The sequence below is a fragment of the Loxodonta africana genome, chromosome 15 (assembly GCF_030014295.1).
Source record: "Loxodonta africana isolate mLoxAfr1 chromosome 15, mLoxAfr1.hap2, whole genome shotgun sequence".
Taxonomy (NCBI): Eukaryota; Metazoa; Chordata; class Mammalia; order Proboscidea; family Elephantidae; genus Loxodonta; species Loxodonta africana.
In genome coordinates, this window is record NC_087356.1 from 24592546 (window position 1) to 24716682 (window position 124137).

At 45.6% G+C, this 124137-nt stretch overlaps 2 protein-coding genes across 12 annotated transcripts; one reads left to right on the forward strand and one right to left on the reverse strand.

The window, feature by feature from the left end:
- The first annotated feature begins 526 nt into the window (after positions 1 to 526).
- Positions 527 to 26659, forward strand: MXD1 (MAX dimerization protein 1). 2 transcript variants are annotated; one of them, XM_064268689.1, is made up of 6 exons: positions 527 to 634; positions 1352 to 1451; positions 6283 to 6312; positions 21824 to 21938; positions 23896 to 24055; positions 25657 to 26659. In XM_064268689.1, the coding sequence occupies exons 1-6, from the start codon at positions 562 to 564 to the stop codon at positions 25842 to 25844; spliced, it is 666 nt and encodes a 221-aa protein (XP_064124759.1). In that variant the 5' UTR covers positions 527 to 561; the 3' UTR covers positions 25845 to 26659. The 2 variants fall into 2 exon arrangements, with proteins under 2 accessions (XP_064124759.1, XP_064124760.1); XM_064268690.1 differs by lacking the exon at positions 25657 to 26659 and adding an exon at positions 25368 to 25527.
- Positions 26660 to 28734: 2075 nt separating this feature from the next.
- ASPRV1 (aspartic peptidase retroviral like 1) lies at positions 28735 to 117159 on the reverse strand. 10 transcript variants are annotated; one of them, XR_002786688.2, is made up of 3 exons: positions 114131 to 115313; positions 95923 to 95961; positions 89528 to 93954 (listed from the first exon to the last, which is right to left on the reverse strand). XR_002786688.2 is itself a non-coding variant. In XM_023552729.2 (2 exons), exon 2 carries the CDS (start codon positions 49847 to 49849, stop codon positions 49070 to 49072), a length of 780 nt encoding a protein of 259 aa, XP_023408497.1. In that variant the 5' UTR covers positions 49850 to 49973; positions 114131 to 115326; the 3' UTR covers positions 47027 to 49069. The 10 variants fall into 10 exon arrangements, 1 of the variants encoding a protein (XP_023408497.1); XR_010317933.1 differs by lacking the exons at positions 89528 to 93954; positions 95923 to 95961 and adding an exon at positions 28735 to 31898 and having other exon boundaries at positions 114131 to 117159; XM_023552729.2 differs by lacking the exons at positions 89528 to 93954; positions 95923 to 95961 and adding an exon at positions 47027 to 49973 and having other exon boundaries at positions 114131 to 115326.
- Between the last annotated feature and the right edge of the window lie 6978 nt (positions 117160 to 124137).

The following is a 124137-nucleotide window of genomic DNA, read 5'->3' on the forward strand; positions in this document are numbered from 1 at the left end:
GTGAAGTAGCGTGCCTTCAGTAGCTCTCGGCCAATACTAACAAAGCAAAAGGGGGCTTGGTTGTTGGTATAGAACCAATGGAAAACAGGGAAGGAGCACTAGGCGGAGTTGCGAATCCTGTCACCAATTGGAGGGAGGGGGTGGAGCCCGGGCCTTGTCAAGCGTGCCCAATCAACGAGAGAAGCGGACTTTGGGGGGCTGGGCCGTACTGCCTTCCCCCAATAAGGCAAGGCTAGGGGCGGGGCATTCTTTGGACTGTCCAATGAGGAACGCAGCCGAAGCGGGCCTGTCAAGAGCAGGGGCTGGGGGCGGGGGGATGGTGAGTCGGGGATAAACACTCCGCGGCGGTGGCGGCTGCTGCTTATCTTCGGGTTCTGTCACGGTGTCGGCGGCGCCCAGCTCACTGGCCTCCTCTCTCTCCCAGCGAGCGTGGTCGCCAGAGAGGCTCCCTCAGCCCTGTTCCACGGGGCACACAGCGGGGCGCGGGTGTCCGGCGGCGGCGGCGGCGGCGAGCCCGTGGGCAGTGGGGGTTGGTCCCGTGGCTCCGGCCCCCGGTGCGGAATGGCGGCGGTGGTTCGGATGAATATCCAGTTGCTGCTGGAGGCTGCCGACTACCTGGAGCGGCGGGAGAGAGGTGCACGGGGACGGGAAGGGGTCCAGCCAAGTCCGGGCCGGGGACCCTGAGGGGCCGGTCCGCGGTCGGGGCTCCCGGCCGCTCCGGGGGTTGTTGGAGGAGCGGAGAGCGCGACCGCGAGCGCTCCCAACCCCTCCAGCTCTCTCCACGCGCGGTCCGAGGGAGGCTGCGGCTGCCCCAAAGCGATGAATGGAGGTGAAAAGGGGCCGCCGCCCCCGGGCGTCCCGAGCGCCGTCTCCGCCCGCTTGCGAGTGGGGTGCCCCGGCCCCCTCAGCCGGACCTCCTGCCTTCCCTCACCCGGGCTCGCCCCGGCCGGCCCCCAAGCGGGCCTGGCGCCCAGTCTCCCGGCCGGAGGGGGGGCGCCTGCCCTGCCCCCGGTACCCCGTGTTTGCCCCGCAGCTTCACCTGAGGCAGGTCCCGCTTAACACACGCCAACCTGCTGGACGCTGCGAATGGGAAACCCGGGCTCGGTGAGCGGAGCGACTTGCTGTGTCTCTCTCAACAATGAGCAGCTGGAATCCCTCCGTACACCTCCAAACTGAGGGCATTCAACACAATGAAAAAAAAAGTCATTGTTCACAGAATTCCACCTTGCTGCGTTTAATTATTTCCACAATACTCTTAAAGAAAAAATAGATTTAAAAAAGGAGAGACTGGAGGGGAGAGAGTATTGAATGCTCTGGGCTCATTCATTAACTGGATCCTCCGGTTTTCTAGAAGCTGAACATGGTTATGCCTCCATGTTACCGTACGATAAAAAGGACAGAGATGCCTTAAAACGGAGGAACAAATCCAAGAAGAATAACAGCAGTAGCAGGTAATTTGGTAAATATTTCTCTTTCAGATCATACTGTTGTGATTATAACCTTGTACATACATTCAGTGGTGATCCTAATTCAGTAATGCACACTTGGTCTTAAGCCATTGGAGGAAGCAGCCCTTCTATTTGGATTGAGGGGACTGAAAATAAAAGAGAAATGGAAATGTTTCCCATTTCTTTATGAGCAGTGGTTTTGTGTGTGTGTGTGTGTGTGTGTATGTTTCGTTTTTGTTTTACTTTTGCCTTTATTCCCTTTGGAACAAAAATCTGTGGAAGCTTTAAGTGAGATGAGCAACAGTGACAATATTTTGCCTTCAGAAGTTGTAGATTCAGGGCAAGCTTACTATGTCTGAAAAAGCTGGACATTATCAATTCCTTTTACTTCTCATAGTGAACATTTATAAGCAGATTGAAAGATCTGACTTGGCATAGGTGGTAGGATTTCATATTTGACATGTAAATTAAATTCAGTGCTTTCCTGGTTAATCTAATTGGTTACATCTATTTATAACGGCAACGAGGAATTATTGAGGTTAAAACCTACCTGTTTGGTGTTGGAGGAACATATAATATTAAAATATTAATATGCCACAACCCTTTCATGTTAGCCTTGTAAATTGCCCTAAATTTCTTAGAAGCTCTGAATCTCACCGTAAAGTACTTGGTTAATGGTCAGAGAAATCACATATTTAAGTCCTAAGCATAGTTCCTGACACATAGAAGTATTTCCTCAGTGCTACGCCCTTTCTTTCTCTCTTTGCCCTGAAATTTTTAGTTGGCTAGGAAATCTGTTTTATTACATCCTTTCAATTATTCCTTTCATGCCAGTAAATTAAAATCTACTTTTTCATCCTTGCTTTAGAACTTCATCCTCCTCTATTCCCCCTAACTGTATTTGGGTAGCCTCTGTGATACAAACTCCTAAAAGCCAGAAAGTCCCCACTTCAACCTAAAACTCATTTGTTCCTGCTGCCTGTTTGTCCTTAGTTCACCCCCATTGTCCTTGTGTGGTTAGTGGAACACAGGATACGTGCAGCACACGTGTGCTGTGCTCTTGAATAAGAAAGTACAGAAAGGATGAACGTGGTAATTACCTGATAGTTTTTCCTTGCCCTCCCATCTTTAACGTTACCTGAAGGTGGTAGCTACTGGTTCTGCGCATGGGTACTGACGCCCTTTAAGAAAACTGTGAATACTGACTTGTATTATGGAATGGTGTAAAAACAATTAAGTTTGTTGCGTTTTGTTACAGTATTAATTTTTTAAATGTTGTTTGGAAGAACTTTTTGAGGCCTTTGGCTTATTTTTCTGGAAAAGTATAGTTTATTGTCCACTTATTGGGGAGAAGTTATGCATGTTAATAGTCCAGGTTTAATACCTGAACATTTTGTTTTTCCTGAGTTTCACAGGAAGGTTGTGGCAGAGAGTGAGAATTCTTAGTTGAAGACAAGTGTCTTGATTCCAGAGGGTGATTCGAGAAGAGAAATGATAGTTGTGAATTTCAAGCCAGTGGATTCCTCCTTTTCTTTTCTTTCCTTTCCTTCTCTTCTTTTTTTCTCCACCCAGTAATCAACATTATTGTTTATTTATGAAAAATGGCCATAACTCCTGATTTTTGCAGAAGCTCTATTTTGCTAATGAACTTGCTTTGCTTTCCGTGGTTAGATTGTTTCTACAGAAACAATCACAATTGTCCATAGTCTTGGCTAATAGTTAGTGTAACATCTTCAATGGTGCAGGGATCTCGGAGAGACCATGATTAAACCTGGAGATGGCACCCAAGCAAACAAATGCAGCAAGAGCAGGTTTTGTTTGAATGCGATCACTTCCTTTGTGACGTGTTTGGAATGACCCTTACCTGGGTGGGTGGTGAGACATCTCACCAGGAAATGCAGTTTGACCTCATGATTTCAATTAGACTTATATCCAAGGCCCTGTATGGTCAGAGTTTTGAACTGGAATAAGGGCTAGGGAATGATGACTGCTGGTTTACATAACCATCGAATAACTGTTTATTCTTATAGAATCTGGGGAGTATTTTTCCTTAGGCAGTAAAATGTAAGATTTAGCCACATAGCAAACTTCTTGCAATTAAAAATGCAGATCTTAATCGAGTTTCTCTAGTTGCTTATTTAAAAAATAATAAAAAAATTGTGAATATTAATTGTCTTGGAATCATCAGAGAACTATTAGAATACAGGCATATGCAGTCTTTTTTTTTTTTCCTAATGATTTTTAAAATCAGTTACTAATCATTTAGAGTTGGTAGCCAGAGCTTTTACAAATGTGTTTTGCTAAATGAGTAAAGTAAGCTTTGGCACTCATGTGAAAGGGGAAGTTCAAGACTTACTACCAGTTCTTTTTATAAGACAGGAGCTATAGCACTGACCTGACATGGGGAGTCTTTCTGAACCCAAAGGTCTCTCCCATTTCTCAGATAACTCTGTAGTTTGGCTTAGTTATCTTTTTGTTAGAATATATTCTTAAATGGTGAAACTTGACCTCTATCAGTGATGCCAGAGTTATCAAATATTTTCAATAATCAGATGGAAAGTAGTTTTGACACACAGTCTCTGTGTTCTTTTGATGCCTTAATTAAAAATATAAATGTTTACCTATCAAACAGAGGTGGCAGGCAGCCTCTGAAGTGACCATTTTTGAAAGGCCTGCTTTTTATTAAAGATGCAGTTTCAATAAACCAAATTCACTTGATTAATGTCCATTAAGCATAAACCCGCCCCCCCCCCCTTAAAAATCACCACGTGTTCAACACTCCTGGTAACCAATTAACAGCTGTAGTTTCCAGAACTCTTTTCAAAGCTTGGAAGGAGTGGTGCTTCCTATGGAATTTGTTAAAAGTTTATCTTGGGATTTAGAATAATTTAAGAACGCAGAAATTTTTCATAAGAGTACCTTGTGTGGAATTTGTTGAAAGTTTTATCTTAGGGATTTAGAATAATTTAAATAATAGGGGGAGAGAGAGATTTTTTTTTTTCCAAAGAACTCAGCAATTTTTGGTGAAAGTACCCCGTGTGTTATTTCTGCTACCAGAGACCATGTGCCTTTCAACCTGTGTACCCTCTTCTCTTCCTCTGCTCACTTCATTCAACAGGGAAGTCTTGGCCAGCTGTTGTCATATACTTTCATCCATTTAAAAATCTGTCAAACTTTGAACTTGTTATTCTCTGTTAAAACTAAAATGCACACCAGATTTTTGTTTACTCTGGTATCCTGGCCATTGTAGGAAGTAAACCTTTAGAAAAATGTGACTGAAGAACACGAAGGAAGGGGTAACCAAGTGAACCAATTTAAAGCTTTTAAGTTAACCAGTTTTAAGGTTCACGAATCCTTTATCTAGAAAACCAGTATTCTAAAATTTAAAATGCTGTCATTATTTTCTTGTTTCTCCCCTCTCCTGAATAAAAATTGATATCCCAAGGGCCTGTGGAAGAGACAGTTTAGTGCAGACTTGAAAATTTCCCATTTCCCCACCACCACTACTGCTCCAATCCCAGGTGTGAATGAACTTGGTGGTGGTGCCCCCCTCACCCTGATGTAAGTGGCTGAGCATTCACGAGGTGATGTTCCTCCATGATTGCTGTGAGAATTTATCTTCTATACCAGTAAGGTATAGATTATAGTCCCACAGAATTCATGACCTGAGCCAAGTAGTAAACATTTCCTTATATAAAAAAAGGTCAAGATTCAGTTCCATTATAATGCTGGGAGGTTCCTCACCCTCCCCAAGTTTATAGGAAAGGTCAAGATTGAACTCCTTTATAATGCTGGGGGGCTCCTCAAGCTCCCCAATTTTACTTGTAACTGGTTAGGGAGGAGTTGTGTGAGGAAGGACACTGAAGTAGCTACATTGACTGACTTCTTGTGATTTTTGTGGAAACCTGCCCGTGAGTTCTTAGACCAGACCTTATATTCAAGGTCAACTATAAACATACTAATAACATGATTTCAGATCCACCACAGCTTTCATCCAAGGCTCTCTAATCACTTTTACAGTTGCTACCTCGTTGATCCACGCTTGTTCAGTAGATAATTGACCGATATTTTTATTCTCATCTTACAGAGGCTTTCACCAAGGCAGGATGATAAAGAGTTTGATTCCTTCCACATTATTCGTCAGTGACTAAGCTTGGACTTCAAATTTCAACCTCACTGCAGCTTCAACTAGTCTTTATGTGGAGCTGAGTTTTAGAAACCCCTTTCTAAAGTCATTTGGTACCTACTCACTAGTAGCATCTTTCAGGAGATTGTACATGAGAAGAATAGTTACTTTAGGGAGTAGAAAGATTGGGGTAGAGGTTATTTTACCCCTTTTAAACTGTATCCTGTAGTTAAACAACTTAGCATAAAATTGTGGTATACTATACTGAGTCGGAATCGACTCGACGGCAGCGGGTTTGGGTTTTTGGGTTTTTTAGAAAAAAGTGCAGAGCTAGAGTAGGGGTGCCACCTCCACTATTCTACCCTCAGCTTTGTGGTGTTACGTAACTTAAAATCACATCACATAGTGCAGCTGTTTTTCTCTTTGTATAAATAGACCCCCTTTTATTTCCTGTCTTAAAATGGATTCCTTTTCCTCTAGGGACTGCATGCCTCTTAGTTTGTTATTCTCCTTGAATACCACTTTAGATATTTATATTTATCTAACTTCCCAAATGGACTGATTTCTTTAGTAGAGCCCCGTGAATTTGTCTCCCTTTCCCTGTCTTCTCTCATACCAACTTTGGAAAGTAAGAAGTTAAAATAACCATGTTGATGTTGAAGTAGTCCTTCAAGACAAGAATAACTTTTTCTTATTGTTGCCTTTCAGATCAACTCACAATGAAATGGAGAAGAATAGGTGAGTTGGAGATTTTGGCAGTGGAATGGGGGGGAATTTTGATGCATCCTCTATTCGTTAAGTTGCTCCTCTTCCCATTAGTAGCCCCTGATTTAAGAGAACCCTCTAAGCGGCACTGTCCACAAATCACATAGTTCCAAAGACCACACCCTCAACCGTCATCCCCCAGCCCACTCCTCCTGAGGAATGCTTTTCTATATGTCTGTTCCACAGGCTAAAGTATTTTCGATCATAGGTAGTGTTTCCAAAAATAGTATTTTTTTTTAAAATTACATGCTACTGAATATAATTGGTAATGTTCTCTTAAATCATACACACACAGAGATATGTATATGTGTGTGTGTGTGTGTATATATATATACACACAAACACGTAGACATAGACCTGGATATATAAATAGATACAGATATGTGTGTGTGATTGTAGTTCACTTGTAAATGAAGGTTCTCAGAATTCAAGCAAATGCACGTATGACAGAAACGGGAAACGGTGACCAACTGGAGGAGGCCTACCACCTTCACTGGCTTGGATCTTGCTGCAAGCCTGAGTTGGCTCTTCCTCACCTGGGTTGCCTCTTGCTGCTTATTTAAATCTGTTTTCCAACTCAAGCTGCTTCTCCTTCAATGATGCAGTCTAGTGGTTCTCAGCACTGGTTGTATATTAGAGTCACTTACAGAGCCTTCATCTTGGTATATTTCTTAAGATGTTTTACGTTAAATGCTATATATATATATACACACACACACACACATACATATATTAAATATTGGAGGGGGAAGAGAACAAATATTTCTGCTGATTTTATAAAATAATTTTTTTATTATAGAAATGTTCAAACATACAAAAATGGAGAGAATAACATAGTCAACTCCTATGTCTCTGTCACCCAACTACGACAATTACCAGCATTTTGCCAATCATGTATAATTGAAACCGTTCCTTTCCACACAAATATAAATTTTTTAAAGCAAATTCCAGATATTTTATCTGTAAATACTTTTGTTTCAATCTCTAGTAGATGAAGACTTCAATAAAAGAACATAATTTGCTTTTAACCACAGTGAACAAAATTAATGGCAATTCTCTGTGGAGCTATAAAAAACAAACAAACAAACAATACCCAGACCTCACCCCCAGCTGTTCTGATTTCATTGGCTTGGATTGAGCCTGTGCAGTCGAATTTTTTTAAAGCTCCCCAGGTGATTCTCACGTGCAGCCAGGGCTTAGGACCAATGAACAAAGCTCATTCTGGTCTCTGTGCTCCCATCTGTTTGAAATACCAGTTTACCATCCGCAGTGAGTGGCTTCTCGGGGCCCTGCATGAACAAGACGATGATGTGTAACGATGGCTCTGTAAATACATGTGGTTGTTTCTTGCAAACTCATTTTGAAAAGATAGTCCGACTCTGAAAGTCAGGATCTAAATGTTTATGTTTCTTCAGTAAAAGCGCAGACCAGACTCTTATCAGGCAGGAAGATTGTGAAACAGGGTGAACATTTAGCTCTCTCCACTGTGGGGTGCGTGTGCGTGTGTGTGTGTGTGTGCGCACGCGTGTGTGCGTGTGTTTGATGGTGAGTGTACCTCTGGGTACATGTGCTTCTCCTCATCCTTCCTTCTTTCCTTTTAGTTGCTCCATGTTGTGGGTGACTGTGTTTTGAGCTGGAGCCTCCTTTGTGCTGCAGGAATTTATATCATGAACTAGAAACTCAAATGTATCTCTTCTTAAGGTAGAAAGGGTAGGCAGATGTGACTTCTCTTTCTTATGTTTAGGTTCCCCCCCATCTTCTTGCCTCTGAGGTGAACTGGGTAAACAGGGCCTTTCTCTACTGAAAAGCCTTCTGGTTCTCCTTCTCCCCTCTAATCATTTACTTAGGCATTTATTTTTACTATTACTAAAATTTCATCCCTTCAGGTAAAGGCTCTCAGTCTTACTACAGCTGTGTGCCTTTCACCTCTGCAGGAATGCCACAGAATGCCAATTCTGTAGTTTATTTTAGCAGTTTAGGGGTGTTTATTTTCTGCGTGCTGTGTTCCAAGAACTTGTGCTAGGAGGTGGGGTATTTAATGAGTTCAATACTGGGTTCTTAAGTAAGCACAGCTTCTGTCCTATAGAAATGTATAGTTTGTCTCATGAGAAAGATGTAGAGACCGTTTCAGCTAATATGCTAAGTGCGAAGATTGAGCTATATACAGGATGCTATGGGAGCAAAGACTCTAGAAAACTGAATTGGAAACCACCTCTGAATAAGCTTCTTTAATTCATCCGGCTTCCACAGATAAGTCAACATTTACTTGTTGAGGGGCTGGTTTATCTAGTTTCCTTATTGTTCTTTCTTTTTTGGAATTTGGTCTTCTCAGGGCTTGATAATTCTTTCTCTAGTCTTGAGTGTACAAAACAGAAGAGAAGGAATTAGGAACTCAATTTACTTAATTTATCCAAGTATTGGTTGCTGCAATTCAGAGGAGGAGGAGGCTAAAGTTATGGGCTCTTCTCCCTCATTAGTGTGGATGCTTAAGAATCTTAGGGCTGGAGGGTCAGGTGAACAGCTGCACTTACAGTCTCCCTGTTTTTGGTAGCTGAATCCTATAAAAGAATACTGTTTTGCTAAATGCTGATACACTCTAGCCATTTTTACCTTAAAACATCATACACACACACACTGTCATGGCTCACTTTAAAAAACAAAGAGGCAATTTAGGAAATCTAAACAATGGGAAGTTTTTTTTTCTCTTTCATATTGCAGAATTGCTTACATTTGGTTTCGCTTTTTTAAACAGTAGAGTTGGTGTTACTCTAGTTTATCGGGAGTCCACTATGAGTCTATTAAATTCAACACTACCACTTTTAATTATCTTGGCATTGGTGGAAGATGAAAGAAAAGACTTCTAGGATAGTAGTGGTAGGAGTCAGTGATGGTGGTGGTGGTGTTTTCCATTTAGAGAAGTTTATTTGTTGAGCACCTAAGATGCCAGGCACTAGGTGCTGGGAATACAGAGAGAAAGACCAAGCCCATGCCTAGGAGGAAAAAAAAAAAAAAAAACTATCACTCTGAGTGGTCTCTCAGTTGGCACTTGGCATGTGCTTCTCTGAATTTTAACTAATTTTGTTGGTCTAGCCTCCTAAAGGAGAAACATACTTGGCGAGTGTCTGATTTTTCTTTTTCTTGCTTTTAAACTGATCTTGTAGAAAATTTTGAAAAATACAGAAAGTCATGCCTAAAAAAAAAAATTCCTAATTCCTGCAACCAGAGAAAACCAATGGAACGCTGATATATATCTTTCCAGTTGTTTTTGGAAAATAACTTTAAATATAAAAAATACACTTGAGTGTAGAAAAATTGAAAGTTCAGAAAAGAACAAAAAATATAAAAATCACCTATAATAGACCTTGCAGAGGCAACGACTAATAACATTTATTCTATATCCATATAGTCTCTTGCGCATACTTTTTTTTACCACCATGAGATCATGTAGTAAATCATTTGTAGCTTGCTTCTTTAGGAGCTATGTCATGAACGTTTGCCAACGCCATTAAATCACCTTCTCCAGCATTCTTTTTAGTGAATGATCAGTATTATATCATGTGGATGTATCATAGCTCATTTAACTAATCCCCTACGTTAGGTTTTTTCCAGTGTTTTGCTAAGATAAGCAGTGCTTCCTTAAACCACTTTGTAGATAAACTCTTGTCCAACATCATGATTATTTCCTTAGGATAAGTTTGTAGCTGTGGAATTAATGGTATACACGGTTTTGTGGGGTTTTTTTATGTTGATTGCTGAATTGCCCACCAGGCAGGTCATAGGCAGTATTCTCCTTTATACCTTCATAAATTGATAGTATAATTTAAGACCTTTATGAATTTGATAAGTAAAAAAAAGCAACTTATTTTATTTGCATTTTTTATTACTAGCACAGCTGAACAATTTTCCTATCTTTATTGACAGTTCGTATACGTGTATGTGAATTGTCTGTTAAACAACCTTTGCCCAGTTGTCTACTAAGGAGTTTCTCTTTTTCTTACTTTATTTTGAAAAGACTCTGTAATATAAAGGATACACATGAAAGATGTTGTTTCTTTGTCTATCAGGTAATTTTCAAGTTTATCGTTTATCTTTATGAAGTCAATCTTCTCTCGCTGATTGAATTTGTTGCCTTTATCCTATACTTCTTGTTTATGGCTAAGTCTGTTTCTGGATTTGTTCTTCCAGTCCATTGATCTGTCTGCTCTTCCCGTGCCAGTATAAACCAGAAAACAAAACAAATCCATTGCCATCTAGTCAATTCCAACTCATAATGACCGTATAGCACAGAGTAGAACTGCCACATAGGGTTTCCAGTGCCATAATCTTTACGAAAGCAGACTGCCACATCTTTCTCCCTTGGAGCAGCTGGTGGGTTCGAACTGCTGACCTTTCAGTTAGCAGCCAAGTGCTTAACCACTGTGCCACCAGGGCTCCTATGCAAGTATACATTGTTTTAATCGTTGGAAGTTTCATCATGCACTTCAGGACCTGGTAAAGCAAATCTTTCCCCTTCCTTTCATTCTTCTTTTTTAATTTTACTATGTCCTTAGGTTTTTCACCAATTTATTTTTCCATATGAATTTTATAATCCATTCGTAAATGCCTCACCCTCAAGTTCTTTTGGGATTTCTGAAAAACTGCTTAATTCTAATATATAGATCAGAAAAGGTTTATGTTTACATATCAGACCTTTCCATCCAGGATTTGTTATGTGTCTTCATTTATTCAGATCTCTTTCCTGTTTCTGACCAGGCTTCGTAGTGTTTCCATGTCAATCTTGCACTTTTCCTGTAAAAGGTATTTCTGGGTTTTTATATTATTTTAATCGCTAGTGGTTCCCTTCCCACTGTAGTTACTAATTATGGTTGGAATATAGGAAATATTTGAATTTTGTTACTGTCGCATGTCCTTTATTGATGATAATTCTGTTGTTTTTTCTCTTAGCTGGGAATTCCTCTGGTTTAGCTGCCTTTCAGTAAGCCCCTCAGCAAGTGGAGAGTGAGCGACTAAGTGCACATAAGCTCAGCCGATTGGTCAGGAGTCAGGTGCTAGAATGGACTTTGTTTCAAAAGAAGGCTCTGGCATCTCCTTTAATAAGAGACACCCATTTTTCTGGAATGGTACATATGCAGGCTTTGCTGGAATTAGGCAGCTGGCCTAGGGAGGTTACCTCTACCAGAGTCTTCTGACCGTATGATAAAAGATTTTTTGTATGCTCTGTGGGGAGGACTCAGCAGGCTAACCTAAGCGGTTATTTTCACTTAGTCTAACAGTGTTTCAGTGGCATCTGACCTGGCATGAGAAACCATTCCAGTCAGGTCTCTTCCAGAATATTCTAATTGTTTGCAGATCCTTATAGTTGCTTCTCTTGAGTTGTGGTTTATTTGAATGGCCAAGCTCCTTGTATTGGAACAGGTGTGGGGGCCTGACTTTTGCATTATGTCTGAGTTGTGATATGCATTGCACCACTCTTACTGCTACTGAACTCCCTTGACCACATTCATATTTCACTCTAGGATTTCGTAAGAGGAATCCACGTTGCTTTGTTGCCACATAGGGCTAAGAGCATGGTCTGGTTATTACGAAGGAGGGATGTAGAGATCAGCGTGCAGATTTGGTCTATGTCAGATTTGTACCACTAGGATCTCTCCTGCACTGAATCTCTTGGATAAATGGCATCTGCCCTTGGAAGAACCTGGAGAAGAACCTGGAGAAGAGGCATGTGCTAGTTATTCAGCTGGTTTCCACTCCCGTACTTGGAGCACTGGTGGTACTCTGACTTTTTGTCATAGACATTAATAGTTAAGCGGTGAGATAATTCAGCAAGTACTAATTATGATATATGTACGTATGTATACACTTACCTACATTATATATAAAATACACATATAAATATGTGTATAGGCTCTGGAAAGAAAACATTAATAAGACATCCATATGTATTTCTTACTTTTAATAAGAAGAGATCTTATACCTTCAAAATGTAGCCACCATGAATTGCTACGTATGCATTCATTATTTGAATGACGTATCTTCTTTTTTTATCATCCCACAGATAGTATATATTACTACCTTTGTATTTTCTACAAAGATTAAGAGCACAATTATGAGAAATCTTCAAAACCTTTCAGGGATCCAATTAAGTTGGTAATAATGATCCATTTGGCAATTGAATATAAAGGGATCTTTGTAGAAAAAGGAAGAGAGTACTCGTTTTTCTCAAAGCATGACTTGCTGTATTCACCTGGACTTTTTTGTTTAACCCAGTAAAGCTTTGTTCTCAACCCCGAATCTGGAGAAGGCTAGGATCTTTTGCAACCCGTAAACGTTTTTAGGGAATAATTTTAGACCCTTAATAAGATTTGGGTTTTTTTTTTTTTTTTTTTTTACTGTGTATTAAATACCCCTTTTACAAACCTCATACATACCTATATCTGAAATTATTTTTATTATATACTTCTTTCATTGTCCCGTTATCTTATAGGAGTTTTTAGGCTACTTAATTGGCTAAGTCTGTGTACAAAGGTAGGAGATAAGATTAAAGCCTCAGAGTTGAATAGACTACTCTTTATGTGACTCCCTCCTCCCAACCTTTGGTTAATAATCTGAGGCCCGATTTTAATGAAAAACTAGTACTCAGTGAGGTCTAGTGAATCATGTCCTTCAAGTAGAGTTTTCCTCAAAGTGGAGGGACACAAATTACCAAAGATATCAGATTCTACTTTTAAACCAGTATCTACAGGTGCATTATTATTTCTAGGCCCCAGTGGGTTAACAAAAAATGGAAGAATTGGTTCCTTCCATTTTTTAGTAATGAAAGAAATAAAACAGTTACTTCGATACATAGGCAGTCGTCAGTGAGTGAATGAATGAATACATGAATGTGATCTATTTGGAAAAGAAAAAAAAATTATGGTAGGCATGAAAACTTGACAAGCTTTGTGGAAAAGTCAAGTGAAAGATGTTTGTGGATGAGGGAAAAGGAAGAACATGTCTGGTGGAGGGCAAAGGGGAGCCCGTTCTAGAACTTGAGGCAGGAGCTGATGTTTGTCATGGTTGGAAGATGGCTCAGAAAAATCATTCTGCAATACATTGTTTACACATTTGATCACTCCTACCGATTTTTAAGCACCTCAAAGACTCAATCTTACCCAACTTTATATCCCCAGCACCTAGGAAAATAGCAGTGCTTAGTAATCCTTTGAGAAGTGCTAGTGGACGAAATGAATGAAACGTTTCAAGATTTCCACCTATGAACCTAATTACATAGCTGCCCTCTTTACTAGCTGCCATCCTGTACATTCTGCCTGCAGGGTGTCCTTGCCTTGTAAGTTTTGGGTCATACACTTTACTTTGAAAGTCTGAAGGAAAAAGTAACTTCAGCTACACCTTCAATAAAGAAAAGTAACCTCCAATAACGGAGCCTTCCTCAAAACACACATATGCACGCACGCACGCACACACACGTGCATGCCTGGTGTGATAATCCCTCCTGGTCTTAACTGCATCCAAGTCAGGAAGAACTCAAGGTTGTAAATTTAGTAAATTAGTAAATTTAGAAGCTACTTGCAGCAGGTAGCACGGTCTACTTGTAATCTCATTCTTCTGTCACACCTGTTCCCCACTTTACAACTCCGTCAGCCTGGGAGTGAGCACGGATAGAATTAAGGGAGCTTGAGTCTGGAGGCAGAAATAAGAGCTTCATTCAGAGTTGTTCAAGGGCATTGTGGTTGACCCAGGTGCCTTCTGCCAGTGCCAAAGCTTGGTAGGGGATAATGCCTCAAACAGCCCAGAGCTGTCTTCCTTAATGACTTCCTTCACCTGGATGTTTAGTTTTCCATAATTCATGTTTGCCAAGAACTAAGCAAAAGTAACAACAGAACTATGTGGTATCTAAATGTATTTTATATTTAAATCTTTAATCAATTTGGACTTCATTTTGACGTTAACCTCCCCACTCCCCTGCCATTTTCAGAATAATCCATTCTTTCCCCAAGGGTTTGCAGTGTTATCTTTTGTTATATGCTAAATTTTTATCTATTCTGAGGTTTGTTTCTGGGGATTTTAATTCTGTTTACCTGATATTTCTGTTTTCCTGTACTAGTACTACACCGTTTTTAATGATTAAAGCTTTATAATACAATGTAATGTCTGTTACAATACGTGCTTCTTCATTATTCTTCTTTTTCAAAAATTTTGGTAGTGCCTCACACATTTATTCTTCTAAGTGAATTTTAGACCAATTTTCCAACATTAAAAAGAATATTATTGACAGGTTTTTTTTTTTGAAATATATTAAATTTATAGACAGTCTTGGGGACTCATTTTTTTACTTTGAGGGTTCAGGTACAGAAATGTGTTATTTCTTTCCATTTATCCAGGTTTTCTTATGTCTTTCTGTAAAGTTCTATAGTTTCTTTCCATAGATCTTTCTCTAAATATATGATACTGTTTCTTGCTATTGTACTTGAGATATTTTAAGTTCTCTGGATCCAGAGATGTATTTGGATTTCCAAGGTCAATGTATGATTCTGTTCCTGTTTTATTTTCCTTTGGCCGTCACGGGAGAGATGTAAGAGAGGCCCGGGCACACTACAGAACACTTGCCTCTGGAGCAGGTGGAAGTGAGGCACCTTGGAATTCCTACCTTGGAATTCCCTCGACCTCTCCTTCTACATGATGCGGGTGGCCACCAAGGAATTTGTTCTTTTGCACACATTAGCTTTGTAAAATGCTTGCTAATTTCTTGAAATGTGAAAAATAGGACCGTTAGCATGAACAAGGTCTGTGTTTCCATGGAAAATGGATTCAATTTTGCATCAACTCTTTTAATGTCAAAAGATGTCTGTTTTCTTTATAGAAGAGGTTAGAAAACTGGATTTTACCCGAGAGCCTCTATTTGCCTAGTGAGATACTTTTAAGTTGCCTATCGATTTTAAAAGGAGTATTACAGTGCTATAATTACCTGTGTTTGCTCACGGTAATTATCCCTTTGCAGAGGAAGCTAGATTGAAAGAATTGATTGCTCCCATACATGGAGCACTCTGTGTCTGTCAGAGCCTGGGCCAGGGGCTCCCATGCGCTGTTTCTGTTGACGCTCACACCAGCCTGCCCAGATGGGCTTTGTCCTCCGCACTCTCCTGATGAAACTGGTGCTGCACGCAGTTAAGTCGTTTGCCTGAGGTCACACGGGAGCAAGTGGCAAAGCCAGGATTCCAAACCTTTCCTCTTAATCACTACACTAGTATTTTGTGGTATGGCGAGTGAGAGATTCAGACCATAAAAGAAAATGAAAAATAAATTTTGGGATACTTAAAAAAACTTATTGAAGGGAGGCTATAGTTGTATCTGAATCGGTTATCACTGTGTATAGGCAGGAGCTCTGGTGGCGAGAGTCACCAGAGTCATCAGTCCAAATCCACCAGCCACTGTTTGTAAACCCTGTGGGGCAGTTCTACTCTGCCCTATAGGGTTGCGATGAGTTGGAATCGACTCAATGGCAACGGGTTTTTGGTTTATGTATAGGCCACAATTGATTCTGAGCTTTACTGATTATAGCTTGATCAAAGATTGGTTTCCTTATGCTACTCAAGACCAAAAGTATATCAGTCTATTCAGTATAATTAAAGTAATCTTTCTGAAAGAGTCAGCAAGTGAAGTTTGTCAAAGTTCAAGACGTAAGTCCAAAACAGTATATAATTATCTGCTTGCTGTTGATTCCGACTCATGGCAACCCCATGTGTGCAGAATAGAACTGTTCCACAGGGTTTTTAAGGCTGTGATCTTTCCAAAGCAGATCACCAGGACTGTCTTCCTAGGTGCCTCTAGGTGGGTTTGAATCACCAGCCTTTCATCTAGTGGCTGAGCACTTAACTTTTTGCTCATCCAGGGATCAGTACAAAAGGAAGAGGCAGTCAGAGGCAGGAGGGAGCCAGGACTTGGCACAACCCTTTTCTGCTGTGTGTAGGGGACTGGAAGGCAGCTCTTGGTAACAGAGGAAAGACTGTGAAGAAGATGTGGTGGGAGGAGATCCAAGCAGGCATCAGACTGAGCTATCAGGTGGCTTCCTGCTGAGGAAACTTGGCCTAATGTGGCAAAATCCCTGCTAGTTCCCCAGAGGAAGTTTGGGCTGGCTCAAAATGGGACTCTAGGCCCCTTCTAAAGGACCGGAGTCCTTAGCAGGCTAATAGTCAGGACTGAGGAGGAGAGCAAAGGAAGTGCTTGTTCTGTTTCAGATCTGGGAGCAACATGGGTGCTCAGGGCTAGGTAAAGGATCCAGATCCCATAGTGGGGGGTGAGGGGGTGAGGTTGGGGGGTGGTGTGGTGTGTGTATCCATCTCAGGATTGTGGATCCTTGGTGGAAGCTATTATAGATGTTACAGAGGAACCTGTTTGCCTCTTTATCTGGTTCAGAGATTGAATTTCACTACTGTATGGTGGAATTGAACCTGTTTAATACACTTCATCCCTCTGTTGTGGTTGGCCCAGGCACACGCATGGGGATGTATCTGCAGGAGGGAAGGGTGTCAGGTGGGCAGGGCAGCCAGCAGGCTGGAGCAGCAAAGCCCTGGGGAAGGCCAGACAGGCACACCAAAGGCAGAACCCGGAATGGACATGTTATTTCCCTCACTTTGAATTGGTCAGATGGTCTGTTTCTAGTTTCACAACTGGAAGTGCTCTTTGGAAACCCACATTTGGGTAATGAAAGTTGTGCTTTCTGGACTGGACTCCTTGTGAAACAAGAAATGACGATGCATAGAAAGATGACTTTATTATTACACCTTTATCAGTAGACAAACTTCCTAAAAAATTTACATTCTCATATCTGTATATAAACCCACTTCAGAAAAGGCCTAATTTGACACTGTTCTGAATCATGCAGTCTTTGCAAATAGCAAGCAGGCCGAACATGTTTAAATCTAATTTAAATTTTTTGAAATTTTTTCCTAATTTGAAAATTATTCTATAAACTCCATAGTGAGAAATAAGTTAGAGAGCTGTATAAGTGACTAGTTGTATTTCCTCGTGGTGTTTCTGATAACACAGTCTATTTTCATGGTTCTTTTTGAAGAAGGTTATTATCCAAGATAAGCAAGCACATTTTACACACAGGTTGTGTTTTGTTTTGTTTTTTCCATGCTGTAGTGGGAGGAGCAAACTTCTATTGTGAGTTTTTGCTTGTGGACAAGTTTTCAGAGCAAGTAGCAGTCTTTTAAAAGAGTAAGGCATTTGTACCATTAAACCTTCCTAGCTCAGAAATGAATGCTATACTCTTCCAGCTTGTCAAGGCTTAGAGGGCCCTTGGAAAGTGTAGGATAATTCATTCATGAGCCAAGCAAGGAAGGGGGCTCAGAAGGATGTCTAATGCATCAATTTATTAGACCTGCCTGGGGGAGCCTCTCCTATAGCTTTCTAAGCAGCTTTCTTCTTTTGGTCTGCCTTTCCAACTTTTGCTAAGACATTAAAATTCTTAAAAGGAAAAAAGGGCACACTAAGCTTTAAGGCATTGCAGTTGTCCACAGTTCAGCTGCAGGGTAGCCTCCTTGGCTCAGGGAAGTTCCACTCCAGGTAGTTGTGTGTGGGTAGTAAACATTCGTTGAAAACCCCAAGACCCTGCTAAAGATGCTAAGATGTAATAGAGATGGACTCTGTCCTCTACGAACTTAAAGTCTAATTGAATAGATGACATAATCCATTCAGCAAATATTTATTAAGCATTTGTATGTGCAAAGCACTGAGAACACAGTAATGATTAAGCTGCAGCCCCAGCTTTCTGAGGAGTTTGCAATGAATAGGTAACAAATACCAAACAATTCAAGCAGTATAGTATTCCATCCCAATGAATGGTATAAACAAATCGGTACTCAGAAAATGGGGGAATCATTCCTTAACTTTATATGGAAAGGGAAGAGGCCCTGGGTAAGTAAAGCACTATTGAAGAAGAAGAATAAAGTAGGACTTGTACCACCTGACCTCAGAACCTACTACACAGCTACAATAGTCAAAACAGCCTGGTACTAGTACGACAGATACGTTGATCAGTCAAACAGAATTGAGAACCCAGATGTAAACCTATCCACCTACAGTCGCCTGATCTCCAACAAGGGCCCAAAGTCCATCAAATGAGGAAAAGATAGTCCTTTTAACGTACAGTGCTGGTAAAACTGAGTATCTATCTGCAAAAAGTTGAAACAGGACCCATACCTCACACCATACAGAAAATCTAATTCAAAATGGATCAAAGACCTCAACATAAAACCAAGAACTATAAAGATCATAGAAGAAAAAATAGGATTAATACTAGAGGCCCTAATACACAGCGTTAACAGGATACAACCCATAACTAACAACACACAAACTCCAGAAGATAAGCTAGATAACTGGGGTCTTCTAAAAATTAAACACTTACTCTCATCAAAAGACTTCGCTAAAAGAATAAAAAGAGAACCTACGGACTGGGAAAAAAATTTTGGCTATTACAAATCTGACAAAGGTCTAATCTCTAAAATCTACAGGAAAATCTAACACCTCTACAACAAAAAACAAACAAGTAATCCAATTAAAAAATGGGCAAAGGAAATGAATAGCCACTTCACCAAAGAAGACATTCAAGCAGCTAAGAGACAATGAGGAAGTGCTTAAGATCACTAGCCATTCGAGAAATACAAATCAAAACCACCATGTTGAGATACCATCTCACGCTGGCATTAACCAGCACAAATGAAAATAACAAATGTTGAAGAGGCTGTGGGGAGATTGGAACTCTTATGCACTGCTGGTGGGAATACAAAATGGTACAACCATTTTAGAAAATGATATGGCGCTTCCTTAGAAAACTAGAAATAGAAATACCGTATGATCCAGGAATCCCACTCCTAGGAATATATCCTAGAGAAATAAGAACTGTCACACGAATAGACATGCACACCCATGCTCACTGCAGCATTGTTCACAATAGCAAAAAGATGGAAACAACCCAGATACCAGTCAACAGATGAATGGATAAATAAACTATGGTACATACACACAATGGAGTATTATGCAATGATAAAGAGCAAGGATGAATCTGCGAAACATCTCATAAAATGGATGAATCTGGAGAGCATTATGCTGAGTGAAATAAGTCAGTCACAAAAGGACAACTATCGTGTGAGACCATTACTGTAAAACTCCTGAAAAGATTTACACACAAAAGGAAACAATCTTTGATGGTTACGAGGGAGGGGTGGGGTGGGGATGGAAAAACACTAAATAGACAATAGATAAGTGATGACTTTGGTGAAGGGTAAGACAGTACACAATACTGGGGAAGGCAGCACAACTTGAACAGGGCAAGGTCATGGAAGCTCCATAGACACATCCAAACTCCCTGAGGGAAGGAATTGCTGGGCTGAGGGCTGTGGGGACCATGGTCTTAGGGAACATCTAGCTCAATTGGCATAAAATAGTTTTTAAAGAAAATGTTCTACATTCTACTTTGGTGAGTAGCGTCTGGGGTCTTAAAAGCCTGTGAGCAGCCAACTAAGATACTCCACTGGTCTCACCCCTTTAGGAGCAAGGGAGAATAAATAAAACTAAAAACACAAGGGAAAGATGAGTCCTTTAAAAGACTAGTGAACCACAACTACCACAGTCTCCACCAGACTGAGTCCAGTATAACTAGATGGTGCCCGGCTACCACCACTGACTGCTCTGACAGGGATCACAATAGAGGGTCCCGGACAGAGCTGGAGAAAAATGTAGAACAAAATTCTAACTCAAAAAATGACCATACTTACTGGCCTGACACAGACTAGAGAAACCCAGAGAGTATGGCCTTTTAGCTCAGTAATGAAGTCACTCCCGAGGTTCACCCTTCAGCCAAAGGTCAGACAGGCCCATAAAACAAAACAAGACTAAAGGGACACACCAGCCCAGGGGCGAGGACAAGAAGGCAGGAGGGGACAGGAAAGCTGGTAATAGGGAACCCAAGGTCAAGAAGGGAGAGTGTTGACATGTCATGGGGTTGTTAACCAGTGTCATAAAACAATATGTGTACTGTTTAATGAGAAGTTAGTTTGTTCTGTAAACCTTCATCTAAAGTGTAATTTTTAAAAATTCCATTAATAAAAGGAATAAAATCCTTACAAATACTTTTAAGAAAAAAAAAAAAAAAAGAAGATGAAGAAATCACTACGGACTGGAATGACCTAAGAGGGCTTTAAGGAGATAGTCGGCTTAAGCAAAAACTCTGAATCTTGGCCATTTCTCATATCCATGGAATCTTCTAGGATTAGGTTCTAGCTTAAAGTTACGTAGAGTAAAGCCCAAACCAAAGTTTCAATGAAGTGTTAATCCATTTCTAAAAATTTAAGGAATCTTGTGCTCTGGTCAAGTTTGTCACTAAAGGCTCCCTCTTCAGTAAGTCAAGTGGCTCCCCTCACCGAGCCTTCCCCCCCTCCCTCTGTTCCATCTCAATGTTCCGCTGGTCTCCGAGACCAAGATGCAGTTACCCCCAGCTGTTCAGTGTGCTTGTTAGTATAGCAATGCCAGTGACATACTTTTTCCTTTTTTTTTTTAAGTATTTAACTTTTTGAATAGTAGTAGGTTTACATGGTTGAAAAACCAAAAAGTATAAAAAATTATTCAGTAAAAATGCTTCCTTTTTTTTTTTTTTTTTGTCCTGGACTGATTCCTGCCTTCTCCCTACCCAACCACTGTTATTAGTTTGTTATGTACCATTCCAGAGTTTCCGTATGCACATACAGGAAAACATGCATAGAGATTCTTATTTCCCCTACATGTTTATGTACACAATAGCATGATGTGCACACAGTTTGTCTATTTTGCTTTCTTCTCTTAACAATATGTCTGGGAGACCTTTCCTAACTGTACATAGAGCAGGTCCACATTTCTTTTTTGATATTTTTGATAGCTGCATAGCACTCCATGGTATGGATGTACCATAATTTATTTAACCATTCCCTACCAATAGTCATTTGGTTGTTTCAATCTTTGCTATTTTAGCTAATGCTGTAACAAATAACCATACATATATGTCATTCCCATGTTCAGATACTATATACAACAATGATAATAGTTATAGTGATTTAGTGGTTCTGGATGGGGAAAGAGAAGTATGTGTTAAAAGCATTCTCACCCTGGCAGGTCATTATTTTCTGAATTTGGATGTTCTATGGGTCACATCATAACCCAGAAACCTGGAGGTAACCTAATAAATGTGCCTGTAATGGCAGATATTAGTTCCTGTGTTAGACACCTGTATTATGATTAGACTTAACATTATAAAACCTTGGATTTCACTTCTCATTGGCTTATACCAGAGTTGTCGGTTTCAAAAGATGTTTATTTGGCAAGAGGTCTTTGGTGGCACTTGCCATCACTGGACTTGAGCAACTTCATAGTCTCTTAGAACTTGTTCTTCCTGGGCTGCCTTCCAGCCCGCTGTGAAATTCTCAAATGCTACTGATTTTGTTTTTTGTAGACGGGCCCACCTTCGCTTGTGCCTAGAGAAGTTGAAGGGGCTGGTACCGCTTGGACCGGAATCAAATCGACACACTACATTGAGTTTATTAACAAAAGCCAAATTGCACATAAAGGTAAGTGCATCCTTGGGATGCCTTTCTATCTTTACCTGTCCAGGAAGGGTTTGTCTGTTGTTAGGAAGGACAGCAAATGCACGTCTCCAGGACAGACCTCTCCTCTGAGCTCCTCCAACCTGCCTTTTAGACAAATCACCCATTGACCCATTGCCGTCAAGTCAGTTCTGACTCATAGTGACCCTACAGGACAGAGTAGAACTGCCCCATAGGGTTTCCAAGGAGCGGCTGGTGGATTCCCACTGCCAGCCTTTTGGTTAGCAGCTAAGCCCTTAACCACTGTGCCACCAGGACTCACAGATGAATCACAGGCACCTCAAAATCAGCATGTCCAAAACCCCACTGATTCTTGCTCACCTGCAAGCACCAGGAGTTAAATGGTCCCATCCAACTGCCCATCCAGTTGTACAGCCAGAATCTCAGGAGTCACCTGTGACCGCTCCTGGTCTTTCGCCCTCTGTATCTAAGCCATCTCCAAGACCTAAGTATTTCACAAACTGCCTACTTCCATCTTTACCCCATTACCATCTACACAGCACTCCTGAGAGATCACCCTGTATCCCTCTGGCCCCCTTCCAATATTCTTTCCATGCTTCACTAGAACAATCCTTTCAAAGCTCAAATCAACATGTCCTCCTACTTAATACCCTTCTGTGGCTCAGGACAAGCTCTGTGACCAGGCCTGCCCAAGGCTCTGCCTGGCCTGGCCCTCAGCTACCTCCGCGGTGTCATCACGCACCAGATGCTCCCCTTGCTTTCTCTGCTCCTGCCCTTCGTCCAGTCACTTGCATTTGTCACATTCTCTCTTAACACCGGGCTTTGTACATATTGCTCCCTTGGCTTGGTGTGCTTTTCCCTCTCTTCTTCACCTAGTTAACATCTCCTCATCCTCCAGATCTCTGTGCAAGTAGCAGTAGCTCAGGGAAGCTTTCCCTGCCTTCCTGACTAGGTCACCTTCTTCCAGCAACAGATGGTCCTAACATTGGCTATCTCCCTCTCAGCACTTATCACAGTTGAAATCTGAACATGGTTTGGTGACTGGTTGTCTCCATCATTAGACTGTAGACACTGTCAGGGAAGGGCCTGGGTCTTTGTGCACATCTTTTATCCTCAGTACCTCACAGGGTGTCTGGCACAGACTTGGGCCTCAAATGGGTCGCTTGAGTAGCAAAGAGTAAGTATATTCAAAGTCCTGAGAGCTGCAACCAAAGCCACTGTGTAGAATGTTTACATAGTCATATCTTGGCAGGACAAATACCGGTTTAATTATGGTTAGTAGCCTACATACATGATAATTCTGGGGGAAAAGAACCTCTGTGTAAAGCAAAACAACCACAATTAAACAATCTTCTTAATTATCTGAAGAATATGAGAAGCAGGGGACAGATTTGTAAAAACATGTGCTCTGTGAAAATGTGCTTTCTAAGCTCTTATGTTGGACAATTTGGAATCACAACTTGAAAAGGAACTATTATTTCCTGCTAACAAACAGAAGTTAATTGAGATTTGGCATGACACCAAAAAGTGCTGATGTACTTGAACGAAAGTCATTTTAAATGGAAGTGTCTTTCTTAAGCTCCCATCACATGCAGGTTTCTTATTCAGTGATTAGGTTCTGAGGGTATCACTGCAGACAAGGGGGGCCAGGTCTGGACTCCTGCCTGCAGTCTCTTTGGTATCAAAACTGAGGGGGTCCCAGAACACCAGAGTGTCAGAGCACACCCCCAGGGTCCTGTCATGAAACAAGTACCCACAGTGTTTGATGCTGAAGAAGCTAGATGAAACCAAGGCTCACTGGCCAGCAAACCTCCTGTCTCTGACAGGAGCTCGGTGAGTGACACACCCCATGGCTCCTGAGGAAAGCTGGCATAGTTCCTTGCTAGAGAGGAAGATGCAGGGGTATTGCTGATTTATAAGTCCATCTGTGGGCTCCAACAACTACCTCTTTGACTTGCAGAAACTTGAAGATTGTGACAGAAAAGCCATTCACCAAATAGACCAGCTTCAGCGAGAGCAGCGGCACCTGAAAAGGCAGCTGGAGAAGCTGGGCATTGAGAGGATACGGATGGACAGCATCGGCTCCACGGTCTCCTCAGAGCGCTCAGACTCCGACAGGGGTAAGACCTCTGCCTGCATCCTGCACCAGCCTCCTTCCCTTGGCTCCTCCCTCTCCCACCTGCCACAGCTTCTCACAGGAGGCAGACCATACAAGGAAACAAGAAATTGCTTGTGATTTAGAAAATTTGAGTAGTGGGATATCCAGGAATGAGTCCCTCTTTCCTGTGCTCAGGGTTGTTGTTGTTGTTGTTAGGTGCTGTCGAGTCGGTTCTGACTCATAGTGATCCTATGACAACAGAACGAAACAGTGCCCAGTCCTGAGCCATCCTTACAATCATTGTTATGCTTGAGCTTTATTGTTGCAGCCACTGTGTCAACAATCCACCTTGTTGAGGGTCTTCCTCTTTTCCGCTGACCCTGTACTTTGCCAAGTATGATGTCCTTTTCCAGGGACTGATCCCTCCTGACAACATGTCCAAAGTATGTGAAACGTAGTCTTACCATTCTTGCTTCTGAGGAGCATTCTGTTTGTACTTCTTCTAAGACAGATTTGTTCGTTCTTTTGGCAGTCCATGGTATATTCAATGTTCTTCGCGAACGCCACAATTCAAAGGCGTCAGTTCTTCTTCAGTCTTCCTTATTCATTGTCCAGCTTTCACGTGCATATGATGTGACTGAAAATACCATGGCTTGGGTCAGGCTCACCTTAGTCTTCAAGGTGACGCCTTTGTTCTTCAACACTTTGAAGAGGTCCTTTGCAGCAGATTTACCCAGTGCAACACATCTTTTGATTTCTTGACTGCTGCTTCCATGGCTGTTGATTGTGGATCCAAGTAAAATGAAATCCTTGACAACTTCAATCTTTTCTCTGTTTATCATGATGTTGCTCATTGGTCCAGTTGTGAGGATTTTTGTTTTCTTTATGTTGAGGTGCAATCCGTACTGAAGGCTGTGGTCTTTGATCTTCATTAGTAAGTGCTTCAAGTCCTTTTCACTTTCAGCAAGCAAGGTTGTGTCATCTGCATAATGCAGGTTGTTAATGAGTCTTCCTCCAATTCTGATGCCCCATTCTTCTTCATGTAGTCCAGCTTCTCATATTATTTGTTCAAGCATACAGGTTGAATAGGTATGGTGAAAGAACACAATCCTGACACACACCTTTCCTGACTTTAAACCAATCAGTATCCCCTTGTTCTGTCCGAATAACTGCCTCTTGATCTATGTAAAGGTTCCTCACGAGCACAATTAAGTGTTCTGGAATTCCCATTCTTCGCAGTGTTATCCATAGTTTGTTATGGCCCACACAGTCGAATGCCTTTGCATAGTCAATAAAAGACAGGTAAACATCCTTCTGGTATTCTCTGCTTTCAGCCAGGATCCATCTGACATCAGCAGTGATATCCCTGGTTCCACGTCCTCTTCTGAAACCAGCCTGAATTTCTGGCAGTTCCCTGTCGATGTACTGCTGCAGCCGTTTTTGAATGATCTTCAGCAAAATTTTGCTTGCATGTGACATTACCCTATGCTCAGGGTAATAGCATCCAAAGAGGAGTTCCATTTGTGTTGGCTTGAGTTTCAGCCTTCGTCTTCTGGCCAGCTGGAGCTGGAAGCAGCCTAAGAAGGCCTTCACCAATTTCTCTCTTTCTTGTCCTCCCCACAGAAGAAATCGATGTTGACGTTGAAAGCACAGACTATCTCACCGGGGACCTGGACTGGAGCAGCAGCAGCGTGAGTGATTCTGATGAGCGGGGCAGCATGCAGAGCCTGGGCAGTGATGAGGGCTACTCCAGCTCCAGCATCAAGAGAATAAAGCTCCAGGATGATCACAAGACGTGTCTCGGTCTATAAGAGATGGTGGTTGCTGTGGCTGCCTCCTTGATGGTTCTCCCTGTCGGATCTTATTAGGTAGTGTATTGGACCTTCCCACAATCCCCTTGCACATCAGTTTCAGTGTACCACCTTTACCAAAACCTGCTTCGTAAAAGGTCTGAAGGAAGTGCTTAGGATTGTGGGTTTCTGAATGCATCCACTAGCTTCACCTTCTCTCCGTAAAAATTCGTCTCTGAGAGACTGTACATTCCAATCAATTTGAAGCACCCAAGAGTTCTTAGACCGAATAACCAACCGTCACATCTCAACCATTTCCCCTCTTCTTTCCTGCCCTCATCTAGTCCACCAGACCTTTCTTAAAGTTTTCTGGCTTACTGTGTGACTTGCCTAGCAAAAATGTCCGAGTGTGTCTTGTGTTTAGGAAACTTGAAGGAAACAAACTTTTAAAGTTGAGATCCTGATCTCAGAACTCCAAAGTCAGCTTTGAAAGCAGCATTGAAGAGCACTTAACCATGGCCCTGACCCCAGTGAGGAGCCAGGAATACCTCCAGAAAACAGACCCTTCACACACAGCCCCGGCTCATTCCCCAACCTGTGCGTGGAGGGGAGCAGTATTTCTCACTTCGGGTGGACATCTTGATAGCATGTCTTTAGGATTGCACAGCTTATACGAGTTCTAATATTGTTCATTCTCGCAAACAAAACGGTACAATCTATTTTTGTACAATGTTCTTGGCACCTTGCTGTGGACTGCTATCCCAAGACACATTTTCCCCTCAAAGTTTGTTGATGCTACTTGTCTCTGGAACTTTTTTTTTTTTTTTCCTACCTCAGAGATAAATGAGATCTCCATTTTCCACTTAACGCAAAGTGATTATGCCTCTTTCCCCCGCCCCCAAATGAGTGACATTCGGTCCAATTCTAATGTCTTTCCTGTTTAACTTGCAGCAATAACTGAGCTTAGGCACTAGCTGAGCTAGTGTCCCTCATGGGTGAAAGGAACAGTCCACATTTTTACTCTCTGTGTTGCAGTGAACAGGGGAGGATGGTACAGTGTTACTAGAATCCTCTCCTTGTTGATCATTTTTGGACATACCCAGAAACTTCTTCATGGAGGCTTTTGGGTTCATAGTTTAACAGGCTGATTTTTCTTTTGGTTATGATTTCTCCCTTCAGTGGTCTCCCACTTTGTAGCATTTTTATTTAAGCTAAAACAGAGCACATGTATATGTACATAAAAAAAAAAAAGACACGTGAAATCTATAAATACTATTTATTCATTTTATATAAACTAATGTAATGGAAAATAAATTCTTACGACTTTGTGCTTTTATAGACGTTCTAGAAACTTTGTATGTAGGTATCTACAAAATTGTTTCATCCCCCCTTAACTATTTTTGCATTCGTACTTTTGAGGTCTTGATGTTTTCAGCCTCTGGCTAATCTTTTTCATTGAATTTGGACCATTTGTAAAATCTGCGACGCTGAAACAGCGTGTGTCACAAAGCGATTGGAACATTCCTGAAATCCACAGACTTACCGCAGTCTAAGGGCTCGACAGCTGACTCGGTAGTGGGCAGCCTCCGTGTGCTCCCCTGCTGGTCCGCACACATCACAGCCTTGCACCTCACCCAGCGCCTCGACCTCCTAGGCCTCTAAAGCGAAAGTTCAAGCTCCTTCTGTAGATGAGGAGCAATCTAAACAAAACCAGGTTACTTTTTTTTTTTTTTATGATTCTTCAATACGTTTTAAAATTTTTTAATTGGAAGTCGTGGATTCCTAACTGATTCCGAAGTCATCTGTATTCTTCTGTTTTCATTTCAGCTTTGGGTGGGTGGGGGGAGGGGCAGGTGAGAAAAAAAGGATTTTTTTTTTTTTTTTTTTTATTGCTGGAATCTTTTCCAATTACCAGCTGAAGATTTGCACTGAAATACAACTTGTATGCCTTTTGCATTTTTGAAGCCTGCTTCCTGAATTTAAGCAGAGTGATAGTGTTCAAAGAGCCAGCTCAGCCTGTAACATGTTTGAAAAAAGACATACCTGCACTTTGAGGTCCCTTTCGAATGCCATTCGCCAGACCTCTCAAGCATTTTGTTTAATTGCTACATTCAAGCGCCTCACAAGTCCACGGGCATGGATGCCGTACGGTATCGAGAACTCAAGACTTTGGGAAAAGCGTGTGGGCTTGCATCAGGGGAGGGAAGGGAACAAAATTTGTGTACCTGTTTGTTTAATTTAGAAATAAGGCATCTGAGATATGCCATTATTTTCTGTGTTTTAATTGTTGTGCCTTTGAGTTAAACTGCATTTTTGTCTTTTGGTTGAAATATGAAATGTACTGTCCCAATATAAAACAGTAATTATTTGACCTCTGCACTGTTTGTCTGATCCTTTTCAATTTGATTGCATATAAATGTGGGACATAAGAGATCTCTATATTTTTAATACACTTGTGATAAACTGACACCAGGGTTAGACAGTTGCTTTCAAAGCTTGAGGTAGCCCACATCAGCATTCAAGGCAGGCTTCTCTAACCAAAACTGTAACCTTCAGGACCAGCAGACTCAGCCCAAGGCAGCTAATCCCCTTTCCTTAGTGGCAGCTCAGCAGCCCGGATTTGCCAAGCTGTCCCCTCTCATTCACTGATGCACCAGCCTTGACTGTTAAGAGCTATACAGTTTTGTTTTTTAACAAAATGAAAAACCTTTCTATGAGGGTTACTGGGGGGAGGGGATAGGGATGGGCAAAGATACAAACCCCAGCCTTTAAGACTTTGACAATTGTACGTAAATGTAGATGTGTATAAATGTAGGCACGTGCATATTTTTTTGTGAAAGTTGATTTTAAAATAACTAAAAAGAAATCTGAACGGCACTCCTGTTGAAACCATTGCAATGCAAATGGGAAAATAGAATCCATAGTCCAATTTAATTTCATGTCATGAGAAGGTATATATGTGAGCTGCTTCTCTTCACATCCCAGAAGACAGAGCCTTCCATCCCGTGTTGGCTTTGAATGCCGGGCTAGCGCCCAGGATATTCTTATTTTGGTTTTCTTTTGCTAAGCAGAGATCTTGATTCTTCAAGGTGCTAATAGCTACTGCTGGCTCCTGTCTCTAGGCACAGATCTGGTGCTAGTTCAGTAATTCAAAGAGCATGCGATTTTTGAGCAGAACTCAGATTTTCTCCGCTAATCCAAAACCAAAATCATTTCACCGTCAATTCAGAATTGAGCATTACATAGGCCCTGATCCTGCAATTGAGCACACAAGTATTGCTGTGTTGTTTTTTAAGGTGGGCATTTTCCTTTAACCTTCACTTTTTTCAAATGAAACCAAGGGTCCAGACCTGGGTTTCCAATGGGCCTCTCTTCCCATCTCTGAAGTGGCCAAGAGCAAATCCTGGGCCCCATAAACTAAGGAGAATTACCATGCTCATCATAACCATGTAGCAGTATCTCAGGGCTTTTTTCCTTCTTGCCTCTCCTATATACACACATTTAGGTTTTTATGCCATACTGTATTGGTAAAAATTCTACTTGCATTGTGCTTTATAATCTATTTATTCCCCTGAATCTGAGTCTTTTCTATGCTTATTTCCACAAGTTTCTTTGTCTTCCCTCTTTACCTTCCCTGTGTGTTGAACACCAGGTGGTAAAAGGCTAAGAGGCAATTTCCTGCACGTCAGTCTATTATTTTTCCACGTCTAACTTTTTAACTATGCAGCATGTTTAGGTAGCTGGCTACTCCTGATTTAAAAATCCTTCCTGGGAGAAGGCGACCCAGAGACGCTTTTAGATGAGGTAATTTTTTCTCATTCTGTGTGATCGGATCTCTGTAGACCATAGGATGTTTTGTTTTCAAAGATACCAGGGAAGGTACAATAATGCGGTTTTTCGTGGTTCTTTCATTATCAATATTTATGACATGGGTGATTTTCTTATACTGTATTCTTCCCAGAGAAGAAATAATTGACCAGCACTGCTAGATTACATTGTTGGATGGCTGAAGAAATCGAGGATCTTTGTCTTCTGAAAATCATAAAATGAGAATTAGGAAGGCACCCAATTCTAAGATACATCCAGACTTTTTATTTTGGTTTTTTTATTTGACTGGGGGCTGGGAGGGTTCTTTCTTTTAGCTTTTTCCCAAGAACCAAACTTGCCTTTACCCCATGTCCCTAGAATTGGTGCTTTTTGAACATGACTGTCAACCGTCCACTTAGGGGAGTGGGGGGCAGCTTCCTAATGGTGAACACAGCCTAAATGGGAGCAGCAGATGAGAGGGTATGAAGTTCGGTTTCCAGATGTTTATTTCTTTATGTAAATACTCCGCCATTGTAAATCCTGAGTCAAGACCATAGAGAATGGTGCTTTTTGCTACAGTTAGCAGATGCATTTTTAGCAATGACATGTTTTCGAGAACCTTTGCTGTGTATATGTAAACTTCTGTATTGTTCAACCGTTAACAAATAATAAATTATTTCATTATGAAAGAAATTTTGTTTTCCTGAGGCTTTGTACCCCTAGTTTAACCTGTCATGGGTTTTACTTATACAGAGCTGAATTCATTGAGTTTCTTTTTCCATTTCATGGAAAAGCCACTGGCCAAAGGTTTCCAGCCCTTGGAGTCTATGACATAGAACGTTGAGCCCATTTGTTGGTCAGCATGAGTACCATCCTCACCAGAGCCTTGTCACCACACAGGCCCATTTCACGTGCTCATTCACAGCTCTGGGGCTAGCTCCCTCCTTAAAACAGACGCTTCCCACGAGGCAAGCACAGTGCTGAGACTGCAGGGACCAGAGGATGTGCCCATCCTTCGAGCAGCCCATAGTCTGATGGGAAAGATAGAGATACGTACACACATACACACAATTTAACACAGTATAGTCAATTGTGGAATAAAGCCACATGGGGAAGTGCCATGAGAAATCATAGAGGGGGTGGCGTTTGAGCTGGGCCAAGGAGAAAGAGTAAATGTTTACTGGGGAAGGAACGTTGCAGGAAAAGAGAACACCCAGTGAAACGTGCAGATTTTCAGGAAAGGGAAGGGCTCCGTGAGGCTGGGTGTGGCCTCAGGCTGGGAGCCTACGGTGTGGTGTGTGCGTGTTGGGGGAGGGAGAAGGCCTTATGATGAAAGACCTGAGTATTGCACAATTCGCCGAGAGAAGGAAAGGAAATGGGTTTAGAATTTTGGTTCTTCTACATATTAATTCCTTTGGCTAATTGACATCTATTCATTCATTTAACAACTATGGATTGGGCGCCTGCTCTGGGCCAGGCTCTGTGTTAGAGCTGAAGACACAGCAATAAACAAAACGTACAAACATCCTTGCTCTTATGGAGCTGCCTGTCTATCGGGACTCTGACTTTGGAGCTCAGTTCCTCATCTTGTCCCATTTGCTGAGCCCAGTGTCTGCTGCTAACCTGCCTGCCTTACAGTCCTGTGTTCATGCTCCCCCAGGAGAGCACTCCTGTAGACTCATAAAGGAAGGAAAAGAATGTCTTTCTCCTTGGCCAGTGACTTCTTTTTTTTTTTTTTTTTCTTTAAATAATTCTTACTGTGCTTTAAGTGAAAGTTTACAAATCCAGTCAGTCTCTCACACAAAAACCCATATACACCTTGCTACACACTCCCAATTACTCTCCCCCCTAATGAGACAGTCTGCTGTCTCCCTCCACTCTCTCTTTTCATGTCCTTTTAGCCAGCTTCTAACCCCCTCCACCCTCTCATCTCCCGTCCAGGAAGGAGATGCCAACATAGTCTCAAGTGTCCACCTGATCCAAGAAGCTCACTCCTCACCAGCATCCCTCTCCAACCCATTGTCCAGTCCAATTCATGTCTGAAGAGTTGGCTTCGGGAATGGTTCCTGTCCTGGGGCAACAGAAGGTCTGGGGGCCATGACCACCAGGGTCCTTCCAGTCTCAGACCATTAAGTCTGGTCTTATGAGAATTTGGGGTCTGCATCCCACTGCTCTCCTGCTCCCTCAGGGGTTCTCTGCTGTGTTCCTGCAGTCATCAGTTGTAGCCAGGCACCATCTAGTTCTTCTGTGACCAGTTGACTTCTTATTCTAAAAATCACCAAACATTTTAGAAAGGTTTTAATGGTGCCTCGGGAGTTAACTGATGGCATTCAGCCTGCCTGTCTTATGAAAAAGGATCTTTTGGATGGTTCTACTTTGGCAACATGGCCTAGCTCTTCTACTTTCTTCAGAAGGTGGTGGCACCATGCTGAGCCCCTCTAAGATGTGTGAGTCAAAGATCCAACTCTCTGGACAGGCTATATATTGAACCCACGAAATAGTGAATTCTTAGCAACATCGAAGAAAGCTAGGTTCTACCAAAGCACCTGGATCCCTCATTTGCTGTGGCTGAGGACAGGAAGTTTTGAACCGTAGATAATTATGAAGACAGTTCTTTCATAAAGATAGCTTCCCCCACAAGATGACAAATCTTATTTCCAAGGTTTCCTGACTTTGTTCACAAAGCCTGATAAAAAAGTGTCTTTGCTTATGCTCTATGGGTCCATGAGATGGCTGTCATATTAATGGTCAACTAACATTTACTGAGTGCTTACTGAGCGCTAGGTGCTCTACCATAGTGCCTCAGTGAGCCCTCACATCAACCCTGGCAGGGGAGTGCTATCATTATCCCCATTTTACAGATGAGGAAACTGAGGGAGAACAAGGTAAGGCATTCTGCCCAAGTCCACAGAGCTCAGGAGTGGTAGGACTAAGAATCTCAGCTGTCTGACTCCAGAACCCCACACTCCCTTGCCTTAACCTGTGTCAAATTGTAATTAATTTTCCCTATACAGCATTTTTTTAGGCCTTTGAATGCAGCTACCCGTTTTCAGTGGAGGGGCCTATGTTCCAGTGTCAAGAGCAGAAAATTGCAAACCCACAAGACGCTTGTTAAGTCATTGCCCTCACTTCAATCTTAACTCCTCTGTGTGCATACTGTGAAGAATGACACCCTATTCCTGACCTCCTGAGAGTACTGTGGCTGTAGGACAGCCTGCTCTTAGAGAATGACATTCCCTGCAAGGGCTGGTGAAGGCTTTCGTTCTGTACTGTCTTTTTGGTTGTGGACCCTGTGACATCACTATTTACTCACCTAGTATTTACTGAACATGACTTCTGCTTACGCCTTGGAGTCCCTGTTATCAATGGCCACTTCAGTCTGCCTCTTAGTCATTATGGCTGAGACAAGGAGGGACACACCAAACTCTCCACCAAGAGACTCTGGAATAGAGACTCCTTGTTCCCACTTGGGTCTCCTCATCAATAAAGGACACTGGACTTCAGTGGCTGAGCTTCTCAGAAGCAGGGGCTCCACAGGAAGCACTGTTCAGGGATCAGCTCAGATTGGATGGCAATTCAGCTCTCTACCCATCTGTCCCATGTGGAATTCTGGAGCCATTGCATTTTGGGGCATCCTGACCAGGTGAACTGGGGCTGCTGACCTGCCAACTAGAGGACAAGGGAGCTGGTTGTTGGAGAGAGTGACTAGTTCCCCTTTCAGGTGGACAGAAGGGCAGGCTCTTCCTGGCTGGAACTCCTACATAGCTGAAGGCAGCATACTTGGGGAAGATAGGCTAAGGATTTAGTGGGACGGGTGTGCCATCCAATCCAAAGGAATGGTTAAGGCAAGAGCAGCAGAAACCTGGAAGGATATGCACCCAAGGCCGGGCTGACCGAGCTGGTAGACGGGGGTGTTGAGGCTGGAGAGGTTCACGGAGGCCAGGAGGGAGGGAGGAGCCTTTTATAGGGTGCTCTTGGCCTCACCTGGGGGCAGCATGAGCCATGAGGCAAGGCAGGGAGCTCTGGGTCAGGAATATGTCCGCCTTCAAGGAAGCCCGTGGGCCTGGAGAGCAGGTACCAGGAGGAAGGAAGAGGCATTAGCCCACCACCTCTGCTGGCTGCTAGATGGCCAGGCTGGTAACACGTGGAGGCAGTCCACAGCCCTGCACAGAGGCCAGTGGGCATGGGAGACCCAGCATCTGCTGGAAAGTTCATTTAACTAAAAACAGTGTGGGACAAACTCTTGCCTTGTCTTGCTTGTATTCCCATCCCCCATAAGGTAGGAGATGCTGTTATTATGAAGTATTGGAGCTAATTCTGACCAACAAAGATGAATGGGCTGGCCAAGTGGAAGTGAGAGAAACCGCAGGGGCAGTGCCCAGTGTTCAGATACCCCAAAGGTGGTCCCAGGTGGTGATCATGAGCAAAGACTCTGGCTAGATGGACTCAGGTGTCAATGCCAACTCCACCCTTCACTCTGTGTGAGCTGGGGCGAGAGTCTTGAGCTCTATTTTCCTAATTGATAAAGTGAGGATAACAACAGTACCTACTTCTCAGGACTGTTGGGGGAAGGGAGAGATGACAGGAGACAAAGTATGGAAAGAGCTTAGTCTTCTGCCTGGCAGGCAGGAAGCACTCGATACATATGAGCAATTGTAAGTATTTCACTAGCCAAGGAGAGAACGTTTGAGCACAGCCAGGCATGAAACTTAGATTTTTAGAAGGCAAAGTTTCAACGTTCAGGAAAGAAAGAAGCCTGGAAGGGCAAACTACCCTGGAGGGTAGAGAAGTGCTCAAACATGTCATTCTGACTGTGCTATTTAGACAACAAATAGCGGGCAGGAAGTGGTTAACTGAAAGGGGGAGCAGGGAAGATGGTGACTCAGGGACAGAATGTGGCACGGACCGTGGGGAAGAGGGGAGTTTTCCAGGTGGCACCCCACCTGGGTGCTATTCAGAATGTGTTAAAAAAAAAAAAAAAAAAGCAACCCCCAGCGGCCAAGTCAATTCCAACTCAAAACAAGCCGATAGCACAGACTAGAACTGCCCCACAGTGTTTCCAAGGAGTGGCTGATGGATTTGAATTGCCGGCCTTTTGGTAAGCAGATGAGCTCCTAGCCACTGTGCCACCAGGGCTCCAAAGCAAATCCTGAAAGCCCTCCAGTCCTGAGGGCAGCTCAGAAGCTCCCCTCAGAGAGAAACCAGGGAGCACAGAGGCAGCTCAGAGAGAGCGCCCTGCTGGGTCTCCCAAGCCTGCATTTTGCAAGGATCTCATCAGAAGACTGCAAAATGCCTTAAGTTCCAGCATCTGCGTGGGTCTTTCCAACAGCGAATTCAGAACCATGGTAGCTGGTGCTCTAACCAGACATCAGTAAAGATGCCACATTTCAAGTGTGAACCCTGAGCAACTGCTGAGGTTGTGCCAATTCTCTACAATTTTGACTGGCAGGTCAAAGAAGCCACCAGTCAAGTGCAGAAACCAGCACGGGGCATGGAACAAGAGGAGCTCAGAAGGGGCCTCAGTGACAACAGATGATCAGGACAGGGTGTGGGTGCAGGCACTGTTTTCTCTTCACCATACTAAACCTACTGCCCTCGAGTCAATTCTAACTCATAGCAAACCCATAGGGTTTCCAAGGCTATCAATCTTTACGGAAGCAGACTCCCACATCTTTCTCCCACAGAGCAGCTGAGGGTTTCAAACCGCTGACCTTTCAGTTAACAGTCAAGTGCTTTCATCACTGTGCCACCAGGGCTCCCTTTACCAAGCTAAGATTCTTTAATGCCAGACAAACAATTCTTTCAGAACTCAGTGCAGGAAGCCCATGCTTTCCCCCGAAGAACTGGAAAACCTTTATCTCAGGAAGACAGTGAATCATTAAATGGATCATCTTTCTCTTCTTGCTTTGGCTGCCAGGAAGCTCAGAGCTAAGTTCACACCTCACCTTTAGTAATTGTTACAGACCTTGTGATTGGCATATCTGTGTCCTAACTTCTTTTCTCCGAACCTGATTTTTACTTAAAATATTTCCTATTTTAATATACGTGATTTTGGAAGTCATTTCAAAACCACCTTTGCAGAGACCAACAGGATATTGTCGTATACAGCCTGTGTAAAATTTTTAAAAATGTTGTAGTCATTTCTTTTGCAAGCAGAGGGAAGTGAGGTTGACTAAGCGAGGGAGGTTACTGGGGTTGGGAGTGTGGAGAAGGAAGGTGAGTGTGGTTTTTTTTTTTTTAATAGTAGTGGGAACAAACTTGCCAAAGAATAGAAGGGAGTCACTCGCCTTGGGGCTGAAAGTAACCCCTTCTCCGAGGAACTGAGGCTCCTCTGGGGGTTTCCTCAGAGGCCAGAGGCAGCGGCAGAGTGGACCTGGGTCTGAGTCATCTGTGAGAAGCAGTAAGGAACGTCACCCTTTCTCCCCAACTCAAGAAAGTTCACTGGATTGCAAGGAAATGAGAATAAGGTTTTTACAGGATTAGCCTTGAATGTGCTCTGTTACATTATTTTTAAAAAGCAAATCACTTGCAAATTTCAGCGTTTTATTCGCACATTCCTTGTGGCCCACCTCACAGTTGACTCTGACACATCAGAGGTTAAATTAGTGGACACAGGCCAACCTGCAGAAAGGCTCCAGTGTTATGAATGACACGTGGTCCTCAGCCCTCATTCAACATCAATACAATAATTTGGAGCCGGGTATGGATGGCACAGGGGCGGTGGCGGTTCAGTGGTAGAATTTTCGCTGTCCGTGTAGGAGAACTGGTTTCAGTTCCCGGCCAGTTCACCTCATGTGCAGCCACCACCCGTTAGTCACTAGAGGCTTTTGTGTTGTGATGCTGAACAGATTAAGATAGGCTAGGAAGAAAGGCCTGGAGATCTACCTCCCAAAACCAGCTGTTGAAAACCATATGGATCACAGTGGTTCCATCCTGTTGTGCATGGGATCATTAAGTAGATCGTCTTTCTCTGGGGTCGCTGTGAGTCAGGGGCCGACTTGACAATAGCTAACAACAACATGGATGACACATTCTCTGCACTGGGGCTGATGCCAAGGTAGAAAGATGGCGCCCAGATTGCCTGGAAGAATCAGGATCGAAAAAGTTCTCCACCAGTTGAAGTGCTGGGGCATCTTGAACAAGAGGTATTTTAAGAGAGGAAAACGCAGGTTTCAAATATACCAGTAACAGAGGGCAGGTGCTATTTACCAGCTGGCTGGTAAAAGAGAAAGGGGCTCAATGGGTGTCCAGTGCGAAAGTACCACACAGAGTGAAGGCCCCTTGGTCATGTGAAGGGGCCCTAAGATCCACTGGAGCGAGGGAGGAGCTGCATGGCCCCGCACTAAAGGCAGCCTTGGACTCCACCACAGCCTCCAAATCGGGCTCTATGCTCCCACCCCATTTCTGCTCCTCTCTAGCTTCTCCCCACAGCCCCCCACGGTCCTTTTAAAACAGACGTCAGATCCCGGCCCCCTCTGCACAAAACCCTCCTCTGGAATTCCATAGCGCTCAGCAGAACATCCAAGTCTCTGCGGTGACAGGCCCCATCTGATCTGGCCCTGGCCACCCTCCCTGTCCTTGCCTCCCACCACCCTCCCGCTCACTAGCTCTGCTCTAGCTCCCCTGGTCTGCAGGCTGTTCCCTGAACACCCAGGGTGTCCCAACTCAGGGCCTTTGCACATGCCGCCCCTTCTGCCTGGAATGCCCTCCCCTGACACATTTATGGCTTGTTGCCTCACCTCATCCAGGTCTCTGCCCAAATGGCACCTTATCAGATGGCTCCCCAGACCCTCCTCTTATAAAAAAACACACCCTCCTCACTTTCTATCCACTATCCCCTTCACCCTGAGTCATGTTATTTAATCTCATCACCATATGACGTATTACATTTTTATCTGTTTGCCTTTAAAATGTGAGCTCTGTGAGAGCAGAGACTGGATTCTCCATGAAGGCGTGTCCCAGTGCCTAGGACTTAGCGCAGAGAGGAGTTCCCCATACAGAGTGAATGAGAGATGAGGAAGGGAGGAGAAGGAAAGGAGGGCAGGGAGGGGGAGAGGGAGGCAGGGGAAGGGAGACTGGGAGAGGAAGAAAGGAAGGAAGGGCCCTTTGAGAAAGACAGACACCAACTGCATGCTCAGAGCTGTGGCAGAACAACAGCCTCCAATGCCTTGTGGGCCCAAATGCAGATGGTGAAACACATGGGGCAGGTTTTCACTAAAGCTTAAGGACTCTATTACGGGGGCCACAGAAAAGGTGGGGCTTTAGAATAACACAGATGACTGGTCAAAAATAAAAGCGTTTTGATAGAAAACAATTTGGTTGAGAACAAGTCGTGGAGAAAACAATTCAGTCCAAAGGACAATTGGGTCTAAAAGTATACTGCACATTATTTTTCAGAAATTGAAGTGCTGATGTAGCACAGAGGTGGATTGCATCCTTTCTTGTCTTTTGAGGTGTTTTCTTCAATTTTCCGAATATTTAGTTTTGCCCTACACTTTGAATCTCTAGTTAATGTTTAGCCAACTATTTTAATTCTGTTCATGTATTTGAAATCTTATTGTGAAGTATCATGCCCATACATAAAAGTGCATTAAACCTAAATGGGCAACGATACAACCACTGCCCAATCAAGAAGCAGGGCGAGCTAACCCCCTGGAGCCCCCAGCACCTGACATTACACCCTTGGTAACCCTAAGGGACAAGGCCACCCTGCTGCTTTGGTAATCCCATCCTTTCTTTTCTTTAGGATTTTGCCCCCTGAGTATGCATCTATGGGCACTATGGTTTCCTGTTTGCCCACATGTTTTAGAATATTACATAAATGGAATCACACAGTATATGTTTTGTGTCTGGCATCTTTTGGTCAACATGATGTTTGTGAGATTAGTCTATGTTGTAGCTAGCTGCAGTCTATTCCTTTCTGTTACCCTGTGGTGAGACTGCCTTATAACAAAATGTTGGAAACAGCCTAACCAACAATGAAGGATTGGTTAAATGAAGTATGAGAGTTTACAAAACATAAGTGCCACATAGTCCCATTTTTATTTCAAAAGGAAGAACGAAAAAAGAGAAAGAGACAGAGAGAGAAAGGAAGAGAGAGACAAAGAGAATAAAACGAAATACGTCCATAGGGTTATCTACAGAGAAAAGTCTGGAAAAATGTCAGTGGTTGACCTAGGGAGGGTGAGGAGAGTTCGTTGTGAAAGTTCTTTATAAATACATACACATATTTTCTGATTAACCTAATTTTCTGATTTTCCTAGAATGAGCACTCATTGCTTTTGTAATTAAAAAAAAAACAAAAACACTAAAAGGAATTAACAGTAATAATAAGTAACAAAGAAAAGGGTCTGGAATTTTGGGGAGGTTCTGGTTTGTTTTGTCTTTTCTCTCTCCTAGTTCATTTTCAGCCAATTATGTCCCCTCTTCTTGTTTGGAGGAAACCTTGGTGGTGCAGTGGTTAAGTGCTACCGGCTGCAAACCAAAAAGTCGGCAGCTTGAATCCACCAGGCACTCCTTGGAAACTCTATGGGGCAGCTCTACCCTGTCCTATATGGTCGCTGTGAGTCGGAATCGACTCGATGGCAATGGGTTTGGTTTTCTTCTTTGGAGATTTTTGTGAATTTTTTATTTTTGCAAGTTGATTTAAAAAATCAATGTCTCCAACCACGGTTCCCACGTTTATTAGTCTCACAAATACCTCTCAACCTGCTTAGTGAACCCAGACCTTATTTGTTGGACACTTCAACTTTCCAAATTCATTTTCAGCCACTTAGTTTTGCCTTGCTTTATTTATATTAGATGGAAACAACCTAAATTCATTTTTATCAAATTTTGTTTGGACCAAACTGCTACAGCTGATGAAATTGAACATTACCAAATCAGGCAGGTTTAAACTCCAATCTCAGCCGCTTACCATTTGAGCAGCATAGGGAAAATGAACCCCTCCTGATTTCAATTTCCCTGTCAGTTAAATGGGATAAAACCCACATTGTGGGGATTTGGGGAGAATGAGAAGGAAACTGCCACATCGGCACCCTGCGAGTCACCTCAGACCAGAGTTTCTCAACCTCAGCACTATCCACATTTTTGCTGGATAATTCTTTGTTGGGGGGAGCAGGGAGGCTGTCCTATGCATCGTGGGATGTTTAGCAACATCGCTGGCCTCTACCTACTAGGTGCCAGCAGTCCCCATCCCCAAAGTTGTGACAACTGAATATGTCTCCAGATATTGCCAAATGTGCCAGGGACTAGGGGGCAAAATCACCCCCAGTTGAGACCTGTCCTTCTTCACACCTGGTAACGGATGCCCCCAAATCTGTTGGTTCCTTTTCCCTTACTCCGGAGTTGGTCCTCGCTTCGTGACAGAGCAGGCTTAGCCTCTAGGACCAGGACCTGGGCCAGCACAGACTCCCCGCCAGACACCCTCGTCCATGGGGTCTCATTCCCTGTCCACCCTCCACAGGTTGTCAGGACACCCAGTAGGGTGAGATATTAAACTATTAGTGCATTTTTTGCTTCTTTATTTTTCTCCTGATTTTTCCATCTTAGGCTCATTGCAGTGCTCTTTTATGTTACCTCGCCAAAAGCTGGTGTTGCGGATCAGATACTGTCCTTCCCTGTCTTTGGTACCTGCCTAAACCTGGATGGGGAGGGCCAGCCTCTGGATGGATAAGCAGACATGGGGAGGGCAGATCTGGCTTGACGGGGGTGGGCTGTGGCCAGTCCTGCGGGGAACAGGCACTCACACTCCACTCAGTGACCTCACCCTGAAGAGGTGGAAAGGCATCACAGGGGGGTGGCTGCCTGGTGTCCCTAGGGAGGCAGAACCTAGACCAGGGCTCCCTGTGCCCTGTGCGCGGTGCAGAAAGCGTGCGCAGCCACATAGTCTGAAGGGACCACAGGGATCAGGAACTGGGCATCTCCATGGTAACCCTGTGACTGAGTGTCCATGACTTGCAGCCTCCCTGTCCCCCCAATGCTTCACTGCTACCTAAGATTCTGGAACTTCTCCCCAATCCAGAGCAGGGAGAGTCCCCAGAATGAGTGAGAGTGAAGTTCTCACCAGCCTAGCTTAAAGAGGACTCAGAGTTGGACTTAACTACCTATGGAAAAACATTTTTTAAAATGACATTTCTCACAGGTCTCTGAGTTTGTGGGCTCGGGTCAGATCCACTCCAAATGCAGATCTCATCATGTCACTTCCCTGCTCACAGCCCCTCCCCAGCTCCCCACTTCCTAACGGTTGTTGTTGTGAGTTGACATTGACTCAGCTCTGACTCATTCCGGCTCCATGTACAGCAGAAAGAACCGTTGCTCGGTCCTGCACCATCTTCACGATCCGTAGTATGCTCCAGTCCATTGTGATGGCCACTGTGTGTTTTGAGTGCTTTCTAACCTAAGGGGCTCATCTTCCAGCACTATATTAGACAATATTCTGTTACGATGTATAGGATTTTCACTGGCTAATTTTTGGAAGTAGCTTGCCAGGCCTTTCTTTCCAGTTTCTCTTAGTCTGGAAGCTCTACTGAAACATGTCCGCTATGGGTGACTCTGCTGGTATTTGAATGCCGGTGGCATAGTTTCCAGCACTACAGCAACATGCAAGATGCCTCAACATGACCAACTTAAAAATAGATTGTTATTACGTGCTGTCGAGTCAGTCAGTTCCAAGGACCCTACAGGAGAGAGTAGAACTGCCCCACAGGGTTTCCAAGGAGTGGCTGGTGGATCCTAACTGCTGACCTTCTTTTTTTTTTTTTTTAATTGTGCTTTAGATGAAAGTTTATAGAACTAGTTTCTCATTAAACCATTAGTACACATATTGTTTTATGACATTGATTAACAACCCCACAACATGTTAACACTCTCCCTTCTCAACCTCAGGTTCCCTATTACCAGCTCTCCTGTCCCCTCCTGCCTTCTAGTCCTTGCCCCAAGGCTGGTGTGCCCCTTTAGTCTCGTTTTTGTTTTATGGGCCTGTCCAATCTTTGACTGAAGGGTGAGCCTCAGGAGTGACTTCATTATTGAGCTGATAAGGTGTCCGGGGCCTTACTCTCAGGGTTTCTCCAGTCTCTGCCAGGTCAGCAAATCTGGTCTTTCTTTTTGAGTTCGAATTTTGTTCTACATTTTTCTCCAGCTCAGTCCAGGACCCTCTGTTGTGATCCCTGTCAGATCACGAACTGCTGACCTTTTGCTTAGCAGGCAAGCTCTTAACCACTGTGCTACCAGGGCTCCCTAAAAACGGTAGTGGCTCCTAAGGATGTTGTTGCCATTAGCTACTGGCGAATCAAATCCCAACTCACAGCAACCCCGTCCATACACAACTGTACTGAACCATTGTGATCTATAGGGTTTTCACTGGCTGATTTTCAGAAGTAGATCACGAGGGCTTTCTTCCTAGTCTGTCTTAGTCTGGAAGCTCTGCTGAAACCTGTTCAGCATCACAGTACCACAAAAGCCTTCACTGACAGATGGGTGGTGGCTGCACCTGAAGTGCATTGACCAGGAATCCAACCTGGGTCTCCCGCATGGGAGGTGAGGATTCTATCACTGAACCACCTAAGGATAAAGGCTCCGAGTTTCCCACAGCAGAGACAGCAGGTGCTCCCTTTCCACTCTTTCTGGTAGGGCAGACATCATTAATCAATCATAGCATCTTTATGGCTATGTCCGGACACAGCCCCAGAAGCCTTTGCGGCACTGAACACCAGACAGCCCCATCTGAATTGATACTTGAGATAAAGTCTATTGCATTTTTTCTGTTTTAGGACCCACATTCCTCCCCCTACCACCCACACATTTTCTTAAATCTGAATATGCCATTGACATGATATACATTTCTAACAAGCTCCCAGGAAGTTATACATAAGAATCACCTGGGGATCTTGTTAAAATGTAGATTCTGATTCAGTATATCTGGGGTGGAAACGCAAAATCTCTGCAGGGGTTCAAAACAGAACAAGCCTATTCAGAGCTGTGAGAAATACAGCATCTGCTATCTCTGGCCTTCTAGAGTCTCCTCAAAGGTCACACAAGACCCTCCACTCCTGGTCCTCTCTGTCTTCTCCTCCAGTGGCCGGGCTAGCCAGTGCCAGTCTGTCTGGTCCTCGCCTCCCTCCCTTTCCACCCTCTACCCAGCATCTTCCTGGGAAGCACCTACTCATCTTTCAAGACTCAGCTCAAAGATCTCCTCTGTGGAGCCCTTCCTGCCTCCCACGCCATACCCAGATAGATGACGTGACCCCTGCCTGTGTCTCTTGCTTCTGCACTCTTGGGCCCTGGGTTCACTGGCCTGGCTATCTCCCTCTTTCAGACTGTGAATACCTGACAGCACAGCTTACTCACACAGGTCCCAGGGCAGGAAGATACTCTAATAGGAGTTCAGAGACAGGAGGGCAAACCTGGCCTCAGGTGAGTCCCACAGGTAACACATGCTTTGGAGAATTTGTCACAGTCCTGGTCCAGAGGATTGCAGAGCTAATCCAGCTTGGTGGGTGCTGCCCCACAATGTCTGAGCACTCAGAGACAAAACTTGAGTTCTGATTTACAACCCACAATGACTGGATGGTCAGAGTGGCCTGACCAGAGTTTGCCCTCCTGGCAAGCACGGCCAGGGAAGCCCAATTACTCAGGTTGCTTGGCAAAGGTGAACTCTGGCCAGGAGCAGCGACTGATGGAAGTGGAATGCGTGATGGTGGCAGCTCTGACAGCTGCCTCTGTGTCTCCTCAGTAGCTGAGGACCAGGTGGGCAGACCAGGCTACCTCAGCATCACCACATGAGAAGGGCTTGTAGCTGTCAGTCGCCGACTCCAGCTGTCCTCCTGACGGACACACTGTGTCCTCAGATCAAGTAGGCCTTCTGCCTGGTCGTCAAAGCAAGCCTTGTACCCCTGGGAGTCCGAGTCTCTTTTTAAGATGACTGTACCTGCCTCTTCTGGCCTCACAATTTATCTTTCTTATAGAACACCTTTCCATGGCTGCCAAGGACCACCCACATCAGCACCTCCCCGTTGCCCCGTTGCAGTCGAGTCGAATCCAACTCATAGCAACCCTATAGAACAGAGCAGAACTGCCCCATAGAATTTCCAAGGAGTGCCTGGTAGATTCAAACTGCCAGCCTTTTGGTTAGCAGCCATAACACTTAACGGCTACGTCACCAGGATTTCAAAAAAAAAAAAAAAAACCCACTGCTAGTAGATGATTAATAACTGTTTGCTTCTAGGTTTGTCTTTCATAGGCAATGGGTTAACAAATGTGAAACTACTTTCTGGGTGTTTTAGGACTGAGCAATTAAGTAACCCGGAGCCAGGTTTCTCAATGTTGGAGAAAAGAGTTGCAAATACAGAAAGGGGGAAAGCTAAAACAAACCCTATGGGGCTGGGTTGGAATAGGAGGTGTCAGTATGGACTCATATTTGTAATATAGATAGGAAGATATATAGAGAGAAATATTTGTAGATGTACTATATGTTGTGGTTTTTTTTTTTTTTTCCTTAGCCCTGACCACTGACAGGACCTGGGAGTAATGATACCCCAGTGACAATCAGCACACCCAGCACCTAAATCCTAGTTTCTGAATACCAAACTCCACTAAAAGCACTCAGGGCACCACGAGAAATGGCTAATTCCAGGGCTGGTCCAGGGAAGGTACGAGATGAACCTGGAACATCTTGTTGTGCCAGAAAAGAAGGACGGGCTCACTCAGATTATGATGGGGATATGTCACCAGGAGATAGGGGTCAGCTTGAAGAGGTTCCCACAGTCAAATTCAGAACAATTTGTGCATCAAAATAAATGATAGCAACGAAGTATAACTCATTGAATAAAATAAGGATCTGTGAGTCCACAATGATATAAATTAAGAAAGTAGTTAATGAATTAAAGGGAAAGCTCTTTAGAGTTGAGTGCCCGCTAAAAACTGTAGAAGAAAAGACAGAATTGAAAATCACAATTTGGCAACCCTCACAGGAATAATCAATTCAGGCAAGGGTCATCAATGGATGCTAAATCTAGTAGGTGACAGGCTAATGAGAAACAGCGTATTTCTAGAGTATCAGAGTATCTCCCCACAAGACTTGAATTAATTAACCCACTGCCATTGAGTCGATTCCAACTCATAGCGACACTATAGACAGAGTAGAACTGCCCCATAGACTTTCCAAGGACAGCCTGGTGGATTCAAAGAGCTGATCTTTTGGTTAGCAGCCATAGCACTTACCCACTTCGCCACCAGGGTTTCCATGTATTAATTAAAAAGGAGCAGCCTGGCAGATGCTACCTTGACCAAATGATTAACGTTAATATCGCCAGTAATGGGACAAATAGGCATCCTGTGAGCCACACGACCTCACTTCTGGGTATTCCTGGCAAAAACACATAGCCTGAATCCAGTCGCAAGAAAACATCAGATGCCCCCAGACTGAGGGACGTTCTAGGAAATAAATAACTGCCCGGTACTCTTAAAACATGTCAAGGTCATGAAAGACAAAGACGCAGTGAGGGGCTGTTCCAAATTAAAGGAGCCTAATGAGACAATTTTTAATGAGACAAAAACAACTAAAAGCAATGTGTAGCTGGATTGGATCCTGGATCAGACAAAAAATTTTTTCCTTGTCATAAAAGTCATTATTGGGACAATTAGAAAATTTCGAATAAGGTCTACAGATTATATATTATTATATCAATGTTAATTTCCTAATTTCAAGAATTGTATTGTGGTTATGGAGCTCCGGAGGCACAGTGGTTAAGAGCTTGGCTGCTAAGCAAAAGGTCAGCAGTTCAAATCCACCGGCTACTCCTTGGAAGCCCTATAGGGCAGTTCTGCTCTGTCCTATATAGGGTCAACGAGTCGGCATCGACTCAATAGCAATGGGTATTATGGTTATATAAGAGAATGTCTCAGTTTTGTTTTGTTTTTAGAAATAAACACTAAAGTATTTAGAGATAAATGTGCATCATACACGCAGTTTTCAAATGGTTCAGAAAAGCAATTATATACACATACGGAAAGAGAATGAGAGTGAGAAAATGATAAAGTTAATTGGGAGAATATTAATATTTGGGGAAACTGGGTGAAACATACATGGGAATTCTTTGTACTACTTTCTTGCAACTTGCTTGTAAGTCTGAAATTATTTAAAAAGTTTAAAAATAAAATCACTGCTGGGTAAAAGCCTGAGGATTGTCTAGTATAGTTGGGGCCATCAGTAGGCATTTAGTATGTGGTGGTCTTGGAATCAACTCGATGGCAATGGGTTTTTATTTTTTGTTTTGGTCCTTATGGGGTGGGAGGGTTTGTCCTGTAGGGACCAGGTGTCGCCCCTTAACACTAGACTGTTCTAGGCCAGCATTTTTCAAACTTTCATGTGCACGAGAATCACCTGAGGATCTCATTCAAAGCAGATTTCAGTGCAGGTCTGGGTGGGGATGGAGATTCTGCATTTCTAACAAGCTCCCAGGTTATGCTGATGCCGCCCTTCTGCCGGTCCAGGGACCACATCTGGAGTAGCAAGGAGGTATATACCGCTGGGGATTGCACCAGGCAGCCTCAAACCTTGGAATCACAGGAAGAGCTGACTTTAACTGGTCTTCCAGTTGAGTCTAACGTGCAGCCAGGACTAAACCCTTTACATTGATGCCTGCGTCTGTCTCTTCCTTCCCATCAGCTTGAATTCAGCCCTTCCTAAGTTTGGATACAGAACTTCCAAGCTGGGATGCTTTGCTGCCCCTTCCCTCCATCCTAGACTCAGAAGCCAGGGGGATCTTCTGCTCCTCCCCTGTTCAAACACCTGCCAAGTAAGTCGAGTGAGAATTCCTCACCCAGGCATCAAGGCTTCTGTGATGTGGCCTCAACCCACTTTTCCTGGCTTCTCTCCCAGCAACCCCTTTGATACTCTGCTCCTAGGAAGCAGCTGACCCCGATCCTGCAGCCCTGGTTCCACACGTTTGTTTTTGCGGTCTCTCTCACACCCACGCGTAGCGCCTGTCTTAAGTCTCACTCCCAACCTCCAGGTCAGAGCCATGGGGGCCGCTGACATCCGTGTTCCTCTTGCCCCAGGGGAGAACCTGAGGACAGCCCCAGGAGCTGGGAGGAGTGGGGAACCTGCTGGCTCAGACCACTGCTCCTCACTCAGACCAGGGCATGAGAAAGATTGGTGGTTTGCATTTCTTGGGACAGGGCTCAGCTCCCTACTGCGTGCAAGGCAAGGCAAGGAAGGGGTAGCTTGGGTGTCGCCCTGGAATTCTAGCCTGGCCACCCAGTCCCCAATCCCCTCATCGCCTCCCCACGGACTCCTCACCCTCCCTCCTTCAGCCTAGCAAGTGGCTAGGACCTGAAGGACCTAGAGGGAAATAGGTCACAGGGAGGTGCCACCCAGGTTGTTCCCTCAGGGGAGGGTTTGGCCCAGGAGAGAAGCAGCACTTGTTAGGTCAGCAGAGAGGAGGATTGAAAAACAAATTGGAGAAGGGGGATGCAGGATCTGGGAGGTGTGAGCACCATCTCCTCCTCCAGTTCCCCCAACCCCTCTCGCTGTGCCCCACCCCCTTCTCCAGGCCTGCTTTCCTGGGAAAGGCTTTCTCCAGATCACCACCACCCTGTGCCCCACGTGCCCTGGGGCTGACAAAGCTAATTCCAGTTAAGACATCTGGCTTCCCAGAGACCAGGCTTCAGTAAACCATGGGGATTAGGGACTGGGCGGGAGGCCTCATTCCCAGGGAGAATCACAGCTTGAGTCCGGGAGGAATGGGCCAGGAGCAGCTCAGACAATTTCAGGGGGTCCAAAGGCAAGTTCCAGTGGCTTCTTAGCGTCAAAGAAGGGAGCCCCACATTTTGGCTCCCCACTCAGGCTGCTTCTCTCTCCCTCCAGGATATCCAGGTGGTAGACTTCCAGAAGAGGCCTATTCCACCCTCATGATGGGAAAATGGCCCTACCCACCCTTCTGTCTCCCTGCAGATCACTGAGTCCCAGCAGCTCCAAGCCTTTGACCTTGGACCACCTTCCAGTGCTCATGGTCAGCTCAAAGGGTATGGTCACCTGCCCCTGAGAACTGGCTGTCCAGATGTACTTGGTGGTGAGACTGGAAACAAATCTACTCCTTTATGGAGATTTCTATCCACTCAGCTTCTCCCTTTGGGTTGGGGGCTTTCAGATTCCCAACCTTGCTGAGTCTTGGAGCTAGAAGCAGGAACTTGGAAGAAAATATGAGCTGGACCCCCAGAAGAGATGAGCACCCCATTTATTGATCTGGGCATGTCCACCCCACTCCATTAGCTTCTCTAGTGTTAGGCTCATTTCAAGTCCTTCTAGGAAGAAGCTGTCCTCCAACTTCTGGAGCCCCCGTTGCTGGAGACCCATTGCAGCCCCCTCCTCTATCCTCCAGAGCTTCCTCGGGCTGCCCCACACAGGTCAACTCTTGACTTCTGACCTTGCTTTCTGCCTCCAAGTTCTGGCTCCCAGCAGGGCTGTAAAAACCTCTTTGCCAGGCAGGTACTTTCCTGTTTGTTTACAATAACCACAATTTTTCAATCTCCAATCTAGACATCTCTCAAATAACTTTCGGGTCACTTTTGAGTGTAAGGGGCCATTTGGATGCTAAAATATTGTAGTTTGAAATGATTAACGGATAGATGATTAGATTAGAAATGATGAGAGAAATTACAGAGGAAATAAGTAAAAATATTTGAAGAGGCTGCCTTAGAAAATCCAAGGTGTATATATATATATATTCCTCTTATATCTCCAGGCTAGGACCATAGATGGCACTCAGTAAATACTTGGCTCTTCCATCCCACTGACATTTATTTCCTGTTTTTCCCACCCTCACACATCTACTCCATTCATCTCCAATCAACACATTACATGGTTTTTCCATGAATCAATCTTTATTGGTTTTTGAAGTAATTGAATAATTGGCACAAGGCTCAAAGCAAACGACAGAAGGAAACATACCATCACACAGTGGGAAGACTCAACAGGGAAGAATTCCAGAGCAGCTGTGATCCTTACCCATGAGCTGGGACTTTCTCATGAGGACCCTGAAGCCATACCAAGCTCAGCTGAGACAGACTGTGTGGACCTGCAGGTGACTAAGCCACACCTCAGAGAATCTGAAAGGGTCCCCCAGTCTGCCATCAAAGACAACCACTCCTAGCCTTCTTCTCGAACCTTCTTCTAGCCTTCAAGTCTTTGCCACCAATAGTAGCTTGACAACAATGGGGACCCTCTCCCCTGAAGAAAGTCTGCCTGCTCTCCCTCACCTGTGCCTTTTTTAATGGGTGCCTCCCCCACCAGCGGCAGATTAGGGCCCCTGCAGAGGGAGGGGGAGGGCAAGGGTTGGTTTTTGAGGGTTGGCCAAGCCCACTGACTACCCTGAGGATATATGCCCCCCTATTCTGGAAGGTCTTCCCACCAAGGCTTGGAGTATAGGAAAGGGAGTTTCTCAATAGGAGAGCTGCTCCTGCCCCTCCTGTGAAGAGGGTTCCTCCTCTATGAGTTCCAGGTCAAACTCATCTTCCAGGGACCCTCCAACAGGCAGAAGGCGGAATTTCTTTCCTTTTAGGGTGCATGTACGATGCTGGAAGTCCAGGACGGCATTGTGGTCCTGGAGCACGTCAGTACCAATGATGGCCTCTTCGGCACTTGCATTGGCCACTAGGAACTCTGCCTTCAGCTTCAGCTTGCCCAGAGACACCGCTGTATCCCAGACACCCAGGATCTTCATTTCAGCACCATTGGCCACTTTGACCACATTCTCAAATGGCCGCAGGGTGTCCAAATCGCCATCAGTGACCTCTTCCCACAAGCTCGGGTGGACCACAGAAACCTGGGCTCCAGAGTCCACCAGGAACCTAACAGGCACTTTGTCAATTTTCCCCTTGAGGTAGTAGCCCTTACCCATGCTGTTGGCAAAGACGATCTCTTTGGGCAGGTGACTGTGGGCAGCACTGGGGCCCCCAAAATTCTTCATTAGGGTCTCTTTCACAACCCCATAGTCTCCTTGGTCCTCAGGGCTGAGTCCTCTGTAGACCTCCAGGGCATCTCCCCTGAGGGACTCTTTCAGGTACCTCAGCTTGGTGACATGGTCCCAATTGTTGAAGTAGTTGATGACCTCTAAGCGGTGCAGCCAGAGATGTGGGGCGAGGTTGGCTCCATCAAAAGGCTCTGGGACAAAGGCTTGCCCCCGGTGGCCTTCCTGGCTCCTGTGTCCGCTCCCAGCCATGCCTCTGTTCTCCTCTGGAACTGCAGCAGCAACCCACACCAAGTAGAGAAAGCCACAGAGCAGTGTTGGCGCAATCACGCTGGAGAGCAAGGCCTTCTAAATGGACTGCTGCTTACTTGCCCAGCTGTGGGCAAGCAGAAGAGACCAGGTGAGGGATTTCTGACAGACTGCTGGATGCAGAGGCAGGCAGTGCTCTGGCCTCCTTTCTACAGAGCCTTTTTGATCCCTGGTCTGGGCCCCCAGGGCTCCCCGTTCTCCTTTGTTCTACAGTCCCCGCCCCTTTTTGACCCTCCCACTTGCCAGCATCCTGCCTGACTAGCAGGATCAGTGCCTCACCCTTCTGCATCCATCCACAGACAGCACAGGCCAGCCCACGTTGCCAGAAAGGCCCGCCACAGCCAGATGGGGCCTACCTGGGTACCCTCCCCAGTCCATGTCCCAGAAAAACACATGAGGACACTGAGGATGTTATGACATCTTGGTGTTTGTCATCAGCCAGAGAAGGAAGGGGGAGCAGGGACCCAGGTGCCCAACCGTTTTCAGACTGGGAAAGCCCCTTTGTCCTCACCCCCAAGTGATTACTTGGAGTGGCCAAAGGAAAGGAGCTTACATTGATTGAGCCCCTACTAGGTGCCAGGCACTGGATGGGTGTTTCTCTGATATTCTAACCCAAGTATTGGATCCCATGAGATGCCCTGGAGTGGGAGGTAAAGGAGGGTCCCAGGGTCAAGTAGGCACAGGAATCATTTTTAAATGACTGAAGAGACACACAGAGACGTTACACATTTTTCATGAATTCAATCGCTCCAGGAATTTCCCCTCATTGATTACACCTAATTCAGAGTCAACCATTTTCGGGGCTAGGCCCGGGCCTGTGGGCTCTCATTAAGGCCCTGAAGTAGGCTGGTGGGCCAGAAAGGTCTGGGAGTGGACATAGGATGGGGTGGCTCCTGGTCTACGGGGAATCCGACTCCAGCTCTGGGCAGGTCCCATCCACGGGGCCACACACATTGTCTCTTCCCTGCCCTGCTGGTCCCTTTTACCTTCCAGGAAGTCTTTGAGAGCCCCTTCCCCAGGCATCACAGCCCTCCCCTTCCCACGCCTCAACCCAGCCCTCTATATGGAAAGGGGAACACGAATTTCACTCCCTTTTTTTCTGAAAGGAGGAATGGCTCCATGTTGGCAATGCCGGCACAGAGAACTTGGAAAGCTCTGGCTGGAGTAGGCTGTGTGTGACCCTCCCACTAGCGGGGTTGGAGGTGACCCTGGGAAGCCCCCTAAAGATGTCCGCAAAGCAGAGCTGTGAATCCTGGGGCCGGAGGCCTGGCGTGGGCCTACACAGAGAGACTGGGGCTGTTAAAGGGATCCTATTTAAATGTCACCTCCCATACAGCCTTTATTCTGTCCCCAGGACATGGGACCCATGTCTGATTGAATGCATGTCATGGTGCATTGTGATGGTTTGTTCACCAGTCTGTCTTCTGCTATGAATCAGAGTCTGGGCCTCACACAAAATCTGGCATTTTTTTATTGTCTCCAGCCCCCAGAGATACTTACTTTGGGCCCAGGCCTGGCCTCACCAAGCAGGAGAGACTAAGGATGCACGAAGAAGAAGGTGGCACACCTGGGCTCTGGGGCTGTTTTCCCTGGCTTAGAGCCTGTACTTCACCAGCTCCCTGTGCCACTCATCATCCAGAACCTGGCTGAATCCCAGAGGTGCTCTGGCCCCAGTCCTGCCCTGCAGGGTCCTTGACCACACCCAAAGACCCGCCAGTCCCTGCTGCTGGCTTCAGCCCCTACCACCTAATGCAGTGAGCCAGAGGATTGGCAGTTGGGTCAACATCTCTCATCGTAGCTGCCTGGCCAAGGTGGGGCCATTGTGGCATTCCAGAAGCCCAGAAGAGGGGGAAATGGAGTCACGGGGGAGGTGTCAAGAGCAGGTGGGTCTCCGAGAAGATTGCACAATGAGAAATCTGTATGCAGAGAAATGGCTCAGCCACCTGCAATAGCAGGAAGCCCCTTCTGCAAATGGACTAATGTGGATGGACTCCCAGCCCTTGGATGGGTGTTGTCCCATTGCCCGGGGAGCTAACCCAGTGGCTTCCTGGCTCCCTCATGTTCATCACCTCAAACACCTGGTCTCCTGTTGGTCAGGTGCCAAACCAGGACCAAATTGGAAGTGAGAATGAGTAAGAAGGCTGGTGGGCCGAGGGAGGGGAGAGGTAGGTCGGCTTGTCAGCTGGGACTGCCAGATGCTCCAGACTGTGACTTTTCAACCACCGGTGGTAGACCCTCAAGTCAGATCTCCCCGTTGTTCTGGAGTAGAAATGGGCAGTCCTTGGTCACTTGGGTCATGGCATGTCACTTGATTGGGTTTGGTGTTCACTTGGGCAGTCATTGCACATGCTTCAGCTCCGTGAACATCGTGATAACCTGTGAAGCAAGCTGGCTGGCCTTCTTCTAGGCCCCTCGAAGCACAGGGAGCCTAAATGGCTGTCTACCCTGTGTATGGATGAGGGTGTCATGCCAACAAAGCCATGGAATGAGAGGGCTGCTGATCGCCGGTGGGGGCAGTGGTCTCCATGGGCCGTGAATAAGAATTGATTGTTAAATATTCAAGAATTTTGTAAGCCAGTTTTAAACACCTGGCAATTCTAAATGGGATATGATGGGATATGGTAGGATATTTACACCACCGAAATTGGCAGATGCTAAACCAGGACCTTTTTCATTTCCCTGGAAAGCCAGTTTATCAGCACACTCCTGCATGGGGGCCTTGATCACCATCTCTCTGGAACAGGCAAAGTCCCATGACTGGTGACCAATAAGTTCAAAGCAACTTCCACCCCTCCCAACCACTTGAGCCAAATCACCTCTCTACATAAGGAGCCCAAGCCCACTTTGCCCCTGCCTTCCTCTACAATTTTTACTTTGACTTAGGCAGGTGGCCTTGTTCGGGGTGGCCCTCCAGGATGTGTCTGTCCACATAGTCCCAACTGGGATCCCCTTGACAGAAGCATACAGCGGTCACTTGGTTGCTGTGGCAGATGGAAGGGATCAGAAGCTAGCCTTTGACGGAGTGTAGGAGCGGGTCTCTGGCTAGGATCAGGGGCATGGTGAAGGTAAGTTCTTGAGTTCCCTCAACCCTTGGAAGATGCCAGACCTGGAACTCCCAAGCACCACTAAGGGACGTTGAAATTGCTATGTTAATGGGGCACTGAGCTAAACCAGCTGGAGCAGGCCTGGCTCTCTGCCTCCTTCCAGAACCTAGGAAGTCACTGCTAATTATTGACAAGTGTAGGTATTGGGATGGGAACACCCTCATTATGACCCATTAGCATGCCCTGAGTGTGATCTGAAGCAGGCACACCACACATAACCAAGAGGAGGAAAACCAGGACACTAAGCAGGAAGGGCTCAAGGAAACCCCACCCTCTACACCCCCTCACAGAGATTTCTGGGCCGTGAGTTCTGTCCGCCCAGTCCTGCCTGGCTCCCTGGTCCCTCTTTGCTGCTTCTCCTCCCAGGGATAGTCGTACAAATCAGCACAGGTCCAGGTAGGACCCCATCGAGGCCCCTGAAAACTGAAGCCCTTGGTGAGCTGTGAGGGCACACCAGCTTTGGGAGGTGCATGCTCTGTAGACTCTCTGCTGACTGGCGACTTCGGAGGAGCACAGTGGGGGCTCGGGGAGAAGCCTGAAGCTAGAAGCAGAGGGCAGGGCCATCATGCAGGGTACAGGGCGGACTGTGAGGGCACATGGATATTCTAAGGAGATGGCTTTTGAGTTGAGAGCCGAGAGATACTTTGTGGACCTTGGTGCCCCCAAGGAGGCCCAGACCAAAACACGGGAGGGTTAAGAAAGGTTGAGACCAGTCCTGCAAGGCCCAGGCCACAGCTAAGGGATCTATCCCCGCTGCACTTCTGGCTCCTCTCCAGAGTGCTCCAGCATCTCCCTACATTCCTGGGGTCAAGGTTACCCTGGGGAGCTGGATGGAAAGAAAACACAGGGGAATTCAAGGCCCTTTAAAGGCAGCATAGGAAGGTCGAGGGGAGGAAAAGTACAGGGCCTCATCCTCAGAAGGGCTTCAAGCTTGGCTTGATGCTCTGCTGTTGCTGTCTTGAATTCTTAATAATTTTTTAACAACATGCCCCCCACATTTTTATTTTGCACTGAGTGCTGCAAATAATATAGCTAGTTTTGTCTCTAACAAATCTGGAGGAGACTTCTCTTGAAACTCACACATTCACACACAGTTATACACACAAATTACACATACACACTCACGCACATCACACATACTGTCACATATACACTCACACTCCTTACCTCATACCACACATACATACACTCCCCACAAAAACATGCTCCCCACACACTGCACACATACCCTGCACACGTAAAGCACACCCCAAGCACATACAACTGCACTACCGTTCTCAGTTCCAACGGCTCCGGACTGGTGTGACTTACATGTAGAATTTGGCACCCCTGCCATTTGTTTCACATAGGAGCCCTGGTGGGTCAGTGGTTAAGCACTTGGCTGCTAACTGAAAAGTCAGTGGTTCAAATCCACCAGCTGCTCCATGGGAGAAAAATGTGGCAGTCTGCTTCTCTAAAGATTACAGCCTTGGAAACCTTATGGGACATTTCTACCCTGTGCTACATGTAGGGTTGCTGTGAATCGGAATTGACTCTACGGCAGTGGGTTTTGTTTGGTTTTGGTTTTCATTTCACATGTTGACCTGAGCACACATTTACCTTGAGTATTCAAATCACATTTATTGGAGACACCTGCTTATTAGCCTCTGGGTGCACTTGCTGGTTCAGAAAACTAGGCAGGTACCCCATTGTCATGGCTTACAAGCTAATGCAAATATGACAGAAATGTTTAACAGCCAAGTTTTGACGAGTTTAAGACCCAGGCACATGTGAAGGCTGACCCATTTAAAGCAGCCCCCAGTCACAGCCATACTGCTTTGAAAGGAGCCAGTTTTGAAGTGTGTCATCCTACCTTCCATTCTCTTCCACCCCACGGGGCCAAGGACATGGATGCCCTCCATTTGTCCCATCCCTGGGCATTCGTCACCAACAGCACATTCCCGTATTTGCCTGCCCTGTGCCTGCACACACCATCCTGAGGTCCCTGTCCCCAGGTTGGTGTGAGGGTTTATGGAAGGGGTTGGTGGCACAGCTCCTTGGAGCACAGCCTGCATTCTGCTTCCAGTGTTCTGCTTCAATAGGTTTATGGCATCAGGACTTCAAGTTGGAAGAAGGGGCAAAGAGGTGAGCACAAAAATCCAGTTAGGAATTCAGATCAGAGCCCAAGGGGTCTGGGTGGGGTCTGACCAAAGCAAGGTGTGTTGAGACGCCTGAGGCACTAGCGAGCAGTTCCTTGTCCCCAAACCATAAGCCCTCAGACCACCAATGCTACTGTTATGAGCAGGACTCACCCAAGACAAACATCCAGTCCTGGCCAAAGCACTCCCTTGGGCAGGACAGCTTGCCCCTGTCTGGTCCCCTTCTTGGCCCCTTTCAGACCCTCTCAAGATGAGTGTCCCTGCCCCAGCCCTCATTGAACAGGCCAGTATTGCTGCTGAGGGACAGAACATTCCTGCCTGCAGGGCTCTTTCCCAGCTCTCCACCACTCCAAAACCTCTTCTTCCCACTTGGACTGCCCTCCCACCCTCCAACTTAAGAAGACTTCCTAGGGAATCCCGCCAAGCTCAGCCCAACAGCAATGCTTCATGCACGTCGCGGCCCAGGAGGGCCCTGGAGGTGTCTGGGGAACAGTGGTCCCCATGCCCCAATGCCACTGAGAGCACTTCAGGGTCATGTCCTGAACCAACGAAGACTTGGTCACAGCAAGCTGCTGACTAAATCTCTAGAAGTCCAGTTTGCCAAAACCAGTTCTTCCCCTGTTTTTATCTTTCAATCAAATATGAAGATTACTTAAGGCATCCAGAAGGCCTTCACAGTCCCCTCCTCACAGCCCAGCCATCCAAATTGGGTTCCTGCCTTCTTCCCAATTCCTGGTGTCTCCATCCTATACCAAGCCCTCACCCCTTCTTGCCCCGATCATTGCTATCCTCCCTTGGGGTCATGGAAGCTCCTCCTGGCCAGAGGGACTGGCTTTTAGGGAAAGACCCTATGCAGATCCCTCTCCTCCACTCCTGTCTTCACTGTTGCCTCCACTTAATTGAGGTTGGGAGTGGTATTTGTAAGACAGGTCCAAACACCTTTGGGGACATTAAACCACTTTTAACAAACACCCCTGCAATGTATGAAATGTTCAGGCAATCAAAATATACAGGTTGGGTAACCTCCAAATGCAAGTGGGTTTAATGATACTGGAAAACTTGGCTTCGAGCAAGACACATGGAGGACTTTTATCCAACTTAAAATACCTCAAACGCAGCTTTGAACTGATCCTAAAATAGTTTTAATTGCTGGTAATGATAACTTGTATTGTGAGCAATGAAAACATATAAAATAGCCTCAACCCAGGGAACTGCTTCTTTTGAATCAATCCCCAACTTAGCTGTGCTCCTAACTTAGACAAGCAGGAGGAGGGGCAGTGAGGAAACTTCCCTCTGGCATGTCTCTGGGGTCTCTCTTTTGTACCATAAGGATGAAGTGGAGAAACGAGGAAAAGGAAGAAGGGGAAAGAGTGGAGCCTTATTGTGTATGGAAAGAGTGGAGCCTTAACGTGTACAGAAAGCTCCGAGTAACTGGTAACGACATTAACAAGCATTTATTGAGCACCTACTATGTGCTAGACAACATGCTGGTTGCTATAATTCAAGTAAGGCACCCAGAGAGTCTGCAGCACAGATGGGAGAGGTGGTGCCAAATCAGTAGGCTGGTGCAATTCCATACATACTTGTTGGGTCAATTCGGCCTCACATGGAAAGATGAATCAGCCCTACCTCACATGAGCTCTACCTCACAGAGTTCACAGAGGAATGAGGGAGACAGACCCAAACACGGATGCCCAGAATCCAGAAAGATGAGTGTGTGGAGGTGTACGAGGTGCAGTCAGAGACTTCCCGGCAAAATGGCAGCACAGGAGCATCGTGCAACTCCTCCACCAGAAGTCAACCGATATCACCCAGGAAAAACAGAAATAAACGATAAAGGGAAACCTGCATCAGCATGGAAACCACGGAATGAGGGCTCCACAAGCCAAAAACTGGGGATAATTTTTGTCTGCTCACAGCAAAACAACCTGTGGAGGGAATTGAGAGGTGAGGGCCTGGGACACGCCAGGCAGGAAGGCTTTGGGAGATGGGGTTAGTCTCTGGATAGAGTAGTCCAATTTAAAATATGTATACAAAAATTGTGTATGCGTGTGTACGTAATGTATATAAGCACAGAAAAAAGACTGGAAGTGAATATACTAACACGATAACAGTGGTGGAATCATGAATGACATTTTCTTCTATAAACATTCTGAGAATATATTCTACAATAAGCGACAAGTTATTTAAAAATAAAGAATCTTGTTTTTGTAGGTTTCTGTAAGGTTGAAGTTATTTCCAAATAGAAAAAAAAAAAAGAATTTTTTTTAAGGTACAAAAAGTAGGCAAGGGAATACATAAAATGAGACTGGCAAAATTAATCGAAGTTAAATGACAGGTATCAAGGGGTTCATTTTAGTTTCTCACTATTTTTGGGTGTGTTTGAAATTTTTCTGTAGTAAAAAGTAAAATAGTAAACCAAGGCTCTGGGTCAAAACCTTCCCACTCTGGCCCACCCATTCCTCGCCCTCTCCTTGGATAGTCTGTGTGTCACCCAGCCTGGGCACTGGAACTGCTGGTCATCAGCAGAAACAGCTGTGCCTTGGTGTCCCTTCTCAGCATCCTTTCTCATGCCTGTGGCAAAGATTCTGGGCTAATTCTTCCTGCAGCACTGGCCCTCCACCCCAGGCTCTGGGCTCACAGACAGTCCTGCTGTCCCTCAGCCTTGCCCTGCCCCCTGCACCCCAGACAAAGTGTGCCCCTCCTGCCGGGGCTCCTACCAGCTCCTTGTTGTAGACCTCCTCACCCTGTATCATCTCTGTTTTCTGAATCTCCAAACTCTCTCTCTCCTTTCCCTCATCAGGATCCGTAGGCACGAGTCTCTCCCATCTTAATAGAGAAAATCCTCACATGATCCTGCATCCTCTTTGGTGGATGACTTTTTTCCTTCCCTCCCAGTTTCTAGAAATGATGGCCCACACTCTCAGGGCATGGTGTTCAGCTGTGCAGGCTGTTCACGGCACAAAGAAGTGCCACTGCTGGCACATCAAGGCTGAGGTTCAGCCTGCCCTCCTCTCACCAAGCCACCATGCTGGGATAAGGGCTCCATCTGCCTGGAGGAGATGCACACAAGGCGCACCCTTTCTACTGCACACAAGGGTGCCATATGCTCTAGATGTAGCCCTGCTTACTCTGCTTCACTGCGTCACCCCCAAACCGTATCAGTTGCTATTGTATCTACTCCAACTCATGATAACCCCATATGTGTCAAGTAGAACTGTGCTTCATAGGGTTTTCAATGGCTGATTTTTCAGAAGTAGATTGCCAGGCCTTTCTTCCAAAGTGCCTCCGGGTGGACTTGAACTGCCAACCTTTTGGTTAGCAGCCAAGTGTTTAACCTTTTGTACCACCCAGGGACTCCTGTGTCACCTCCACTGACTCCTAAAGTCCCTGGTTTCTGTCCCCACCACCCACTGCTGTGTCGTCCTGGTGACAGCCTCCTGTGGCCCCTCATCAGCCTTCAGGGAATGTGACTGCCCGTAGCATTTGCACTGGTGCCTTTCCTCCTAGGTCTCTCCGCTCCGTTGGTTTCTGTGATCCAAGGTCCTGGATCTTCCGTCTCTGAGGCTACTCCCCTCCATCTTTCATGGGCTCCTCTCTTCCTGGACACTCCTAGAAACTGCTCCCTAAATTTCACCTACAGCCCTTTCCCTCTATTCCACACACTCTCTCCAAGCCAGTGACACCCAGGCCTGTACCCCTGGTCTGGTACCCTCCTCTGCTCCACCTGACATGTCTGCCTAGAAGTGGCACTTTCAACATTAAACACGTTTTCCCTCCGACCTTCTCTGCCTTGTGCGTTCTTTATCTCCACAACTGGCCCCACCAGCCAGACGTTTCCAGAGTCAGGAACACAGGCGTCATCCTCACCGCCTCCCTTCTCTGGCTGCCTGTCCTAGCCATCCATCACCAAGTCACCCTACAGGTCTCCCTGCCTCCTGTTCCCTCCCTGTTAATCCGCTCTTCTTGGGCTGCTGGAGTCACCTTTCAAAGAAAGTGTAAATCTGATCGGAGTCACCTTTCAAAGAAGGTGTAAATCTGATCGTGTCATTCTATTCAAAATTCTGCCATAACTCCTCATCACAAAATAAAATCCTGACTCTCAGCATGGCATGTGAAGACCCTCCTTGCGTCAGACTTCACGCTCCACCTGCACTAAATGGCTTAAAGTTCCCCAAACATAACGGGCTTTCTCGTGTCTTTTCACAAGCCACTTACTCAGCCAGCCAAGCCCTCCCCACACCCCTGGTTCCCTGGAAATCCACAACCCTTTCCTTAGAAGTCAGTTATGGCATTGCCACCTCCAGGAAGTCTCCCTTGATTTTTCTCACAGATCTAAGGGCTCCCTCCTCTGAGTTCCCATCACACAGGCCCGTGTTCCTTGAGCTACAGCAAGCTCCCAGAGGCCAGGGCCTGGGCCCTCTCTTGAGTGCGAACACCTAGGCATGAAAGCCGTGGTGTTTCTGGGCCTTTGCTCATGTTGTTCTCCCTGCTCCCTGATAGCCTAGTCATCCTCCAAAGCCAGCTCACATTCACTCTTTCCCATGAAGGCTGCCCAATCTGCCGCAGCAATGGCTCCTGCCTCTGCAGCTTTGAACATCCGGCCTGGCAGCATGGTCTTGATTCCACAGACCAGCGGCATTCAGACTCTTTTTTTCTTATTGTGGTAACAGAAAGAATGACACTTTCCATCACAATCCACTACATATATGCATTGAAATATATGAAAATAGGTTATGCACACACATATGTAATTGAAACAAAATGTATTTATATGTGCAATACACTCTGATATTTTCTACTTGACTCCACTTCTTTTCCTTCTTCTTTTTATAATGCTGGTGACAAACACACTAAATTATCCTCCCAACCACGGACTGATCTCAACTCACCATTTGAAAACCTCTGTGTAGTCAGTGGGACTCACCAAGGATTCCAAGCAGGGGAAGCGACGTGATCAGATCAATGGGATAGCACAGCGCTTCTCAGATTAACTAAAGGGAGCGACCAGTTTTTTTAAATTTCCAGTTTGTCGTGTATTTTACCTTAGTGAAATACATTAAGATTGAATTACCAGGTTAACAACAAAAAGACAAACAATCCAGTCAAAAAATGGGCAAAGGACTTGGACAGTTCACCAAAGAGGATACTCAAATGACCAACAAGCACATTTAAAGACGCCCATCATCAACAGCCGTTGTTGTTGTTATTATTGTTGCATGCCATCAAGTCGATTCTGACCCACAACCACCTCATGTGACAAACTAGAATTGCCCTATAGGGTTTCCTATGCTGTAGTTTTTATGGGAGCAGATCATCAGGTCTTTTCTCCTGAGGAGCCGCCGATGGGTTCAAACCACCAACCTTTAGGTTAGCAGCTGAGCGCTTAACCATTGCGCCACCAGAGCTCCTCATTAGGCATTTAAAAAAAACCGTTTGCCATCGAGTCGACTCACAGTGATCCTATAGGACAAAGTAGAACTGCCCCATATGGTTTCCAAGGCTGTAAATCCTTACAGAAGCAGACTGCCACGTCTTTTTCCCATGGAGCAGCTGGGGTAGGTTTGAACCGCTGACCTTTTGGTTAGCAGCCAAGAGCTTAACTTCCACAGCAATGCTGTGCCACCAAGGATCCTATTCATTAGCCATTAAAAAAAATGAACCCATTGCTGTCGAGTAGATTCTGACTCATAGCGACCCTGTAGGAGAGACCTGAACTGTCCCAAAGGGTTTCCAAGGAGCAGCTGGAGGATGGGAACTGCCAACCTTTTGGTGCACAGCCAAATGCTTAACCACTGCACCACCAAGGCTCCTGACTACTCATCAGCCTATGGCAAGCTGCCCTCTCGTGTGCCGGTAAATGTCAGCGACAGGTTCTCTGAGGAAAATGTGTGGGTGTACATGTGCGTGCATACACATGCAAACGCACACACAATTTTTAGAGCAATTTTTATTGACATAAAGGATGTTTGACAATTTACAAAATAATAAAATATACAGTACTTTTTTATTGTGGTAAAAATACATATAACAAAACATTTGCCATTTCAACATTTTTTAGGTGGACAATTCAGTGGCATTAATTACATTCATCGTGTTGCAACCGTCACCACTATCTATTTCCAATTTTTTCTGTCACCATTAACAAAAAATGCCCTTTAAGTAATGGCTCTCCTTTTCCCTTCCCACCTGCCCTTGGTAACCACTAAAAGATTTTGGTCTCTACACTTTTCCCCTTTCTAAATATTTCATTTAAGTGGGATCGTACAATATTTGTCCTTTTGTGACTGACTTACTTCACTTGGAGGCCTGGTGGCACAGTGGTTAAGAGCTCTGCTGCTAACCAAAAGGTCAGCAGTTCAAATCCACGAGCCACTCCTTGGAAACCCTATGGGGCAGTCCAACTCTGTCCTATAGGATTGCTATGAGTTGGAATCGAATTGATGGCAACGGGTTTGGGTTTTTTTTTTTTTTTAATTTCACTCAGCTTAATGTTTTCAAGATTCATTGTTGTAGCATGTATCAGAACATCATTTCTCTTCATGGCAGAGTGATATTCCATTGTATGTATGTACCACATTTTGTTTATCCACTCTTCTGTTGACGATAGTACTCTTTATTGTAAAGTGCACATATACAAGAGTCTTATAGAATGTCTCATTGATTTTTGCCAAACTCCTGAGTCCATAGCCAACCTATAGTTGCAACTGACAAACCAGTAAAGTTCCTGCATGACTGTTGGTTGATATTTTTGTTTGTATCAGTTAGTTAGAAAAAACCAAAACAATGAAGACATATGTTGGAACTTCACTTATTGGCCAACCGCATTAGCAATTTCTTTGCTAAATCAGATAACAATTTTTTAATACTGGAAGAATATCTACTTAAATTTTCAGTGCTATTCACGTTGTAATGCCTACAGACACAATATACATTTAAGTTTAATGTACATTATAAACATTTTCTTCATAACTTTCTTATGGCTAGACAGTTAACAAAACAATAAATCAAGCCCTGGTTTGCAGTGTTTGCCAATTTCCATGGTGTAAATATTCCCACCATGACTGATTTCAAGCCACCAAGGTGATGCTACTGAATGTGGAGTTGGGAAGAAAAACACAGTAACACAATATTATATAGTATTTCCGTAGACACAATAGATGTAACTAACTGAAAAAGCACAAATGATAGAAAAATGTAGTAAAATAATTAGGAAATGATAAGTTTTGAGTACTTACTACCTTTGTTTTTAAAATAATATTTTTAAAATTCTCCCATTGCCATCGAGTTGATTTCGACTCATAGCAACCCTATAGGACAGAGTAAAACTGCCCCACATGGTTTCCAAGGAAGCAGACTTTTTATAGAAGCAGACTGCCACGTCTTTCTTCTGTGAAGCAGCTGGTAGCTTTTAATACTAGTTAGATTTAACCACTGCTTCACAAGATTTTGAAAATAGAACAACCAGCTCTTGGGTGCTGACATGACCTGACTCCAGCATGCCACTGGCTCTGCCTCCACCCACCCACCCAGCTTCACCTTGAGTGAGTTCCTCAAAAAAGGTCTTCAAAAACCTGATGGCCACTTGCAATGTACATTTTCCAGGTGTGACCTTATAAACAAACAGAACTCATTTTCTTCCCCTCAAACCTGCTCCTCCCCAGGGCTGGCATCTTGGTGAAAACTCCACTACCACCCAGGAACCCCATCCAGAAACCACAGCATCACCGTCACCTGCTCTTCCCCCACAGCCCCTGCACCTCCTCAGGCACCAGTCACTGCCACCTAAACACCTGCTGTCTGTCCTCTGTCCTGCCCTGGATCATACCCCTATCACCCCTCACCTGGACCGCTCATCACTTCCTCCCTAGGCTCCCCTCTGCTGGACACTGCTCGCTCCTGTCCTACCTTCCTCATGGCGTCAAAAGCACTCATTACATCCTGCCCCGTTCTGTACTGGGCAGAGTCAGGCTCCCAGCAGGTGCTCTCCCCTGTCCTTTGACCTGTCTCTCCAGATTCACCTTTGGCACATCCTCACACTCACCCTCTGCTTCAGCTACAGAACTCCCTGCAGTTCCCTGAACACACCTGCTCTCCCAACCTCCACACCTTGCACCTACCAGTCCCTGCACCTGCCAGTCCCTGGCCCTGAATCCTCTTCTCCATTTGGGCCCCGGCTTCATAAATTCTTAGTCTTTCTTTTGGACTCTCCTCAAATATTGTCTCCCCAGCAAGCACACCCTTCCCCAGCAGAAGCCATTCATTTGTTCATTCATGAATAATATTTATTCAGTGCTGACTATGTGCCAGATTCTGCACTAGGTGCTGGTGATGCAAAAATGGGCCAGGCTCTCAGAACTTCTGAGTCTGGTGGGGGAAACAGAAACAAGACAATAAGCCCCCTGGTAGACAGGGATAGGTGGAGGGTGCTGGGAAGGGCAGAGAAAGAGCACCTTACTCAGGCTGCTGGGGATGGCGACCCCCTGGGTAGGAGTTAGCTTGGTGGGGAATGGGGGAGAGTGGTCCAGGCAGAGAGAGGCATTGCAAAGGCCCTGAGGCATGACCGTGCAGGACGTTTGGAGAACTACCTGTGATTCTGTCTGGCCAATGCTCTGAGGCCAAAGAGGAGCCTGTAGAGGAAGGCAGGGTCAGATCCAGAGGTGTTTTTATCAGCACATGGAGAAAGCAAGATAAATGGTGATGCTGATGATGGTGAAGGTGATGGGGTGCAATGGAAGGCTTCTTGGCACAGAGTTACAGGCTTTTCAGAAATGGCAATTTGAGGAATGTAATGGAGAAAAATAAGATGATGTCATGGATTGAATTGTGTCCCCCCAAAATATCTGTCAACTTGGCTGGGTCATGATTCCTTTGTATGATTGTCTACCATTTTATCATCTGATGTGATTTCTCTGTGTTGTAAATCCCATCACTATGACGTAATAAGATGGATTAGTGGCAGTTATGTTGATGAGGTCTACAAGATCAGGTAGTGTCTTAAGCCAATTTCTTTTGAGAAAAGAGAGAAGCAAGCAGAGAGACATGGGGATGTCATATACCACCAAGAAAGCAGTGCTGGGAGCAGAGCCTGCCCTTTGGACCTGAGATTCCTGCGCTGAAATGCTCCCAGACCAAAGGAAGACTGATGCATCACAAGGACCTTCCCCCAGAGCCAACAGAGAGAGAAGGCCTACCCTGGAGCCAGCACCCTGAATTCAGACTTCTAGCCTACTGGACTGTGAAAGGATAAACTTCTCTTTGTTAAAGCCATCCACTTGTGGTATTTCTGTTATAGCAGCACTAGATAACCAAGACAGATGAAAATCAAGAACTGGGTTAAGAGATGGAATCCACAGTTCAGCTAAGAAATGCTGAAAGCCTGAACCAAGACCATGGCAGTGGCAATGGGGAGGAGCAGACAGATGGGAAGAGAGTTTAGGGGGTAGAGCTGGTAGTACCTGGTGACCACCTGGAAGGACTGAAGAGGTTGCCCTGGTCTCTGGTCTGGGGGACTTGGCGGATGGTGGTGGCACTCTCTGGGGCAGAGATCCCAGAAGAGCAGATTTGCAGGGTGACTACGAGTTCATCTTACCACTTACTGGGTTTGACGTAGACATGAAACATACAAGTGGAAGAGTCCTCTGGCCAGCTGGATATTGAAATCTGAATCTCAGGAAAAAATTCTGATTGGGCTTGGGAGATGGAATTTGGGAGTTGTCAGCATATCAGCATTTGGGAACCATCTCCCCCATGGAGGGAGGGAGTTTACTGAGAAGAGGGCTAAGACACACACCCCAAGGAGCACCAGCATTTAAGGAGCCAGCAGTGGATGAGGAGACAGAGAAGAAGCAGTGACAGAGGAAGGAGGAAGACGGGAGAAGGGGGTTCCAGAAGACAAGACAGGAGACTGGTTCAAGAAGGAGATGGTGCTTAGCACAGTCAAGCCCGGCAAAGGTTGGAAAGTACCCAGGAATTCAGTGGCAGGCGAGGAAAAAGCAGGGCAGTGGATGGAAGGAACAGCAGCAAAGGGAAGGAGAAAGGGGTCAGGAGATGGGCTAACGGGAGAGAGAAGTAAGGGTCCACAGCACAGCTGGAAGGGTTAGCCTTGGGCAGGCAGATAGCTGTCTTTCACGGACACGTGCAGGAAGAACACAAGAGCGAAGCCAAGGCAGGAAGTGAGTTGTCAGCTCAGGTTCTCTAAGAAGAGGCCAAAATGCAGTCAGAAACGCAAGAGATTTATTGGGGTAACTCTGTTGTGAAAGATATAAGGAAGAGGGGGCAGGAGTGGGCAGGGAAAGCCTTCAGGCTGAGATGCAGGCAAGAGGATCAGGACAGAAGAGCTTCGGACTGTGGGCAGCTGTGAGGAAGCCTGGATGGCCCAGTGGAGCTCCAAGGCAGAGGTGGCCCTGAGGGGGTCCCACACTGGGTGGAAGCAGCCAGACTCTGGCTCCCCTGTCAGCAGCGCTGCTCCCCTCTGCAGGGTGACCTGAGCAGAGACCTCTCAGTGAAGTGGGGGTCAGGGTAGTCTGCTGGAAGTGTGATGGGAGGGTCTGGGGTAGGGGATGTGGGGAGACATGGAACAACTCTGAAGAGAGCAGGAATAGAAATGCTAGCTGCTTGGGGTTCACTTGGGATAGGAGGCCTTGGTTTTGGTAGTTCCAATCCACACTGGGGAGATGAGGACAGCATGAGGTTGGTCAAACCCAGACTTCGGGTGTCCTTGCTAGATCAGGGGCAGGGAGGACAATGGGGATGAGGGGTGGAAGATTTAGGGAAGAGAGTGGGTTGGTGATAGGGAAAATGGGTTCAGGAATAGGAGGTGAAGCAGCTGGCACACAGTGGGTGCTGGAGGAAGCCCTGGAGTGGTGAAGGATAGGGGTGGTGTGAGTTGTAGAATAGAACCCTGGACAGAGAGATGGCTGAGTCAGAGAGTGGGGGGTCTGAGGAGTCTTAGTGCAGAGAGGGAGCAGTTCTGGGTAAGGACAGTGTTGGGTGGCTGAAGTGTCCCTGTGCTGAGGGCGCACGGAGCCATGAAGCTGGCTGGTCCCAGGATATCGGGTTCTGGGCTGGCATGTTCTTATTCCCATCACATGGCTATCAGCTGCCTGCAGCCCTGTGTCTGACAGTCCCCAGACAAGAGAGCTCCTGGGGGCAGGGCTGGTCCTCCCGGCACAGATCAGGCCCTGGTCATATGCCTGCAGCCCCCAGGTAATGCCCTTCTGGGGACAGTTCCATGCTAAGGCCTGATCATCAGGCAAGAGGAAGGAGGATCAACCCCAGTCAGGGGCTGCAAGGACTCTGATGGAGCTGAAAAGGCCCCAGCCCTGGCTCTCGAAGGGCACAGCTCCCACCGAAGACCTGGAGGGGAAGTGGAGGAGGGTATTTAATGGAGGGCTTGACAGTAAGCAGTGTCCCTGGGTGGTGCAAGCAGTTAAGCACTCGCCTGTTAACTGAAAGGTTGAGGGTTCTAGAGGCACCTCAGAAGAAAGGACTGGCGATCTGTTTCCAGAAAATCAGCCCTTGAAAACCCTATGGAGCACAATTCTCCATGAGTCACAAAGGGTCTCCATGAGTCAGAATCAGCTCCATGGCAACTGGTTTTGACTGTATGGAGGTGCTCAGAGAAGGCTTTTCCTGAGGAGGCCATGCCTGCACCGAGATCTGAGGATGGAAAGGGATGTCCCACATGAAGTGGGGAAACTGTGATGGGGCTCATAGAGGGGCCCCACTTGCTCAGCAAGAGCCAACCCCCGAGACTGCACTACACCCACCTTTCCTTCCTGGCCATGCCTGGCCATGTGGCCTTCCCTTGGGTTTTGAAGGGGCCCGGCTCCCTTTCACCACAGGGCTCCTGCCCTCTGTTCCTCTATCTGGGAAGCTTTCCCTGCCTCCTCCCACACCCTTTAGGGGGTTGGTAAGTTTGGAAAGCACCCAAAATTACTTGAGGAAAGGTCAGTTTGTAGCAGGTACATTTGAATTTGCCAGCAGTTCTACTCGTGTATAGATAGAGGCCAAGTCCATGGTTTTCTCCCTGGGGCCTATGTCTTTGTTGCTGAAATTTTAAAAAGGAAAGGTGTGGAGCATGAAGAGACCCATCAGCTGCCCGTCAGTGTGTTATACTGTGGTGGTTTGTGTGTTGCTGTGATGGAAGCTATGCCACCAGTACTTCAAATACCAGCAGGATCACCCATGGTGGACAGGTTTCAACAGAGTTCCCAGACTAAGACAGACTAGGAAGAAAGGCCTAACGAAACCCCTGTGGATCACAACAGAATACCGTCAGATACAGTGCTGGAAAATGAGTCCCCTAGGTTGGAAAACACTCAAAATATACACTGGCTACAACAATGGACTCAAGCACACCAAGGATCATGGAGATGGCACGGGATCAGGCAATGTTTTGTCTTGTTGTACACGAGGTTGCCATGAGTCAGAACCAACTTGATGGCAGCTAACAACACAAGGAAGGACACATGAGCCAGAATACCCTCCACAGTGCACGGCACATAGTAGGTGCTCGAAAATTATTGGCTGAATAGCTGGCCAGAGGAGTGGGAAGGCCAAGCCCAGGTGCCTATTTAATACCCCCTTGGCCTCCCCAATGGTTGATAATTGTGCTAAGCCAGGGTCAACTTTCAGATGGCTTTGGGGCCACAGGCATAAGTTGGAGACTGCACATATCAGGGCAAAAAGGGTTACACCTGTCCTTGCTCAAAAGTCACCGGAAATTGCTAAATGGCCGAAAAGGAGAACCAGCTAGCTTGCTGCTCTTGCAGCCCCTCTACCTCCGCCACTCCCCACCAGCTGTTGCCTCATGGAGGGCCAAAACAGGCACGATGAAATCTGTAGGACTCACAGCTCCAAAGAAACACGAGTTAGAAATGTGGCCTAACCGCGGCCAGCCCCACCCGGCTGGATCTGTCCCCAGCCACGCGGCCCAGGAGGCCCTGGACCCTCTGCACCTCATGACCAAGCAGGAGAGGCAGCACAGAGACAGGACCAGCTGGTTCCTCCTGCGTGAAGTTCCCTGAACTTCCATTTTGAGACTCTATTCTGATTTCTCATGAGATCCAAATCTGGTTCAGTCCTGCAGAGTGGGACCTGCTGGTTTCATCTTCTCTAACAAAAAGTCGGGTGTCACCAGGCAGTAAGGGCTAGAAAGCTCCGAGAAGCTGCAGTGGTGTTTTTCCTTGGAAACCAATCTCAGCCCTGTAACACCTCCTCCCAGCCCCCCTCCCCACAACCTCCAATCTGATCTTGATGAGGCAGCTGTGGATGACAGCCTTTAACCCCATGGCTGGAGAGGCTGGCACCAGCCCCTACCCAGCCCAGAGCCCGCTTGCAGGAGTCAACTCTGGAGCCAGTGAGGCCGAGCGGGAGCGCTCAGCATGCCACAGGAGCCAGAGGGCACTGAGGACAACAGCAAGATGCCCCCCTCGATATGAGACAAATCTTCTCTAGAGCCTGACACAGTGCCTTGCTCAGAGGTGATTTTAAGTAATTACCTGTTGAATGTTCTCCAGAATTGTTTGAGTGAGTGAATGAATAAATGACATTAACACCACTGTCAGCAGCCTTCAAAACCTGTACACTTCTGAGTTAAGAAAGCCCTTTTCCAGCCTCCTTACTTTTACCCAGACACCCACCCCTGTGGACAGCCACAGCCAGCTCCCTTCTCCCTCCAGGCACACAGTGTCCCAGTCAGTAAGATGGCTGCATGTCTCTTCTCTGCACAGTTCCCTCTTCCCCATGTTCATCTTGCTCTTCTGTGTCTGTCGTTTTGTCCCCTTCAAAGCACACAGAGAATCCCAACCCAGATCATCCTATGTGAAATCTTCTGAAGACAGAAAGTGCTAGACTATCTCCTACCACACACAAACACACTGAAGGAGCACAAAGTAGGCAAAAAATGTAGAAATTCTATCTCACAGACATTTTTTTTCTTCCAATTATGGGAATTCCCAGAATCTCAAAAGAACATTACAACCACCAGATAAGCATATTCAGGTAAACAACACAAAGACACTAGTAGTAGTAAACCCACTGTGGGTGGGAAATCACCGACAAGGGGAACTCTGCTCCCATCTGACAGTTCTGTAATTGGTTCAGGGGGGTTACTCCTCCAACCATACAGTAAGTTGTGCAAGAGTGGGGATGCTGTCGAAAGAGCACCAGGTTGAAAGGCAGGGACTGCAAGTTCCAAACTCAAGACGGCCCCCAAGTAGCTGTGGGACCTGGGCTGTTCCTTAACATTTCTGGGCTGTAATGTTTCCACCTGTAAAAGGAAGGATTGCCTTCATACCTTCCATGTCCTGGATTTCTTCTGTACCCTCACAGTACCTGGCCCAGAACCACCTGGAGGGCTTAATAAGTACAAATGCAAAGAAATGGCCCAACGTGATCTTTTAGTCAATATAACCCCAAATCTGGCCTAAGCTGAGACTTGAGTAAGTGAGGTACCAATTCCCAATGGGTTCGTCAAGAAAGTTAGATAGAACACATCTTTGGAGGGCCACGAGGTCTTGGGATTTCTTCTTTTCCATTGTCAATTTTTAGCCCATGGGGTGAAAGGGAGAGAGCTGGCAACTAGAAGTAGGATGTGAGCTTGTTGGTATTGCTCCACACTGCCTTGGACCTGTCGTCTAGGCGTGAGCTTCAGGTGCAGTGCGTGATGGGTGTGGCTGTGTGCCTGCCAAGAGACTGGATCCCACCCAAACGTATCCCCCCAACCCCAGGGAGGAGGTAGGCTGAGGTGCTCTCAGGCCGCTTTTGCATGAACACAACTCTCCATGTGCCCGCCCCCAGCCCCTGGAGGAAGGAGGACAGCCTTCTGCAGGGTGGGCATGGCAGCAGGGTCCCGGGCCTCACATCCAGGCAGTGACTCCAGCACTCAGAAATACTTGCACTCACCCCAGAGTACTCTTATGTTTCCCCAACACTCTCTCCGTCTCACTAGGACTCAGGGGGACACGAGAACCTGGGAGTCTCTTCAGAAAGGGTTTTTCCAGACTGGTTCTGAGGATGGTCACACACTCATCCCGGGATATTTGCCTTTCAGTTCCTTCTGCCCAGCTTAGGGGACACACCAAGTAGGCTGAAGAACAGAGCTTCAGAGTCAGACCGGCTCCATGCCTCCCCACTGTGGCTGTGGGAAAGCTACTCTGCCTGTCTGGGCCTCAGTTTCCACTTTCATAAAATGAAAACAATAGGACCAATCCAAGAACCAGTTCTGTGGATTAAATGAGACAATCAGTACAGCACTTAGGCCAAACCCAGAGTTAGCTAGTGTTTGCTAGGATGATTACACAAAGCTGCACAAAACCTCACAGATTAGGCCAACTATGCTGTTGTTAGGTGCCGTCGAGTTGGCTCCGACTCATAGCGACCCTGTGCACAACAGAACGAAACACTGCCGGGGCCTGCGCCATCCTTACAATCGTTGTTATGCTTCAGCCCATTGTGGCAGCCACTGTGTCAATCCACCTCGTTGAGGGTCTTCCTCTTTTCCGCTGACCTTGTACTTTGTCAAGCATGATGTCCTTCTCCAGGGACTGATCCCTCCTGACAACATGTGCACAAGTATGTAAGATGCAGTCTTGCCATCCTTGCTTCTAAAGAGTATTCTGGTTGTACTTCTTCCAAGACAGAGTTGTTCATTCTTTTGGCAGTCCATGGTATATTCAGTGTTCTTCGCCAACACCACAATTCAAAGGCATCAATTCTTCTTTGGTCTTCCTTATTCATTGTCCAGCTTTCTCATGCATATGATGCGATTGAAAATACCATGGCTTGGGTCAGGCACACCTTAGTTTTCAAGGTGACATCTTTGCTTTTCAACACTTTAAAGAGGTCCTTTGTAGCAGATTTACCCAATGCAATGCGTCGTTTGATTTCTTGACTGCTGCTTCCATGGCCTCAGTAAAAATCTGTCAGTGATGATGCCAAAGGTGTCTTGTTCGGGTCACGTAATGGTGACTGGAAGGGCTGGAACACAGAAATGAAAGCAAACCTTACACCCTCCCAGGGAGCAGCAAACGCTGGGATTGTGAGCACCCACACTGTTTTGCCTGCATCTCTCTAGGGAGATGCTGTCCTGCATCTGTCTGACGCACTGCATTGGGCAAAGCTGCTGCCAAAGACCTCTTTAAAGTGTTAAAAAGCAAAAACGTCTCCTTGAAGACTAAGGTGTGCCTGACCCAAGCCAAAGTGTTTCCAACTGCCTTATATGCATGCGAAAGCTGGACGATGAATAAGGAAGACCTTTCAATTGTGTTGGGAAAGAGTATTGAATATTCCACTGGACTGCCAAAAGAAGGAACAAATCTGTCATGAAAGAAGTACAGTCAGAATGCTCCTTAGAACTGAGGATGGCGAGACTTTGTCTCACATACTTTGGACATGTTATTGGGAGGGATCAGTCCCTGAGGGATATCATGCTTGGTAGAGGGTCAGTGAAAAACAGGAAGGCCCTCAACAAGCTGGATTGACACCCTGGCTGCAACAATGGGCTCAAGCATAACAGCGATCATGAGGATAGGGCAGGACCAGGCTGTGTTTCATTCTGTTGTACATAGGGTTGCTATGAGTCAGGACCGACTGGATGGCACCTACCAACAACAACTCTGCTTTGGGGGTCATCAAACCTGGCCCCTCACTGCACAGATGAGGAATCTTGGGTTCACAGACCATGGGTGACCTGACTGAGGCCACACAGCAAGGTTGTGACAGAATTTGGAGGAGAGTACATACCTTCCAAAGAATCTGTGGTGAGATTCTTTTCTCAGATGCTAATTTGGGTTTAGATGGCTGCATTTTTCCTTTCCCCTCCCTTTCCAAGAAGGCCTTGAATCTGTACTCTGCCTCAGGGCAGGTCTGTGGTTCAGGACCAGGCAGGAGCCACCTCAGCTGATTCTTTCCTTTGTGTCTATTTTCCTGAGCCTGGGCTCTTTTTTTTTTTTTTTTTAATTTTTATTGTGCTTTTTTAAGTGCAAGTTTACAAATCAAGTCAGTCTCTCACACAAAAACTTATATAAACCTTGCTACATATTCCCAATTGCTCTCCCTCTAATGAGACAGTCTGCTCCCTCCCTCCACTCTCTGTTTTCGTGTTCATTTCCCCAGCTTCTTACCGCCTCTACCCTCTCATCTCACCACCAGGGAGGAGATGCCAACATAGTCTCAAGTGTCCATTCCCTATAACAATATCAAACACTTGTATGGTGCCTTATGAAGTACCTCCAAAACTGTCCATTCAGTCTTTGCAACAGACCAAAGATTGTGCTCATTTAACAGAAGAAAAACTAAAGCTCAGAAAATGGAACTGACTTGCTTAAGTTCACATAGGTAGTAAGAGAACAGGATGAAATCCCAATTCTCTTGACTCCTAGATCAGTGCTCTTTACAATGTGCCATTCTCTATCCCAAATGGCTCTTTGTACACAGCTGGCCTCCCCTGTGCCCCGCCGGCCCTCACCAGGGACCTTGCAGGCTCAGGCTGGAGCAGTGGCTCTCGCTCCGCAAGGAAAACACACCTCGTCATCACTGTCATCAGTTCCACGGCTCTGGACAGGCCTCCAAGGAGGGAAACCGGGAGAGTGCTGACACATTGTGGGGAATGAAGCCAAGGCCATGGAACAGTTCATGTACAAACTATCAAATGGGAAACCAATTTGCTCTGTAAACTTTCACCTACTGCACAATAAAAATTAAAAAAAAAAAAAAAGGAAATACCCACTAAATTCACATTATTGTTGTTGCTGTCGCTATCATACCTATTAAATTGGCAAAGTCTTTTTTCCTCCAAAGTTATTGGTGGGAACATAAAACTTTCTGGACAATGACTTCTATATATAAGTATATACACACGCACACATGTATATATAAGATAACCCGACCAAAAAACCAAACGTGTTGCCGTTGAGTCGATTCTGACTCATAGCAGCCCTATAGGACAGAGTAGAATTGCCGCATACAGTTTTCAAGGAGTACGTGGTGGATTCAAACTGCCAACCTTTTGGTTAGCAGCCTCAGCACTTAACCACTACGCCACCAGGGTTTCCTTGTATATGTGATGTATACGTATATACACACATATCTAAATCTTTTGAGAAATTAAAAAAAAAAAAGATATAGATACAGATATACATAAAGCCTAAAAAATAGTCACACTCTAAATATAATATGGTATCTTGGATTGAATCCTGGAATGGAAAAGGACATTAGTGGAGAAACTGGTGAACTCTAAGTCTAGAGTATAAAAAAAAAGTCTAGCGTATAGTTGACAGTATTGTACCAAAGTTAATTTTTTTATTTTTGACAAATGTACCCTGGTTAGGTAAGATGTTAACATTGGAAGGAACTGGGTGAAGGGTATATGAGAATTCTCTGTACTATCTTTGCAACTATTCTGTAAATCTAAAATTATTTCAAAATAAAAATTTATTTGAAAAATGTTCACATTCTTTTACCAAGAATTTTACTTCTAAGATGTTATCTCAGCTTATCAGAGGTGCAGGCGGAGGTTTGTGTACAAGCATGTTGCACCACTTGTAAGAACTGCAAAAATTTGGAAATGACCTACATCTACATTTCCAAGAACAGCAGGTTGATTAGATAAGTTGTGATGCATCCAATGATGATACAATGTGGTCAGAAAAAAAAAAATCACACTATACTAATATTTATTAATATGGAAAATGGTCACAATGTAAGGTACAGTGAAAGAAACAGGACATAAGGCTATATTCTTTAAGTTCAATACAATTTTTAAAAATATATACACAAGAAAGTTAAGGAGAAAACATACCAATATATTCAAATAGCTGTTAATGGGTTATGGAATTAAAGTGATCCTTGATTTTTGTGAATGCACTTATCTTTCTTTTTTATACATACATTATAATCAGAAAACCAAAAAACCAAACCAAGCTGTCGAGTTGATTTCTACTCATAGTGACCCTTGAGGACAGGTTAGAACTGCCCCCCTGGGGTTTCCAAGGTTGTAATCTTTATGGAATCTTCTGCAGAGCCGCTGGTGGGTTTGAACTGCTGATCTTTCTGTTAGCAGCCAAGTGCTTAACCACTGTACCACCAGGCTTCTCTACCTTAGCTTAGAAACGAAAATATATGTCAATACAAAAACTTGTACATGGTGGCCAACACCCAGATTCCAGAGGGCAGGGCCCTTGCCCAGATAATTCCAAAGAGCAGAGGATTATTTTCAAGACTTGAGAGCTAATGTCAATTGTTCTGCTGGGTTTCGGACTTGCTTGGTACCTGTTATCCCTTCTTTCCCTCCAATTTCTCCTAGTTATAATGGAAATGTCTACCTTGTGCCTGTTCCACCACAGTATTTTGGAAACAGATAACTCGTAGTCTAGATTTCACAGGTTCACAGATGCGGAGGAACTTTGCCCCCAGGATGGGATACATCTAAAGTCTCACTCCCATTTGATTTAGATGGTTCAGAAGATGAGATTTTGGACTTGGAGTTGATTTAAGACTTTTGGGATGATGTGATGGGGTCAATGTGTTTTGCATGTGGCAAGGACATGAATTTTGGGAGGCCAAAGTGGAATGTTATGGATTAAATTGTGTCCGCCCCTAAATATGTGTTGTGAATCCTAACCTCTGTGCCTGTGGCTAAAGTCACTTTTGGGAAAGGGTTATCTTTGTTTTGTTAATAAGGCAGGATTACCACAGGGCGTATCTTTAGTCCATCTCTTTTGAGATAAAAAGATTAAACAAGCAAACTAGCAAGCAGAGGTAGGGGAAGAGAGGTGCCAAGCCACAAGAAGGTCACCCAGAGGTAGAAACTGAAAATACAAGGACCTTCCCCCAGGGCCGACAGAGTGAGAAAGTCTTCCCCTAGAGCTGGGGCCATGAATTTGGACTCTAGTCTCCGAAAGTGTTGAAGCCAAAAAAAAAAAAAAAAAAATTTGTGCGTGGATGTTCAGAACAGCATTGTTCACAACAGCCAAAAGGTAGAAACAACTCAGTGTCCATCAACTAATGAATGGATAAACAAAATCTGGTATATCCATACCATGGAATATTGTTTGGCAATGAAAAAAATGAAGTCCTGATACATGCTACAACATGGATGAACCTTGAAAACATTACTCTAATTGACAGACCCACAAGGCCACATATTGTATGATTCCATTATACGAAATGTCCAGAATCGGCAAATTTCATAGAGACAGAATGTAGATGAGTGGTTGCCAGGGCCTGAGGGGAGGGAGGTACAGGGTTTCTTTTTCAGGGTGATAAAATTTTCTAGAATTAGACAGATGATGGCTGCACACTTTGTGAATACACTAAAAGCCACTGAATCGTATGCTTTAAGTGTGACTTTTGTGGTTTATGAATATTTAGATCTAAAAAAAAAAAAAATCCCCCATTCGAAAGTCACACTTCATTGCTTCTCAGAATTTTCCTTAAAAAAAAAAAGTGTTTTCCCCACTTTTCACACATGTAGCGGGGGTTGGGAGTCTGAGAGGGAAGAGAGAAGGTCAAGGGCATACAGACAAACATGCTGACTTACTAGTCCCCAGGAGGTAGACCTGCTTCGCAGCTTCAGCAGGGCTGCAGCTGGTCCCCATGCAGTCTGGGGCCTCTGAAGTGTGACCCCTCAGACCTGAGGGCCCTGTGAAGACATCCTCAGTGGAGGACATTGCTGCTGATAGAATAGTGGGAGCAGAAAGGGGGAGAGCAGAGTAAAAAGGGCTGGTCCCTCCCCTCACCCTGTGGGGGCTGCAGGAATCCTCAGGACTTGTGTTTCCAATTATTCTTAGTTGAGCCTCTTGTTCTACCAGCTGCCTAATATCTCCCGGGAGCCTCCCAAAGAGCACAGTTTCTGCAGCATTTCACGAAGAGTAAAAAAGTAAAAAGAAGAGCCAGTTTTGAAAAAGTAAAAGTACGAAGAAGCATGTGGAGATTAAACTTTGGCCTGAGATTCTTGCCCGTAGGGTGTACAGAACTTTACACAGAGTGGGTGACCATTTGGGCCTGGGACTCTCAGGAGGGACCTGGAGGGGGCCAGAGGCCACTGGGGCAGGCGGCCAGCAGCTGGTGGCCCTGAGGGGGGACAGGGCAGCCCTTTGAGCAAAGATGCCACCCTCCTACTCAGGATGGGCCAGACGGGGCCGGGGTGAGAAGACTGTGTGTTGAAATTAAAATTGGCACAGGAATTTAAAGAATGGGGGGCAGGGGGCAGTAATTACACAGTTCTGCAAATGAGGGGGAAACCCTGGTGGTGTAGTGGTTAAGAGCTACAGCTACTAACCAAAAGGTCTGCAGTTCGAATCCACCAAGCCCTCCTTGGAAACTCTATGGGGCAGTTCTACTCTGTCCTATAGGGTCACTATGAGTCAAAATCGACTTGACGGCAATGGGTTTGGGTTTTTTTTTTTTTTTGGCACATGAGGGCTGACCTGGTAGGCCTAAATGACCAGAGATATGGAAGTGGCTGGGGGTAGGGGAGGACCCTCACGTGTGGTGAGCAATGGTTCTGCCCACCCAGCAACCTCCACTCCCTTCTTCTGGAAACTGAGCCTCTCCCTTCTGAGAGGGAGATGCCTCCCCCACTCCTAAATTCCACACTGTCCTGGTGGAACTGTCAGCACAGAATCCAAACCAGATGACAAGACTGTCTGGGGGATTTGAACCTGGAGATTACAAAGGAGGCTAGAACCATACCTGCTCAAAGGCACCCTTCCTCTTCCTGAAACTCCAGGCCCTCCTTTTCAAACCTTTCTTCAATTCTGTGAGCTAGGAGTCTTCTAATAAATGCCCTTATTTATTTATTTATTTATTGCTTAAGTTAGCTAGACCCAAACTGATACAGCATGTAAATCATGATGTCATGGTACTGATAATTCACCTTTTTTACTGAGTGACTACCATGTGCAAGAACAGGGCATGTCATATACATTAACCCTTTTTCATTACACAGATGCAGAAAATAGGATTTTAGATAGGTGAAAACCCTGTGTAGAGTTCCACAATTAAAACAGATGGACAGGGGATTCAGGTCCAGCTTGATCTGGCTCCCAAGCTTATGCTCACCCTTCCTTCCTTCCTTCCTCCCTTCCTTCCTCCCTCCCTCCCTCCCTCCCTCCTCTCCTCCCTCCCTCCCATCCTCCCTCCCTCCCTTCCTCCCTCCCCCCCCTTTCCTTTTTCCCTCTCAGCCTCCCTCCCTCCATTCCTTCCTTCCTTTTCTTTCTTTCTTTCGGGTTTAGACCTCAAGGGAACAGAGCTGAGTTAGCCACATTCCTTGGTTCCTGGCACCTGATCACCACTGGTCCATGCAAAGTTGCTCTCGTGTTCTATCACCCACGTTCTTTCCCCTTCACCACACCAGCTTCCCATGGCCCCATAATCACCGCTACCGTGTCATGGAGTATGGGTTTTCACTGACATGTACTCCAGATATTTAGAATTGTCAAGCCTTTGGGTTTCTTTGTGTTCTTGAAGATCAAAATCCAATTTGACCTGGGAAACTTTTCAAGGTGGCTCTCCAGCATTCCCATCAACTGGTCAACCTATCAGCCACTGTTATGGGCTCAGCTCTAGGCTTGGCTAAGATGTGGAATTGGTAGGAAAGGAAAAGACCCAGTTCCCACCCTCAAGAAGTTTAAAATACACCCATTCGTTCAACAAATATATGTGGGGCACTGACTTCATGTGCCAGGACCAGGGGTAGAAAGATGAATACGACAGTCCCTTGTCTCTTAGAGCTAGAAGCCTAGTTGGGGATAGGAAGACGATAAAGCAATTACAGCTCATAGGGGAGGCGTAGAAGAGCTCAGGCAGGACCCAGAACTCAGGCTCAGACTGGCCAGGATAGTAACACTAACCCCGGAAGTCACTGAAGAAACAAAAACCTATATAAACACAATTGTTTCTGCTCGTCCGCCTCGACATCATACAATAATGGCGGACAGATTTGTCACTGAGTTTGGAGAGGCAGTTTGGGATGATCTGACTTAAAATGTAGACAATGTGGCCTGCACTAGATTAACTGTGGGGGTACCTGGGGGACACCTGAGAGAAGTAAGCAGTCATCTTCAGCTAGATCTGTAGAGCCTAGGTCAAGGAGGGCCTGTGTGACTATCGAATGCGAACGAGATGTCCCACGTGCAGACACCTTCACTGAAGCAAACAGAGTATCTAAAGTGAGTCCAATCAAAAGCCACAAAGGCAGAAGACTCTGACCTGCAGGCGGGACTTAGCTGGCCTGCTTCCCACACAGGGAGCTCCACCTGAGGCCCTGGATAAGTGATAGTGGGGGATCATTTAGTAATTGACCCTCCCAAGCACCCGACCTGTCCATCCTGTGAGTAAGCAGCAGGAAGCAGCCCCCTGCCCCAATGGACACAGTATGCCCAGGACAGAATCTGCTCACCAGGGGCTGCCCACTGGGGAAGATCAAGGCCTCCCACATCAGCAAGGTCTATATCGGTTGGTAAAGAACCAAAAAGGTCCTTTAACCCAGCCCAGTGGTGTGGAGCAGCGGGGAGCCCACACTTGGAAACGGGATGACAGATTCCCAGGCCCCCGTCCATGCAGCAAACCACAGGAGGGGCTGTGGGTTTTAATATCACTTCTGACACCTCCTCACTCAGGACCTGGGCACCATCTGACCCATCTGCTGAGGGACATGAAGGTCTCCTGGCTGCTAGTCTCTGCTAGGCTACACTCAGCCTTGGTTGCTGGCCATGGCCATGCTGATTAGGGGGTACTGTTGGGGCCTCCAGCAAGGCGTGCCTCTGGCTGTGTGTCAGGAGCGTGAGATAGGGCTGTTAAGTCACTTAACAGGGAACACTCATCCTGCTCTGAGCTGGAGCCGATGAGGGGCTACCCGTTGGTGCAGTGCCACATAGATGCTGGGCAGCCCCACTCATCCCACCTCTGATGGCACAGAGGGTGCAGAGCTGGGGCTTGGCAGACAGGGGTAGTTAGAATTGTGGGGAAAGCCTTACAGAGGGTGTGGGCCTTCTCTTGACAGATGAGCCATAGTGGGGTTCAGAAGAAATGAACAGAAATGGCATTCCAGCGTTGGGCTTGAAAACACCACTGGGAGAAGACACGTGTGTTCCTCAATTGCCTTTCCTTTCTGGGTATCTCCTGTCTTCTTCTTCTTCCTCCACCCCCCAGGTCCAAACAGCCAGGCTTTCCTTGGCCCCACACGCCTTCCCTTCCTACCCCTCTGGGCCTCTAGACTCTTACCTTTGCCCTGGATGTACTCCTCCTTTCATGTAAAAAACAAAACAAAAAAACCCATCACACACACACGCATACGTATACTTGCTCAGAACCCTCCGTTAGCTCCTTACTGCCCTTGGGATAGAATCTCAAATCTTTTCCTCCAGGCCCTCTGGCCCCTGGAGTCCTGCCTCCCTCTCTCAGCTTCTCAGTTGCTGCAAGCACCAGGGCTTCCTCACCTCGTGGCCTTGCCCACGCTGCCTCCTCTGTCGAGAAAGCTCTTCCCTTGGTAAGCTCTGGCTCAGCCTGCAGGCTTCAGCTTGAGCATCATTTCTTCAGGGAAACCTGCCCTCCTTGTCTACACAGGGCTCCTTCCACCCTCTCTCACCGGACCCTATGCTTCCCATCACACCGTTTATCTCAATGTCTATAATCATCCATCTCTGAGCGATCCTTTTTTTGCATGCCCACTCCCCACGCTGCAGTGCTAGCTTTTTGGGGTCTCTGTTTTGATCACACCAATGCCCCAGAGCCCAGAGCAAGGTATGGCAGGCAACGGTTTGTTTTCTAAATATTCAGATGACACCCCTTTGGCCATAGGGTGAAAACCTAAGGTCTTGGCAGAAAGGCTTTTCACCGTCCGACTTTGCTCGCTCTCCTGCCTCACATCCCTGAGGACAGCCACCCCTACCCCTGACTGCCCTAAGGACCAGGCTCCAGCCAGACCAGGCTCCAGCCAGACCAGGCTGCTTGCTCTTCTTCAAATATAACCTGCTTTTTCTCATCTCCATTCTTTTCTTATAAGCTTTCAATATAAGAAAGCTCCTATTCATCCTTCAAGGCCCATTCTGGCACCCTTCTTGGATATTCATTGCCTGCCTCCCACAGCAGGCTGTGTCCCTGCTTGTTTTTCAGCCTCCCTTCTTCATTCAACTCCTGGAGACACTCTTGATTCCTCTCTTCATTTCAATTGCCTATTACAGGTGCCAGCACACAGCAGGTGCTCAAAGCAAAGATCTTACATGCTGAATAGTTTCTGCTCAATTAAGGGAGGAATATTTCAAAATTACAGGGAACCCTCAAACCACAGGGGTACTGAGCTTCCCCTTATGGTGTATTCTTTTTTTTTTTTTTTATTAACTTTTATTAAGCTTCAAGTGAACGTTTACAAATCCAATCAGTCTGTCACATATAAGTTTACATACATCTTACTCCGTACTCCCACTTGCTCTCCCCCTATTGAGTCAACCCTTTCAGTCTCTCCTTTTCGTGACAATTTTGCCAGCTTCCCTCTCTCTCTATCCTCCCATCCCCCCTCCAGACAAGAGTTGCCAACACAATCTCAAGTGTCCACCTGATATAATTAGCTCACTCTTCATCAGCGTCTCTCTCCCACCCGCTGACCAGTCCCTTTCATGTCTGATGAGTTGTCTTCGGGGATGGTTCCTGTCCTGTGCCAACAGAAGGTCTGGGGACCATGGCTGCCGGGATTCCTCTAGTCTCAGTCAGACCATTAAGTATGGTCTTTTTATGAGAATTTGGGGTCTGCATCCCACTGATCTCCTGCTCCCTCAGGGGTTCTCTGTTGTGCTCCCTGTCAGGGCAGTCATCGATTGTGGCCGGGCACCAACTAGTTCTTCTGGTCTCAGGATGATGTAGGTCTCTGGTTCATGTGGCCCTTTCTGTCTCTTGGGCTCTTAGTTGTCGTCTGACCTTGGTGTTCTTCATTTTCCTTTGCTCCAGGTGGGTTGAGACCAATTGATGCATCTTAGATGGCCGCTTGTTAGCATTTAAGACCCCAGACGCCACATTTCAAAGTGGGATGCAGAATGTTTTCATAATAGAATTATTTTGCTCATTGACTTAGAAGTCCCCTCAAACCATGTTCCCCAGACCCCCGCCCTTGCTCTGCTGACCTTTGAAGCATTCATTTTATTCCGGAAACTTCTTTGCTTTTGGTCCAGTCCAATTGAGCTGACCTTCCATGTATTGAGTGTTGTCTTTCCCTTCACCTAAAGCAGTTCTTATCTACTGATTAATCAATAAAAAACCCTCTCCCTCCCTCCCTCCCTCCCCCCTTCGTAACCACAAAAGTATGTGTTCTTCTCAGTTTTTACTATTTCTCAAGATCTTATAATAGTGGTCTTATACAATATTTGTCCTTTTGCCTCTGACTAATTTCGCTCAGCATAATGCCTTCCAGGTTCCTCCATGTTATGAAATGTTTCAGAGATTCGTCACTGTTCTTTATCGATGCGTAGTATTCCACTGTGTGAATATACCACAATTTATTTACCCATTCATCCGTTGATGGGCACCTTGGTTGCTTCCAGCTTTTTGCTATTGTAAACAGAGCTGCAATAAACATGGGTGTGCATATATCTGTTTGTGTGAAGGCTCTTGTTTCTCTAGGGTGTATTCCGAGCAGTGGGATTTCTGGGTTGTATGGTAGTTCTATTTCTAACTGTTTAAGATAACGCCAGATAGATTTCCAAAGTGGTTGTACCATTTTACATTCCCACCAGCAGTGTATAAGAGTTCCAATCTCTCCGCAGCCTCTCCAACATTTACTATTTTGTGTTTTTTGGATTAATGCCAGCCTTGTTGGTGTGAGATGGAATCTCATCGTAGTTTTAATTCGCATTTTTCTAATGGCTAATGATCGAGAGCATTTTCTCATGTATCTGTTGGCTGCCTAAATATCTTCTTTAGTGAAATGTGTGTTCATATCCTTTGCCCACTTCTGGATTGGGTTGTTTGTCTTTTTGTGGTTGAGTTTTAACAGAATCATGTAGATTTTAGAGATCAGGCACTGGTCGGAGATGTCATAGCTGAAAATTCTTTCCCAGTCTGTAGGTGGTCTTTTTACTCTTTTGGTGAAGTCTTTAGATGAGCATAGGTGTTTGATTTTTAGGAGCTCCCAGTTATCGGGTTTCTTTTCATCATTTTTGGTAATGTTTTGTATTCTGTTTATGCCTTGTATTAGGGCTCCTAGGGTTGTCCCTATTTTTTCTTCCATGATCTTTATCGTTTTAGTCTTTATGTTTAGGTCTTTGATCCACTTGGAGTTAGTTTTTGTGCATGGTGTGAGGTATGGGTCCTGTTTCATTTTTTTGCAAATGGATATCCAGTTATGCCAGCACCATTTGTTAAAGAGACTATCTTTTCCCCAGTTAACTGACACTGGGCCTTTGTCAAATATCAGCTGCTCACACGTGGATGGATTTATATCTGGGTTCTCAATTCTGTTCCATTGGTCTATGTGCCTGTTGTTGTACCAGTACCAGGCTGTTTTGACTACTGTGGCTGTATAATAGCTTCTGAAATCAGGTAGAGTGAGGCCTCCCACTTTCTTCTTCTTTTTCAGTAATGCTTTGCTTATCCGGGGCTTCTTTCCCTTCCATATGAAATTGGTGATTTGTTTCTCTAACCCCTTAAAATATGACATTGGAATTTGGATCGGAAGTGCGTTATATGTATAGATGGCTTTTGGTAGAATAGACATTTTTACTATGTTAAGTCTTCCTATCCATGAGTAAGGTATGTTTTTCCACTTAAGTATGTCCTTTTGAATTTCTTGTAGTAGAGCTTTGTAGTTTTCTTTGTATAGGTCTTTTACATCCTTGGTAAGATTTATTCCTAAGTATTTTATCTTCTTGGGGGCTACTGTGAATGGTATTGATTTGGTTATTTCCTCTTCGGTGTTCTTTTTGTTGATGTAGAGGAATCCAAGTGATTTTTGTATGTTTAAAAAAAAAAAATTTTTTTTTTAATTTTATAACCTGAGACTCTGCCAAACTCTTCTATTAGTTTCAGTAGTTTTCTGGAGGATTCCTTAGGGTTTTCTGTGTATAAGATCATGTCATCTGCAAATAGTGATAACTTTACTTCCTCCTTGCCAATCCAGATACCTTTTATTTCTTTGTCTAGCCTAATTGCCCTGGCTAGGACTTCAAGCACGATGTTGAATAAGAGCAGTGATAAAGGGCATCCTTGTGTGGTTCCCGTTCTCAAGGGAAATGCTTTCAGGTTCTCTCCATTTAGAGTGATATTGGCTGTTGGCTTTGCATAGATGCCCTTTATTATGTTGAGGAATTTTCCTTCAATTCCTATTTTGGTAAGAGTTTTTATCATAAATGGGTGTTGGACTTTGTCAAATGCCTTTTCTGCATCAATTGATAAGATCATGTGGTTTTTGTCTTTTGTTTTATTTATGTGATGGATTACATTAATGGTTTTTCTGATATTAAACCAGCCTTGCATAAAAAAAAAAAAACTAGTATACCTGGTATAAATCCCACTTGATCATGGTGAATTATTTTTTTGATGTGTTGTTGGATTCTATTGGCTAGAATTTTGTTGAGGATTTTTGCCTCTATGTTCATGAGGGATATAGGTCTATAATTTTCTTTTTTTGTAATGTCTTTACCTGGTTTTGGTATCAGGGAGATGGTGGCTTCATAGAATGAGTTGGGTAGTATTCCGTCATTTTCTATGCTTTGAAATACCTTCAGTAGTAGTGGTGTTAACTCTTCTCTGAAAGTTTGGTAGAACTCTGCAATGAAGCCGTCCGGGCCAGGGCTTTTTTTGTTGGAAGTTTTTTGATTACCGTTTCAATCTCTTTTTTTGTTATGGGTCTATTTAGTTGTTCTACTTCTGAATGTGTTAGTTTAGGTAGGTAGTGTTTTTCCAGGAATTCATCCATTTCTTCTAGGTTTTCCAATTTGTTAGAGTACAGTTTTTCGTAGTAATCTGAAATGATTCTTTTAATTTCAGTTGGTTCTGTTGTGATGTGGCCCTTCTCGTTTCTTATTTGGGTTATTTGTTTCCTTTCCTGTATTTCTTTAGTCAGTCTAGCCAATGTTATCAATTTTGTTAATTTTTTCAAAGAACCAGCTTTTGGCTTTGTTAATTCTTTCAATTGTTTTTCTGTTCTCTAATTCATTTAGTTCAGCTCTAATTTTTATTATTTGTTTTCTTCTGGTGCCTGATGGATTCTTTTGTTGCTCACTTTCTATTTGTTCAAGTTGTCGGGACAGTTCTCTGATTTTGGCTCTTTCTTCTTTTTGTATGTGTGCATTTATTGATATAAATTGGCCTCTGAGCACTGCTTTTGCTGTGTCCCAGAGGTTTTGATAGGAAGTATTTTCATTCTCGTTGCATTCTATGAATTTCCTTATTCCCTCCTTGATGTCTTCTATAACCCAGTCTTTTTTCAGGAGGGTTTTGTTCAGTTTCCAAGTATTTGATTTCTTTTCCCTAGTTTTTCTGTTATTGATGTCTAGTTTTATTGCCTTGTGGTCTGAGAAGATGCTTTGTAATATTTCGATGTTTTGAACTCTGCAAAGGTTTGTTTTATGACCTAATATGTGGTCTATTCTAGAGAATGTTCCATGTGCGCTAGAAAAAAAAGTATACTTTGCAGCAGTTGGGTGGAGAGTTCTGTATAAGTCAATGAGGTCAAGTTGGTTGATAGTTGTAAGTAGGTCTTCCGTGTCTCTACTGAGCTTCTTACTGGATGTCCTGTCCTTCTCCGAAAGTGGTGTGTTGAAGTCTCCTACTATAATTGTGAAGGTGTCTATCTCACTTTTCAATTCTGTTAAAATTTGATTTATGTATCTTGCAGCCCTGTCATTGGGTGCATAAATATTTAATATGGTTATGTCTTCCTGATCAATTGTCCCTTTTATCATTATATAGTGTCCTTCTTTATCCTTTGTGGTGGATTTAAGTCTAAAGTCTATTTTGTCAGAAATTAATATTGCTACTCCTCTTCTTTTTTGCTTATTGTTTGCTTGATACATTTTTTTCCATCCTTTGAGTTTTAGTTTGTTTGTGTCTCTAAGTCTAAGGTGTGTCTCTTGTAGGCAGCATATAGATGGATCGTGTTTCTTTATCCAGTCTGTGACTCTCCGTCTCTTTATTGGTGCATTTAGTCCATTTACATTCAGCGTAATTATAGATAAATAAGTTTTTAGTGCTGTCATTTTGATGCCTTTTCATGTGTGTTGTTGGCAATTTCATTTTTCCACATACTTTTTTGTGCTGAGACGTTTTTCTTAGTAAATTGTGAGCTCCTCATTTTCATAGTGTTTGACTTTATGTTAGTTGAGTCTTTACGTTTTTCTTGGCTTTTATCTTGAGTTATGGAGTTGTTATACCTTTTTGTGGTTACCTTATTATTTACCCCTATTTTTCTAAGTAAAAACCTAACTTGTATCGTTCTATATCGCCTTGTATCACTCTCCGTATGGCAGTTCAATGCCTCCTGTATTTAGTCCCTCTTTTTGATTATTGTGATCTTTATGGTGTATTCTTTAAGCAGAGGCTACAGACCCTGTACTGCAGTGCTGTTCAAACTCTTTTGACTGTGATCCAGTATACGCATACATAACGTTGTTATAACTAGGTACCGTTGAGCCGGTTCCAAACTCATAGCAACCCTACGTACATGAATATTACACTGAAAATGAAAGCATCACGAAATGATATTTATCCTTTTTTCCATGCAGCATGCCCTGGTATTTTCCATTCCATTTCATTTTTCATAAATGCTGGTTTCGAATCAGTTGAGAGCCACAGTTCGAAAAGCACTACGGTGGAAGCAGGCAGCCTGAGTGGTGGAAATGGTTAAGCACTTAACTACAAGTCAAAAAATTGGTGGTTCAAACCCATCCAGAGATGCCTCAAAAAACAGGCCTGGCGATCTGCTTCTGAAAGGGCACTGTCTTGAAAATGCTACGGAGTAGTTCTACTCTGCACACATGTGGTCGCCCCGAGTCGGAATCAACTGCACGGCAACTAACAGCAGTGAAAGTCAGGCTGTTAGATTGCCTGACCTCTTGGGGGCCTCCTTGCCATCATTTCTTCTTCAGCGCAGCTCTCGATACCAGTTGGTACCTCTAAGTAACTTACCCCATCAAAGGGGGACACCTGCTGACTGGGTGCCAACTTCAGGTAGGAGGGCTCCCAGGTCCAACTGCTCTAAGAGCCAAGTCCTCCTGTTCATTCATCCAACAAATATTTATTGAGCACCTAGTATGTGCCAGGCACTGCCCCATCTGGGGATACACCCATGAGCAGGAGATTAAAAGGCCCTGCCACATGGCACTTTTGTTCTAGAGACACAAACCCAGAGAAGGGCTTATTTGCAAAGAGGAGTCTTCACTCTCCCACCTCATAGCAGGCGTCAAGGACTACATCGGGTTCTGCAGAATAGTCTAGGACTTGTCAGAAACAAGAGGTCAAACACAGGTCCCCCCACACTCCTTTTACCCAGAACAGTTCCCCCTGTATCTGTTTTCAATTTCAAGGATGTTGAGATGAAATTTCATTTGAAAAAAGGCCTCCACATTTTTCTAAATCACTTTCTTCTTTCTCTAAAATGGCCGTGGTTGAGAGACGTTTCCATGAAAAGTGCACAGCAAGGGTCCACTTCGCCTACAGGTGGGGTCCACTTTGCAGAAGCCATCCTCTGGGGGGGCAGAGAACTGGGGCTCAGAGGGATGGGTGGAAATACCACCTCCCAAAGCCCTCTGGCTGTCCCCTGGGCTAGAGTGGTCAGTCAGTTATCACATCTCTGGCTCCATGTCCTCCCGTAGGGCAGGGCTCTTGGCTGAGCCGCCTCTGGTCTTGCCCAGGGTGGGGTATGGAAACAGCACCTGATTTTGGCATTGGAAAACTTGGCTCCTCTGTCCTTTAAAAGACACTGTCCTGTTATCTTAGCTGTAAAGTGGGATGGCCCTGACACTGCCCATCTCCCGGTATGATGCTGCACAGACGGCTCTGAAGGACACGCAGCTAGTGTGGGGCACCAAGCAGGTGCACAAAGGGAAGTTTAATGTTGGGGGCCTAAAGCTCAGGAATGAGGGGCCATGGGCCCCAGCTGTGCCCAGGAGGCCCTGGGGTGGGGCCCCAAGCCCTCAGACCTGCCCAGCAGGCCCAGCCAGTCCCAGCACTTGCTTGCTTGGGGCACAGAGGGGGCACAGCCACCCTTGGAGCAAACAGCTGGAAGAGCACAGGACCTACGGGATCCTTCCCCTTGGGTGCCCCAAAATGCTTTTGAGCCTTGTCACAGTTTCAGGGGCTGGTTTCCAAGGAAAGAGGCCCCAGCCTTCCACCCCTAGGAGCCTTTGCTGAGTGGCAGCTGCACGGGTGAAGTGGTCACGCTCTGCACTGCCCCCTCCACATGTTCTGTGCCTCCCACACTGGGTTGTGTCTTCCTGATGGCAGGGACCCAACCTGCTCACCTCCACTCTCCTAGCACATAGAAAAGGACTCAGTCACTGTGTGGTGAATTGACAATGATGGCGGTGATGACTATGATCAGAGGCTTATCCAGTACACAGAGCCATTACCACAGGTGTGGCCCCATTCTAAGTGCCTTGGTTAACTCATTCCAACCTCACAAAAATCCTAGCAGGTGTGTACTACTGCCATGATCCTCATCTTGTTTGTTTTGTTGCTGTTGTAAACATATGTATAATAAAACATTTGCCAATTCAACATCTTTCACGTATACAATTTAGTGACACCAATTACATTAACTGTGTTGTGCAACCATCCCCAATATCCGTTGCCTGATTTCCCATCACCATAAACAGATACTCACCGTTTCCTAAATGATGACTCCCTCTTTCCCCCTCCCTCCTGCCCCTGGCAACCACTAATAGACTTTGGTCTCTATACATTTGCCTATTCTAGATATTTCATGCACGTGAGATCAGAATCCTCTCTTTTAATGAAGGAACTGAGATCCAGAGAGGTTAAGTAACTTGCCAAAGGACACACACAAAGTGACAGAAGCCGAGACTTGAACCTGGGTGCCTCAGTTTGTCCTTTTAACGGATGCTCCCAACTGTCTAGACAAGGGTGCCCACCTCTCCTGCTGACTCCTTCTCTGGGGCATGAATCAACATCTTGGGAAGGGACTTTAGAAATCATTAGGCCACCTTCCTATCTAGGCTCTAAAATCCCCTGTGCGGTGTACCGGTAGGGAGGCCACTCAGATCCTATGCAAACCTTCCATTGACAGGGAATTGCCACCACACTGGGAGTCTTTCTCAGCTAGCCAGGACTGAGCCTGCCTCCCTCTAGCGTGGCCCACTGGTCCCCCTCCACCCTCGGGCGTAAGAATCGTCTCCTCCCTCACCCTTAGGTGGTTCTTCAGGTCTGAAGTCACCTCTCTCCTCCAGACTGACTGCCCTTGCTTCTTCACCCACACCTCTGACACCACACCATCTCCATCCTGGCTGCCCTCAGGTCACCTCCTTCTGGTTAATCTCCTGGAACCTGTGCCCCATGTTGGACTCCACGCAGCCCCTCCCTTGTTCTAGGTCCTTGCCTCCCCCTAGGGCCTGTGCTCCCCCGAGCCTCATGCTCCTGGTCCACACAGAGCCTGTGGAGAACAGCACCCTCAGATCCCTCGGCAAGCCCATCTCCAGCTCCCCGGCTATGTAGCGCTTAGATGACTGATTTTGTTGAACCCAAACATAAAATGTTACATTTCCCTTGTAAGACTTCCTTTTTTTTTTCTTTGAATCCTGACTTACTGAATTGAAAAAAAAAAAAACAGTCCTGAACAGGACAGGTTTAAGTTTCTTTGTCTGTTTTTAAATATAGGACCAATAAATGGATTTGTCTCTAGTTAGGCCATCCATCCCCACCAGTGCTGATCTGGGAACTCAAGACAACCTGGACAACCACCTTTGAGGAGTGTGGTGGTTGGGAGGGGTGGGGGGAGTGCCAGAGGGGTGGGGCTACACTAAAAAAAAAAAAAAATTTTTTTTTTTTTTTTCCACTAACACGTCGTTTTCTCTTGGGAGCTTTATTTCACTCTTAATGATCTTGGTTTTGTTCCATTTCCCTCACATTCCACCACCACCACCACACCCCCCCCCACCCCGGAATTTGAGGACTATTCTAAAGAAAGGTAGAGTTGGAGACACAACGGATACTGGGCACTTTTTCTGACATCAACACTCCCCCTAGCAGAGGGTCTGCCTTTGCCTTGTTCATCTTCTTGCTCCAAACAGACTTCAATAAGGAAGCCAACTTGCAGCCTTCGCCCTGGCCAGGCTTCTTTTACAGTCACTGCTGAGTCTGGACTTTGGTCCTTCTGGACACCGACACGCCTGTGAGTGCATCACACCAACGTATCACGTAACTATGAGAAAGCAGTGGGTTCAGTGACCATTTGAGCTCATCTGTCTTCTTCGGCTGCTGCCAGCCCCAACTTTCCCCCGTCAAGATCATTTGTGACTTCATCACTAGAATCTAATTTCTCTCGTTAGAATGCTTAAGCTCAGGAGGTTTTTCCCTATCCCTCACATTATCACATTCCTACTGAAAAAAAAAAAGGCTTCATTTAGGTATTTTCTTGGGACCACCCCTTTTACCCCTTTGCCTAACCTTTACCCCATTTCTGGTGACATTAAGATGGCACTGGGGGCATGTCATAAAGTGGCTTTGTAAAACCTCTGAAATCTTTTCAAAGATCTTTGATATTGTTATTGTAGGGTTTCCCCCATCAGGAAGGAGGCCCGGTGGCACGGTGGTGAACCGCTCAACTGCTAACCAAACAGTCGGTGATTAGAACCCACCAGCAGCTCAGTGAGAGAAAGATCTGGCAATCAGCTCCCCTAAAGATTAAAAAAAAAAAAAAAAAGCCTAGAAAACTCTATGGGGGAGTTCTATTCTGTCATATGTGACGGCTATGAGTTGAAATGGACTCAATGGCACACAACAACAACGAGCCCCCTCAGGAGAAACGGTTTCATCATTCTATAATCAAATAGCATCTGCAAATATCAGCCAGAGAATGTGTAACATACTATGCACGCATTATATATATATACAAAATAACAATCTATTGTTGCCAATAAAACCTCCTGGTGGTGTGACAGACCCCAGCCCCGCGGTCTTCTACTTAGTGCTCGCTTTCTCAGATGGCATGGAATAAATAATCTTTGTCTCAGAAATATGTGGCTTTTCCTTGAGGCCCCCTCACAGATTGCAGTCACTCAGGGTCACTCACAGAAGCAGCTCTGGGGAGCTGGCTGAGGAGTGGGAGGGAACAGTCAACCAAAGAAACAGAGGCCTGCCCTGCCTTGGTGAGAGGGCTGCCCTCAGGCAAAGCAGTGAGGAGGAGGGAATTTGCCTCCCAAGCCCCCATCCTACGCTCCCTAAAAGTTTCTAGCCCACCTCAGCCCAAATATCCAGTAGCTTTGTCCTGCCCCCCAGTCATTTGGGTCACCCCACCCATGTCTCCATCCCCACGGAGTGTCCAGGTCAGGGTCCTCTCTCCACACCTACCTATGGGGCATCAGGGAGCTGCTGTCAACCAGCTTCCAGATCGAAAGGATTTTATTGGCAAATTCTCACTGATGGACAAAGGAATCCAACCTTTGGATTCCTTTTAGGCAGGCAGGATAGGAGGACTTGCTCCGTGCACCTGAGATCACAGCACGCCTCAGCCCAACGATGGAACCCATGAGGAGAATGGCCAGCCCTAGTCAGGAGCTCGACAGTGTCTTATTTATCCAGAATCACTGAGGTTTCCGTGAACTGTTGCTGTTCTTCGTTTTGGAAGCTCCATTAAAACTTGTCCACCCACAAGGTGATTATGAGCCCAAGAGACAGAAAGGGCCACATGAACCAGCGACTACATCATCCTGAGACCAGAAGAACTAGATGGTGTTTGGCTACAACTGATGACTGCCCTGACAGGGAACACAACAGAGAACCCCTGAGGGAGCAGGAGAGCAGTGGGATGCAGACCCCAAATTCTCATAAGACAAGACTTAATGGTCTGACTGAGACTGGAAGGACCCCGGTGGTCATGGCCCCCAGACCTTCTGTTGGCCCAGGACAGGAACCATTCCTGAAGCCAACTCTTCAGACATGGATTGGACTGGACAATGGGTTGGAGAGGGATGCTAGTGAGGAGTGAGCTTCTTGGATCAGGTGGACACTTGAGACTATGTTGGCATCTCCTGCCTGGAGGGGAGATGAGAGGGTGGAGGGGGTTAGAAGCTGGCGAAAAGGACACGAAAAGAGAGAGTGGAGGGAGAGAGCGGGCTGTCTCATTATGGGGGAGAGTAATTGGGAGTGTGTAGCAAGGTGTGTATATGGGTTTTTGTGTGAGAGACTGACTTGATTTGTAAACTTTCACTTAAAGCACAATAAAAATTATTTAAAAAAAAACTTGTCCACCATGGGTGACCCTGCTGGTATGTGAGATACTGGCGACATAGCTTCCAGCATCACAGTAACACACAAGACAACAGAGTAGGACTCACTGACAGACAGGTGGTGGCCCCATGAATTACTTTTTCTGAAATATAAAACTTCAATTGTCAAAACACTATTTTAACCACTTTGAAGAGAAATGCTAAATATATACCCCACTGTGCCTTGCCCTTTCAAAAAATATCCTTTTCCACCGACATGGTCATCATTACAAGTATTCCCTACGGAACTGGACAGCAATGTGGTTGTGTTTCCTTTCTGTTATTTCTCTACCCTTCTCCTTAGCCTTTACCTTCTGTTATCCACGAGTCTGACTGTAAACGCCACCTACCACCACCACTGTCTCAGGCTGTTTTTTTTTCATCTGCAGTGGGTTAGGAAATCAGATAGCCACCCTTGTTAGAACAGTGTGCTGAGTAAGTGTCAACAAAGCTTGCAGCCCTCAGAGGGATAAAGCCCCTGGTTTAGATGCAATGGTTTTGATTGAGCTGCTTCTGAGCTGTATTCTTCATAACTTCAAGTTCAGGGCTAAAATCCAAAGGGAGATGGGCTTCAAGACTCACTCACACTTGGAATGCTCCCTGTCTATATTTATTACCTGTCCCAGGCTGGTAAGGTGCTTTCATTCGGGGTGACACTGCCGCACAGGCTCCCTGTTATCATGGCCCTGTATGGCTACACGCTGCGGAGCCCCCAGGCCTGGCCGCTTGCATCTGGTTCTGTGAGGAGCTCACAAGAGGGAGAGACACACAGACCTGGGACACCAGACATGGGCCTAGCGTCTTTCTCTCCAGTCTAGAAGGCTTTATAGACTTCGATGCTCCCACGGGCACTCCCTCCTTCCACAGCATCTGTTCCTATGGCCGCTGTGTGGCAAAACCAGCTGGGGCACTGAGAGAAGACACCAGAGAGAAAGGAGAGCCCCCAGCAGGTGGACACCACTGGGGCACACAGCTGCTGGTGCCTCGTCTGCTGGCCCTGGGAAAAGCTGGCAGGCTCAGCAGGGCCGCCCAGTGCCACTTGGCCTGCACTTGGAGTTGTTTTGAGACAGAGCATGGGGTGGCTGTCAGAGCTGACCTCACGCTGCGTTTTCCAACCTGCGGGTTGTGACTCATTACTGAGTTATGAAATCAATTTAGTGGGTCACGACCAGAATTTTTTCCTCAAAACATATATAGAAAAGAATAGAAGATATCTGAACTCCTCACAGGCATGAGGCTAAGTATTATCTCACAAAACTTCTGCTTCTGCTTTATATATCTGTATGTAGGTATGTGTGTGTTGTGGTTGCAACATAAGAGGTGCTTCTCGCTGCGTGGTGGCCAAAAAAGTCTGCAATACAGTGATTTAAGTCACATCCTTCCTGTGGCTACGTCTTCCTCAGACCCGCCCCTGCCACCTCCAGATCCTACCACTGGGAAACAAATGGAATCTGTTCGGGGCCCTAAAACCAGCCTGCCCTGAAAGGGGTAGAGAAGCAGTGAAGCCTTCTTGGAGGAAGTGGGGCTTGATGCACAGGAGTTGAAGACAGAGGATGGCAGGGCAGGAGGAAAGGCGTCAGAAGGCTCCTAAGGAGGAGTGTGCAGACAAGAGCAGAGCAAGCAAGGGCCAGGAGACAGATGGGTGTGGGGACAGATGTGGGCACCTGGTTTCTCAGGGGAGGCAAAACGATGGGCTAAGGCTAGAGGGGTGGAAGTAAGAAAGCCCACTTGATTTCAAAGACCTATTTTCAAAGTTACTTTGGGGACACCTGAGAGTGGAGCAGTTAGGTGAGGTACCAAACCTAGTGTCCCTCTCTCTAACTGATCCAGTGAATGCGTCCCAATAGTGCCTGTTTTCTTCCTTTTGTCAACTTAAATTTAAATTAATTAAAATTAAACACACAGTTCCTCAGTCACACTAGCCACATTTCAAGTGCTCAGTGGCCACATGTGGCTAGTGGCGACCATATTGGACAGCAAAGTAGAATACTTCCATCACCACAGAAAGTGCTACTGCCCAGCAATGCTCTAGAATGAACAGCTGAATAATTTATTCCAGGTTTGCCTTCCCTCGGGGACCCAACACCTTTCATTATTTCTATTACACTTATAATTCCAAATGCAAAGGTCTCTGGGAGAGGTACTGGATTGGCTTACATTCGTACCAAACAAAGAGTAATTGGTTGCTATCAAGGGCCTGAAGAAAACCAGCATCTAAGGAAACCATTTACTGGAGGCTGAATATGTGCTTGGGGGATGAAGGGATGTGGGAAGGTAAGACGTGTCACTAGCCGACTGTGCTGCCTGAGGATGCTGGTCAATGAGGTTTTGAGCTTCTCTCCCTTAGGGGATGTGGAAAACTTCAAGGCCTGTCAGGAGAAGAAATGACCCAAAGTTATGATTCTTTCAGCTTCATGTGAGAAGACAGAGTTTATTCCACAGCAGTCCTCGGCAGGGAGGTTATTATATGAAGACAGTTTCTTCTCTATTTCTAGAGAGGGCAGAATAAGAAGAGTAGATGCAGGCCTCAGCAGCGAGGTGATGCACAAGTCCTTGGCTCTCTTCTCTGCCCTCTGCATTTGCTCTGTGACGAGGCCCATGGCTTTCTCTACCACCTAATGCCTCCAAAAACCACACCACCAGCCAGGCCTAAAAATCCAAAAACTAACAAATTAGCTCCACTCAGAGCCTCAATTCAAGGAGCACAATCTTTGCCACCATCGCTCCCCTTTCCCCCCCCTCTGCCCCCACACCTGTAACCCCTATTCTGGTTCATTTTCCACCTGCCCACTCAGTCGCCCAGGTCAGCACCCTGTGAGTCACCCCAGACTCCTCACTCCCCATCCAAGGTCACACATCTTGGCCACCTCTCGACTCTTGAATCTGCTGGCTCTGCAGCCTCCCCAGCATGGACCTGATCGCAGGTCTCTGTCCTGCCAGGCTGTACCAATGCAGCGGCCACCTACCTCTCCCTGCTTCTAGGCCCAACCACTTCCCATCCAGTGATTCTTAACCAGGGATGAGCAACAGAACGCCCAGGGAGGTATGTAAAAATCTAGATTCTGACTCATTAAATCTGGGAGGGCTGAGCATGTGTGTTTTATGAAAGTGTCCCTGGTGATTCTGATCCATACCCTTATTAATAGCAACAAAAACAACAATTAACATTTTTTTGTGCACTTACATGCACTATCTCATGAACTCTTCATAACAATCCTATGAGGTAGGTGCTAATAGCTACCCCCATTTTACAGTTGTTGAAACTGAGGCCCAGAAAGTCCCAAGGCTAGTAAGGAGGAGGCCCAGAACATGAATCGCCATTCCTAACCACTTTGCTCTCCATACCATCTTACAAAGCCAAACTTGGGGCTCGCTCCTTAAAAATCCTTTAATGGCAGTTCTAGGGGGAAAAAATGGCAGTGTGGGGACACACTCATGATTTCCCTCTCCACTCGACCTCCCACCAACAGCTCAGTGCACATGCTTAGGACCTGAGATTTCACTTTATGTTCATTATTGCTAATAAAAGGTTCCCCAAAAAGTTACCTAAAAAAAGGAAAGAAAGAACCTAACAAAAGCAAGAGGGAAAAACTTGCATCCACTAAAAAAAAAAAAAAATCAGGAAAAAGCCATTGAAATGCCACAACTTTTCAGGTATTCTTTCTGGAAATGATACAGATAAGAACAGGTTAAGGTGAGAACAGATTCAGGAGAGACTCCCAGAGTTAACCCACAGGAGATCCTCGAGGGACACCCAGGCTTGGAGCAAACCCTAGCTGGAGGCAGATTCCCCTGTAAGGCTGACGGGGAAACTCAATTCCTGTTAGCTTTGCTACAGTTGGGAGCACAAGGACGTGCCGTAGCAGAAGCAGAAGTGATGTGAGGACTCTGAGGGACTACAGGACTGTCTCTGGGCCAGGCTGGAGGCTGTACCACATGGAGGTCAGTAGCAATGAGAAGCTTCTTCCCAAAGAGGCTGTGTGACTTCAACACCAGGAAGAAAGTCCAGCCCCACGGAATCCAGCTCCTGGATGTTTGGTGCTTATGGATACAAAGGGCCCAACTGGAGTCACATGTGTTCCCAGCTCCCACCCTGCAGTCCAGGGAGTAGAGCTTAGAAAAAAGATTTTGAAGTCCATCTGTAAGAATATACCTCCTGAAAGAAAAAAGAAACTCCTGAGAAAGGAGCATGATGAAGCACACCTTACTCCACCACCTACTAAAATGTACTGCAAAGGAAGTGTGATCCAACAGGCTGATGCTGCTATAGGAACAGACAACTCAAAGGAACAGACCAGGGAATCAATGAACAGACCCAGGTATACATGGGAACTTACCATAAGATAGGGAGGAATTTCAGATCCGCAGGCTGAAAACTAGTGATGTTGGGGAAAAAGAAGTTAAATCTTTAACTCTTACAAGTCACCAAAATACCACAAATTCCATATTAATTAAGATTTAAACGTATTAAAAAAAAAAAGAAAGAAACCACCTAAGTATTAAGAGACAATTTCTGTGAATATGTAATATTATATTGGAAAAAGCCTCTCCGAGCCTGAAACCAGCCCAGTCCTAGAAATCCAAATGTCAACAAGATATCCCCACCAGGATCCTCAACTCAAAGATCACAAAGGGAACTCCAGCACTCTTTGCCACCACTGCCCCCCTTCCCCCCACCCCCACCCCTCCTCTACCTGTATCCCCTATTCTGATTCATGCTACACCTGCCCACTCAGTCACCCAGGTCAGCACCCTGTGAGTCATCCCAGACTCCTTGCTCCCCACCCAAGGTCACACATCTTGGCCACCTCTCGACTCTTGCTTGAATCTGCCGCCTCTGCAGCCTCCCAGCACTGCCCTGATGGTAGGTCACAGGTCTGGTCACACCAGGCCTGCTCCACCACAGAGGCCACCTACCTCTCCCTGCTTCTAGGCCCAGCCATCCCCCACCCAGTGGTTTGGAAGGCCTATATAGGCCACTTTGACTACATGGACATTTTAGATTTACGAATGCTCAATAAATGAACAAAACTAAAGGGCAAATGGCAATCTAGGATAAAGTATTGTAATACAGTAAAACCTGCAAAAGCCAGAACCTATGTAAGGTGGAAACCTGTCAGAGAAGGAAAACTCAAATATTTTTCACTGAAAGGAGCAATAGATAGAAAAGTGGTAAGTCTGCACCCTGTCCAAGGCAGAAAATTTTCGAGACCTGGAAAAACAAGGCAGTCTCGTTGAGTGCCGGCTCCCACAGGTTTCACTGTATATTAAAGACAAAGAGTCAATAGCCTGAATATATATGTAAAGTACTCTTATAAATCAGTGAACAAAAAGAATATACCAATAGAAAACCAGATAAAGTATATAATCAGACCTGCTGAACCTGCTGCCGTCGAGTCGATTCCGAATCACAGCAACCCTATAAGACAGAGTAGAACTGCCCCATAGAGTTTCCAAGGAGAGAGTGGCAGATTCGAACTGCCAACCATTTGGTTAGCAGCCATAGCACTTAACCACTATGCCACCAGGGTTTCCATATAATCAGACAGTTGGTCAAAAAAGAATTACCAATGACCGGCCCGTAAAAGAGTCCAACTTCCTAATAATAATAAAGCAGCAACAATGAAATTGTTTGCTGATCAAATTTTAAAATATTTTTAAAATGTCGATACCTAGTGTTTGGAAGGATACAGTGAAGAGACAGTCTCACAGGGCTATTGGTGAGAGCCTCAGTTGACATGTCCTTTCTGGAAGGCAGTATGTAGGAAGGCATATTTGGCCATGTGTATCAAAATCCTTGCAAGTGTACATATTCTTTGATTTAGTGATGCTATTTAAGGACTATATTCTAAGGACAGAAATAAAGGGGATGTGCACAGAGTCAGCATTATATATAATAATTTTGACTGTTAACCTAAAGCTGCAATAATAAGGGAGTAGTTAAACCACAGTCTACACAGAGTGAGATACCAGAGATCCATAAGAAGTTTATTTATTGACAAGGAAAACTGTTCCTAACTTATTGCTGAGTATGAAAAGCAAGTCACAGAACAAAATGTACAATATGAGCCTATTTATGTACTAAAATGTATATGTTTTTATCTATATAAAGGGGCCCTGATGGCACAGTGGCTCGACTGCCAACCAAAAGGTCGACGGTTCGAAACCACCAGCTCTGTGGGAGAAAGATATGGCAGTTGCTTCTGTAGAGATTCACAGCCTGAGAAACTCTGTGGGGTCACTATGACTTGGAATCCGTTGGACAGCAGTGGGTTTGGTTTTGAGGGGTTTTTGGTATATCTATACATACAAACATACACACACCAAGAGCTTAAAGAACGTGCACTAAAATAGCAGCAATGTATAGCTCTGACAAGTGTTATGAAGCACGATACTTATTTTCTTCTTCGTGTTTCCTACTTCTTTTACAAGACCTGTGGCGGTGCGTCCTGGTAGGAACCCTGCAGGTGGTGCGGAACCCCTGCATTTCCCCACCTGGTGGGAATCCCTGTCCAGACCTGTCACGTGGTTCTGAGCATTCACGGGATACTTCTTGTGTTGCTGTCCAACTTCTCAAGCTTAATTTTGCCTCCTCCAATGAGCTGGACTGTAGGTGAGTTCTGTGCCTGCCATTTCTTTTGTGTTCCTCTCAGTGCCTTGTCATAGTACATTCTCAGGAGACAGCCTAAAAAAGAATGTGTCACTTCTGTGGTGCCCCAGTGGACTGCCCACACACGGGCTGGTTGGCCCCACAGGTGTGGCCTCCAAGCCCAGTTCTAGGTCAGGCTTGAGGTTGTGTGTTGTGGGCCATCTGTCAGTCTAGTCCTGTGAAGATGCCTAGTGTTGCTACTAATTATTGTTAAGTGATGGGCTGTTTGTTTAAAGCTTAGGTTATGCACCCACACCCAAAGGCAAAGCCAATCTGGCATCCTATAATTAACAAGCCAATGAGGGTTTCCTCTTTGCCACTGGTGCAGAGTTGGCTTTGCTCCAACAGAGCCCTTCACAACGCTCACCCCATTTACAGCTTCCTATCTCAGCTATTGGAGGCCTCCCTTCTAGAAGGACCCCCTTTTTTCCAAACTGTGGGCCTTCTGAGAAAAGTCCTATATGCCTGGAGTCTCAAGTTTGACTCACCAGCTCCTCCGTGTCCTGATAAAGTTTGTTCTTGACTCTAAGCAAATCTACTACCCAACAGCCCCTGCCTTGGCCCAGAAACCAAAAGAGTCCTAAAAGACCACTGGAGGAGTGACAGAAGGATTTTTTCATTCAAATTCAATAAGGTCATTTTCATGGTTGTCCATAATCTCTGCAATCAGTACTTGCTTTATTCAGTTAAACCCTCTGTGGAAAAAAAATACAAAAGCCATTGGAAATGGAGAGGGAGCCAGAGTCAGGGAGATAAGACCAGTCAACGGCTTCTTTTTCTCCTTTTACAGATGTGATCACACCCTAGTGCCCTCAAGGTGCTAGAAGGAGCAGAGAGAGGAGTCTGCAGCAGTTGTCATAAGTTCATGTGAGAGGCCATACGGAAGCTAAACCCAGGCTGCCACTACAGCGAGCTCGGCAAGGTACTTAATCTCCACACCTCAGCTTCCTTACCTGTAAAATGAAATGATAATACCAAAACCTGCCTCACAGAGGTATTGAAAGGATTAAATGAGTTAATAGATTGAAGTGCTTACAACAGTGCCAGGCACAGGGTGAGCAGGACGTAAGTGTTTGCCACTGTTAACAACAAAAGACATTTTGAAAATGTCTTCTTGTAAATGCCCTGAGTACTCCGCTCCTCTCTGTGAAGATAGACCCCACACAGCCAGGCCAGCTTCCCTCCCAGGTGCTGTACCGAAGCCTTGGAGCCCAAAGAAGTGGCCGTAGCTGAGTTGGGAGACAGCCACTGGCCACAGAGTATTTCTGTGGCAACTCTTCTCTGAGCAGACCCCCAAGGGCCTTGGACACTGAGAGGCCCAGCAAGCGAAAAAGGTAAGAGCTGTTGGGGTGCCCCCACACTGGCCTCCGTGGAGAGCCACGCAGCCACAAACAGGGTCTCCCAAGGGTTGGAGGCAGGCAATGGCTCTAGTTCCGAGCAACTCAGAGGTTTCTTTCCTTGGAGTCTGGGGTCTGAGATGGGGAGACAGAAGATGAGGAGGGACCGACTCCACTTGGAGTTCTTCTTTTTCAGAAGCAGGTAATTGAGGGCTGGTCAATCAGTCTCGTGGCAGGACACCACTTCAGACACGCCAGCACATGATAAGAAGATAGGACCCCTGGGTCATTAAGAAATGTTACTTTTCTTATGTGGTGGATTCTGTTTCTCCGGATCCAGAATTGCTGGAAGGAAAACGAGCTTCCTCTTACCTCTTGCTCTACCACCTCACTCAAGCCTCAGCATTTTTGTTGTTGTTGTTGTTCATTCAAGCAAACATTATAAGAACCAAGCACTTTGGCCAGGCTTAGGCCTTAGCTGAATTGATGTCACTGGTCCCCAACTGCTGTTAGCATACTGCTTATTAGGACTCAGAATGCTGGCTCTCTGAGGGCAATGACTTCTGTCTATTTTGTGCAATGCTGACCCCCAGTTCTTAGAACAGTGCCTGGCACACAGCAAGTGCTCAGAGACATTGTTGGGTGGGTGCATGAATACGCTCCTGAGTCAACCACTGTCCCCAAGCCCAGGGTTCCAAACCTGCAAGAGCCTGGCCCTGGTAACCCTCACACAGAGAGGTCTGCTGTGGTTTCTTTTACTGGTGTTTTTGTTCAGTTTCCACATGCACTTGTATATAATGTTATTTGTTCATTTGTGTTCTTTTTGATAAGTTTGCCAAATTATCTATTTTATTGGCCTTAAATGTATTTATTTAAAGCTATATATTTTCCATTTTCTAATTCATTAATATTTGCTTTTATCTTAATTAATTTGTTCCATCACATTTTCTTCAGTTTATCTTCCAGTTGTTTCTCATCTTTTGAGTTGCTAGCTTGCCGAGTGAAATTTCCTTCTTTCTGGTTCAATGAAAAAGCATTCGTGTATAAATATTTCACTTTGAGAGTAGCTAGGCTGTATCTAGTAAGTTTTGATATGCAGTGTTTTCATCGTCCTTAATTTCTAAATAGTCTGTAACTGCCTTTAGAGAGTGCCTACCAATGGAGGTTCTATCCTACCACCTACTCCCAAACTCCACCAGTCATCCTCTGGTTCTTTGAGAGGGAAATGGGTGCCTAGTCAGTGTTTATAAAGAACTTTTATGTAAATACTACTTCAGGCCACTCCCCTTCCAACCAGATGGCCACACCTCAGCTTCTCTTAAATAGAGATCCAGGAGCCACTGGTGACAACCACGTCGTGCCTTTCTATAGCCGAGGGTTTCTAGCCTCGACACTAATGGGACCAGATCGTTCTTTGTTGTGAGGGGTTGCCTGCGCACTGTGGGATGTTTAGCAGCATCTCTGGCCTCTCTCTACTCACCAGATGCCAGCAGCAGTGTGGCATCCGCACACTGTGACAACCAAAAATGACAGCAGACTTTGTGAAATGTCCCAGGGTGGAGAAGGGGAGGAGCACAAAATCTCTCCCCTTTGAGAACCACTGATAAAGTCCTATAAAAGCTGCTGCCATGCGGAAACCATGCCACATACTCTGGCTTCCCCCTCTGTGGATCAAGGCCTTGAGCTCCCGCAGTTGGGCCGCTTGTGGTTAGGTGTGGGAGCTATGGGTGGGGAAGCAAAGGGGGCAATACTATTTCTGTAGATGGCCACCAATTTCTCCTCTTGCAGGTATAATAGGAAAGTGGTGCCTAGGTGGCCTTCTACTTGGGAGGTGCCCTCACCCTTGGGACTCCAAGATGGTACAGAGAGAAAAGGAAGCTGGGGGCAGACTTCTCTGGCGGCCTCTGGCCTTGGCCTTAGTTAGAGGGCAGCAAAGGGGTTCCCAAGACTCCTGGGAGCCTAGTCTAGCCCAGAGGGGAAAAGGCCACATAGGATTCAGAGCTGAAGCCCTCGCCATGGCAGAGAGGAGGCCCTTCCAGAGTGGGTCTCTGGGCACGGGGCAGGAAGCAAGTGGACTTTGTACTTGGTTATGAAAGGAAATACGCTGCTTCCGTCGAGCACCATTAAAGTTTAAAATGGCCCTATCTTGACCCAGCAATTGCACTGCTATAAACGTATTCTACGGCTCTGCTAGAACAGGCGCTCAGCATCTGCACAGGGGCTGAGAGGTGGTGATCTAGAGTGCAGCTTAGGGCTTGGCTGCCTGGGTGCAACCCTTGACCTGCATCTACCAGCTCTGTGCCCTTGGAAAAGTTAGTGGCCTCTTTGTGACTCAGATCCTTCATTTGGAAGGTAAGGGTGATGACGGAATCTATCTCATTGGGTTGTTCTAAGGCTTAGGTAACTTACTCCCTGCAAAGGGCTTGGAACAATGACTGTGATCAATAAATGTGAGCTATTATTATATCCATTGTGCCCTTACTGGTTAGAGCTAAAAATCTGGAAACTTAATTGGTTAAGTACATGTGGCACATCCAGCCTGTGGAATACTGGGAAGCTATTGAAAGAACGAAGTAGAACTATACGTGCTGGCATGGAAAGATTAAGTTGCTAACAAAGAAATCAAAAGAGTTATAGAGAAGTATGTACAGTTTATTTGTATATAAAAATAGATATATGCCTTTATCTGCATAGCAAATTTCTAGAAGAATCCTCAAGAAGCTGTTAACAAGTTCTATCTACGGAGTGGGAATGGAGAAGCGAAGCCCTTCTGCTTTCTCCTTGGGACTGTTAGAATTTCCTACCATCAGCATGTATTTTTTTTTTTTAAAAAACAGGATTCAGTATTTTAAAAAGAAGAGATATATCTACTGGTTTGAATTTTCTTCGAGACATATTGTTAAATTTTTTTTTTTAATTAGGCAGAGTACATAAATATCACAAGTCATAGTTCACAAATTCAGGTGCTCAGGACATCAGCTCCCCACCTACCCAGAGGAAACTTAATTTTAGGTGTGTCTGAATTCTCCAGAATGCTGAGAAGTGCCAGGCCTGGCACAGAGGTCACTCTGGCCACAGGTGAAGTCAGCCGAGGCTGGGTCAGTGCAGCCCTGCAGGCCTGGTAGGCTCTGCTGCTCTGTGCCATTTGTGGGCAGCTAGGAATTTTGGACCAGGGTGCTGTGTCCTCAACGCCTGGTCCCCACCACGTGGCCACCTCCCTCTGGGATCTTACTCCCGCCCACCCAGGTGAGCTGCTAAAATGAGGGGTGGGTTCTGGGGTCACTGACCTTTCTCTCATCTCTTCTGTGCCCAACCAGTCTAGGGTAGGGAGAATTGAAAGGGTTGGAAAATTTCCACCCTAGGGGAACTCCTTCTTCCACCTGGTTTCCAGTCAAACCATTCAGTCTGTGCAAGAAAACCTTTTTCCTTTGAGCTATTTAGCAAATCCTGAAATTTCCCTGAATGCTTAAGCTTTTGGCACACAAAGGCCAGGGACACTTGAAGGTTGATTCTGTTTTCTAACCTAAGGGGCTACTCAGGAGGTGATGAGCTCCATGAATGTGAGGGCAGAAAGGGAAAGATTCAGGGGGAGAAAGAGATTTAACTTCTCAGATATTCCATATGAAAACCAAACCCGTTGTTGTCGAATCGATTCCCCTGTAAGCCATTGGGCTTCTAAGGCTGTAATCTTTACCGGAAGCGGACTGACACATCTTTCCCCTGTGGAGTGGCTGGTGGGTTGGAACTGCCGACCTTTCAGTTAGCTGCTGAGAGGTTAACAATTGCGCGCCACCAGACCTCCTTAAATATTATCCCAGCCATACGCATACGTAAACATAAACCAGAAAGTCTGGCCATTTCCACTAAATAATTAACAGCACTCACACTTAGAGTGGAGGGCACTGGTGGTTCAGTGGTGGACTTCTCACCTTTCATGTGGGAGAACTAGGTTTGATTTCTGGCCCAGTGCACTTCATGTGCAGCCACCACCCATCCCTCAGTGGAGGCTTTCGTGTTGCTACGATGCTGGATAGGTTTCAGTGGAGCGTCCAGACTAAAATGGACTAGGAAGAGAGGCCTGGCAATCTACTTCCAAAAGTCAGTTAATGAAAACCCTGTGGATTCACAACCAATCATGTGGATGGCACAGGACTGGGCAGCATTCTGTTCCATTGTGTACAAGGTTGCCAAGAGTCAGGGGCCAACTCAATGGTAGCTAACCAACAACCTATAGGGTAGGCTTTAGGATGGGGGAATGGGTGGAAGGGCATACTTTCACTTTTTATTCTATAACCCATTGCTTTTGAGTCGATTCTGACTCACAGCGACACTATAGGACAGAGTAGAACTGCCTCACAAGGTTTCCAAGGCTGCAAATCTTTATGGAAGCAGACTGCCATATCTTTCTCCCAAGGAGTAGCTGATGGGTTTGAACCACCAACCTTTGGGTTAGCAGCTGAGTGCTTAACCACTGTGCCACCAGGGCTCCTTTTTTATTCTGTATATTTCTAAATTGTTTGGACTTTTTAAGGATGAATCTGTACTTGGTAAATAACTTGTATTTTAATAAATAAATACACACAGATCCTTTGCCTCTAGGGTGGTGATAGTGGGCAATGCAGCCATGCCTGTCTGGCACGCTAGTCAGAACCCTGAGCGGCCTGTTGGCATAAGGGGCAGAGAGGCCTTCTAGGAAAGAACTCTTCCAAGGAAGAAGGAGATGGCACAATGAGCTGACCTAGAGACAAAATTTTGCTCAGTGGAAAGGAGGTAATTCTGAGCTAGAGTGGTGTTATGATTTAAATGTACCTGTGGGCCAAGCCCCACAACTCTATAAGGCAACAGAGGTGCCAGCAGCCCCCAGCACTGCTCCTACAGTGGGGCTGGGCTGACCCCATGCCAACAGGAATGTCAGTGGCTCCTAGCAGGTGTGGCAATGTCCAGCAGAACTGATAACTCTGTGGGGTGTGGTAAGGGCAAACAGAGGTAGCAGAGCTGGAACCTGGGGTAGGGGTGGTAACTGTATAACCTTGTCCACCAGCACATGTGAGACAGGCACCCTGGGGGTGCCCCAAAAGCTCATGGAATTAGGGTGAGGGAACTAGACAGGAGCTGGAATCTTGCACTAGCAGGTAGGAGCAAGAGTCAGAGCACACGTGGACAAGTGCTAACAGCTTGATAAGTGCACCACAATCCAGGTGTGTGCACAGGCGGGCATGAGGGGAGGGAGCCACAAAGTCTACCTGGGAGGGGTCAGGGAAGGTCTCCTAATCAGCTGACACTGGTAACTCAGAGTTCACCAGACAGGCAATGGGCAGTTGGGTGGGAAGGGTGGAGGGCATGAGGGACCACATGTGCCAAGGAGCTGTGAGAGCAATAGCAGGGCTTAGGGAAACTGAAAGCAGCTTGAGTGGTGGAAGACAAAGCCTCGAAAGTTGTGTTCTGTGGTAAGGAATTTAGACTATCCTGCAGGCAGCGTCAAACCTCAGAAGACAGCTTTCAGGAGAGGAAAAAGAGGATGAGATTTACCAGGAAAGCTTTTCATGGCCACACTCCCACTCCTCCTAGCTAAATCCCCCTCAGTGCAAAGTCTCAGAGTCACTTCCTCCAGGAAGTGTTCCCTGACCACACCTAGGATCCAGCCAGCCCTACCTAACACTTCTAGGGGTTCCCAAGCACCTCCTCAACTTCTCCATCACACTGCATTTTAATTACCTGTGCCCTGTACCCTTCTCTCTCCCTTCGGGGACTGTGAGCTCTAGGGGCTATGTCTGTTGGATTCCATGTTGTACCCCTAGCACCCTATACAGCACCTGGCGTAAGTGCTCAGTATGTATTTATTCAATGAAAAGCAAAAGTATGAGAAAATAACTCTTAAGGTTTCCAACTCGAGCTGTAAAGCACGGTTGGAAGCTGGTGGCAGGGAGACCAGGGAGAAGGCTCTTGCAATAGTTTAGGGGAAAAGGGATGAGGGCCTGACCTGAGGCAATGGTGGTGGTGGTGGAGAGGAGGGAGACTGGGAGAATATTTAGGAGGCAGAATTGATAGGCCTGGATAGATGAGAGAAGTGAGGAAGCTCGACAAAAGAAGTAGGGCTCCTGGGCTGCTGGATTAAGTAGCTGGGTGGATGAGGGTTAGCCAAGACTGGCTATTCTGGAAGTGGAGGCAATGTGTGGGGGAAGATGATGCAATCAGCTCAGACATGCTGACTTTGAGGTGTGTGCCTTCAGGGCATACAGGTGGAGAGGTCCCAGGGCAGCTGGAATTGTGGAACTGGAGCCCGGGAGAGCCATCTGGACTGAAGATAGAGATTTGGACGCTGTCAGCCTGCAGATGATGATGATTCAAGACCAGAGAGGGGATAAGATCACCCAGAAAGAGAGAAGGAGGAGGTCAGACAAGGAGGATACCAGCCTGTAGAGAGTGGGCTGAGGAGGAACAGCCATGGAGGGGAAAGAAAACCTGAGAGAAGGGGGTAGAAAAGCAGCTGAGAGCAGTATCGAAGGAGCTACGAGAGAAGTGGCTTCAAGGATTAGCAAACAGGGTCCAATAGTGTGGAGAAAATGAAAGCCCACCCACACCACCCTTATAGCTGAGGTTAACTGACCTGTCCCAGGCCACACGCAGTTTCTTTCCAAAACTGCCATTTGTCCAATTTTGGTGGTACATAGAAGAGAAATATCCACAATTATCTAAAAAGACTATTAAAATACTCCTGCTTTTCCCAACTACAAATCTGTATGAAGCCAGGTTTTCTTCATCTACTTCAACAAAACCAAAAAAAAAAAAAAAACCCAAACCCATTGCGGACGAGTTGATTCCGACTCATAGTGACTTCAACAACAACAAACACACACACAAACATCTGAGCAGCCCTGATGTAGATGAGCCATTCCTGCCTCCCAGTTCTTGGGTTCTGTTTCCAGCACACCTACCCCTCCCATTTGCTTCTTCACAGAATACAGAATGATAAAATCCTAAAAACAAAAACAAAACTTAGCTGACGAAGGGATAAGAAAGCAGGCACAGCAAGCTAGAGAGAGAATAAGGCGATCTCCTTCCCTTCAAAATAAGTTTCCTTTAAGGGCCCAGGCCTGGCTGGCTTCACCCACAACCCTTCCAGCTGCCACCTGCAGGAGAAGCTTGGGGGCAGAGGGCCTGAATGGGCTTTCAGGTGTCTTGTCTCCTTCACGTTCAGTACCTGCTTTGAAACAACAGCCAGTGAGGTGAGGTAGGTGGGGCCATTTTTCATTAGTCACTATATACAAGGGAGGAAGAGGACGGCTGTGCCTTGCATAGTACCACTAAGCACACGACAGGGCGGGGGAGCCGGATAGGCTCCTGGGTGCAGTCGATGTTTCTTCCACGGGGCACTTTTCTAAGGTGCTCTCTTCCCCACCTAAGCAGAGAAAAACCCGCTGCCGTTGAGTTGATTCCGACTCATAGCGACCGTAAAGGACAGAGCAGAACTACCCCATAGAATTTCTAAGGAGCGCCTGGTGGATTCGAACTGCCGGCCTTTTGGTTAGCAGATGTAACTCTTAACCACTATGCCACCAGGGTTTATCCTAAGTAGAGAAGGCCGCTGTTAAAAATGCACTACGGTACTTTGGAATAAGGTCTTTTGTTATCTTTATAAGTCATTTATATTTCTTCTTTTAATCCTTTGCCCATTCTTTTGAGCTGTTGGTCTTTTTACAATAGTTTGTAAGAGAAATTGACCCCTTATATTACTTATTGATTATAAAACTGGTTTAAGAATTATTATTAAAAAGTAAATGAAATAGAAGACAAACAATTGGAGTAATAAACAAACCAAAAACTACTTTTTTTTAGAAAGAAAACAAATCTCTAACAAAACTGATCATGAAAAAGGCATGAAGCATTAAATAAGCAATACTGGGAATGAAAAGGGGGAGATAAATAAAATACAGTAGAAATTAGAAATATAATAAGACAAAAATTTTCTGCTAATATTTTTTTTTAACTTTCTTTGAGGAAAAATTAAAAGTAGTATAAGTAATATTGATAGTAACAGAATATTATGAGGTCTGTTCTTAAAATGTAAACCCTAAGGGCAGTAAGGTGGAGTCCAGCACAGAACAGTGAGTTGCCTTCTTCTGTGACAAAAGAAATGGGTCTTTGGTGCCTGAGCCTGTCTGGTTTGGAAGCAAAGTGGGTGCTAAGAGACAGAGGAAGGGCTGGTATTACCCCTTTTTAGCAAGCCTGGTTGGCGGCCTGGAGTGAGATTGCCCCAAGGCTGTACCTGGCTACCAAGACATCCCCTGCTTGCTTCTCCAAGAGTCAGCACCTCAAACATGATGTTCTGTCCGGCCCTTTGGTCCCAGGTAAGCACAGACATCCCTGCCAATCTGGCTAGTACCCAGCCTCAAGGCTCAGGCCACTGGCCTCCCCACAGCCCCTCTTCCCTAACTCCCATCCTCCTTCCCTCCTCCTTCCTCCTCTTCCTTCTCTCCCCTCCTCCCCCTCTCCCCCCATCTTCTGTTGGAAGACAAGGAGCCACTCCAGGTGTGGCTGGAGTCAACAGGTGCAACACCACCTCTCCCCACATCCCACCCTCTCCCCACTCCCACCTCCTGGCACTTACGGCCAGGGAAGTTTCAGCAAATAGGTGGAGCCCTAAGGCCTAATCCTCAGCCTGTCTTGGCCCATTCCCCAAACTCATTCCTGAGTCTGATCTCAGGGGCAGAGAAGGGATCGTGGGGGGCGATGTAGTAAAGGATCGTAATTGTCTAGCTCCGAGCCCTTGTACTGGAGTTAATGCAAGAGTTAGTGCACTACCTGTAGCCCCAATAAATGTCCCCCATATATAAACACTGCTTGGTTTTGGGTGCCTTGAATTTGTCAAAGCAGTTGGGTGATTAAAAATTATATTTACTTAAATGTATTACTCTTTCCATACCACATTGTGGCCATTAGTATTATCTCAAACAACAGACACCACCACTATGGGTGTGCATGTGTGTGTGTTTGTGTGTGTATGTATGTGTGTTTAATGGGGGTGGGATCCATTAAATATTTTGGTGATAGAAAGGCAATTTCCTTCAAGAAAAAATGGGGATGACCAGTGTACCTGACAATGCTGTGACCAAGTTTCAATGTTTCCCTATGGTCCTATGATGGGGTGGGTGGGAAGGAAGCCCCAAAAGATAATTCAGTTTAGGTATAAAGTGTTCCTTTGTGGACTCTGCAATGATTTAGAACTGAATTGATTCTAGGCCCAATCAGCCCCTAAGGCAAGTGCTTCAGTGGACTCCCTATCCTGCCCAAAGTCTGGGAGGTGGGATGGGATTGGGAGGGCAGATACTCCCTGTGACCGCCAGCTTATGCTAACACAGGTGGTCTCCAGTGGCTACCTGTCCAGATACAGAAAACTGATGCTGCAATGACACTGACCACACCTCAGGCCAGGACACTTCACCAGGCACCTTTAAGTGCACTGATAGACATAGTCGGTTTGGAATAATTAAAATTCGGAGCATACCAGGAAATCTGTAGTGTTTGGTGGTCCTTACCAAAATCAGCCTCTGGTGAGAATGTGGACAGGGACTAAAAACCTACAAGATTAAGAAAGAGGTACCACATCATGGGCACTTCTCAGGCTAAGGGGGGTACTATGTTTTGAAAAGCCCTAAGAAAGGTCCCTAGATCCCCCCTATTATCTACTGAATGGTGCCTAAAATCCTATAATTGAAGCTCTCTTCCTTTCACTGCCCTGGAGGAACCCAGGTGGCACAGTGGTTAAAGCACTTGGCTGATAACCGAAAGGTCAACGGTTCGAACCCATTAGCCGCTCTGCAGAAGAAAGATGTGGCAGTATGCTTCAGTAAAGATTTACAGCCTTGGAAACTCTATCGCACATTTCTACTGTCTTAGGGTCACTACGAGTCAGAATCAACTTGACCGCAGTGGGTTTGGGGTTTTTTAGCTTTTTCCCTTTCACTGCAACTCCATTAGGCTGCACAGCTCTGGGTGAGGTTGGCTGGAGCTGGGACAGCATTATTCTGAGCTATGGGCACTCTTTTCCACCCCAGTATAGATGAAGGGGAGCCCTGGTGGTACAGTGGTTAAGCATTTGGCTGCTAATCAAACGGTCGGCAGTTTGAATCTACCAGCAGGTCCTTGGAAACCCTACGGGGAAGCTCTGATAGGGTTGCTATGAGTCGGAATCAATTCGACGGCAACAGGTTTAGTTTGGTTTTTACAGATGAAGGCTCTGAGACTGGAGTGTGCTAAGGAGGTATGGGAGTGGATGGAAGTAATGATGAGGACACGACTTTCTAATATTGCCTGCAACTGATTCTAGTGAAAATTCAGACTTTCAGGTCTCTCCCTCCCTAACCCCCACCCAGTCTATTTGGGTTCAGTCTTTGGAAGTTAGCGAGCTTCTTGTTCAAAGTCCCCACAATTGCCTGCCACCTAAGATCTAAGAAGTAGGGTGCTTTCTGCATAGGCCTGATGCAGACTCAAGGGCTATAAACTTATCAAGTGTTTAACTCAAAACCTCCTCTGTGGAAGTGTCTAAGAGTAAGAATGCTCACTTCTGTTAAAGTAAAAGCAAAGAGATTTATTGAGGGTAATACAATTCACAAACTGGGGAAACACAGGGCAGAGACAAATCTATCAAGTGCTCTGACCTTCCAAAGGACAGATGAGCCTTTTTATATGGTAAGATGGAGAACGTAAACACATGACAGCATATAGCTAATTGTAAAGTGGGGAGGAGTAGCAAGAGACCACAAACATTGTAGTCTCTCTTAGCATCAGCAAATCCTTCCTGGAACACCCACATTCTCACCCACCCTTATTCACTAAAAACAAAACAAAACTAGGAGAGGTTAAAGTTTAGGGCTACATTCTCAGGAATGCAGAGGCAGAGGCTTTGGTCAAGCTAAAGCCTGATTCAAATGGGAGTCTAGCTAACAATATGGAGTTTGATTCAAACCAGAGTTAGCTATCCTGTTCCAGTCAGATATTCCTACATACCTGAGTACTCCTACACAGAGGTAACATAGTAGGAAGCCTGGTATGTCTGAGTGTGATCCATCAGACCCTTAGAAATCCTTCTTCCAAAAATATTCCCCCTGTCTCCGATTCACTTGGCAAATTTTCTCTAAAATTTTAAAGCCCTTAAAGGTACTTAATAGGTCTCAAAACAAACAAACAAACATTTTTTAATTCAGGGTGGGTAAGACAGAGATCCCCAGGCTGCCTCAAGCAGCTTGCTTGGCATGCCCCAAAGCTTTACATTAATATCCTTGTTCCCTGGCTTGACACACCCCATAGCTTTATATTAACATCCAGGCTCCCCTTTCCTTAACTGCTGCCCCAAACTAGAAGAAATCGGCAGAAACCAGTTTAGGAGCCTGTTGACACTCTGGATAACCTCTTAGCTCGTTAAGTACTTCATAATTAGTAACTTGCCCACCTCTGGGTGGAGTTTAACTGCCATTTTCTGAACATGTGATGCATGAAGTTATATGTAAACCCCACTGTGTCTTCCTAGTATGATTAAGTATGTTGCTGATGTAACTCATATGAACTTCCTGCTTCTAAACCCATAAAAGTAACCTTTCTCTCTTTACTAACCAGTCTTGGTGGCAGCAGCCTTGACTGTTCCTGTCCTTGCACAATGAAAAAACGTGCCTTCCCGATCTTGAGACCAGTCACGTCGAGCAAAACCTGGGGTTTCCACATGGCAATAGGGGGGTGGGGGATAGGAAGGAGTCACACAAGAACAAACCAGTGGTACCCCCCCAAAAAACAAAACAAAACCCATTGCCATTGAGTTGATTCCGACTCATAGTGACCATGTAGGACGGAGTAGAACTGCCCCATAGGGTTTCCAAGGCTGTAATCTTTACAGAAGCAGACTGCCACAGTCACATCTTTCTACCATGGCGTGGCTGGTGGGTTTGAACTGCTGACCTTTTGGTGGCAGCCAAGCACTTAACCCCTACGCCACCAGGGCTCCTAGTGGTAGCCCCAGAATTACTATATGAGAGTTTAGGGGTGGCAATCCAGTTGGAACAGAAGTAGAAGGTAGGGGAGTAGGGTAAGGTTAGGGGTGTCTGTCTTAAAGCTGTGTTTTCATAATAACTACATGGTTTTAAATTACATTGAATGTTTATTTGGAGTGGCTTTGACCGAGGAACTGATACAGATTTAAGATGCTGAAAGATTCCCCCATAAGCCCCCCTTGACTTTACCACTATAGCGAGAAAAACAAGCTGAGAGCCAAAACCTTGGAAATCAAGACACAAGAGTCCCAGACTTGGGTGGGGGTAGGGAGGGTAGGGAGGGGGTGGGTCTCACATACTAGGAATTCCATTCAGGGCACCCTCTCTGCAGGAGGCAGGGAGGGCATGCAGGCCCTTGGGCCATGAATGGCAGGAGAAGGGCACAGTAAATTGTGGGGCTAGATTATCCAGTCACATGACACAATCTCACTGCTTCTTGTCACATGGTATCTTTTTTTCCCTCCCTCCTCCAGCTTCTCCTCCTCCCCTCTCTTGCTCTGTTTTGATTTGGTTAAAACAGACGCAAACTCCAGTCTTTTCTATTTTTAATACCTAGCCATTACATAATCCACACCGTAATTGCTGACTTGAAAAACTATTGGCAACAGTAGAAAATCCCCAGAGTTTGCAACAGGAAAGGCATTATTACAGCACAAAGCCTTTGGCAGTCTTATAGATTGGTAAACCCTCTGTAATCGTCACTTGCCAGTGGAAGTCACATGGGCACTGGGAAACATGCTCTCCCACCCCACGAAAAACAGGCTGGGGGAAGGGAGGAAATGCAGGCTCGGAAGAGGACGCCTTGTCACTTTGTCCTGGCGAGAAGTGTTAGTCAGGGCGGTGCCCTGGCGCTCAGCTTGGGCCCAGGCTGAAGGCTGCTTGGGCAGAAATGTGCTGAAGGAGTGAGCTTCAAGTTAACCCCCAGGGCCACCTTTTACCGCATTTTGTTTTCTCCAGCCTCCAGAACCTTCCCCTCATAACTTCCGGGCCTTCCTACAGCTTCCAACACTTTTCTGAGCGAGCCTGAGGGTGGATTGATTACCCCTTTAAAGAGATGATTTTATAAAAACACAGGAGCTTGTTAAATCACGCAGAGACCTGACCCATTTCTCTGCAAGGCTTTCCAGATACCAGGCCAATCACCACACTATTTAATCCTTTGATAAAACTGTCCAATAAAAATATAAGAACTAGTGGTTTGAGTTTCACAACCAAATAGAAATTAACTCTCATTGAGACAAGATTCTCAAGGTATGTGTTGGGGTGTGGGTAATGCAGGGGATGGAGACTACTTTCCCTGATTTTGCCAATTCTGCCACAAACCTAACCCCAATAATCAAAGGTCAGTCCAGTTTGGGTAACTCTATTAGAAACCCCGGTGGCGTAGTAGTTAAGCGCTACGGCTGCTAACCAAGAGGTCGGCAGTTCAAATCCGCCAGGTGCTCCTTAGAAACTCTATGGGCCAGTTCTACTCTGTCCTATAGGGTCGCTAAGAGTCAGAATTGACTGACGGCAGTGGGTTTTTTTTTTTTTTTTTTGGCTATGTGACGATTCATCCAGTAAACGTCTGCTGAATGTCCACATACCGGACTAGGTGCTAGGATGTAACAGTGAGCAAAAACACTGCCCTCTGGAATTGCCAGGTCAGTGAGTGAGACATTAATCAAAATATCTCATAAACATGTAATTACAAACTTTGATGGAGGGTTACAAGGGAATAGTATAGGGCACTAGGGGCATGTAAAACAGGTGGGTGTGATGGGGTTTGAGGGTTCCGTGATCATTACCCTAAGGACTTGAGGATTCTTTTAACTCAATATCTCTCCCTCCCTCATGTGCCTCTCTTCCTCCTTCCTTGCTTCCCGTAGTTAACATTTACTGGATTCTTTCTATGTGTCAAGGATAATGCTAGGTTCTTTATATGCACGGTCTCATTTGGTTCTTAAACTTACAACTCAGCATTGTAAGACAAACGGATCTGTTGAGAAAGGCTGAACTGCACTTTGTAATAAGAACTATATACAGTTTATGACGTGGATTAATTGAGCCTCTTCTGCATGCTGGTGATAAAAATCCAAATAAAACTTTCATTAAAAAAAGGAAAGCCTAGGCTCATGTAAATGAAATGTTAGACTAGCTAAAGGCATAGTTAGATCCAAGAGCCCAAAAGATGTATCTAGTCTCCATTTCTATCTGGCACCTAAGTGTTCATCTATGTTAGCTTCACTCTCCAGCAGGGTTCCCCTCGGGGTGGCAAGATGGCCACCAGCAGCATGAGGCTTATATTCTACCAGCTTGGCAACGCAGCTGGAAAAGAAATGAGTTCATTTCTCAATAGTTCCAACAAAAGTTCTGATTGGCCTGGATTTGGTGTTCGCATCCATGCCAACTTCTATTTTTTGATTGGCATAGTCATGTGTCCTCCACCTAGAGCCAAGGAATGGGCTTGACCCATCAGAACCTGGCCTAAGGATGGGGAAGGAGATGGTTCCCCAAGGGAAAATCAAGATGCTCTTACCTCAGAAGGGAGAATGCATTCTGGGCAGTCAAGACCTGCTGATCTCTACTGTCCTCTACCTTTGGAATTACAGCAGATGTAAGACTATACAATAGGTTCTTCCATCAGCCTATGTCTTCCTCCCTAAGGAACGAGCAAGTCCTTGTTCAGTGTGGCATGAGCTGAATTCACTCTGGTCCCATCCCAGCTGCCCCAATACCTTAGCTTCTTGATTTAGAGCACTCATTGATTCATCTTGATATTTGCTTCAGTACTTGGTCAGAGCAGTCGTCAAGTCCCAAGGCTTTATGGAAGGTTTTGCCCACTGTCCCTCCACCCCAAACGATGTTCCCTACTCACCACTGCTGGGCTGGGGAGGCTGCAGCTCTCAGGTTCTTTAACCAGCACCCTCAAGTTCTATGCAAATCCAAGGGAGGGAAGGGTCATGACAAAGCCCTTTGTTTGGAAGTTTTGCTTCCCTTTTTGGCATCTGAACTGAAAATGGCTCTTCTAAACGGCTCTTCTCCTGGGTAGAAGGAGCCCTGGTGGCGCAGTGGTTAAGTGATATAGCTGCTAACCAGAAGCCTGGCGGTTTGAGTCCACCAGCTGCTCCTTGGAAGCCCTATGGGGCAGTTCTACTCTGTCCTATAAGCTCGCTATTAGTTGGAATCGACTCGGTGGCAATGGGTTTGGTTTTTTAGATTAGGCAAAGAGAGAAATATCATGATAGTTCCTGAAGCATCCAACAAATGGACCTCCACAGAGCAGGATCTGCAGGATCAAGCCCCTGTTCTGCTGGAGTTACACAGCACTGCGACAATCGGAAGTCAGCTGCAGCTACCCTTTCCTTTGGCGTGTTTTAATAGCTGATTGGACCCCCACAAGCCCGATGGGCTTCCCAAGATTTCTGCAAATTTCCATTAGCTAAAACTCTTAACGGAGCCCTGGTGGTGCAGTGGTTAAGAGCTTGACTGTTAACCAAAAGGTCAGCAGTTGGAATCCACCAGCCGCTCCTTGGAAACTCTATGGGGTAGTTCTACCCTGTCCTATGGGGTCACTTATGAGTCGGAATCGACTGTACAGCAACGGGTAATACTCTTAATGGTCCCGTTTGGCTCTGACTCCAGCTCTGTGGGACTTTTGATCTCACTCACATCTTACCTCCTGAGGCTGGTCTCTTCCTTCTGCTCTGAGCTGTGCCAGGTCTGGGACTCAGTTCCCTTTTTTCATTCTTTACAAAAAAAAAAAAAAAAATACAAACACACAAACTCGTTCAAAACATTTGGGTGTTGAGCAGACTTTCCTGAAGGTATGAAAAGACAGAGGGGCTTTACAATTGGGGCTGGGGGGCTAAATCCCCCTTACTGTATTGTCTAGAGTAACTTAGCCCTCCACTCCCTCCCTGGCTCCAGACTGCCCTCCTACGTCCAATAACCCACAGCCGGAGCAGCCCCCCACGGACATCCACTGCAGGGCCTCCTACGCCCAATAACCCACAGCCGGAGCAGCCCCCCACGGACATCCACTGCAGGGCCTCCTACGTCCAATAACCCACAGCCGGAGTCAGCCCCCCATGGACATCCACTGCAGGGTCCCAAGGGACAGAAGTTTTGAACTTTCACTGTCACCTGCACAATTCTGCAGGCGGTAAAAGGAATGGAATGATTTTTTTTCTCTCACAGATGTGAATTATGCCACCCCTACCCAGAGGTGCCTCCGAAGAAAGATCTGGCGATCTGCATCTTAAAAAACCAATCAATGAAAACTCCACACAGCACAGTTCTACTCTGACACACATGAGGTCACCATGAGTCAGAGTCAACTCAATGATAATTTTTTTTTAATTAAGAACTGACTACAATCAGTTTTGATTTTAAATAAGTTTCTGTTATGCCACTTATGTAAAATCTCCAGCTCATAGAAAAGCCTATGTCTGAAACAATTCCCACACACACATATTTAGGGTCTACTGACACTGAGAATATAATTAAGGAAAGCAGTGCTTCTGTCCAAAATGCACTGCCTGGCTCGATCCAAGGCTGCCAGAGAGACTAGGGGGTTCATGTCCCGGTACCACCTCATGAGGGAATTCCTGCTGTTTCAGGCTGGAGCTGTGCCCTGAAACCCCAGTGAAATAGGCAGAGCTAGGCATGAGCTTCAAGAACTCCTTTCACCTAGGTGGTGGTAGTGGTGGTTGTCATTAGGTGCCATCGAGTTGGTTCCGACTCATTGTAACCCTATGTGCAACACAACTAAAAACTGTCTGGTCCTGCGCCATCCCCAAGATCGTTGCTATGCTTGAGCCCATTGTGCAGCCACTGTGTGGGGCCTACGTTGGTAGGTGCCGGAGACCAAGATTAAAACCAGCTGAGAGGCTTCTCCAAAGGAGCCACAAAGACAAATGCAACGGGAAGGTTTCCTTCCAGGATCCAGGCCAGCTCTACAGCTTGTTCCCTCCACAACCACCACCACCCCCACTCAGGTTTCCCTTTGACTTTCTAGGAGGAAGGAGCAAGGGAGGCCTCCCAAGCAGGAGGCAGCTCCAGCCCCTCTGACTACCCCAGAGGCAGATAGGCAGAGAGGCTCGGCAAGGCTGTGAGGGCCAAGAAGGACATCCCAGGAAAGAACTCTGAGCTTTAAATTCCTTTGTTCATTGCATCAAAAACAAACTGCAAGCACCAGGGCCCAGGTACGGTCCTTTAGGAATCCTTTTAGTTCCTAGAGCCAGAGGGGTGGTGAGGGGTGCCCTAAATTCTTCCTAGAGACCGAGGTTTATAATACCAGATTAAACCAATAAAGAGAGGAGGGAAGTGAGGATGGGGAACAAGTCTTTTATCTTCCATGAGAGGAAGCCATAAATTGACATTTCATTCCTTAATGTGATAATCAGAAAAATACAGCCTGAAATATTTTTAACTTAAAAGCAACCACTAATAAAATTTAAAACAGGATGCATACATTCCAAATCTAATAAATAAGAATGTTTCTTTAAAAAAAAAAAATAAATGAGAACATTCTATTCACATTGTTCTGTACTTGTTTTTTTTTTTTTTTTAACTGATATAAGTACCCACTTCAGTGTTTTAATGGTCACATAGTATTTATACTACCCAAATTGATGGATATTTACCACTACAATGAACATCCTTGTCCAGGGAACTCTGTGCCCAAGGGCAAGCATTTCTTTAGATGAAATTCCGGCTTTCCCTGCTGTGACTTGCCTATTGTATTCTTTGTCCATTGTCTATTGAGTTTGTCGTCTTTTTCCTAGTGATTTGTAGGAACGCTTTAGGGACTACAGATATTAATTCATTGCCTATTATATTACCAACATTTTCTCCCAGGCTGTTATTTGTCTTCTAGCTTTGTTTATGTTTACTTTTGCCAGACAGAAGTTCCTAATTTTTACATGGCAAAATCAATGACAAACTATTTAGAAAGTAACTGAAATGGGAAGGATGCACCTCAAGCTTTGAGCCATGCTGCCCCTTCTGCTGGGGCTACACAACCTTGCTGGGGAGCCTGTGGTGAAATGGCAGATTAGGTAATCATTTTCTGGGTTGCTCACATCTGGTTTCATAGCCAGAGTGGTGATGTAAATGGATCAAGTTAAGAAGGAGTAAAAAATTGTGCAGGTTTTTATTTATTTCTTTCAGCTATTTGGTGGTTTCTTTCTTACATGTTTGGAGTCATGTACTAACAATGTCAAAGGAATCCTGAACCACCGTAAATCCGAAAACATCTTTATGAAGGATGATCTGAGTATTTCCACACGCTTTCAAACTATGTGGGCTTTAGGGCACTATTTGCTGTCACTATGGAGGGAATGACTGAACACAGTCCAGGAAAAATAGATTTCAGACCCCACTGGAACAGAAAGACTCAAGAGTTCATTGACTCCTGGAGTTTTAAGCAAGAAACATTTAGAAAAGTTTCCATTCAGCCTCTCACAGAAGATTAGCACTGGCCCAGCCTGATCCCGACTGGTCCAAAAACCCTAGTGGCCAAATGGGATTTTGCCTGCAAGAGTGCCACAGGCTTATTCCCCAAGAGTATTTGGCTTCTGTTCCAGCAAACTGTGCCTAAAGGCCCAGTACTTTGCGGTCATCTTACTTGGCCAGAACTCCCTTCCTATAAAAACTCCACTTAGGCAGGCAACTCAGAAAGCAAGCCGTAAAGATGGTCCTGGCCCCTTAGCCTTATCACTAGCTGATACCTGACACTCCCCTAGGAACCTGTTTCCAGGCAATGAAGTTTCCGACATAAAATCATTCGTCAGTACCCAGCAGTACCGGGCGGAGAAACAAACATTCCGTCTCTACGCTCCTGCAAACACATTATTCCTATGGCCTAACAAAAAAAAAGAAAAAAACAACAATCCTTCCTTTGCTGAGGTTCTTGCCAAACAACTGTACTTCTCATTGGTGTCATTTACAGACTTTCTGGAACCCTGGTGGCACAGTGGTTAAAAGCTACAGCTGCTAACCAAAAGGTCTGCAGTTCGAATCTACCGGCCACTCCTTGGAAACCCTAAGCGGCAGTTCTACTCCGTCCTACAGGGTAGCTATGAGTCGGAACTGACTTGACAGCAATGGGTTTGTTTTTTTGTTTTTTTTAACTGACCTAGTCATTAAGGATTTTGGCCTTTCAGTCACAATGTGCCTTTCTACCCCAAGTCAGGCCCTTTCCCCACGCATGACCTCCTATATTCTATATTTCTATTCCTCCTAGTCTTTACTTCTACAGCTTTTTTGCTCTTCAACTTCATTGAGATTTCTAGTCCCTTGGCACTGCCTTCATCATTTTGCCACCTATCAGTCCTCTCCTGTATTCACTTCTTTCTCTAGCAAATGTAGATGACAACCACCCTCCTGCAATATTCTGGACTCCCTTATTCCATATATCTTTGTTCCATTTGTCCCCAAAACAAAGCACCTATTTGAATACAAATGTCCCTCCCTCTGCTTTAACCCCCAATTTGCTAAGTGCTGCTAAGGCAATCAAGTCAGGAGGACTGGTTCCACCATAAATTCACTGTCTGCAACATCAGCTAGGTCTTCAGCACTGCTCAGCTATCTATCTTCATGTCCTTAGATCCCTGCCACTGACACCACAACTTTTTAAAACCATACCACTCTCCCCACTATCTCACCTGCACCAGCAGATGACCTCAATGTCTCCTGCCCAGAGAAAACAAAGCCTATCAGAAAGAAACTTCAGCTTTCTGTCTTCCCAAAATCTTACCAAATCCCTTGGCCCCATTACATCCTTCTCCCCCACCAAATGAGATTTTAAAGTGCTTAGTAGAGTGCTGGCAAAAGGTAGGAATGCAGTAAGTGATGGTGGTGGTGTCTCAGTGGTAGCTTTGTCCTTCGTTAGATCAAGTTTAATCTCTTGCCCAGGATACAGCATTCTCCCTTCTCCTCAGGGGCCTTGGTCAACCATTTTTATTTCTCTCTTATACCTTCAACTTCTCCCTTTCTACTACCTCCTTCCCCACAGCACAGGGGCCTGCTTACATCTCAAAAAACATATAACCCTCCCTAGATCCTGGACCTCTTACTAACTGGCCTCACTTGGAGACAAGCTTCTTGAACGAATGGTCTCCCTCACTGGGTCCACGCCCTCCCCTCCCATTAGCCAGAAGCAGAGTTGCTGTCTAGTAAAAGTTACTGTTTTTTTAATCAAAGGTTCTGCTCTTTGGAAAATTGCTTTAGAGATTAGCAAAGATGCAGAGAGAAAGGAAATACATTGAGTTGCTATTAATTTGGAGTTTTAACAATGTAATTAGTAGATTTACCTTTGAATTAACACTATCTTTGACCAAAATATAAGTCAGATTACTTAGTGTTCTTGAAAACAAACACAACTGTTTTCACAAAACTTCCCTGATTCTCAAGGGCCAAAGCTGGAGGCAACCTCTCCTCTGAGTTCCCACAGCATTTGTCTGCACCTGTCATACCCTTATCACTTTATCTATAATTGAAATTATTTATATACTGAAGGTAAGTTCCTCAAAACCAGACTCAGTTCAAGTTGTCGTAGAACCTTCTTCAGTTGACAGATATTTGGTAAGGGAACAAATGTCCTTTAGAGGTACCTATTACAAAATGGGAAACCCTGGTGGTGCAGTGGTTAGGTGCGATGGCTGCTAACCAAATGGCTGGCAGCTCCAATCCACCAGGCGCTCCTTGGAAACTCTATGGGGCACGTCTACTCTGTCCTATAGGGTTGCTATGAGTCGGAATTGACTCCACAGCACTAGGTTTGGGTTTTTTGGTTGGGAAGTCTCAGATACTGAGCTATTACTGTCTCATTTGTGGTTCAGTCTGGAAGGACTAAGGTAAAAGTGAGACAGGAATTGCTCAGCTTGAAGGGTGTGAGCAGGCATTCCTGGGGAGAAATGCACCCCCCTCACCTTAAAAAGACCCCGGGAAGTACTCCTCAGGAGGGGCTGCGACTTCCTCCCACACAGTGCTCACTTCTCTCCTTTCAGCTCTTTCATATAATCTGAGGGTCCGCTGCTCAGGGGTGGCTTTGCCTCTTGCTGGATCTCCCTAGGTTTACTCATTTCTAAAACAATGAAGTTTGCCTAAAAAATTCCAAAAATGCTTTCTGTTGCTAATTCCGTAAATAACTGCACATTACTTACAATTGGAAAATTAAATTTTATTTTGGACAACAGGCTCAAGGCTCAAAGAAACCCCGTGGTATATCCTTTTGCAATATGAATGACCTCCATGCTCCTCACCACCCCAGTATAACTGTCGGGTCATCTCCAGGAGACCAGTATTTCTCCCTAGGCAGGAAGTGGCAGTCCCTCTGACGGAGCCAGTCCTTAAGCCTTAAAGAAAGAAAAAAAAAAAAGAAACAGTTGCCATCGACTCATAGCAACAGCCATAGGACAGAGTAGAACTGCCCCACAAGGTTTCTAAGTTTCTAAGTGTTTCTTTTTGGAAGCAGACTGCCACATCTTTGTTCCCAGGAGCAGCTGGTGGGTTGGAACCGCCAACTGTTTGGTTAGCAGCCGAGCACTTAACAACTGCACCACCTGGGCTTCTTCCTTAATCCTCACCCAGGCAGAATTATGGGCTTGGAGGAAGTATGCTGAGGGCAAAAAGTGGCCAGGAATGCACATCAGGAAACGGGGCAGGGCCAGGTGACAGGCCCCAGTCCCCGGTCCCTCTGGAGCCAAAACCAGAACCTCCCAGTTTGCTTTACACTGTAGAGGGTGTAATTTCCAGCAGGGCTAAAAATTGCCAATGGCCCTTGGCCAGAGGGCAGGGCTGGGCTGGGTAAGCAAAAGCCAGAGATGAGCTAGGGTGGCTCCTGATTTAGAATCAGGGCAGCGAGGAGGCAGGGTGGAGGGAAACTCCCACAGAGGACCTTATAAAGTAGTTGCCCTCTTTGGCTGAGATCCAGACTGCCAGTAAGAAATCTGCCTCCATGGGCTCCTCACTTGCTCCAGGGACCTTCTCAGCAGCCTGATCTTTTAAAAGGAGAGGTCATGTGACTGGGGCCCAAGTGACACCAGCTCACCAGCTTTGGAACCATCCCTTCTCTGCAGGGCCACCAGCTCACCAAGCATAAACTTCTCTTGGTGCCTCCATTTCCTCCCTCCTCCCTGTAAAACTCAAGCGATAGGACTTGCCACAGAACAACCCAGCAAAGCTGTAGTGTGAGCCTGTGAGAAGACTGTTCCACATAGCTCAGCATGCCTCAGGGTGAAGGTTCCTTCAGCCCTTTACTCACTCACTCACTCATTCGGCCACCGTTTCTCACAGGGATGCAAAGATGCCAGTGGCATCCTCAGAGGCCTCCTCCTTAGAGGAAACCAGTCTAGCAATTGCAGGAGAATCTGTTTAAAGTGAACTCAGATTCAGCAGTTCTAACAAGAGAGAATGCATTTTTTGTTTCAGCTATCAGGAGAAACCCTGGTGGCATAGTGGTTAAGAGCTATGGCTGCTAACCAAAAGATCAGCAGTTTGAATCCACCAGGCACTCCTTGGAAACCCTATGGTGCAGTTCTACTCTGTCCTATAGGGTCACTATGAGTCAGAATTGACTCAACAGCAGTGGGTTTGGTTTTTATGTGTGTGTGTGTGTGTTTTTATCAGAACAGGTTAGCTAAATAACTTAATCCCATAAATATGATTGCCAGTTGGAAAACTGAAGTGACTTAGGAGACACTTGATTTTCTACCCATAAAGCAGGGTCTCTCAGGATCTCTACCAGCTAGCACATACACAGAGTAACCATGTGATTCCAAAAATAAACAAACCTAATGACAAAAATATTTTTTTCATTTAACTAATTCAGGCAGCCTTTCCCTCATGAGTCTAAGTCAAAACACTTTTACTGTTATTGGTTTCAAACTAATGTAGCCAGAATTCAATAAATCACCAAGCTACTGCACTGCTCTGCCATAGCCAAGCAGGGCAACCTTACTTCCAAAACGTCTCACAGCTATTTTGGGACAGGTTAGGACTTTTTTTTTCCCCTTGAATTCAATGGGACATCTGACTTTCTCTGGTTTAGGAGAATGTAAGGATCTACAAGGGACAAGGCAATGACTTCTGGTGACATGGTATCTTTCCTAACACTCTTCTTTCCATTCCTTAACTGTGGCTACCCTGAGCTCTAGGGTGTAGCTTTTGCTCTGGTCTTTCCCTCTTTGGGAAATTCATCTCTAAGACATGAAGAGTGGAAAAACGAGAAACAGAATTTGAGGTCGGAAAACCTGAGTTTGAGTCCTAATTCAGCCCTCCAATTGAGCTTCAGGGTCCGCATAAAAGGGAGAAAATAATTATACAAAGTGTACCAGACTGTTTTGCTATGATGGCACTCTGTAAAAGGTAGAGTGACTTGGGGAGTGGTAGAATGATTTTTAAAAGCTGTGGCTGTTGTTTCATTATAATGTTGCTGCATAAGGAAATAAAAAAAAATTAGTATAACATGCTTACGAAAATACCCGGAGTGGACTGGGATGGGACGAGTGGGGATAGGGCATGGTTTGCAAACAAATGTACGTACACATTATTTGCTTAAAAATACAGTGCTACCCACTCCCACTTCTACCTCTTCCTAAACCCTGCTCTCAAGTTACTACTGAGCCCCACTCCCACACCCTCCTCTCTAAGGTCTGTCAAGACCACCAGCAGGAAGGGAGAACCAAGATTCCAACCAGCCCTCCCCCAAGCTTCTCAAGGGCCCCAATTCTGAAGAGATCTCCACTCCCACCTATTGCCTCTATTAGAAGTAACTTTTTCTCTCTAAATATGAGGGAATCCACAACCTGCAGAACATTTGCTCTTGGATGGACTTCTAGACCCTCAAACTCAACTCCAGGAAACAAAGCAGTCTCTCCCTTCTAGAAGAGTGGTGCCCCTCTTCAGTAGTCCCCATTTCTGTCATGACTAAGGTAATTTTTCAGTTTCACAGAGTAGACAGACATGGGGTCATCCGTGACTTGTTGCTCTTTCCTTCTCCTCTTCCTGATAAGATTCACCAAATCAATGGTTTCTTCCATGAAATGTCTTTCAAATTGTTCCTTCCCACTACCCACCCCAGTTGATGCCTTATTATTTCAGACCTGCACTTCCACAATTAGCTTCCTGATTTTCTCTAACCTCATTTTCTACTTCATTCATTTCACATACCCACACCATAAAACCTTCCCTGATTACTGCTTTTATCACCACTATCTGCTCATAGGTGTAGGGTCGCTATGAGTCAGAATCAACGCAATGACAAAGGGTTTTTTTGTGTTTTTTAAAAATCTGCTCAAAATCTCTTTATTAGCCTACCAAGGTAAAATAACTTTGTCTGGTTTCAGCCTACCCACTACCTTCAAGTCAGAATCTATTCCCCCCCCCCTTTTTTTCCCCTGAACTAGAAAAGATAACCTGTTAACATTGTGTTGCATGATTATGTAAACATACACACATAGGTATGGCTATATTTAAATACTTAATCATCCAACACAATGTTAACAGGTTGTCTTTTCTAATGGGGGGGGGAGTAAGTAT

Excerpts from the sequence above, each read along its gene's own strand:
- MXD1 (XM_064268689.1), top strand. The coding sequence starts at position 562 with ATGGCGGCGGTGGTTCGGATGAATATCCAGTTGCTGCTGGAGGCTGCC. Across the intron at positions 635-1,351 it reads CCTGGAGCGGCGGGAGAGAG|AAGCTGAACATGGTTATGCC; the intron begins GTGCACGGGGAC and ends CCGGTTTTCTAG. Across the intron at positions 6,313-21,823 it reads AATGAAATGGAGAAGAATAG|ACGGGCCCACCTTCGCTTGT; the intron begins GTGAGTTGGAGA and ends TGTTTTTTGTAG.
- ASPRV1 (XM_023552729.2), bottom strand. The coding sequence starts at position 49,849 with ATGGCTGGGAGCGGACACAGGAGCCAGGAAGGCCACCGGGGGCAAGCC.